The sequence below is a fragment of the Rhipicephalus sanguineus genome, chromosome 10 (genome assembly GCF_013339695.2).
Source record: "Rhipicephalus sanguineus isolate Rsan-2018 chromosome 10, BIME_Rsan_1.4, whole genome shotgun sequence".
Lineage (NCBI taxonomy): Eukaryota > Metazoa > Arthropoda > Arachnida > Ixodida > Ixodidae > Rhipicephalus > Rhipicephalus sanguineus.
Window position 1 is genome coordinate 88,121,745 of NC_051185.1, and position 144,179 is coordinate 88,265,923.

At 46.2% G+C, this 144,179-nt stretch overlaps 3 protein-coding genes across 3 annotated transcripts; 2 read left to right on the plus strand and 1 right to left on the minus strand.

Moving 5' to 3' along the window:
- Positions 1–3,486: 3,486 nt before the first annotated feature.
- LOC119372214 (thiopurine S-methyltransferase) lies at positions 3,487–38,064 on the minus strand. Its single transcript, XM_037642693.2, has 9 exons — positions 37,863–38,064; positions 37,567–37,665; positions 35,679–35,771; positions 33,249–33,378; positions 28,735–28,787; positions 22,683–22,757; positions 15,008–15,093; positions 10,328–10,372; positions 3,487–4,408 (listed from the first exon to the last, which is right to left on the minus strand). Exons 1-9 carry the CDS (start codon positions 37,883–37,885, stop codon positions 4,308–4,310), a joined length of 705 nt encoding a protein of 234 aa, XP_037498621.1. The 5' UTR covers positions 37,886–38,064; the 3' UTR covers positions 3,487–4,307.
- Positions 38,065–58,624: 20,560 nt separating this feature from the next.
- Positions 58,625–71,952, plus strand: LOC119372215 (L-lactate oxidase-like). Its single transcript, XM_049420148.1, has 6 exons — positions 58,625–58,797; positions 62,253–62,404; positions 63,954–64,209; positions 66,058–66,221; positions 71,493–71,552; positions 71,939–71,952. The coding sequence occupies exons 1-6, from the start codon at positions 58,670–58,672 to the stop codon at positions 71,950–71,952; spliced, it is 774 nt and encodes a 257-aa protein (XP_049276105.1). The 5' UTR covers positions 58,625–58,669.
- A 1,092-nt stretch (positions 71,953–73,044) lies between these two features.
- LOC125760277 (2-Hydroxyacid oxidase 2-like) lies at positions 73,045–112,975 on the plus strand. The gene is made up of 3 exons (XM_049420149.1): positions 73,045–73,224; positions 105,503–105,572; positions 112,759–112,975. Exons 1-3 carry the CDS (start codon positions 73,045–73,047, stop codon positions 112,860–112,862), a joined length of 354 nt encoding a protein of 117 aa, XP_049276106.1. The 3' UTR covers positions 112,863–112,975.
- Positions 112,976–144,179: the final 31,204 nt, after the last annotated feature.

Sequence of the window (144,179 nt, forward strand, 5' to 3'; positions counted from 1 at the left end):
TCTTGTTTTTTTTGTTTTTTTTTTACGTGCGGGCTTTGTTTCCTCGTCGTTGTCCCTTGCAACTTCTTGTGCAGGCGGCCAGTGAATTACGATGGATTTTGTCTGCGCAGCATCGCTTTCGTAATAGGTAAATAGTACAAGAGAAATCGCGGTTGCTGCGTGCCACAATGCTCAAACCGTATGTACCGTGAAAGGCGTCGTAAACGTGCTTATTTTTCCCTTGGACAGGCGACAGAAAAGGAACTGGGCTATCCACGTGCGCATCGGGAAGCTTGTCACACAGAAAATGATGATTTTTTGCATCGCGCATTTCAAGTCGGTTGACTTAGACGAAACTGAACTGCTCGGATTTTACGTGCCGATACCACGATATGATGTTATGGGGCACGCTATAGTGAGGAGCTCTGGATTAACTTTTACTACCTGGGGTACTTTAATGTGCTCCTAAATTTAAGCACACGGGCGTTGTTTGCGTTTCTCCACCATCGAAATTCGGCCGCCGCATTCGGGAATCGAACCCGCGTCAACATGCTGCGCGACACGTATATGGACACTCCACGCACATTTGCGCCGTCGGCGTCGCCGCAAGGTTCTGCATCAAGTTCATGACGAATAACGTCGCCCCGCGCGTCTTATGTTCTGCGTGCGAGTGAAAGCGTCGTCGGGCTGCCGACGATCGCGGCTGAAACACGCCGACTGTCACCCGCCGCGCTAAAGATGCATGGAGGGGAGATGCGTAGGGTGTGCTGCGTGGCTGCCGCAGGAATTGCGTACTTTGACCAGGCGGGCGTGGTCACCGGCGGTCCCGCACGCCGTATCTTTAGAGGCATCGGCAGACGGCTCATACCTTTGTACCTGTTATGTTCTCAAGGCCAAGTTTGCGCTGAAGTCACAGAACGCGGTCGCTGGAGCGACCGCGTTTCCTTACGCCAGCTTTTGACTGAGTTAACGCCAGATCGGATGCTGAAGGAGTTGGCTGCCGGCCTTTCTTCGCATAACATTACAATTCGTTGCCATCGCATTCATTGCTTCGCCCTTGCGGCGAAACTGTGACTTATTTGCCAACATCACTACTGCCAGAACCAGAGTCTACAGCGATGCGCCCGGCTCTACGTATGACGTCATACGTGCCGTTTCAAGTCACGCGACTTCCGAATGTGACGCCGACCGGAAGTTACGCTATGGCACTCTGTAGGATACTGAAACGAACTGCAGTTTGAATTTTGCTTAAGAGCGTAACGTGCAAATTCAATGAGGTCATTACGTGAAGTTTTATTTATCTTTTTATTTGAAGCATTGCCCACAGCGCCTACGCTTACAACACAGCGGGGGGCACTAAAATTCATAGAGTGAATCCAACGTATACTACGGCCAATCAAACTTGGTGGTAATGAATTTCATTTGGAAATAATTGTTGGGGAAGACAACGATTTTTAAAAAGTTTGTGATCCAAACAGGAGGACTGATAATGTGCTGGCTGTTGGTAATCTGAACCATTGATCCCCGTTTGCTTGTCATAAATTGAATAAAAAAGCTGAAGTCTAAGATTAAGTCTTCCGATTTTTTTAAAGATTGCCACTTAGGGCCCCTCCATGTCTCGAGAACTTTCAGATCGATCATACTTCTCCAGAGCAACTCTGGCTGTAATAGGCTGAATATGCTGAGGTGCATCAATATTTACATAGCGTACATAATATATACATAGGCACAGTGTGCCTATGTCAGCTCTACATTGGAATACACCTTCCAATACAAGTTGAGTTGCAGACCTTTCACAGGGGTCAGAACATTTTTTCACAAGAAACAAACACAGCAATCGTACGAATCTTCTCTTTTTATTACAGTTAAGTATTATATTATTTCATTTACAAAGAAACATTGCCTGTCTTCAAGAAGACAGTCAAGGCAGTAAACACCAAGGCCACCACAACATTCAACTACTAATAAAGGGGAGCTGAAACACTTTCTGAACAACATAACATTCCCCACCCTGGGAACGTGCTGCTGTGAACATCAAGTTAAAACGCCATTATGCTTCCTGCAACAAAAGACCATTCTGTACTCTTGGACAGACAACCTACAACGTCACATAGTGGGTCAGTTGCTGCAAATATCCTGCAAATTTCGAAGCTTCTGGCCTACCTCACTTCATGCTACATCAGCAGATGTCACAGCCTACAGATTCCAGCAATTACTCAACCACAACCTTGTGTGCACATACAAACTCTTCAACAAGTCAGAAACAAGCAAGCACCGTTTGTTAAAGTGTCTTGCTTATTTTTTTCACCGTTACTTTGGCGTTTTGAGACATTTTTATCTGGCATAAAGCTCAAAAGACTACCATCAGTGGACCGCACAAGGAAAAACAAAAATAGCAATGATGGCGACACTGCTACTGTTGGCTGAATATAATGTGCGGCCCGAGCTGAGTGGGTAAGTAGACATTTCACACACTGCACCTCCCCTGCTACTCGGTAAGCCTTCGTCAAAAATTTCTTCAGGAATACGCTCCTTCAAAGGCATTGCATTACTTCCAGCGCGTTGCACACGTTTCAATGAAAGATGTTTCAGGACCCCTTTAACTAATCTCAGTCACTTTCACAATCTACGCTGAAGTAGCATCCCTAGCGGGAAAAAAAATGGCACTCACAAAAGTGTTTCATGAACTATATTGCCACATGGCTCAACAAATTTTTGGCCTCAGTATGAGCAACCTGCCCAAATTTGCCTGACTTAGTTTGTCACATGACCAGTGCTAAATGGACCGGACGAAGAATGCAGAGCACACTAAATAGCAGGTACTGGACATGGAGTTGTTAAAAAAAAGATTTTAAAGTCATTTTGGCTAAAAGAGTGTCTCAAAACAGTGGCAGGAGAACAAAAAAATTGTCGCTTGTCACTGACAATATTAGTTCCATGCATCCTCGTCCAAAAGGAATCCATCTCCTTTTTAGAGTGCCGATGCCTTCGCCATGATGAAAAAAAATCGTCGAACAGGAAATTTCACCGGAGCCAACATTTTAATAAGTTGACTTTCTTCGTAAGGGCAGAGGATAGAGAGGTGCGTTTATCTTAACACCCAACCATATGAAGCCAACAGATAACGTAGCCGAGGAAGGCGTAGGAGTTGTCATTTGCAGTACTTAACTGTAATGTATTAAAAGATCCAACCAGGACGACAAACAACTTCTGAGTAAAGCACAAAAAACAGACGATGTAGATGAGAGTGGCCAAAAGGCAGGTGCTCTCGTGTACGTTGTCTGTTTTTCGCGCGTTACCATCATGGAGTACCAGCTAGACCGAAGCGCAACGCTTACAGGTAACACTTCAGATAAAAAAATTCCGGAGCCCTTGCCCCATCGGGAAAATGGGGGCTTGACGTGTGACCTGATGTACTATTCTTCCTCCCTTCCTTCCTTCCTTCCTTCCTTGCTTGCTTGCTTGCTTGCTTGCTTTCTTGCTTCCTTCCTTCCTTTCTTTCTTTCTTTCTTTCTTCCCATCACACTGAAGCTGCATGTTTCCTTCCTCCATCCCAGGAATTGGACTGTAATCTACGTGCTTAGCAGTGCAACACTTCAGTTTCGACAGGCAACAAGGACAGTCACGCGTTCATATCCTGGCAACAATGAAATGTGGCAACGTGAAATGACAAATCACCTTGATAAAAGATCATATTGCTGTATCAGAAACAACCGATCGCTGACAAGCCCACGATCACAAGAGCATCAATTATTACGAAACGGCGCGTGCCAATACGCATTGTGACCAGCGCACCTTTGGGGGCCGCATTTCTTTGCGCCCACAGATGGCGGGTTTTTTCCCAGTCATACATACAATGCCAACAGCACTGTGAGGCAGCGCATCATCATCATCATCAGCCTGTCTACGCCCACTGCAGGGCAAAGGCCTCTCCCATGTTCCGCCAATCAACCCGGGCCTGTGCTTTCTGCTGCCACGTTATACCTGCAAACTTCTTAATCTCATCTACCCACCTAATTTTCTGTCTCCCCCTCACGCGTTTGCCATCTCTTGGAATCCACTCAGTTACCCTTATTCACCACCGGTTATCCTGCCGACGTGCTACGTGCCCGGCCCATATCCATTTCACACACAAGCTTCGCTTGAATACAAATGACTCCTCCCGTGCTTTCATTGGCGTCATTATCTGTTGACTTCACATGATACGCAGCAACTAAAAGAATTTTTTCTCTATTGTGTCCCTTCATGGAGTAGTGGCAAAGTCTGCCGTTGGTGCTTTAAGACTGTGACAACCCACTCAAAAGGACTGGAGCGAAATGCGGCATCACTCAACCCGTGCCATGCCAGAGGGTCTCAACAATGCTGGAAGAAATGTGAAGACGCTTCTCCTCCTCCGACTGCGTCACCTTTGTCAGCTGCATGAAATCACCTGCACAAAAAACAAACAAACAAGAGATAAATTCTGATGCTGCAGCACGGTTAATGAAACAAATAGTAAGCTTGAAGAAGTAATTGTAGCCCAAAATTAAATGCACCACACACCATGTAGCACCTGTGGTGTGCAGTACTGTGTCTCGTTTTATGTTCTTTTAAATATAAGAAAGTGATGCAACATGGGACAAAGATGTAAATGAGAGAACATGTACAAGTGCACGCTGCCAACTGGTTTATTTTTGAAAGAACACTCGATATACATAGTAGAACGAACATGCACAGAAGGCCAAAATTAAAAGCGATCCTGCAAAACAAAAATTTTTGTTGTGCAAGACGCTAGAACGTACGCTTACACACCTACTGCCAAACAATTTGATAGAGTAAGTAATTCCCTTGCAACTGCATAGCGATTTCTCTTAAAGATCTTAGTGCACTGGTTCTCAAATGGGGTTCCGTGGAGCCGTCTCAGGGGTTCCGCGATGCCATCACCCACGAAAAATAAAAAGTTTTTGGAGGCGAATTTTAACCTATTCCCAGTTCCAGGTCCTGCTCCAGGAACTGCAGCAACATTCTGAACAAGATCACCTTGGTTGCCCCAACGCCTCAATTAAAAACTAAGCCTGCTACATCAGCCACAATAGCGCTGTATTTCCTTCGCCTATTCTGTCTTCCTTTTAATACGGCAGTGAGTGCATGTTGCCCCCCCCCCCCCCTCCCCCGCCCCCTCCCTGGCCCCCGGTTCGTCACACCAAGGAGTTTGCCATCACTTCGACCAGTCCACAAGGGTTCCCAACACACTGACAGCTGAGAACCACTGTCTTAGTGGAAGAAAGCACAGGTACACAAGCACAAGATTTACAATGAGTCGGTAGGTGCGAACCAGTTTAATGCCTTATGGACAGCACGTGCTCCTGTAAGTAAAAATTATTACATCGGCCAGTTTGGTCGATCTATGTGTTACCGCAGCTTCACAGAATCATATATACCGCACCCCCAGAACACTCCCTTAAAGGATCCTCATGTTTTTTTGATCGCAGCATTGTTTAGGATCACCAACTTTCATTACTTGCCTGCAAATGCTAGATAATTTACACAGCACTGAAAAGACCATGGGCACGTAAAACTTTGAAGCAACCTTCTTAAGGTTATGTGCGACTTTATGCCAGTAAGAGATAACTACCGGTCTTGTTTTCTTTTCTTCACACTCTAAAGCCGGACTCTAATTTTTGGCCTTTACGTTCTTTAACAATGCTTCTATTACAGAAGAAACCACAGCTCTGGGAAATCCAGCAGGAGAGAGTTGTGAAATTTGCAGATCAAAGCTCGCCTTCATACAGGGCAAACACAATTTTTTAATCGCCGAATCCAGGCACACAGAAGCAATCACACTTTTTACTGTTTCGGGACGGGGGGGAGTCAAAGAGTAGAAATTCCTTTCATGCATTAGGTCTGTACATCCAACAGAAGTGGTTGTCAAAAACATTTAAACTGATGTCTAAAAATTGAAGCTTGTTGTCAATAGGTGTCTTAAACGTAAACCGAAGGGTGTTCCCGGGTCCAATATATTCATTCACAACCACGTATACTCGCTGTTGCAACGAAACACCAGGCTCTTTGGCTAAGATGATCAAAAAAACATCAACATGCCTAAGGGTGCGTAAAACCTTGGACCCCTTCGTTGCCCTATCTAAACATGCATCAACCTCTGCCAGGAAGATTTCACTTAACACCAGTGCTACACAGGACCCTATGCAAATTCTTTGCTTCTGCAAACACAACTGATTCTCAAAGGAGACTACAGTGACGCTAAGACCTAACAGACCGAAGAAGTTGTCTATTCTAATGCCGCACCGATTCTGAAAAGCCAAGATCCCGTTTTTCTCTGTGCATGACCGCACTGCCCTGAAACGCCCTTTATGGAGATCCGAATCAAGCAGATCTTCCACACTGATGGAAAATACACCACCTATTGATTGGTTATTCTCCAGAAACACATTATATTTCGGTCTAGTTTTTTACGCGAAACGGGTCATCCAATTCCAAGGCATCTATAGATGCTTCTGAAGGTACTGACCTAGATTAAACTGCCAAGAATCCTTGTCACTGAGTATGCACCTGAAGGGAACACCAGGTATATGTGTCTTAGCTGCGAAAAAGACCGAGAGGCACTTTCCTTTACAGTCACCGATGCTCTTGCAAGCTTATTCAAGACAAGATCTCTGCAAAAAAAAAAAAAAACCTTTTTATTTTACCCTGAGTGCAGCTTGTTTTCACTCGAGTGAAGTTCTTCTCTTTCACTCCAGTGAAGAAAGGAAAACAAGAACGGTAGGTATCCCTCACTCGCATAAAGTCGCACATAACTTTAAGATGGTTGCTTAAGGGCATGAGGTGCCCGCGGTCTTTTCAGCGCCGTGTAAATTATCTAGCGTTTGTAGGCGTCTAATGAAAGTTGGTGATCCTAAACGAAGCTGCGATAAAAAACGTAAGGATCCTTTGGGACAGTGTTCTGTTGGAGTAGAATACATGATTCCGTAAAGTTGCGGTAACACACATATCGGCCAAACTGGCTGATGTATTAACGTTTGCTTACAAAAGTGCGCTGTCCATCAAAAATGGAACTGGTTCACATCTACCAATTCATTGTAAGCCTTGCGCATGTGCACCCATGTTTTCTTCCACTAAGATCTTGAAGTGAACCTGTGATGCAGTTGCAAGAAAATTGGCTGAGGCTTATTCTATCGAATTGTTTGGCAGTAGGTGTGCAAGCGTACGTTCTACCATCTTGCACAGCAATGAATTTGTTTTTTTTACAGGATCGCTTTTGATTCTGGCTTTCTGCGCGTGTGTGTACTATTAGGTATGTTGAGTGTTCTCTTGAAAATAAACCAGTTGGCAGTGTGCACTTGTACGTGTGTTCCCTAGTCTACGTCTTCGTCCCGTATTGCGCCGCTTTCCTATATTTAACTATGCAGCAACTAGCCCAGCAACGAGTTTCATTATGTTAGTTTGTTTTGCACTATGATGATTTCTTCAAGTATTAACCAACTAGCCCACGAACAAGTTATCTTAAATAGTAAACACATGAATGGAAGAGGTTCATCTCTAACCGAGGGTCATGACTCTGTCAGGTTTGGCGCCTTTAGGCACCATGCGAAAATTCATTCTTCGGGCACTTACTTACAAATTTCATCTTCCATGTGTTGCCATTAAACAACAACAACAAAAAAAATCTTCCACGTTCACTGTCAGCGCTAAGAGAGAGGCTGGCTAACACTGCCAGGGCTACACATCCATAAATAGCCAAGAAAGCGCATGGGGAAAGACTAACACATTGCGCGCGTCATGTGAAGGTTGTGGGTTTGGTACCCACCAGTGGCAAGTTATACCATCGTCCGCTTTCATTTTTCCCTTTATCTCACAATTCCTACACTTCAATTAATGACTACAAATAACGACCATGATATCACTGGTCTCATTATCTGTTGCCTTAGTACGGTTTTGCCTAGCAAAAACGGCTCATCGATAGTTTGTTCTCGAATAGGTTTCAGTTTTGCATTTGCATATTAATGCGTGAAATTTCAGATCTCAGATTCACTGCTGCACCTTGCAAATGAGGCAACTGGGAAAAGACATTAAAGACTGTTAAACACATTACTGCATGGCCATCTACAAGATTACATTTCTCATTGATAGCCTTTATACAATTCCAAAAGAGTGTTTAGTATACTCTGTTCATCGGTATTATCCAATCACCAAGTGTGTCTCAACATCTTGGCAAGTAAAGGTGCTTCTTATACTACCCTCACTGTACGGCCAAGCCTATTCTTCAAGTTGCTGTCTCAACTGCTTGTTGTTGACATTTGAAGGCCAACAGATATTCTGGCCCATGTCAAACCACGGAGATACCCGTATTTTCTCCCATATAACCTACGCCCTCAACAACGATTCGTGGACAGATTTATAATAACGATCCCCGCGTATTGCCGCTAAGCTAGCTTTTTTGCATACCTCTGAAGCACTGCCGAGAAGCCACAATTTCAGACCAGAATTTGCATTTTTTTGTCTTGAACACAGCTTCATTTTTTAAAATATCTTTTGTGCGGGTTATGCGCGAAAAAATACGTATTAAGAGTTAGCGCTAACACTATCAGAAACTAGAGTGGCACTATACAGGTCACTTACATTGCTTTCACTCTAGATAATTCAATATTTTGGCTAACTCTGTCCCAACCGAATGCCCTAGCTGGAACCGATACATTTCTATGGGAATAAACTTGCGTTATTTTAATCTTGCTGTTCATCATCATTAGATAACTTAAGTGCGATGCATACACCCGGCCCCTATGCTAAGTGAAGTGGCAACAACAGCAGCAGTATCTTTCTCGAAAGCTCTTTGGTTACACTGAATGCGTCAAACACGTCTCACCTCCCGTTCAAAATGCCCATCTTTTGCCTGTTCTGGCAAGATTTCAAAGCAAAAATGGTGACTTGTGACAACTTCCCACTGGCGTAGACAGGGGGAGTGGGTTGGGGGGTTTCAAACCCCCCTGGAATTTTCTAATTTTGCATGCACCTACAAGCACACGCACGAACATACATAAAGTATGGTTGGACCCCCTCCCCGAAAAAAGATATTTCTGGCTATGCCCCTGCAACTTACTGCAGCACTTACCCTATTCTGATGTGCCCCTAAATTTTCAACAAAATTTGTTCGAAAATTCCTCTGGCAGTGCAAAACCAAACCCCATTTCCAAGAGCCTACCATTAGGAACAGCTCAGCTGGCATCATAGCCATTCTGTTGCCATACGTGGTTGCTACCTTGGAACAGAGACCATGGATGGTGACAAAATGGGCATAGCATAACAACAATTATGCCCTGCTTTCTTTCTGGTTACAAAAGCACATTAAAATGATAAAATATTTTACACTAAAGAAACTGTCAACAGGGCAGAACATGTCACAAGACACTGGTGGAAGTGGAAAGAATGTGAATTATAGTGAGAGAATTGAGCATCATTTTCGTGATTTGAATAGCATTTGTATCGTAAATTTCATTTGGAGATCACAAAAACCGACACTTCGTGTCACCTGGCAGACAAGCATCAGTACTGCTTGAATGAATCGCTCGGATTGGTGTACTTGCTCTGCTGTTGCTAAGGGGTAGCACAACATGCACTTAAAATTACAATCTGTATATTATCAGGCATTCCCGCTTTATTCTGTGCTTATTACAAAGTAAAAGGAGTTGGTCCTCAGAAGTGGCACTGCCTTTGAGGGAACCAAGGAAACTGGAAATCCGTGTCAAGCCACAGTGCATGCAGCTGGCATACGCGCATGCGCAGCGCACCGCAGAGCGCGCACACGAACCACCTCAACACAGGCTTGATTGATTGACAAGGCCTCACCTGTTTGCGGGTGTACAATTACTATCCCGCTAGCCTACCACTGCAGGCAGCATGTGCTGCGTGTACAACTTCATCGGCAGCACACATCGTAAAATTGTGATAAAAATGGTTCATGCCAGTTTCCGCATCATTAATCTATGAGTAGACAATCTGACAGGTAAGCTTTCCATTGCACTAAATAAAACAGGTACCATAAAAATTAGTTGTCAGTACCTTTAAAGCTAACAGCAACAAATTGCTTTATGTCTTCTGAGCTTCATGCATCACAGGATGCACTAACAAAGTCTACGTGCTAGCTATCATCCAGTTTGCGGTTGTTGCATAAATGCAGAAGATCAAATGCACTATGTACCACATGATGGACGACATGTTCCTGAATTATGGCAAGAAAGTGCTGTCTGGGAGTGACAACGTTCAACATAAGGCAAATAGTTTGCTCCCAGTGAGTCAGAAAAAGTTCATCAGCTAGCAGGGTGAACTTCTAGGGCAAGCCATGAAATACACTCACCAAACAGCTTCACGACTTCGTCGTCTGGTACACTCCGAGGGAAACCTTTAAAAGAAGCGGACAATCACATGAGTTCACACTGCAGGTAAGTCACCTCGTGATGAACTTTCTGTTGGACTAATCACAAGTACATCACAGCTTACAATAAAAAAGCATGAGGCTTTACGTTATATAGAAACAAGTGAAGTATATCCGTACTGTGACATAGTTACTAACACAAAAAAAAACCTAACAAAAAAAGTCACAGTTTCGCCGCAAGGGCGAAGCAATGAATGCGATAGCAAGGAACTAATGCTATACGAAGTGAGGCTCACCAATGGATACTCTCAGTTTGAACAGCGCTTCTGTTGCAAAGGCGGCCGAAGCAGCGAAGGTAAATAGCGTGCTTCAAGTGTCGAGCTGTGACACTTGATAGTTCGCGCTCATCTTCTGTTTGTTCGTTTAGCGGCGTCCCTGAGCTCGAGTGACATTCGTACGCGCCGTAACATGAGCGCGCACATCACGGTGAAAGCGTGAAACATTCCTCTACCCCGCGCTACGAGAAGACCGCGCGAGCAGACAGCGGAAGGGCAAGGTTCTCCCATGCGTAAATATAAGAAGAAGCGAGAGAGCTCGCCGACGCCTTTTAAATGCGCCCGTCGGGCTCCTAGCGCCACCTCGCTGGTAATGAAGAAACGCTTATTATCGCCTGCCGTCTCCGAGTCCGCACAGCGCTAAAGGGTGTATATATAACGCTCGCCGTTAGCTACGTGGAGGATCTGCGTTTCGTGGCGTAGTGGATAGCGCCGCTCGCTGCGGAGCAAGAAGTCCCTGGTTCGATTCCGCGCTTCGGAAGCATTTTGCTGAGTTATTTTTCTTTGGGGCCTTTATATATATATATACATACTTATACATATACGGTGCATGACGGCGGCGACGGCGACGGCAAAATCCAGCCGAGACTGTCCATATAATTGCTATCGCAATAAAAAGTTTGGGACGGGACAGAGTGGCCTTTTGCATTTTAAGTGCTTCCGATAAATGCATTAGCACACCATCTCTGGCACTGTCTGATAAAGAAGTGTTGTACTACCTTGAGGTAATCAAAGATTTGTAATGCAGGGGTGCAGCAGCCTGAATGGGATTTGGAGCAACTTTTGGAGCAGCAAAACGTTGCTTTTGGAGCACGAAAATCCAGATTTGGTGCAGGTTACGAGAAAAAGAGCCTGCATTTTTTACCAAGAAATCCCAAATTTGGAGCAGTATAACAAAGAAAGCTTACTTTTAGAAAAGAAAACAAAAATATGTACAAAGCAGTCAACATCAGCTAACTCATGCACAGTCCACATGTGCACTGCTATTTCAATAAAAGCAGTTTGTTGAACCACCCCACAGTGGAAATAGTGATGAAGTCCACATTAGCTTTGAATAATAATTGTTGGGGTTTAAAGTCCAAAAACCACGATATGATTACGAGGGACGCCGTAATGGAGGGCTCTGGAAATTTTGACCACCTGGCATGGGCCTCAAGCATTTTTGCCTCCATCAAAAACACGGCTGCCACAGTCGGGATTCAATCCCGCAACCTTCAGGTCAGCAGTGAGCACCATAACCACTAGACCACCGCGGCGGGTCACACTAGCTTTTGCAGCACCTGTCAAATCATTTGACAGGTGCTGCAGATGCTAATGTGGACCTGCCAACCTGGCAACCTCGAAATTCATGAGATTCTTAAAGCAGGAGTGAGTGGGGTGGCGAAAACAACAAAACTGGCATACATTCTTTTGTTTATTTTGTTTATTATTTTGTTTCTCAGGGCTGCAGAAACATCATACACATCTCTGAATGATTGTCAGTAATTCTTTTTTAGACGTCAGCAAACATGCCAGTACTCATAATTATATGGCACACGGACACATAAGTAATTACCAATTAAGGAACAAAATGTGCTGTGTCCTATGACAGTTAGTACAATAGGCCCTTTTAAATTTTAGTCCACTTTTTCACATGGCACTGGTGTACTGTGGCGAAAGTGGCTTAAAAAGCGTTCTGCACGCGATAGAACAAGGCCAGGAAATTTAGAAGCGCTGTCCTTTTTGTCATTTTTTCTTTTTTCCACGGTGGCATTAAGATAAGGGTTAGCATCTGCACGTCTGGGTTGGATTTGGATGATGATGCCAAAACTGCAGGTGGACAATGAGGCCTCCATTTCTTTCTAAAATTAGCCCGACTGAGAAAATTTTGAGGATGGCGGGGCATTTTGGCACAATATCAACAAATTTCACAGTTCTGGCTCAGCTTGGCACAAAAATGAGGAATTGTGTCAAATTGGGGCAACTGGCGCAGCTGTTGCACCCCTGGTAATGGCTTGTCCTGTGTGCTTATCTGCTTATTGTCAGTTAGCACATTTATTTGAGCATATGGTGGCTTCTTCACACGTTCTTTGAGTAAAATTTGCCGGTTGAAGTTGGGCGCTCCATCCTGTAACAACCTTCTTCTGTTGGGTCCTTTTTACTAGTAACTATGTCACAGAAAATGCATCAGCATCAACTAGCTCAACCATCTCTGTTAATTATACCTATACCGTTTGTTCACATATGAAGCAGCACTATTTCTTTTTGTTGCAAATGCAAATGGCAAGAGAATTCTAGCATTTGCAGTGTTGCCTGGTAGGCAGGGAATCAAGTACAATTTATTGAGGCCCCCTGCAAGATACGAAGACTCTTCCTAGCGATCTCGTGCTGCCACTGCCATACGTCAGCTAACTCTGTCTTGTTCTTACAGTTTATTTAATTATTATCAGTAAAATCCCCACCACCTTCACATAATTTTTTTTTTCTCCATTGGCATCCCCTTCTTCAGATGGTCTTACCACTGGTTATCTATCCAGTGTATTACACAACAACCTGATAAACAACACTTTGGGCATGGTACATTGCAGCATCACTGCCACTGTCATCGATGCAAAATATCATTATGTCACGTCCTAGGTTCCTTTAGAGTGTATTATCCATAAAGTACTGACTAGTGTTGAGTACATGCTGTTCGAATCTGTAGGTGACCCTTGAAATTAATGCAATCAGTCCTGAAGGAATCTGACACACTGAATCCACCACTGAAACATGTCACGTATGGCATCATGTACTACCGCCGAGCTCCTATCTCACATTTCCCCCTGGACACATTGCGCCATCTGTTGCTTTGCAGTGGCAAAGTTGACATGTGTCTGAATGTACATGACATGCCAACTTGCCCACTTTTCAATCGTATACACGACATGAGTTTGCTTCTACCCAGCATCGATGAAATTCTTAAAAATTGTCAAGTCATTCAGGAATGTCATACTGCCCAGTGTCCCAAGCTGGTGTCAAAGAAGTTATATCAACGCACATATATAGATTACGTCATTCTCAGGGACCATTCTTCGCTGCATAAGAACTGTTGCAGTGCTAGCACTTCATGCAAGATGTGCCTTGATGCATCGAAACCTTTTAGAATGTTATTGGCAGCTTTACAGTAGTGCAATTATCTTGTCACTAATCAAATTACACATCAGGGAAATAGTGGCGTGCATTCCAGAGCGTATACGAGCACCAGTGATTACGTTAGATCGAACAATGGCATAAATAGCCAGTGGTGACGTGTAGATGAGGTTTTGAAAACCTGTGAATGTGTTCGCCACTACTGCACTGCGAGTGTTCTTTGTACTGCTGCGCACAAGTCCACCCACCAAAAAGTTCAATCTTAATTTACATTTAAGCGAAAATGGACATTTGGACTAGTTGGTATGTGTTCATCTTTTTGCAAAAAAGGGGGATCACACCAACAGACAAGGACAAAGGCGTTGTCACTTTCTTCCGTTATCCATGTCTGTTAGTGCGCCGGCCCTTTGTTGCATCAAGATGAACTTACGCTTTGTATTGCCGTACAATTGACCATCACAACAACGTGTGACATAGATCTCGCAAATTGCCCAGAGAGTGCTAACCACATTAAGGAAGTCAACTGCACAAGATGACTATCAGTTGAAACCACACCCCTTGCTACGTACCACTGGGTACAACAGAACACTGCATAGCTGGTTAAGGTGTGCTACTATTATGTTTATTGTGTAGCACCAAGAATAAACACAGATGTGAAAAGATTGTGGTCGAATGGATATGCTTCTGCAAGGACACAGAGCCGAACAATGTGATAACGGCATGTAGTGGTGTTTACGAGCGTGTGATCACACCTGCCTTTGTCACACTGTGATCACACAGTACAGAGTCCAACTGCCCAACCACGCTTGATCACCAACGAACCATCTGCTCGAGCAACGTTTCTAACGCATATGAATTAACACGTCCCCAAGACAGCCCTACAAAAAGTTGCCATAGAATTCAGTGCACTGGATTCTCAAGAACATGTACGATAAAAATATGGACTCTGCCATAATTCAGCCATTTATATCCTGATTGTGCGTAAGGACGGCACCCCTACTTGTGGGAAGCAGCCTTTATTGGCAAAAGAACATGCCCCACTGCTTAAATACCACTTAAACACTGTGATGTGGAATGACGCATCAGGCCTTGTAGTCAAATAGAACATGAAATAGCATGACAGATGCAAAACAGCGATGACATAATGACAGCCGCAAAACAGTGATGATATGATGACAGGCAGGCATACTACAATACAGTACTGAACTAAAGAACTGACCTTTGAATGATGGGTCATTGTACACAACAGTGCAAAGTGCGTAGGAAAAGCCAGGCGAAAGCAGTGACTTGATAACACTTGCATACCTGCAAAAGTTGACAGCAAGCATCGCAAGATCTATGTGCAACTTCTCTGGTACGCACACTTCAGCGTAACAACTTGAAAGTAAATATGTACTATGCACACAAACGTTTGCAATCAAGAAACCCCTACCGCGAACGACATTTACCAACAATGCCCCCTAATCTGTGGCACCTCGCCACTGTTAGCCTGTAAACATGAAATAGGATCACATGTACCCACACCAGCAAAACAAACCTTAGGACACGTGAAGTCATTGAGAAGTTCCACAATGCAACTGAATTAATACTGACACAGTTGAACCCCTCAATAACAAAAGCCCTCAACAACGAAATTCTCGCGGCAACGAAGAAATCTGGCGTCCCCAGCAAACGTCCATAGAGTTCAATGCATTTGCCCCCTCTCAACAGCGAAGAGATCTTAAAAAGCACTCCTGCAATAACGAAGTTTCAGTAAGCGATCCGCAACATTTTTATCAACCACGTGAGCTAGTTGGGAAGCCAGAAGTTTGAAAAATGCCGGAGACGGAAGCGGGTGTTTCTTTTGCAAGCAGCGATGACTTGCAGTCACTGGCTGAAGCATGGGACGTGCTTCACAGTATCAGCAGAGCAATACCAGACGCTGTTGGACTGCACGACTTTTTGTGAGCTGACACCGACCTGATCATGCACGAAAGGTTTAGCGACAACGCTATCGTTGAAAGAGTGCGCAAAGAATATGACAGTGACGGCGAGAGTGAGGAAAGCAACAAAACGCAATAAAGTAAGTTCACGCAAGTAAGTTCATGCAAAGTTCTTGATGGTTTTGACATCACTCGCACTTTCCTCGGTGCCCACGCCGACAATGAAGCTATGCAAAGCTTACCAAGCTGCGAGGCTCAAGCCGTCAAGCTCCTTCAAAGTGACATGAAACAGAGCAGTATCGGTGGCTTCTTGAAATAAATTTCGGTTATGCGAAGTAATTGGTGTGCGTATTTTTCTATATTCTCGTGACAACGAAATTCTCATGGCAACGAACAAAAATCACTTCCCCAGCAATTTCGTTACTGAGGGGTTCGACTGCATGCTCCATTTAAAGGACTCATGATTGATGCAGCGCTAAAGACGAAGACTCAGACCAGGGTGTCTACCGAGTTGACATTTCTAAATTCCCTGAGTTTTCCAGGTTTTCCCTGAGTGTTTTTGTTGAAATTCCCTGAGTGAAACAGAACTTTGTTTTATGTCAAGATGGGTAGAGACCATATCGCTCGGTGATGTCACTCTCTAATACGCATTTTAGAAAATGAAAATGACTTAATCCCATTTGAATAGTACATAGAACAGATAAACCTCAATATAGCGAAGCTGGTAAAAGCGGCAACTCACTAAGTTATATTGAAACTTCGTTAAACTGAAATTCGACCTTTCATGCAAGGCATAGTTACTGAAGGATTAATCTTAAACTGAAAAGGCCACAAGAATGCTCGACTAATATAGCAACATGAAAAAACTTTTTTGTTATTTTTTGCGTGAAAAAAAAATCAGTTTCGTTGAGCCTGAGATGCAGCAATCACAGTTAGATGCCTTGCCAGAGTGTCACATGTAAAGGCGAAACAAGTGCGGGTTTAATGCACTGTGGAATTGCGCTTGTTCTGCTGCTGCGGGTTGTTGTCAAATCCTCGCGCGTTGCCCAGAGCAATGCAACGCCTTTGCTATCATGATGCCCAACCGATCTATTTGCTCTCCACGAACGCACAACATCGAAAACCATCCCACGTAAGAAAAAAAGAGTCAGTTTCACCGCGAGACCAAAATAGTAAATCTGATAGCAACAAAGCGGAATTTTATATGAATATAGGCTAGCAGCTCGCTCCTTCAGGAAACGCAGCCGCTGCACTAAGAGAAGTGCCCTATCTATGATCCATGGCTCAGGGGCGGATTCAGGTACATAATGGGGGGGGGGGGGCGGGTACAAAGGCTGAAGCCAACGCTCAGCAGTGCATTTTGGTGGGTCACGCATGTTTACAACAGCCCAGAGGGGATTATGGCGGTGCTTAAGAAGCCTTCGTTGGAAATGTGCATAGGGAAGCAGGAAAGGGTAGAGCAATGAGAGGTAGAGAGCAGGGACAAGATTCTCTTTACCCCTTTTGGACAGTGGCAGGCAAAGCAACCTGACAAAGGGGGCAAACTCGGCAAGCAAGCCTGACAAAGGAGATGGACTACAGGCACTGAAGGGAGGGGGCGGGGGCTGGCTTGGGGGGGGGCGATCGCCGCTACCCCCCCCCCCCCCCCCGGGATCTGCCACTGCTATGGCTTCAACGGAAGTTTTGCAATTAGAGCACAACACCTACAAAGGTATGAGCCGCCTGCTGATCCCCACTAAAGATACCGCGGCGCACGCGCCAACGCCCGCTGGTACACAGTACGCACTTCCTGTCGGACTCACGCAGCCAGCCCCCCCCCCCCTTCCCAACGCACCGGCTCCCATCTCCATGTGCCTATCGCGCGGAGAAGATGGTCGGCTCGTTTCATCTCTGCTTAAGCCCCGTTCGTTGGCAGCGCTCGCGCACTTTCACTTGCACATGGAGCATGCGACGCGCGGGGTGATGTAATCGCGATTTGTACTTGATAGGGAAGATCATGGCGAAGGCAAAAAATTCGCGTCGGAGTGTCTATATAATTGCTATCGCAAAAAAAAGCAATATAGCTGCGGGCTAAGATCGCATGAAAGCACGGCAACAGCCTGAATTGCGGCGCATCCGATTATGGTGGAAACGTTACTGTTTTCCGACATCGCGCGCCGAATCGAGCATGTGGGACCCGTGCCGGTGTCGCGAATTTCGGTCGCCGCTATGCCATGGCTCTGAAAAGTTTTGTAATTCGGCTTTGTAGCAAACATCCACGTGGTGTGGCTGGTAATTGCCAGCTGCAGCCCCAAAAAATTTCAGTCGTCTGCCTAAAACTTGTTTCAGCAGTGCCCTCATCGGGGAAAAAAATAAAAAAAGCTTTCACTTGCTGTGAATGGGCCCGTTAGTTACGCTAGCTCTCGCCTGGAAATTTATTGTATTCTTCACGTAGTCCTAAATAGCATCTTTGAAGCTCGGGAGCAGAGCGAGTGAGCTCTCCGATAACAGCCAACAAGCGTCTTTTTTCTCGCCGATCGGGATGGCTTGCCAGATACGAGCCTTGTCGAAGACATCCGCTTCCTGCGCGATCGTGATCGCTTGCAAGATAACTCAAGCTCATTACACCTACTGCTACCGCTTCTACAACTAATCATGCTTGTTACTTGACACGCGGCGATAACAAAAACACCATATCGGACGCTAACGCACAGCACGCGCGAGAAAGATTACAGAACTACACCGCGTACTCCCAGAACATCCTGACAACATTGCGTGATACGATGTGTCGTGGTTCGCGGTTCCCGCATGCCACGCCGGATTCTCTCCCACTTCACCGCTCCGAAGGCGATGACAGCATCAAGGTGCGCCACTTCCCCGCAGCCGCAGCGGCCGTTTGATTTGAAAAATGCGTTCACAAAATATCGAGCAAGCGCTACCGCGACTTTCATCGCCTTTCAATAAAGTTGCTGTGGATTTTCCCTGATGGGAGCACAATTTCCCTGAGTTTTCCCTGAGAATTTCCAGACTACCCAAAATCCCTGAGAATTCCCGGTTTTCCCGGTTTTCCCGGTCGGTAGACACCCTGCAGACTAAAGAAACACAGAGTGCACAGGACGGCACAAGGGGAGAAATTCGGCCTTGTTGGTAAGACGTTAGGAAAAATTTGCAGCGCAAAATAACACAAGGACGAGAAGGGAGGACACAACACGTGTGCTAACTTTCAACAGAAAGGTTTATTTCAACCGAAGCACGAATATATTCAGTGGTGATGCTGAAACGCTACAGCCAGATGTCATGCGCAGAGAAGTACTTTTTTTGTCATTCTGATTTTAACAGGAGACGTGCAGAGAAGTGAAATTTCTTATCATAGCCTTTTATAGAAGATATGCGCACCAACCACAAAATTAATGCACGTTCAAAAAATATACAATTCTTTTTCTGACAGGGACAGGGACGGCGTGCTTACACAATCGCTACCCAACTTTGCGATTTTGGCGGCTTCTACTATTAGTCTCGTTAGTTCATCACGGTTAGTCAATAACACCTTGGTGCTTTCAAAAACCGGGGCGCACCCACAAGCTTTGCAATGCATCGCGAGCCAGCCATCGTTACCATTCTTTACAAGGTTGGAGTGCTCTCGTAACCTGTCATTCAGACAGCGCCCCATCTGTCCAACGTACTGCTTTCGGCAAGAGAGGGGAATCTGATACACCAGGACGGGCGCTGTTTTTTTCTCGCAACTGAAAGATTTATTTCGAAAAAACAAAACGGGAAATACAAAACAGGGCATAGCAGACATGCGCATAAGTAAACCAGTAAAGCTAATCATTGAACAACAACACGTGCACATTCTTAAGAACAAGTTCAGACAAGTCACGTGATAATGCACGAGCCAAGCAGATACGCAAACTCCTTGTCTGTCAAGAAAATCTCTGTTCCTTTAGTCTGAGTCTTCGTCTTTAGCGCTGCATCAATCATGAATGCATTCCAACTAGCCCAACTTTCCATTCTACTCCATTTAAAGGGACTGACAACTGGCCAGAATGTGTCGTAAAACATTGGTGGACATGAAAATACTGTGAATTGTAATGACAAAATTGATAATTCTTTTGACAACTTCAATAAGACTTGTATATTAAATTGCATTTGAGAGTAACAAGAACTGGTATGTCGCGTCGCCTGGCGGAGAAGCCTTGGCACTGCGCAAATGAGTCGTCCGGATTGCTGTGTGCAGTCTGCTGTTGTTTAGGTGCACCAAAAAACATACTTAGAATTACAGACTGTATATTATTATTAGTTGACACTAAGAAGCAGCACGGCCTCTGCAGCAACTAATGAAACCATGTCAATCCACAGAGTGTGTCCAGGTGTGCATGCATGCGTAGCAAATTGCAGTGCACGAACACGGACCACTATCACACTCAACTACCCCTGCTTTGCAGCATGTGTTGCGTATACGACTTCATCGGCACTGTGAATTAAAAAATTCTGACACAAATATTCTTTGCAGCATTTTCCACGTTAACAGAATTGGACATTCTGGCCGGTAAACTTTCTGTTGCACTAAAAAAAACTGGTTGTCCATTTTTTTCAACAAATTCACGCAGTACAGTGAAACCAGCCAACCAGAACAGAGAACCTGGAAAAAAAAAATGCTCTTCCACAGAGCAACACTGATGGCTGTCTCAATTATTCTTAGTGAAGAGACGCTTCTCGGACGCTACAGTGGCACACAGTGAACAAGCTACCATCTGAACCATGCAGCCAGCTCTCACTGCTGACTGAACGAGAGAAGCCCTACTTTCTAGTGCACTGCAGAGAGTTGGAGAGAGAAACAGCGACATAGCCTGGAGCTTGTTTCAAGAGAGGATGGGACGAAACCTCCACACCCACCCCCTTTTTGATTACACTAATGCAAGCACAGTAATCTGAGCCATTCCAAAAGCTGTGTACCCAATGCTTAAACTCGCTAATATCAATTTGATTTGAACACGCAGGCTACTTTCAGACCCCTTTTCTATAAAAAAGCTGCATGTTAGATTTGGGGTAAATACAGAGCACAGTCTGTCAAGCTCAATTTCTCGTTCATAGCTACAATATCAGCTACCACAATGTCCTTTCTGATCTGCACTGCTGTTTTCCTGTATGTCAACCTCACCCCTATCGTTTCTCACCCCATACCTCCAATGTCAAATGCTTTCACTTCGCATTATCCTGAAACTACAATATCCATCAACTTGCACACTGTATTTACACACTGACAAAATCATTACTTTTGGTCCTCTGCAATATTTGTACAAGTATGTAAACACAGCCTTTTCAGGTAATGTCAGTGGTGTAGTGTGCTCATGCTACCAATAGCTATGACTCAGCCAAACAGAGGCCAGCCAACACTTGAGTCAGGGGTATTCTCTTTTAAAACATCTCCTTTAAAATGCTAGTTAAAGGGATCCGGACACCGACCAAATGATTTAAAAACGAATATATTGACGTTTCGGCTCCCCCACGAGAACCATGGTCACAAGAAAAGATCGGCAAAGCAGTTCGCCTTTCTAAGCGCGGCGCATCACGTGACCAAGACACGTGGCGTACATCGGAGGAAGATTACCCTCGTTGCGATTAAGGGTGTGCGGCGTAGTTTGGATGATCAGGGGCTCCAGATCAAGGCGTGTAGCACGATTTTTTTCTCTGGCAATCACACAAGCGTCTTTCCAGCTGATAGCGTGTGACGTAGTTGCGCAGTGTTCGGCCACGGCATTGGACGCAACATGTTTATTCTTGACGTCATTCTTGTGCTGTTGAAGTCTCGTCTTGAAGTGGCCGGTTTCATAGTATGTTTTATCCCGGCCAGACGGGTTTCCGCCATACTCTCAACTTCCTTCTTTAAAATGCGTTTTATATTGTGCGTTATATTATGCGTTTTATTATAACACATGCGTTTTATATCATGACAGGGATTTGTCAAGCCGGTTGATTGTTGAAGCAGCTGAAATGACACGTGATAACTGAGTGTGTAAGCGCACCATCTATCTCGCTCACACGGAAAGAACTTTCTTTTTTGGATGGTGTGCTTGACAGTAATGGATGAGTATTGTATGGCACGACACGTGGGCCATTGGTGGGGTGTTCTTCGTTCCTCTGTCTTTTCCTCTCCCCTATATATTCTGACGTTTTGCAATAAATGCTTAGTTGAAGTTAAGCGCTTGTGTCTCTTCTTTCGTGTCCTCTTGTAAAAGTTGTGCACTTCCAACCAAGATGGACCCTAATCAAGTTGCGCAATTGGCCTTTGCCCCGTTTTAGATATTCGTCCTGTCAAATTATTCGAAACTTCGAATACGAGCTATTTGAAAGTCGAATCGAATTCTTCGATTAAGTATTATTCGATTCGAATTCGACACTCGAATATTCGCACCACCCCTAGTTTTAACAGCTTCTAATCTCAAATCAGATGTAGCACGTGCAAGTCAGAGCTGTGTAAAGATACTATTTGCACAAATTATCCCGTGCACAGTGCATGCAAATTGAAAAGACAATTTAGGGCTAAGTAATGCACGCACTTATGTCCTCACTGTCTTTGATTTGTGTAATATCGGTGTAACTTTTCGACTCGAACACTTACGTCAAAGCCAACATTACATCTAGCGGCTGGATTTGAGCTAAATGACACGGTTATTTGAAGCAACCACAAATACCAGTTACCTATACTAAAGTTTTCATGTCACGTCCATGAGCAGTGTACCTATAAGTGACTGCACACGTAACAAGTCACCAAATTACAAAGGTGTGATAAACATCAGTAGACAATGCAGCTGTTTTCTTCATGCTTTTTTGTCCAGCCAGCCTATGTGTTTTGAGATTACAAAAAAAAAGAAAGAAAGAAAAAACAAAGAAAAGAAGAGCAGTTTCCGGAAACCACAGCTGCGCTGTTATGGAGAGAAGTTTAATGAGATACCAGATTTCGTGCACACCTTGTAGTCACCTCCGGCTTACCTTGGGCGCTCATCATCGTTTACGGCTACAAGGGCACCCCGGTCCCAGACAATGTCCATCGTTCCGGCACAGTCTCTGCGGTAAAACATGGTGCTCCGTAAGTACTTCAATATTACTTGGAATCGACAGTTTGCAAGAACGACAAAAGCAGAGTGTCTGTGAAGATTTCTTTCCTTTTTTTTTTTCTTTCGGAATGGGAAGTCACACCCATCAGCTAACAGACGTTGTGTGAGCCAAATGCTATTCCTGTGAGTGAAAAACTTGACACACAAGAACACTCGCTCCTTGCCTGAACATCTCTAAATTCCTGTCACCGTTCACACTTACATCTTCAAAAACGAGTTTTAGGCCTGAAGAACGTAACGTAGTGTCAATGTGTCCCAAGGCAACTCTTTTGACCTTCCTTCCAATCCCACACATTGTTCTGAGATAGGTGAAAAACTCTTTGTGAGTATGTAGGGAGGCACATGACTACTGCCCCTTTGCTGGCAAACCCACTTTAACTATGCAGTCATCAATCATGCTATAAGAATGTTAGACTGTTACTTTGAAAATTCTTGAGAGCACCATCATCAATCAAGCAAAAACTGTACAAAACATATGTACATTCTCTTGCAGCTCCATTTGTGATGCACGCCAAGATCCTATTCCTGCGGATTTGGCAAATACAACTTGAATGGGATTGTGAAATTGCAACTTAACTTGCCCAAAAGTGGGATATCTGGTGCAGAGAAGTTCCTGATATCAAGACTCTTTCAGTGCCCATGTTTTGTTAGTCAATTAGCGACTTGCATTATGAGCTCCACATGTTTACGGATGCAAGCAAGGCCTTCTACGGTGCTGTTGCTCACCTGCGGCACAACCACGATGAATCACTGGAGCTTTAGTGGGCGCCCAACTAGCGAAGTTCATAACTGACAGAAGGGCAATCCCTTCTTCTAAATGCTATTTTTGGACCGATTCAGGGGTGGCGCTGGGTTGGATCCGAGGCGTCCCTTCAAGGTGGCAACAGTTTGTCAAAAACAGAGTCGCAGAAATCTAAGATATTACCGACTCTTCCGAATGGAACCATTGTTCTGGGAAAGAAAACCCAGCACTCTTAGTTTCCCGAGGCACATCGATAAAGTCCCTGATTGACAGCGAAGTTCGGTGGCGAGGACTGCCTTGGTTGGCAAGACTCAAAGAATGGCCCAAGCACTCGACCACCAATCCGACTGCAGTAAAAGATGATGTAAAAGAGGATTTAGAAGTAGGCACTGTTGCACTCTATGCATCCTCGGCATCGGCGCACGCTGTTTTCGACCTATCAAGATATAGTTCCTAGTTGCGGGTGCTGTGAGTCATGACTTGGATATATATTTTCGTCGCAGCCTGCTGTGCCCGGCCTACCTCTCAAGGACACCTAACGACTGAAGAGCTAGTTGCTTCTGAAAGGTATGGGCTGTCCGTTTCCCCAAAACAACGAATCGGCTTTGAATTAGCAGGCCTCCAGGCAGGACGAGATCTCCCTAAGGCGTCGACAATTTGGGAACCCCTTTATTGCTGAGGATGGTGTGCTGCGAGTTCAAACGAGACTTCAGAACGTCATGTACCACGAAGGCATCAAACACCAGATCCTGCTACCCGGTGACCACATCGCCACTGAACTTATTGCAACAGGCTTGCACCGAAGGCGTCTTCATGTGGGAGTTGAAACAACCATCACAGAACTCCGAGAGTGCTTCTGGGTGATGAAGGCGAAGCAGTGCGTGAAAAGAGTGACCGGTCGGTGTACTTGGTGTACGCGATTCAGGGTGAAGCCTGCGACGGCTCCTATGGGAGTGCTACCTGCTAACTGAATGAATGTGTCCAAATCGTTTGACATTGCTGGTGTAGATTTTGTTGGACCAGTGTACCTGAAGAGTGAGCCGGAACAAAAATCCTACATCATACTGTTCACTTGCGCGGCAGTACGTGCTATTCATCTAGAGCTTGTCTTGCGCTCAACAGCTGACAGTTTCTTGCAGGCTTTTTGGTGTTTCACTGCACGGTCGTGGTTTTCCTTCAGTGATCTGCCCTGACAATGCTCTGTGCTTTAGACGTGCTTCTCGTGAACTTCATGCTGTGTACGACACTATTCGGGGAAGTGAGGTTGGGAATCATCTGTCTGCTAATAGCATTACGTGGAAATTTTCTGCTGACCGTGCTCCTAGGTGGGGCAGATTTTGGGAGCGCATGGTGAGGTCAGTGAAAGGACAATTTGAAGAGAGCTCTAGGGAGGTCACTTCTAGATTATGGTCAAACAAGCACAGTCCTAACAGAAATTGAAGCGATCATAAACAGGAGACCATTGATGTATTTGTATCCTGGCCCAGAGGAACCAGGAGTCTTGACACCTGCCCATTTCTTGCATGGCAAGCGATTGACGGCACTTCCTGACTTACAAACTGCAGCCGTGGTACCTAGCTCCCATACTGAGCTGCTTAAAACATGGATACATCGACAAAAGATGCAAAATGACTTCTGGGATCACTGGTATAAGGAATATTTAATATTCGGACGAAGGAAACACAGTGCCGACCAAAAGTAAAAATATATTCTTAAAAAGACGTTTCGGCTCCCCCACAGGAGCCTTGTTCACCAAGGCTCCCATGAATGGGTGAACAAGGCTCCCGTGTGGGAGCCCAAACGTCCTTTTAAGAATACATTTTTACTTTTGGTCGGCGCTGTGTTTCCTTCGTCCATGTCTTTCGCTGGCCAGGCAGGTTTCCGCCAAACGCTCGACTTCATATTTAATATTCCTTAGAAATGCCCATAATAGGCCAGTGGTGGACATCGCTAGCATCGCTGAAGGCAATATAGTCTTAATGCGCGATGATGCAGTGTCCAAGTTGTGTTGGAAACTCCCACGTGTTCTGAAGAACATTACTGAAAACGATGGCATTGTGCGTGCACATCGCCTAAAACCAGCAGATGGCAAAGTAGTCACGCGGCCTATACAACATTTGTGTTTTCTAAAAATGCACCCAAAGCAATTCGTGGGCCGGAAGTGTTAGTAACAGTAAACACAGCGCGTGCTAGAAGAAAAGAAAAGAAGAAACTGCGCGTGGATCTTGGTTCTTATTTTTCTCGCCGGAATAAACAGCAGCATTTGGACGCGCTGCTCTCTCTCTTCAGGCATATTGTCCTTAAAACCCGGTTCATATTAGAACAAAGTCTTCGGATTTTACACGTTCCAAGCATGAACATGAATGTAGGGTGCAGGAACCAAGCCGTGAGAACCATATTCATTAAAGGGCACCTTCAACACTTTTCTCCGTTATCCCAGAATGACCTTTTCTAGTGGGCTCCATTATCTCATGAATTCCCCAGCAAAACTTTTAGTGTTTTCTCTCTCCTTTCCTCACACAAGCGAGCTGCAAAATTGACATAGATACGCATCATAGCCTTGAGCATTTTCTCTTCTTGATTATTTGACCGCACTTGCCACTACTTCTGGTTCACGCATACGTGGAACCGGCTTGAAGCTTCTGAGATGGTCTGCCATCATGCCATCCTCAAAATCTGCCAATACCTGTCGGCTCGGCTTGCAGCATACTCGGTGACAACATTGCGAATGAGTGAGCAATCAATTTTTGACGGCTTTCAACCAAATCATAAATTACATGCTGCATATAGTGCAATGTTATTTGGTTTGTGTGTTCACAGAACCCCTCATGATCTGTTCACAGAACATATCGTTAACATTTTCTGACCACATTTAACCCTTTGCGGTCCGTTGTCGGGTGCTGCCCGACAACGCAACACGGCCGTAGTGGTCCGCTGTCGGGCACCGCCCGACAAGGGTGTTCGTGGTTTAAATTTCGCTGTTTTCTCAAGCTAGTCGCGCGCATTTTTTGTATACATGCAGTGCCGTCCCTTGAGGAATAAGCAAGCTTTGTTTGTTGAGGTTTACTTTTTTTTTTACACTAGTGTGCAGCACTATGTTCAGCACGGAGTCCAGAGCGTACCCACTCGTGCGCAGTTCGCTGAGAAGCATGGCCACGTGTTCACCACGTGCGTTTTACGGTGGTGCTTTTAGCGAAAGCCAGGATGACTTTAGTGGGGAAGAGAATTACGTGCCTCCACCAGACAGTGATGACAGTCATTCAAAAGTGAGTGACGAAGACGACGGTGGAGACAACACCTATTTCGACACAAAGGGGAGCAGTAACAACCCTAGCCTGCACCCAGGAGAATGCTTTGAGCGGCATCATACGCTGAGCGAATATCGCTAAAGGAGTTGCCTGCAGATTGCAGGAGCAAAAATAAATATCCTGTGAGTTTTTGTTCCACAGTTTGTGTTTTTTTTCACGGCGCCAGAAACTGGCAAAATGGTTTCGGACCAGTAGAGCCGGAAAGTGGGTAAAAGTTTTCAACCGCAAAGGATTAAAAGCATTGCAGGGCCCCTTTAAACTGTATTTGCGTAGAACCGTAGCACACTAACTATCTTATGCAACTGTTTTCAGCTCTAAATAGTGCAACTTATGAGAGTATTCTTACAACTCCCTAGCCTTCTCTTAAGAATGCAAGAAAGTGTTGCGTTGATCGCTACTACTTTAGAAATGTTCCATGTTGTGAATGGAAGAAAAGCTACTTGATGGGCCATGGTATGTTTTTGTTACATACAGATTACAGCAAGAAAATGGGCATTACTTTTTGCAAAACTAAATTTGCCTTTTCCTACTAAGTCATCCTGCAAACAGCAACTGATTGGAATTGCTTACGTATTTAATACTAATGTCATAAATGCATTGTAATTACTGCACCACACAACAGTGCACTTTTGATCTTTTGTCAACACTTCATTTTTGTTGGTGATCAGTGAAATGATCAGTCACATTTATCACGACAGTGCGACCTTTTACACTAAGAACAATGCACCCAAACATGCACTCAGCAGGAATTCTACCTGCCATGACAGCTTAGCAGCTAAGGTGCTAAGGTGCCACAGTATGAATATGAGGAACGGTGGTGCTTTTAGCGGTGGTTCCTCATATTCATACCGTGGTGTTGGCATGAAAAACCCTAGAAATTAGCAGGGATGCTAATATGTGTGCATGCATAATGCTAATGCCAGTAGTGAAATGTGAAATGCTGCCCTAGCTGTACTGCAGAGCTGAGTGCGGAAGTACAGCCAATTTCGCAGCACAATGCTGTGAAATTACTTTGATTGTTCGTATAACTGCTATCTCTATTGTCTGTATTCTTATCACAATAAAATCAAATACAAATTGGGGGACCCTTAAGCTTTGCATTTAACCCATATATGCCCAAACTCAGAAGAAATGACAAAAGAAATATTTTTTTTCACACAAAGTGTACTTCTACCCTCAAAAGAAAGCACAAGTTTTTTATTTACTGCCAGGTAAACGCAACACTGTTTTTGAAGCCGTCCTATACATATAGCACACTGGGCATTAGGGGTGCTATGTGCGGGTGTGGTAAGCCTTGAAACATTTCACGTGCACACTGACATTGCACTTCTTCCTCTCCATGACGTCTTTCATACAAAGCACGTGTTTGCCCGGAGAAAGCGGTCGGCACGTGACAGCATGAAAAGCAAGGAATGTCCAGGCTTGCACACGTTGAGAATGAGACCTGCTTGATGTGCTGTAGGTGGCGCTAGTCATCAGCTGAAGAAGTAGCAATGTTAGAGTGCATCAAAGAAGCGCGCTATGTGCAGGACACTGAACATATATGGGTTAAGAGTTGAACGCGATAACGATATCCGCACGCAAGTACATACACGCACACACACACACACAAACATACGCTAGCACCTTCCCAATCGCTAGCCTGCCTTCGCTTCTTGGTGGAGACCCAAACTGTGCTGCAAGGAGAGCCAAACTGCAAACGCCCTCCGGCTCTTATCTTTATTTGCATCTAGCTCGAATTTTCGCTCACAGCCAATGCTGCTTTTTCGCTTACTACCAAACACGCCGACGCCGATGACACCGGATTTTCTGTGAAACGAGCTCTTTAATGCTGTCGCTTTAAAATAAATATGCAGGTGGACTCAGAGGATACTCACCTGTTGAATTCAAATATGCTGCACACAAATATCTGCAAACGGTGGTCGAGAGTCTGCAACAATCAGAAGGAGAGACAAGCTTATTTCACTAAAAGAATACAAAAAAAGGAACATAAATGGGAATCAGAACAGTTACTGCAGCTAAAAATGCGCAATCACATTTGGACCTGTCAAAATTCCAAAACATGCCCATTAACAGAGATTAAATGCGATGCTCACCACTAAAGTCTCAAGCCAATGTGGCACTGGCTACTATGCACATAAACTTACAATGCGACAGTGTTGATCAGTACTGTCGATTAGTACAGATCAATTGATTTGGTGACGGAGTTATCAAAGGCCTATAGCAGCTAGTGACAACCAAAGGGTACCCTAGCAAATATGCTATACTATCCAAATTGAGAATTTGCAGTTATGCAATTGCACTGGCTGATTTCATTGGTGCCAGTGTGGAGGCCAACCTTCTTCAATACTGGCTCTATGCAACTGTTCCGGAGAACAGAAGCACAGACAGAAAGCTGGTTTGTGGGCAGAATTAATACGAAGTTCTGAGGCCATCACGACGTAAAGACAACCATACCACGTGCTAAGTTATCCCACTTTGCAGAACATTTTAAAAGTGCGCACATCACTGAAAACTGTAGAAATTTTTCATTAGAGCTTGCACCATTAGTGCTGTAAGCATGAGTTCACGCGCAACCACGGTATACAGTCGAACCCACTTATAACGATACTAGTTATAACAACAATTATAACAGTTTTAACAACCACAGATATACGCAACAAAGTGTATCGGAGGACAACCGCCGCCATAGCTCGATTGGTAGAGCATCGGACACGTTATTGGAAGGCTGCAGATTCGGACCCTGCCGGCAGCAAGTTGCATTTCGTCCACTTTAATTTCTTCACACTTATATCATAATTACTACAAATAACGTCCCCTATACGTTCCTTGGTTTGATTGACTGTCAGTTCTCATTACGTTGTGTCTAAAAAAGAAAAACGAGCCCTTAAATTACCCTTCTTTCATTGATAGCAGTTTTAGCAATATAATAACAATGAGAAGCTGCTGCACCGTCAGCTTTTGTATGTTTTTTGTGAATGAATGAAGCCGCTTACAACAATGCCCCACAGCACATTATCGTTTATAATAATGAATTCTGGCTGCTGGGTGACCTTGCTTAAAGGTAATGGAACGCGAAATCCTTGAAAAGAAAGAAATTCAAGCTGCTGCACCCCTGCCCACCACGCTAACGGCCACCGCGCGCTCATACAATAGGATGTATGCTGTAGTCTTCGGTATCACCAGCCGTGCATGCCTCTCGTCGGCCTTCCACTTCAAACATTTATAGGCTACTCCGTGCCACGCCAAGGTGGTGTTGACCTGCGCTGTCACATTAGCCCCTTCGGACTCACGGTATACTTCACCGCATAGTGTTTTGGAATGGCGGCAAAACTGACTTTTGAAATCTGCTATGGATCAACTCGCAACAGCGCTGGTTCAAGCCTTCGACGTGATTGACAAAGCAGCGGTGGTGGCCACAGTTAATGCAGCTTCGGATATGCAATTTGAGCAAAAAGCCAAAAGAATGAGACTTCTAAGAGCTTCTGCCTTATCAGGTTATTGATTAGGTGATTCGCCCCCGCACTGCCAAATGCTAGCTGCCTGGTTGGCTCAATTGGTACAGTGACCGCCCAGGAAAGGGGTTGGTCCCGGGTTCGATCCCCAAACCAGGACACTATTTTTGGCAACTGAGAAGCTTTCTTTCAGAGGAATCCGTATAGATTTCCTTGTGGCTTCGTGCTACAAACAGGTGGTTGTCAATTTCCCTTTCATAACCCTTCGACCATATTGGGGGACTCCGCAGAACTGATTTGCAGTAAAGTAAACATTTGAATGAATTGCTACGGTACCATCATGACTTATGGCAAGCGCAACAGCTGAATACGAATAAGTAAAACACCACACGCGTGAGAGAGCTTCAGTTATGAGAAAGCTCTTGCGGTTGTCTTTTTAGGAGCGAAGCTCCTTAGGCCCGCACCCCGCCGTTGTCGTCAAAGTTCCCTTCTCTTAAGCATCGCTTTAGGTTGCAGTGGCCGGTGATTTAAGAGGAAATGTTTAGGCCTTGAGCGGTTTGGTCCTAGCGTACCAGAAATTCGAGGTTAAAAGAAATAAGCTCTGTGCACAACTGGTTATAATGGTTATCTTCACTTTCACCACCTTAATCGTGGTTTGTGAAATGACAACCATCATTCTAGCGCACTACGGGCATTTTGTCGAAGGTAGTAGCAGAAGCTCTCCCCACCCGGCACCAAAAAGACAATGAAACGCTGCACGCGGCGTTCCGTCACTGCCGTCAAACCTCCCCGCCGCATCACCGCTCGCACCCCGCTCCCATCTGTTTCTTTCTCGCTGCGCTGCGCGCGCTACACACTCACTCGCTCGTCGTTCCCGCCCACCGAGCACAGCAGACGCTCTCCCCACCCGCTCCTCGCCCTACCGCCTTCATGAAAGCTAGCAGCGAGATCAGGCGCATAGTAGTCGTTTGCGTCCCATTTCTAAGGAGCTTCGCTCATCGGTTGTATTCGTACACAGAACAACTGCTAGTTTTTTTTATCCTCATAGGATCGTGTTAATCTTCTCTCAGAACAGATTACATTTACTGTTCTTTTGAGATGCCTTCCCAAAAGCTTTGTAGCAGCACAGTGGTTGAACAAGTAATGTTGTTGGAGTCAACGCTGTGCATTGTGGGAAGCTTGTCTTCACAAATGCTACCCCGCAAATGAAAAGTCTTCGGGATAAAATGGTGGCTCCGGTGAATACTATACTACTTTCACTTAGTGTCTCGGCCCAGAATATATGAAAACACGAAGACACGAAGGTCATAACAGGTTTTCTAGATGGCAGGTGGTGAGAGGCGCTTTGGTAATGCACATGTGTTGATACTATGAAGTGATCAGTTGTGCTCTTTCTTTTCTTGCATGTCTTTTTTTTCTTCTATCTACGAGATCAAAGCATCTAGCATTAAACATTACATGGAAGTGAGCACCTGTGCCTCTCATGTCCCCGTGTGTTTTAGTAGACCCTGCAATAAATACCCTAATGGTGTGACCCCACCACATTAGCTAGGCCGCTAAGGTGTTGCAATACTAAGCTCAAGGATGAAAGAAGGGAATATTAAGGGATTGTTTCTTTGTTTAACACAACCTTACTGAAAACCAGCAGATAATAAAGCCAAGAAAGGTATAGAGGATGCTAATTGTACTGTTATAGGTGTATTCTAGTAATTACGATGTAAATGCGAAGAAAGTTAAGTGGACGAAAAGACAACTTGCCGCCGGCAGGGACCGAACCTTCAACCTCCGATGCTGTACCAATTGAGCTACGGCGGTGGTCATCCTCCCAACCACTTTATCGGGCATCTATGTGGATGCAAACCTGGCGGTGTTAATCAGCGCGACTCGCAGCCATGACGGCGAGTGTGGAACACTATTTTCTTTTGTCAACTGGCTTCAAGTAGAATGTGATCTTTCTTAACGAGCAGATAGCTGACCAGCAATCTCTCACATACTACCTCAAGGCATGCAGTCTGCCCCTCGAGTCTGCCTAGCGAGACCCTCGCTATGAATGAATGAAAGAAGGAAGTTTTATGAGCTCGTTTCTTTGTTTGATGTAACCTTGAAGAAAACCAAGAGATAATGACGCCAAGAACGGTACAGGGGACGTTAATTGGACTTTTTTAAGTGCATTGTAGTAATTACAATATAAATGTGAAGTGGACGATAAGATGCCAGCCGGCAAAAAAAAAAAAAAATGTTCCACACTCGCTGTCATGGCTACGAGCGGTGCTGACTAACACTGCCAGGTTTGCATCCGAATAAACGCCCAATAAAGTGGACAGGAGAATGACCGCCGCTGTAGCTCAATTGGTAGAGCATCGGATGCATTGTCCAAAGGTTGCAGGCTTGGTCCTTGCTGCAGCAAGGTGTTTTTTTTGTCCACATTACTTTCCTCACATTTACATCGTAATTATTACAATACAGTTAAAACAGTCCAATTAACGTCCCCTATATCTTCTATGGCTTCATTACCTGTTGGTTTTCATTAAGCTCAAGGATTCTGGTTCAATAACCAGCCATAGCGCATCATTCTGTTTGGTGCGAATTGCAAAACACCCGTCTACCTGGATTTAGGTACATGTTGAAGAACCCCAGGTGGTCCAAATTAATTCTAAATCCTCAAATCACATTCTGGTTTTGGAAAGCAAAACCTCAGAACATGCATGCATTGCTCAGATATTATTTTGAGAACTTAGACTGTGCTGGGGACAAGATACCAGAGTAGAAGAAGACAGGAAGATTGCACCTTTTTTGTCTTCTACTCTGGTGTCTCACTCCAAGTACGATTTAAGTCCTCAGAAATTAAGTTAAACCGATAGTACAGATTATCAACTAGACTAAACCTGCCCTTTACAGTAACACTTTCAATCGGTGGCAAGAAAAGGCTTACTTACACGGAAGACTTTACACTTCAGCACATGGCAGGTTGTTTCTTCAAAGGGAAGGCCACTCTCCGCGAAGAATTCACTCGCCGACTTCTCTATGTACTCCACGCCAATGACATTGTGAGCGTGGCTGTAGAACCTACAGAAAAAGAAACATGGTATGGGTACAACAGTGATCGTGTAGTTAATCGCTTAAATGATTCTTCATCATCACCATCATCAGCCTGACTAAACCAACTGCAAGGCAGAGGGGCCCCGCCACGGTGGTCTAGTGGTTATGGCGCTCGACTGCTGACCCGAAGGTCGCGGGCTCGAATCCCGGCCACAGCGGCTGCATTTTCAATGGAGGCAAAAATGTTTGAGGCCCGTGTACTTAGATTTAGGTGCACGTTAAGGAACCCCAGGTGGTCCAAATTTCTGGAGCCCTCCACTACGGCATCTCTCATAATCATATCGTGGTTTTGGGACGTTCAACCCCAGATATTATTATTATATTGCAAGGCAGAGGCCTCTCCTACGTTTCACCAATCAACCCGGTCCTGTGCTTACGCGGCCACCTTATCCCTGCAAACTTAATCGAATCTGCCCACCTAACTTTCTGTCTCCCGCTCATGCGCTTGCCTTCTCTTGGAATCCAGTCTCTTACTCTTAAGGACTTAAATTATTGTTAAGTCGCACTAAGTCTGCTGTTCCTAGATTTCAGCAGTCTAGTGATGATGCACAACATTCACTTTATGAGCATTGTACAATACAGCCCAACTCCACTGTGGTTTTTTTACAAACTTTGACAATTTATGTGACATTTAGGCTATAAGAGATCGGTATCGTGTGATGCTTAAATTCTTTATGAAAAAGCACAACAGCAATGCCAGTCATCAAGAAGTGTTAATCTTCCCCTATATTTACAAGGAACACTCTTGCGATAAATGAAAAATTAAATTAAATATATGCAAATTCTGGTCACTTCCTCAGTTCCTCTGAGATATTGAGAATAGCACCTGAAAGAGCCTGCAACTCGGGAGCAGTAAGCTGAAGTAATGCATTATGACCGTGGCCTCCGCGATTTGCTCCTGAAAGATGTCGTTGCTACGCCTCTGTCCCATTCGGCACATTTCCAATACGAGAAGTGCAATTTTGTCAACGCCCTAACACACCGCGAGGTGGCGACCTTAGCCGAAGCCTCGGATAGTACACTCTACCTCGGCCTCGCTCATAGCATCCATCCATATTAAAGATAGCTCTGTGATGCGCACCTGTGTCGCCTGTCTGTAACATCGCGTTCCCCGCTTTACGCTAGCCCAGAGAAAAATCACGGCCGGCCCAGAGGGTAGACATGACGCGCGTCGCATTTTCCTCTAGTCCCGCCGTGGTGTTCAATAACTTTTTAACATGCGACGGGATGGCGACCTTAGCCCGTGGATGAATGGAAAAACTTCATTTCGCCAGAAAGCAGCTGCCGACGATTCCGTGTTAGATGGCCATCAACCCAAGGTTGACAGCGACCTGTGTGGCCCACTCCACGACTCTTGTCTGGACGACTGGGTCTGAGCTAGTCAACACGGCCTCCCACTGCTCGAGAGAGGGATCACGCATAATATCCGCCGCCAGTGGCACCATGCTACATTTCCACAGTAAATAGTCACATGTTGCCACTGCCTGGCACCATTTGCATTGTGGCTTAAACTCCTCCAGGTACCCAAGTTCTGCGTCCAATCAGCATCACTCTTCTGGCTGTCACACCGCTTTCTCTGAATACACTCTCACTATTAACTACTACAGCTACCACAAAGGTTTGTTTAATCATTGATCATGGACGTTAGTCGTCGGGATGCAGATGTGCCGCCAAGTGTCAACATGAGCGCATCTACGTTAAACGATGCTATAGCTGCCAAACACCAGTAGACATATTGCAAGCGCTCTCATATCAATGTCCAGTACTCACAGACTCAAACGCGACATCAAGATTTTTAGTATAACGACTTGTATGCGCAAATGCTCGAGATAACCACGTCATATCGCGACGAATCTGGTCTCTAAAGATAATGTTGGCTCTGATATACCTGTTCAAGTCGAAATTACACCGATATGACCCGAACTGAAGACAGTAGAAACAAAAACATGTGCATTACTTATCCTTAAATTGTCCTATTTCAATCCGTGAGTACTGTAAAGTAAACATTCAACTACTTTTGTAGAGACACATTATATTTTTGTGTTACACCAATTCCTATGCCAAAGGGATCAACCATGTTTTTTTCGAATTGTGCACGATAGCTGTTCTGGACACTGGCAGCACCAGCGGCAGACAGCTACGCCACCAAAATCACTTGTTGTCGTGATCTCACAACAGTTTTCACTCTAAAAACAAGCACGCTATGCAGATTAAGCAGCCAAGCTATCTATACTTTCGACATTAAAGGTACTAAACAAGGGGCTCACCATAACAGTTCATGGGCCTTCCCGCACAGTGGAATGAACACACGGGCATTCTGCTTTCCTGCCAAGACCAGATCTTGGTGTTGTTCCAGAAGCCTGAAAAATTGTACAGCACTGTGGTAAGAAAAGGACTAAACAGTGCTGTGAAGTTCTTGATCCTTCTATATGAATATCGAATATGCATAAATCAAAAATTGACTTTAAACTGAAAAAGAAGTATCGAAATGCCATTTTAAATCATTTCTTCTTTCCATTAACGTCATAGTGGACCCTTAGGTGTTTGCATTTGAGAATGTTTGTGTACTTAGTTGATTTTTCTGTTTATTTTTCTTGCTGTTAACCACGCTACTAAAACATAAGGATCTGATTCGAGCAATGTGATTTCTTTTTAGTGCAGAATGTATGTAGAACTTATTTTGAATGTATATTAGGTAGAAGAAGCAGGTTTTAACATGTATGTGAAACATTTTTGTGTATGTATGCAGAAATAAGGATGTGTTAACGTACGTAGAACTTTTTTTTTGTGTATCTCTATAGAAATAAGCATGTTTTGAGTGTACAGATCATTTTGAATGTATATGTATGAAAAAAAAAAGATGCACACGATAGTATGTAAAAAAACCAAGCAAGTTTTTTTGTACCTAATGAAATGTACAATAAGTAATGTCACTGATGCAGACTGTATTAGTTATCAGGGGGTCAGGACCTCAACGGGCTTTTTAGGCTTTAGTCCTTGCCTCCCGCAGGGAAACTGTGCATTTTTCCTGCAAATAAACAATGTTAAATATGAAAGTCAAGTCACGTTCACCACCGCACACCGGTTTATCTATCCAGCAGCTGATGCCGCTTCGTGTTGCGCGAAGTGTGGCGTGCCAGTGTATAACGAAATAGGGCTTACAGCATTGGTCTTATTCTTGTTTTGAAGTACCGTTGTTCTTCATAAGCTCACCTAGACGTCCCACTGTAGTCTCCAGAATACTACGTAACCATCTTGTACATGGTTGAATTCGTTCTTTTACTTTTCTGTTTGCCTAGCATCAAATTTTACTCCATTTAATGGGTACCTTGTCTGACATGACGGAAATAAGAAAATTTTAGAATAACAGAGAGCTGAGCTAGTTGGTACGCATTCATGTTTAAAGACAGGATGCGCAAACACGGAAGCAAGTGAGAAGTCAAGACACCACAATTTCTGGCGATTGTGACGCCTTGATTTCTCAGTTATGTCCGTGTTTGCACGCTCTCTCTTTTAACAAGAAAATTTCACTTTCATTAGCTTTGCTTCGAATGAACGTTCAGGTTTGATCTCTCTTAATGCCTAGATATTCGTTCGTTTCACAGCACACGAGATTCTCAAAGCCTTTCGCCAGCAACATAGTTCGAAATAATCCAGCTTTCTGATTTCATATTTTCACGTGTCTCCTGATATCTCCCCGTACAGTACCACGGGAAAGAAGGGCGTAAAGACCGGACGCATTTCAAGTTTAAGGTTGACACCTTCGTAGTTCATAATCATTGTAAGCCCGCTCACTGCACTCCTTCCTAACACTATTTGTCGTTGCCTTTCTTTCATAGAGCTACAATCTACATCCCTTCTGAATCCTAGGAAAACGTAATAAGCTTCGCCGTACTACAGCTATGTAATGCAGTGAAACATGCTGCAGAATTTGACAGGTGAATAACAATGAAAAATTGGCAGCACGCGAACAGTTGTTCACAGTTGTAGAACAATACCCAGGAAGCGATGACCCAGCACGCCGATTGCGACGTTGCATAATTCGTTTTGAAGCACTGCAGTACGCCGTTTACTTTCAGTCGCACGCGCTTGTGCACGAAATGACCAAACGTGACCACTTTGTAACCCAACCTCAAAGCTTGTTAGTCTACTCACCGATGTATTCCTTGCGTTTGCCACGGAGTGTCCCCGGTTTTCCAGCGGTTGAACCAGAACTCTCTCTGATCCCTGCCGACGAACACGGGCCTCTTGCAACTGAATAAATATTGACGCCGTTTAGTGCATTATGACGCAGAAACTTCGTTACTTAGGACACATTGCACTGCATTTAAAGCCAAAAACTATTTAGGAAGGCGGGTAAACAAGGTTGCGAACAATCGCTGCGCTCTCACGAACTGTCAAAAGCGTCTTTGAAGCATCGGAATTGTGATCGGAATAAAGCTTACGCTCACCTCGAGCTCCAACAGCTGCCCATGATGCAATCGGGCTCTGCGGGTCGGCTAGAACTAGTAGTCTTTGTGCGAGCAGTCAATGACCTCGTTTACCGTTACCTCATGTTATAAAAAGCAGGCGAAACCAGCGTGAGAGCTGATACTGCGGCCCCGAGAGATTGCAGGAGGCCGCCATTTTTTTTTGGAGACGTTACAATGTTTGATGATGATAGTGAGCGAAATGACTGGTTTCGCTTTCGATCTTGTACCAGGGAGCACCTAAATGCCACCCTGTACCTGTTGGGGTGAGATCTTGTACGCCTTTAATAATAGTAAAGTTAAACAGCGCAAAAAAAAAAAATAATAATAATAACACGGCCACCAAAAGCAAACACACAGGACAAGCGCTGCTTCCAGCTGAAAAAAAAAAAGAACCGGAAAAATGAACAACGGGAAAAGATGCACTGATACGAAAAACAGCTAAAAACAAGCAATAAAAATTACCAATCACAGTGGCCTGCTGCGCAGACCCCGCATTCTAAGAACCATCGCAGCCTGTCAGATACTGTAACCGATGGTTTGCTTACGCACCTGCTCTTTTCTCGCACTATCTGAGCAGCCTCACTGATCATGCGCTTGTCCTGTGTGTTATTGCTTTACGTGCCGTGTGGGTGTATGTGTGTGTGTTTTCTTTTGCGCTGTTTAACTTCAGTATGAATAACCAGCTAGCCCAGTCAGCTACTATATTCTATAATAGAGCGGGCTTGTTCCCGTCTGCTGTCCTTGTCTCGTTATTCTATTTTATAACGTTCTTCCTCACCGCACGCGATTGGTCGAGGCTCGCGTAGACGTCACTAACGGCGGACGCTCATTTAACCGCGCAAGTGTATAGCTGCACTTTTGCATCTACCGTATTTGCTCGAATCTAAGCCGATGTTTTTTTCGAAAGAACGATGTGCGAAAGGGGGGGGGGTGTCGGCTTAGATTCGAGTACAGTGATTAAGCTTTTTTTTCTGGCCTTGCAAATTTCGGGGGTCGGCTTAGAAAATGCGCATGCTTTTAGTGTCGGTGAACAAGATTTGTTCTATACTTCTTACTGCATGTATTCCTGTTGCATTGAGTGTGGACACTTGCGACACGACAGCCTGTGCAAAAGAGGTGAAAGCTAGGTTTACATTTCCTAGCAGTTTTCATTGAGTGGTTAATTTTGAAGTGATTGCTGTCAATGAGTATGAAAATAACTTCTAAAAATGCAGATACAATAAAGCTTTTTTGATCAAAATGACGAAAATAGATATAGTGGCTAGTGTCGGCTGGCCCTGTTAGGATCTCAATCTTCACAAAGAGCATTTCGAAATTTCAATGATGTTTCGTGGTTGGCGAACATTTCGTAGGATTACTCAGTGAAGATATTTCCCAGCTGATTTCCACTGCATAAGGTGATAACCGTTTACAGTTCTGCTGATTTATGCGCTCTCCTTGCTATGTTAAAAAAAAAAGCACCCAATTCGGCATTCTCAGACAAACCGCAGGATTTGTAACAAGGAAATAAGCGCAAGAAACGTGCCCCATAATCACAAAATAGACGCAATGAATTGCCTTCAGCACTAGCCAAAAAGCACAGATGGCTACGGCTACTTTCACGACGAGTGGGTAATGCACACCTGAACTTGTATTCTCATTGTCGCCGCCAGCGCAAAGGTCGGTCGACACTAGTAGAGGCAAGGCAGGTTCGTGTCCTCTGGCCGAGCACGTCTGCGTGGCAAAACATGTCATTACTCGCTGCACTGTCAATATTGGCAGACATTGCAAGTCAGATGCACGTAGTACGTTACCTCGTGTCGTGGACGCTTAGGCAGTGAGGCATCACCCTGCTCGGGTGCGAGGCGTCCGCGGACGTGAAGGATGCTTGGTACAGCACCAGACGTGAGCGATGCACAGGGTCGAGTCGGAAGACCCATGTACGCCAAGTCCGGCGCCTTTGCGCTAAAGCAATGCGCCTCGAAATGGAGCCCGCATACGCGACTGTTCTGCACGGGGGACCAGTCCTGATAATCCTGACGTCCACAAGCGCGCACAAACTCGATCCACTTCTGCCGCCGAGGTTCGTCGCGGGGAAACGCATGCAGCGATACGCCTGATCCCGACTTCGACGTGCAGAAGGAAACAGCGCAGAAGGATTTCGGCATTGTGGCCTGTCACTGCAGCCCAGGGAAATCAAGAAGTCCTTGGGAGCAGGAAACGGGAAAGCGGTAGTGTCGCAAAACGTAAAACTTTCAACGCGTGCGCCGCGGACACTCAAGAGCAGCCGCCGAGCAGACACCATCAGCGCAGCGGCGAACGCGTCAAAACCGAAATGGCGGCTACGACGTCATCATAACTTGTTGTACCGGCTGTAACGGTTACGTAGGGGAAGTAGGGGTGTCACCTCGGGTCACCTCCGAGGGTGTCAACGCAATAGGCGCGGCCTATAATGCTGGATCGTGCACGCGAACTTCAAAATTCATATAAAATACCTTCCAAGCTTTCTTCGCTGTCGATATTTTGCAGATGGTGCACGCACGTACACAGAAATCGATCCAGCAGGCTATCTCGGCCGCGAAATATTGTGTCAGTGCCCCTTTAAACATGGGCATCCTTAAGGCGAAAGCTATAGATGTCTCATCAAGCGCGAAAACTGGCCATCGCCGTAACAGCCCGCCGGCGTAAACCCGAGTAATGCAAAAAATTATCATCACGTGATGATGACACAATATGACGTCATAATGACCTCACATTATGACGTCATCACATGATATCGTGGTTTGGTCAAAAGTGGGCTTATCACGGATGCAGTGCAAGACCAGGAGAGGTGCAGAAGGTTGCAATGCCTCCGACACTGGAGGCAGTGCAAAACCACGTTTGATGAAGAAAGCTTTCGGCGGGGCGCGGGGGAAGATCAATACATCGACTGAGAAGAACGAGAAGATGGCCTTCGCCTTCGAGTCGTCTTAGGCGAATGCACAAGGGACTCTGCGAGTTTTTGCATTACCCTTCGTATCGTAGGGGTATTTATTTATTTATTTGTTCAGTTCCAAGGCACCTGCGTAGTTTCTACGGTTCTACGGTAGCCCGTGTTCTGACTCTTCAGCAATAATTGCCCGAATGAGGTTGACAATCCTGGAAAACGATGTAGGGGGTTAGAGAATATATGTCTGAACGACATGAATGTGTTTTAGCCGCAGTGCAAAAGAAATGTAAAAGGCAAACGCTCTATGAAGGATTCGTTGAATTTCGTGGTAGTGGGATAAGAGCCCTGTCTGGGACAACATATAAAGCCGACGTGGAGTATTGTACACATCAGCAAAAATTCTAACTTTCCGAAAATTTAATGCCAAACGCGCGCTTCGGTGGTCGCGGGATGAGCCTTTTGTCGGTCTGTTCGAGGCGCCGACGAACGCTAGCCAGACGAAAGACGACATGGCGATGCCGCCCGGCAACAACGTTCCAAGGAAGGACGCGTAGCCACAGAGTTTCCTACAATAAATCAGCGCAGCTTGCACTAGCGGTGCAAGGCCTGAACCAACAGTGGAGCTAGTGTTCGGAGTCCCGAGGAAGAAACTGCCCTCCCAGGCCGTGTCCCTTCTTGCGTCCTTCTTCCTCGGAAGACACGTGACCAGTTGTCACGTGACTTCCTCGGAAGAAGCTGCCCTCACAAGCCCGTGTCTCTGCCCCGCTTTAACGACATGGGTTTGGTGGGAATACGTCACGCGACTAGTGTTACGTGACTTTACGTCACGTTTCCCTCCTCTTTCTTTTTATCTCTATTTCTTACTCTCTATTTCTTTCTTTCTCTCTGCCTATTTCTTACCCTGTCCTTCTATCTTTTTTTTTCGCTTTCTTCCCTTTCTTTTTCTCTATTATCTTTCTTTCTATTTCTATCTATTTATTTATATCTCGCTCTCTACTCGTTCTTTCGGCCATCCGATTTATTGCATCCCACGCCGGACAAATTGGAGCAGCAGGAGAACACGCACCAGGCGCACGTGTTCGGTGAGCGAAGCAGAGGATGAAGAAGAGGACGACGAGAGCGCACGCCGGCATGATGTTGGTTTGACGAACGCGAGGGTTTTGCCGAGCATGAACAGCTCCGCAGTCAAAAGTCTACGCTTGTACGCATCCCTTCGGCAATCGAAAAGGAGATTCTGTGCGCAATTTCTTTTATGTGCGAGCATTCGTAGGCTACATCTCCAGGAAAACACTTGCGCCAGTTTATGGGTTTGTAATACCGTGGCTGCACTGCAACAGAAAACTAGTCGGCGAATAAAGAGTATAGGCCACTGATTTTGCTCAAAACTTGTGTTGCGCTGTTGTGCTTACTCTCGTAATAACAGAACTCATTAAAGGGATACTGAACAAGAGACGGAAAAACTGACGAAAACATCGAAATTTTACTCGGAAGACGCGACTGTTCCAATAAACAGTTTTTTTTACATATTTTTGAACAGTTGCATGTATTTTTGGAGGATTGTCAGCGTGCGGCGGCTGCACCCCAGCGCGAGCCGTGACGTCATTGTCGCCACGGCGGATACGGGGTGCACGTTTTGCTGTCCTGCTACTTCCCTTTCTCACCTTTACATCACACTCTCCTCTTCCATAAAGGCGCTAAGATGTGCCCCGCTATTAGGGGCTGTACCCCACCCGGAAGAATTGTTCGCTGTCTGTGCTGGTCGTACTGGTTATGGGAGCTGAGCAGCTTTAGAGACGCAGGCAACGGCTGGCATTGTTGGCATGCCAATTTCCGGTGCATTAAACGTCAACAAACGCCTACTCCTCTAGTTCACGCCATGGCTGCTATACGCGGCAGTTTGTGAAAAACGCATTAAATTCATTATTTTCCTCCAGTTTCTGCCTGAAATGAAGGCAGCGTTTATCAATTCCAGCACCCAATCTTTCAGTTTGGCTGAAAATCTTCGCGGCAAAAATTTTGCTAAGCATCCCTTTAAAGTTCATTAGTGTTCGGTAAATGATGGCTAACGCCCGCTAGCGTTTGCTAACGTCAGCGATAGATTTGGCTAAGTGATGACTGAGTTTACCTCGCGTTACCGTGTACAGGTCAACGCATGAAATTTTGAAGATTTCACATTAGCTGACATTCCTGCAGTTGGGTGTCGCTGTTTCAATGTATTTTTTAGGGAGCCTACATGACCGGCCGGTCATGTAGGCTCCCTAGTATTTTTTACAGCGAAAGCTGTTATGAGATCACAAGGGCCGTTTTTGGCGCCGTAGTTGTTCGCCGCTGCCGGTGTCCGTAACCCCTATCACGCGAAATAAGAAAAAAGAAACTAAAATAAAAATCATCCAGGATGCAACGGGGTTCGAACCTGGGTCCTCTGCGTGGGAGCCCAGTGTTCTACCTCAGAGTATGACGCGGATTTCTTTTTCTCTTTAATGCATGGGAATAATGCCAGCAAATCTCATCATCTATTACAATATAGTTCATCGCTTTAGAATTACACTCACATGCACACATGCACAAAACACACATAATTTCACACAGTCCATGGAATCTTCAAAAGTCCGGTAAACAGACACAAGCGTCCAGAAGTCCAAGCCACTCCGGAACAGGGTCAAAAGTCTCAGCAACACTACGCACATTAGCTGCTTCTTCTCGAAAGACAGACCATGTCGAGCGAGGTGGCTCAGCATGTCTGTCAATCATGCGACTTCTCCATAGCGAATAAAGCCATAATAGCATGAATAAATCATATGGTGCATTATTCTTGATGCTTGCTTTGCAAAAAGACCCCATACAGGCTTCATGTCGGAAGGAACCGCATTAAGATATGTAATGTAGCGTGATACAGAAGAGTAAAATAAGAACCAGGCGTCACACAATGCAAATTGCGCAACGAGTGGGTTGTTGAATGGTTCCAACCGATTACAAAGGGCTCTGCCATAATTCTTCATCGTCATCAGCCACAGCGTCAACAAAGTGCACATAATGCCTCAAAGGTGTTTAGCAGGTACCAAGGTTTTCCGCAGAATGACGAAAAATGGCATAGTGGCTGCTTCCCTACTTCACAAAAATTATGATTTATAGAATAGTGCGTTCCTCGCAAGTGCATTTCTATTGGTTGCCAAGGAAGCCCATAAGGCCCCCATGATCAATTCCCTTAGGGTCTCAATAAGGTTCTTTCCCTCTCTCTGTCTCATGTTAACGTCATGGCGGGAGAGTGAAATAACGACCGGGCGTCACACAATGGGAATTAGGAAGCTAGTGAGTCGTTTAAAGCTTCCAACCCATTACAAAGGGTTCAGCCATAATTCTTCATTGCCATCAGTCGTCGCATCAACAAAGTGCACATAATGACTTACAGATAGTACCTCGCTTCTCCGCAGGACGACGAATAATGGCGTAGTGGGTACTTCCCAACTTCACAAAAATTATGATTTGCGGCGTAGTGGGTACGTTGCTAGTGTACTAGTGTTACTAGCCCCAAGAGTGTTCATAACGAGCTCTAGAAATGCCGCTCTTCCAGCTTTCGCTGTGACTGTGCTGCGCTTTCCGCGCAGGCGTTCTTTAATGTCATTGCTGTGGCTTTCGCGGTCTTGCTGTTTTAGTTCGTTATATTGTCTACCATATTTCTTTTTTTATACGGTAGCAGTGATATGAGAACACCAGGTGCATTTACGCCGTCGCCGTCGCCGTGAGGTTCGCTATAAAATCCGAACAGATAACATCGCGGTGCGCGTCGTATGCTCTATGCGAAAGTGAAAGCGTGCGATGGCAGCCGACGATGCCGGCTCAAGCGGAGAGGAAACGCGCCGGCCGTCTTGGTGGGTCCTGGAGCGGGGCTGTGGGGCTCCTGCCGAAATTGCATACTTTGATAGGGCGGACCCGGTCGCGCGAACCCAATGTTGACAGGGATCAGCAGACGGCTGACACCTTTGTACGAGCCGTGATCTTACCGCTCAGTGTGTGTTGCAGCGATAGACAGCCCGAAGGTCGCTTCGCACGCTGCAGCGGCCGACTTTCCTGATGCCAGCCTTTTGTTGAGCTACGCGAGGCCGGGTCCGCCGCGGTGGTGTATAGCGGTTACGGTGCTCGGCTGCTGACCCGAAAGTCGCGGGTTCGATCCCGGCCACGGCGGTCGCATCTCGATGGAGGCGAAATGCTAGAGGCCCGTGTACTGTGCGATGTCAGTGCACGTTAAAGAACACCAGAAGGTGAAAATTTTCGGAGCCCTCTACTTCGGCGTGCCTCATAATCACAACGTGGTTCTGGCACGTAAAACCCCAGATATTATTATTAATAGCCTATGTTTCGCTTCGGGGAGACGGCCAAGAAGGCAAGAGCCGAAAGCTTCAACCAAGTATAAGCTCCTTATCGCACAAACTCGGGCTCAGGAAAACAAATAGCGATTAAGCACTATGATAGTGGCGGCACAGTCGTCTGTCGCAACAATCTGATCCGGTACGTGTCAAACGGCGTCGACTCTTTCTACGTGAGTTATCGCACGTTCCAGCGTAAGCGTTGGAGGGCACGCAAGTTCAAGAGTGTATACTCAACCATTCATTCGCGTCGTTCATTGCAGTCTGATTACAGACGCAGTTATTACGGCGATATCATTATCTGAAATTATGATACGTGTGGGTGCCTCTTCAGACGAGCGATAGCGCCGTAACAGCCTTTGTCAGTGATAAGCGCGGTCGAGGGGTAAAGATAGAAGTGCGCGTGTCGCTAGCTCAGACAATGGCCTTATCAAAGAAATATTTTTGGAAATGGCTTCTTGAGGGGGGAGGGGGGGGGGCAGAGAGTATAGAGTGCACTATTATTTCGGGACGTAAAGCCCCCCGAAACCACGATATGATTACGATGAGGGACGCCGTATTGGAGGGCTCGGGAAATTTAGAGCACCTGGGTTTCTTTAACGTGCATCTTAACCGAAGTACACGGACCACTAGAATTTCGCCTCCATCGAAATGTGGCCTCCGCGGCCGTGATTCGATCCCGGTCAGCAGTCGAGCACCGTAACCACTGGGCAACCGCGGCGGGTAGGAGGATGACGGGGACCGCGTTAATATATTTACTTAATTACGCACGTGAAAATTGACAGCACACCGCAGCACAGGCTCATCATAACACAACCACATAACACGATCCATTGGGTATTTTACTTTAACGTAATGAAATAATTACTTCTATGAAGGACAACTGAGGAGAGTGTGGGTGTAGGCCAGATGGCGATTCCTGATTAGGAAAAGTAAGCGCAAAAAAAGCACACGGGACACAAAAAGATATAACACGAAGTGGTACCGACAACTGTTCATTTGATGAGACAAACTCATATAGATCAGACCCACGTGTGCGCCGAAAACAACAACAAAAAAGAACCGATAGAAACCCAGCAAGCTTCGACAAGAGTGCTATACAAATGCCAATTAAGATACACGCCTGAAGACAACAGTGGCACTGAGCACGTAAGCATCACGTGAAAAGAAACAGAAGTTTTTTTCTAACTAACAGAGACTGACGGCTAACTAATGTATATAGTCACCTTACTTTAAGCATCGCATAGCCACTTCCTCTAAAATCTCTCTTTCCGGCTGCCCATTTTTTTTCCTGCAGATAACCTCACTCTTAAGTAACCTATAGGAAAGCAGCCCATGCAGCGACGGCAGCTCATGGAGTTGCTCATTGAGTTGCATTATTTGCTCACTGAGTTAGACACAACCATATGAATAGTTGGCTGACACTCCAAGGGATAACACTCGCAGGGTTGGCTAACACTCACAGGGCTAACATTCCTAGGGAATACACATATTGAAATACCGAACGAAGTGGACGTGAAGGCGCCTTCCGTCGTAGCTCATTTAGAAGTGCATCAGACGCATAATTCGAAGGTTGTGCGTTTGGATCCCACCGACGGAAAGGCTGATTTTTCGTCCACTTTAATTCATTTCAACTTACGTCTTAATTACTACACTACACTGAAAGACAAGAATTAAGGTCCCCAATGCTTTCCCTTGTCTCATGGTCTGTTGTAGTCATTTGGTTGTGACTAACAAAGAAATGAGCCCCTCGAAAAAAAAAGATAACCTTCATTCGGTCACTTAGTTGAATTAATGGAGTTGAACTCTGCTCATTGAGCTGAATGAAAATAAGCAGGTATTACTTACACGAAAAGTTATGTAAGACAAATAAACAAAAACTACCGAAATTTTGCGGCTGCAGTTTTCGGGTGGTTACATTAGTTCGTACATATTGCAGTGTAAATCTTGTAAGCAAATCATCTGAGAAGTGAATAGGAAACAGCGCGATTAGCACAAAGCTTGACTTTACTAAGCTACATCTGAGAAGGCATCTACTTGGGAGGTAATTCGACACCAGCAATAATTTCTGTTAAGTGATCAAAAGGGCGAAAAAAAAAAGGCACTAATGTTAACATTTGTACATAATTTTTTAACTAAAGGCTCTTTCATGAAGTCAAAGTTCAAATATTTTAGGGTAGCCGACGCATTTTGTCGCTCTTCTGGAGTTCATATCTTGAAGACATCGTCATCGTCAAAATTAGTTCCAAGTGTATATGACGCTTGAAGTGAATTATAATTCGTGATTTGCCGCATGTGCCGCAATATTTCACTAGTTGAACGGTAAATTAGCGTAACTTGATTTATTATCAAAATATTCATTTTTGATTTTAGTAATTCAATTCTTAATTGATGCCTATCTCTGAGAGATGTATACATTTCAAAGCAGAACCTAATGCATACTACCGCCTAATTAGACAATTTCACCTACGATTACGATACTGCCTAATGCGAATTCTGAGCGCAGCTTCGTGTTGGGGCAATGTCAACCGCGTTTGAAGTTTTGGCTATCCGCAGTTGTAGCAATGCAACATTCGTTGCATATTGGCACAGACACTGGCAGCGCTCGAGTGCTACGCACACCACTCTGTGCATTGCAGGCGTCGCGAACCAAGCGAAACGCCGACAGCCCCGTTACGACAAGCGAAGCCAACCGCAATGCACGTGCCTGCCCTGCACGCGCATGAGCTCCGACCGGGGCCAGCGCGCGTGAAGGAGGAAGAAAATGAGGTTAGAGGCCAGTTGCTCGAGATATCGACACACTCCGCATTCGCTCTATTACGTCCTCGTTCGCTCTATGGGTTACGCCGACGCCAGACGACGCCGACGGCGATGCCGCTCAACGCAGCAACGGGCGCCTAAGCGCTGCGCTCTAAAAAAAAAATTGCTGACGTTAAAATGAAGCACATTACGTCTTGACATGCATCTATAATGCCAAGGTTGCCCCGCCACGGTGGTCTAGTGGTTATGGCGCTCGAATGCTGACCCGAAGGTCGCGGGATCGAATCCCGGCCGCGGCGGCTGCATTTTCGATGGAGGCGAAAATGTTTGAGGCCCGTGTACTTAGATTTAGGTGCACGTTAAAGAACCCCAGGTGGTCAAAATTTCCGGAGCCCTCCACTACGGCGTCTCTCATAATGATATCGTGGTTTTGGGACGTTAAACCCCAGATATTATTATTATTATAATGGCAAAGTTTAAAGCCGGGAATGCAGAGGTTTCGCGGAAGAAGCTGTGCCTCTCACCCAAAATCCATATAAGCGGAGGTCCGGCCCCGTCTTGCCTGGTTACCACGTATGTGCAGCTAGCCGTCAGCACGCCTACGAACGCTCCTCAGCCAGGCCTGGACAGGCTTGGACTGACGCCCGGAGCGCCGCGATGGGTTGGTCGGTATGTTTGCAGCAGCGGGTGCAGCTCGATCTGACTGGTCCACTTGTCTATCGCTTGTGTCTGACCGGTGGGGAGAGTGCGCTCACTATCGACAGCTCCAGCTATCGTCAGCCACTGCGGACACTTAGCAGCACTGGCGTCAGTACAAGCCAGTCGGGGCCAGCTCAGGCTGTACATACATACATACATACATACATACATAGATATAAACTGGTCATTTGGGTAGAATCCCACCTCGTCGCAGAAGCCCCTCCCCCCCATTTTCCCCGTTTCCATCGAGCAAAAGGAGACTAGACACGGTGTTGAGCCTTTCTCAACAGTATATTGTAGCAGTGATCATTTAGGTGGTGCGATTGTAAACACCCTGATTACGACCCTAGCTGCAAACGTGACCGCTGCGGTGGTACAGTGGTTACTGCGCTCAGCTGGTGACCCGAAAGTCGCGGGTTCCATCCCGGACGCGACGGTCGCATATCGATGCAGGCGAAATGCTAGAGGCCCGTGTACTGTGCGATATCAGTGCACCGGGTTATTAATGAACACCAGATGATTGAAATCTCGGGAGCCCGCCGCTACGGCGTGCCTCATAATCATATCGTGGTTTTGGGACTTGAAAACCGAACAATTATTATTATAACAGTGTATCGTAACAATGATCATTTAGTTAGTGTGATTATAAACACCCTGGCTACGACCCTCGCTGCAAAGTCATGTACGCCGAATGAGGTGCTTCAAAAATGCTGTCGCCGATGCTGATAAGGAATCGTGAACCCGCGCTTGTGCACACCTGGTCAGCAAAGAAGCACCTACCAGACGACGTCAGCAAGACTTACTTGATGTCTGATGCTGTTATCTCGAGCACTATATACTGTCATCGCCGAGAAATTGCGCAGACCACGCCAAAAAGAAATCACTTATCTAATGCTTCGCCAAGCTCTGTGCGTCGCTGGCGTGTTATGTGTCATAGCTGCATTTCGTAGAACGGCGCAGTAAAGCATGCGTACACTCCGTGCGCGCCTCGACGCGAAGTGACCGCGTCGAGCGTGCCTGTCGGTTGTGCCGCGAAGCTTTTTTTATTTTTATTTTTTGTCTACGCCCTTCGATCGTTTTCGCGGTAAGTCTGTGCTACGGTTACGCCGGCCACATGCTGTATTCTTAAAGCAGAGCTCTTATGCTCGAGGTTTTAGAAAGAAAACTATCATCATCATGCCCAGCTTGCCTTTGCCACGTCAAGTTAAAGGGACACTAAATAGAAACAATGCATCGGTTTATATCGATAAATTGTGCTCTGAGAACTCTAACGTCGTTAATTTCGCCAGCATAGGTTTATTACTAGAGGAGAAAATCAAGTTCAAAGTTTCATTTTTAAGTTTCGCGCCTAAATATCCCCGCCTGACGTCACGGATTTCAAAGTGTATTTATAGTACTTTGGCGCCATTGGCTCAACAAAATTATCCCAAACTTAGTATGTTAAGTGTATGGCCCCCTCAAAGGTCAATGTACTTCATTGTTGCCGATTAGGAACTACGTAGTCCCTAGTAGGCGCCGTCAAAACATGTGACGTCACGGCGAATGGAGCGGAAACTTCAAGGTGGCGTCGCCATCCACATTTTGTTTATGCCTGTTTTCTCGCTTACTTAGCGTCTTCTCACCGCAAGCTTGGTGTTTTTGGTATCGTGAAGGGTATACTTTACGAATATGAAAAAAAAAAAAAAAACGTTTTGCTCTCAGTGTCTCTTTAAGCTTAGATGAGCGTGGTTAAGCCAACGTAATTACAGCCAAGCCTAACTAAGCATAGCTGACCATGGTAACACCCGAGCATAAGTGAGCTAATGAAGTCCAAACCGAATTAGTCCTAATTAAGCTGAGTTGAATTCCTAGCGTGGCTAGTGAGGTCCAGCTCAGCAAATCTCACCGATACATCCCCATTAAGACTACTATAGTTAATAAAATTAAGGGTAATTCCTGCAAACTGATTAATTAGCTAATTAAGCCCAAGCTTATTACCTAATTGACCCAGCCTCGACTTAGTGCAAGCTGCGATAATTTTTTTACAGCCTGCATGCTTATTTATATTGCTTATTTATTCCACGCTTGTTTATTCACGCACAAATTATGGATGACAAATGATCGGTTAACCCGAAGGTGGCGGGTTCGGTGCCGGCCACGGCGGTTGTAATTTCGGTAGAGGCGAAAATTCTAGATGTCCGCGCACTTAACTTTAGGTGCACGTTAGGAACCCCAGGTGGTCAGAATTTCCGGAGGCCTCTACTACATCGTGCCTCACAATCGCATCGCGGTTTTGGCCCGTAAAACCCCAGCAATTATTATTATTATTATTATTATTATTATTATTATTATTATTATTATTATTATTATTATTATTATTATTATTATTAAATGATCGGTCGCTTACTTCCCAGAATAAGAACGTTAAATAATGTTCGTGCGTACAACTTCAGTTTGAATAAAAGTTTGTTGATAAACTTAGTCGGTCGAGTTGGTTTATCATGGTGAATGTGGGAATGCGTTCAAAGGAGGAAGACGCGCATTCCCACATTCATCATCTTGTTCTCGACCTTTCGTCCTTGTCGTCATAAGCGCATTCCATGCACGTTCAGCTTGAGTGAATGTACTCCCTCCGCTCTACGTGCTAATTACTTGCTCAAGTTAAAATGAAGCCTTCCCACTCCAAAGCGTTTTGTGAAATTGTTGTGTACTTTCTTTTTTTAGCCGGGTGTGTAGCAGGCGTTTTTTTTTTTTTTTGAAGTGCATATAGTCTAAACGTCTGTACCGTTCACTTACATATCGATTTGTCTCGACCATCAGGACCAGTGATGTTGTCATTGGAAAAGAAAACAGACACAAAATTTATCTTCGCATCCACAGACATGATAGCGTCACCTGTCAATTCTGCACCACGCGAGTTTCTACGTGAGACCTAACTGTTTAGGCATTTCGTTTCTTCTTTATGTAAGATAATCGAAGGCTTGCTCACGCATGCACTTCCACATTTATCGATATGCCAGTCGAACCATTAGACGCAATTTAATATACCCTTTACGATAACTGCCATTTGGGCATGTTGATATAGGTTCATAATGAAAAAAAACGCAACTTGAACGGAGGCTAGGAAAGAACAAAGGACGGAGCGCTTACTAGCAACTGAAAATTTTACTTAGGATACAACGTTCTTATATATGGGTGGAATGAATGTACGACACCACAAACCATCTTTATATTCCTGTCGTCGTTCGTTGATTCGTACTGTTTTTAGGTAACAACGTTGGTTTGTGGTGACGTGCATTCCTCATGCATAAATAAGAACGTTCTTTCCTAAGAAGTAGCTGGCACCTTCTTTGTTCGCCACCATCTTCTTACATCATGTCAATAATAATAATAATAATAATAATAATAATAATAATAATAATAATAATAATAATAATAATAATAATAATAATAATAATAATAATAATAATAATAATAATAATAATAATAATAATAATAATAATAAGAGTAATAATAATAATAATAAAGGTTCTTTTCTAAACAAAAGTTTAAGTTGCTAGTAAGCGCTCCATCCTGTGTTCTTAGTCTCCGTTTAAGTAGCGCTTTATTCATTATGAATAAATATACGCTGCTGTGCCGTGTTTGAGCGACTTCGTCCATCGTTACCTAATTAGTATTTGGTTCCAAGGGCAACACTAGGACACATGCTATGGAAATGCTCGAGTTTAGACGACGAATTGCACAGAAACCACGGAAGTTCCCCAGTGGGGGTACGGGCCATATGTGAAGGAACGCCATCACCACCACGATGAGGTACTCTCGAACCGCAGGGCGCGCTCGGTGGCTCTGCTCATCTCCGCATTAGAAGGCCAACTCTGGGCCCTCCCATAGTTGGTCCCAAACCGCCCGAGGGCTCGCGGCCGATGCCTAGGCCAGGGTTGAGGCCCGCCCCGAATCAACTTTGCTTGGCATTAAATAAAGTTATTTCATCACCATCATCATCATCATCATCATATACCCATTAGGTTCTACTCAACAGTTCTAAGTTAGATAGGAGGGGCTAACATCGTGAATAGGGTCAAAGTGTTAAACTTCGACATGGCCTAAGTGCGTGCCACTGCTCTTAAAAATAATCATGTTTTCACGTTCAACAAAAGCACTTTACTAACAATGACTCCGAGAAATATCAAAAGCTGCCCAACCAGCACGACAGACATTTCGTTTCGCACATTCGTTGGCAAGCGGACAAGCACGTAGTCACATGTGCGCATGCGCAGAACTACACACGCATGCAAGCGGGTATGAACAGACTCTAGCATTTTTAACTACATCGCGCGAGCGTCGACCGCACGCATACAGTATCAGCAGTATCAGAGCCTTACAACGGCGACAGTCTGCGAGATCGGCAGTAGTACTTCTACTACTACCTGCGCGTACTACTGCCGGTCTCGCATATTATTGCCGTTGTAAGGCGCTGATACTGCGTGCGGTCGACGCTCGCGCGATATAGTTAAAGGGACACTAAAGAGAAACAATGAATTGGTTTAGATTGATAAAGTGTGCTCGGAGAACTCTTGTGTAGTTTATTTCACCACCATAGGTTTATTATTAGAGGAGAAAACCAAGTTAAAAGCTTGATTTTTAAATTTCGCGCTTAACTTTGTAATTCGTGACGTAAAAGACTTCAAAGAGCATTTAACGTATTTTGGCGCCACTGGCTCGACGAAATTTCCACAAACTCGTTATGTCAAGTGTCTGGCCCCCTCAGAGGATGATGTACTTCGATTTAACCGATTAGGAACTACGTAGGCCCAAGCAGGCGCCGTCAAAAATATGTGACGTCACTGCAAATGGCACGGGAATTCCAAGGTGGCGTCGTCACCTGTATTTTCTTTTTGCGCGTTTTCTCGCTTATTAAGCGTCTTCGCGCAGAAAGCATGGTGTTTTTGGTATCGTGGAAGACTACTTTACTAATGCGAGAAAAATCGTTTTGCTCTTTAGTGTCCCTTTAAAGATGCTGCATAAACACCAGGCATTGCGCGAACACTCACACGCACGCGCAAAACACTCGTTGAGGACAGAGACTGTCATACCATATGCATGGAGCCCGTATCGTTTCTAATTCCTTCCGTTTGTGTCTGTGCGTTAATTGCGGCAAAAAATTCGCATGGTCCCTTATGAATTTGCCTAAGACGACTCGAACGCGAAAGCCATCTCCTTTGTCTTCCCAGTCGATTGTATTGGTGTATTAACCCCCCCCCCCCTCTCACCCACCCCCGAAAGCTTTCTGCAACTAACGTGATTTTGCACTGCTTACGGGATCGGTGGCTTGCAAGTTTTCTGCGCCTCACATGGTTTTGCAGTGCCTCCCGGATCGGCCCAACTTTCACCAAGCGAAGGTGTCATGGAATGACGCCATCATGTGATATCACAGTGGCGTCACGATGACGTCACAAACTTTGGCGATCTGTGACGTCATCATGACGTCGCATGATGTCATCACACGGTGATTACTTCTCTGCATCTCTTCGTTTGACGCCGGCGGTCACCTTTCGCGTCTGATGAGGCATCTAAAGATTTCGCCTTAACACTGTCTTTCAGCAAGCACCAACTAGGAGAACGAACAGATCTTACACACGTGCCGTCGGAACACGATATTGAGGAACATAAACGATAAGGTCCGCTTTCTTTCCGATCGTTGACCCCATTGAGTCGAACGTCAATGTATACTCCCAAATCTCTCCGCGGAGGCAATGATACAGTTGCACCTACTGCACTGAAGTGTGCCGGCAGCCGCGCTACCAGATGTATAAGCGATATGGCTAATCTGCTGCCTTTCAATTATCAATGTCCTGTAGCTTTTCTTATACACCATTCTACCGGATAGAGAGAGCGCCTTCTTTCTGGTAAGTTGCATGGGAGCTCTAAGGCTGGCGTTGTTGCCTCGGTAGTGCATTGTTAGGGGATCACGCATGTTTTTAATAGCCCAGAAGGTATTATGGCGGCCCCCGAGAAGTCCTCGTTGGAAAGGTGCATAGCTTCGAGTACCCGTGCTCTACAGAGACCACACAGACGCTTTAAAAAAGTCCGCAATGATCATTACTGCCGCCAGTTTTAGAGAGTCGCACGCGGCAGGGACAAGCTTCCGATTTTGGGACAAGTTTCAGTGTACAAATGTACCAGATGTCAGTATATGGTTTATTTGTCTTTTCTTAGGGTAAGTAGCGCTTATGCGGAACAAAATAGCACCGATATTATGTCTAGTGTTATGACTTACTGCAATTTGCTGTTTCGAAGACTTCGTTAATAGCTCTCTGTTAAAACGGGCCAGGTTTTCCTCGCGACTCGGCGCTACAAAAGAATATAGGTAAAAGAACCTTAAATACATTTAAAACAAAGGCGAGGAGCGGGTCTTTTTTTTGTTTGTTGATATTAAGTTAAGGAGATGTTGGCGCATAGATATGTCACTGGCTATTTCTTGGCTCTTGAAGAGCGTAATAATATCAATAGACAAGCAAGAAAAACACACACACACACACACACACACACACACACACACACACACACACACACACACACACACACACACACACACACACACACACACACACACACACACACACACACACACACACACACACACACACATTTATATATATATATATATATGAAGGAAAGCAGATGATTTTTCAAGGGCTCGTTTATCTTTGTTAGACACAATATTAATGAGAACTAACAGACAATAACGCCAAGGAAAGTACAGGGGGTGTTATCTGTAGTATTTAGAATATAAATGTGAAGAAAGTAAAGTGGACGAAAAGATGACTTGCGTATATACATACATATATATATATATATATATATATATATATATATATATATATATATATATATATATATATATATATATATATATATATATAAGAACAGTGCGAAATCTTACGCAGGGAAGTGCAAAAAAAGGCAAAAAAAGCAAAAAAAAAAGCGACGGAATGATACGTTGTCTCCGTCGGTCGTACAAACCTATCTTTATGTAACACATCGTGTTGCGTTCACGTGCCACTCAATTGTAAAACATCGCATTCTTTCGGCAGCTATCACTTTCCCTTGCTTTTACAATGAGTACGCCGCGGTGGTGTAGCGGTTACGGCGCTCGGCTGCTGACCCGAAGGTCGCGGGTTCGACTCCGGCCGCGGCGATCGCATTTCGATGGAGGCGAAGTGCTAGAGACCCGTGTACTGTGCGATCTCAGTGCACGTTAAAGGGACGCTAAAGAGAAACAATGAATCGGTGTAGATCGATAAATTGTGCTCTGAAAACTCTAATGTCGTTAATTTCGCCATTATAGGTTTATTAATAGAGGAGAAAATCAAGTTCAAAGCTTCACTTTCAAATTAGGCGCCGAAATCTCCTTGTGTGACATCACGGATTTCAAAGTGTACTTATCGTATTTTGGCGCCATTGGTTCAACAATATTACCCCAAACTTGGTATGTTAAGTCTATGTCCCCCTCAGAGGACAATGTAGTTCATTTTTACCGATTAGGAACTACGTAGTCAGGTTCAGGTCAGAATGTTCTCAAATGTGTCAAAAGAATGCAGATGTCGCCAGGTATCAAAAGCTTCTTTTTCAAACTGCACACACGTACACTTTCAGTTTCAACCTTTTTAGAAGAAAGGGGTTTTTACATGCCATGGGGATCACAATGTATCATATGCAAACAACCTGAGACAATAGACCACTGCTTACACTGCTGGGAGGGAGTGTATTTTTGGAACATTTCACAGCGAAAAATAAAGAAAGATTTTCCACTTGACCCCCACGGCATCAGCTATCTGCAGTAGGAGATGACGACGGAACACCTTTCGATCAGGTAATGGTAACTGGCCTCTACTGTATACGGCGCTCACGCATGGCGGGCTTCTATTGTGATCCCGATAGAAGACCAGCCCATGTGTAATTTCGAGAACAAATAACTCGTTTTCTAGATGTGGTGGCTACACAAGAGTGTCCGCCACCATGACTGGCCAGAATAGCACCTCTGGCCAATCTTAAGGAATTCTAAACAACGCCTGTTGCGATTTGACAGGTCGCGTTTCAATATTTATTTGTAATGGATAAGCAGTCCAGCTATTTGTGTACATATGTTGCTTATGTTGCTGTTCTCATGTACTGCTGATCCCAGGCAATAAAAAAAAAAGGAACTACGTAGTCCCTAGTAGGCGCCGTCAAAACATGTGACGTCACGGCGGATGGTGCGGGAACTTCAAGGTGGCGTCGCCACCCACAGTTTGTTTTTGCACGTTTCGTCGCTTACTAAGCGTCTTCTCGCAGCAAGCGGGGTGTTTTGGGAATTGTGAAAGAGTACTTAACTAATAAGAGACAAATCATTTTGCTCTGTAGTGTCCCTTTAAAGAACACCAGACGGTCGAAATTTCGGGAGCCCTCCACTAAGGCGCGCCTCATAATCATACCGTGGTTATGGCACGTAAGACCTCAAATATTGTCGTTATTGCTTTTACAACGAAGCCGTATTTGGCTAGGTACTGGCCATAGACGTGCGCAGGGAAGGGACAGGGGGGCGGCGGCCTCCCCTAATCACCTAAGACGGCGGGGTTGGGGGGGTGGAGGGCGCAAAGTCTACCCCATACATTGACTTAACAGGGAGGGGGGCGCTGCGATGGACCTTCGCCCGCCTTCGTCCCCCCTCCCCCACCCTTGAAGGGGAACCCTGCACACGCCCATGGTGCTGGCGGATCGCGTCCGCGGACAGAACTACGTGTAGAACAACAATTTTCGGCTCTCCTCGCCACCGTCGATGTTTCCTTCACAAGCGTCGCGATACTCGGCGGCGGCACTGCCAACCAATCGGTGTGACCTTCTGACTTGTGACGTAGAGGTGGCACTGGCGCTGTTGTCAGCAGTTGCCCTTTGGACTCGCTATGGGACGGACGAGTGTCGTTCGTTCGGAGGAAAAGCAGCGGGAGCGCCAACGCGTACTGAAGTGCGAATGGGCGCGAAAACGACATGAATCCACTGCCGCAGAACGTACAGCCGCAGCCGCTGGCATCGCTGGCTTCCATCTTCAGATTAGAGGAAAGGCTCTGAATTTTTTTACGGCCAAGTAGTAGCAGTAGTAGTAGTAGTAGTAGTAGCAGCAGCAGCATCAGCAGTCCTAGAACAGCCACGCAGATCACGTGACGACGCTTAAAAATAATAATATCTGAGCTTTAACGTCGCAAAACCACCATATGATTATGAGGGACTCCGTAGTGGAGGGCTTCGGAAATTTCGACCACCTGGGGTTCTTTAACTTGCACCTAAATCTAAGTACATGGGCCTCAAACATTTCCGCCTCCATCGAAAGTGCGACCGCCGCGGCCGGGATTAGATCCCGCGACCTTCGCGTCAGCATTCGAGTGCCATAACCACTAGACCACCGTGGCGGGGCCTGTGTTGGCGCTTAAGATACGTGTTCCTGTGCTAATTCTAATGAAGTTAGTTGTGAGACAGCGCCTGGTGTTCGTGTCACTTCTTCACCTCTGTCCTCCGTTTTTTTCGCGCTGAAAATCACTCACGTGTAACTATATCCAACTCGCCCAAATATTGGTTCTTCTGCAGTGAGTAAAGAAATTAATCGAAATGATGAAGATGACGATATGCGACGATGATGATGATTGTGATGACGAAGATCGGTATGTGTAAGCGCGCGAATTTCAAAACTAGCCTGAGGATTTACGACACCACGTGGTCTCGCTAGCCAATCGCATTCACTCTCGCGCTTAGAGCTTCGCTGTCTGACGGCTTTCACGGCGTAGAACAGGCTGAAAATTTTTTATCCTTATTTCTACTCTTAGAACAACCCTACCTGCTATCGTTTCTCTTTTGTTACTGAACTTTATCTCGAGGGAAGTACCTGATAAAAGACCCGATTGCTGAGTGTATCATCTCCAAGAGTTCGTTGCTCAAGCTTTATCAGAGGGTCTCTCTGATAAGAACCAATATATACTTCTTGATGTGAGAGGAAGAAACATGGTATTGCCAGCTGCCGCAGTGGCGTCTAGGCGGCAGTCTCGATGGCTTTTACGGTGGCGGACATTCAGCGTCTGGCCGAGGCCAAGCTGGAAGAGAGCGCGAGGACCTACATCGCCATCGGAGCAGGCCAAGAGCAGACCATCGTGGACAACACACGCGCCTTCCAGAGGTATATGCCCACGTTTACCATTCCGTGAAGCATAACAAGCGACAGCGCTTCGCCAGCGCGAGAGCTTACAGGTTGGGCGTTCGTTATTTATTATTAAGGCGAAGGCTTTGGATGCCTCATCAGACGGGAAAAATGACCGTCGAGAGCGTCGGCGTCACCCCGAGTGATACAAAGAGTCATCATCATGTGATGCAGGCCCGTAGCCCAGGGGGTGGGCCCGAGGGCCCCCCCCCCCTCGAAATTTTTATGAAGTCTTTGTTTTTACCAAAAATAAATAATAATAAAAATAGGTGTGGTGGCTACCTACTACTACTACATACTACAGACGAGGGACAGACCCACACCCAAAGGAGCTTCGCCCCTAAAATAGGTGTTTTTCTGAAAAAGTCAAGGCTTTCAGCAAGTGCCCCTCCCCCCGGAAAAAAATTCCTGGCTACGGGCCTGATGTGATGACGTCACCCTAGGATGTTGTCATGACTGAGCAGGAAAAGGAGATGGCTTTCGCCTTCGAGTCATCTTGGGCAAATGCATAAGAGACCCTGTGCCTTTTTTATTTCTTTATCTTTATTTCCGAATTTCTCGCGCGTTCCAACACGGTCTTAATGCAAGTGGGGTAGTGCAGGAAAGTGGCAAAAAATATTTCGGCAGATTTGATGCATTGTGAGAAGTCAATTTGATGCGAAGTAGTCAGCCAGTAGTTGCTTGTGTCGCATCTTGACCCACGTATTACGAGGTGGATAGACGTCATTGTGTAATTAGGGTATTTGTGCGGTTTTCATGGGCTTACCCAGGCACGATGACTACACTGTGGTCTAAAGGGCAGGTCATTGCCTGACGTAACGCCGGCACTTCCGTTACACCACAGACGTCATAATTGGCGAAACGAAGCGTAAGCAGCGTTCCACGGCGTATTCCTGCGTGGAAGAGCAACGCTAGACTATAGCTTGTTTAGGGAAAGAAGCACATATGTAAGTGTTTGTGCGCTGCATTGAAATCGCCAACTGTTACAAATGTTATGTCTTTCTCTTGTTAAATCCACACAAAGTGTCTTGTGAAGTCTTGTAAAGTTTTCAATATCTATTTTCTTTGTCCCGGGTTGATTGCATTCTAAATAACCTGTCACGCATAACTGCATACCATGGGCCGTGGCATGCATTTAAAATGACATTACAAACACATAAGAAAAACGTTACAAAAGACAAATTTCAAAGAAAACTGCTCTCTAAATAGGTATTAAAGCGACTTTCCACCGTTCTCTAAGGGACCATGAATGACATCTCGATTTAAATTGGCATGGAATACTTTATCTCCTGCCACGGAAAAGCACAGGCGCGCCTGTTGACACGCTTCTACTAATGAGTATGCACAGCTTATAGAACACTCGCATTTTGTCGCAGTCACATTTTACTCAAATGACTCTATAGTTAAGGTAATTTTATCGCCAACCACAGTTCCGACCGGATTTTTATCGACTGTTCATGAAATGAGCACGCCTGTGCTTAAAATTGCTTTGAAAGATGCCCTATGAAGGCGCGATGTTTCGTGAGGAGCGACGTTAACAGACGTAAGATTGAGTGGCAGAAGCGTATGATTGCACCAGGCGTCTCACCATGTGAATTGAGTAAAGAGTTGGGGGTTCAAATCTACCCCACCATTACACAAAAGGCTCAGCCATAACTCATCGTCATGATTATCATCAACCACAGCATCAACAAAACGTGCAGCTATGTAGGTGCACGTATTGGCTTACATGCGCGTGATGAATAGTTTGCTGCGTCGCAAACTGGTGAATTATGGCGTAGTGAGTGCTTTGCAACTGTATTTGCAGTCGGCGTCCTATAGGCGAGTCAGTGTCACTCGCACAAACGTTGCTTTCCTCCCGGCATGGTTAAGGTGTCAACAGGGAGGCGACTCATGGCAGGGGATTGAGAAGGCGATGAGGACGGGACCCGATAATGTTAACGCGTTTCACTTTTAACACTTTCAGACGCGACCTATAAAGAATTGTCAATAAATACGCAAAATTCACACAACAATATTCCAAATCACTCGATATTCTATTACAACAAAAAAAAATCATAATACGCTGACAATCGAATTTTATAGTAATCAACCTTAATTAAATTTTAATTACATATCTATTTATCCTGTAGTCATACATCTACTGTTTTTTTCAGAAATAGAATCCAGCCTCGGGCTAGAAATACAATATACTTAATTAAATTCTAATTTCATATATATTTATCCTGTAGTCGTACATCTACAGTTTTTTTCAGAAATAGAATCCAGCCTCGGGCTAGAAATACAATACGATTTCGTCTTCGATTATATTCATTTTGAGCGAAGAAAAATTATATTTTTGACGGGCCTCGCGGAAAGCGACACGTCGGACGACTCCTCACACATGGTAGTGCCTTAAGCAAAGTGAGCATATGCAACAGAACACTGAAAAATGACATTGAATGAAGACAAATTTATTATGCAGGAGGTTTAGTTCATTAAAATCTCAATGTATCTTGCTCTTTCCTAAGCCAATAATTGACACAACAAGGAAAAACAGGTTGTCTACACAAATCTGTACAACGCACCTCCAAGGGTTAAAGGCGAATTCCAAAGCGTCCTCCATGTTTCAACGAAAGAAGGGAATTTCAAGGGCTCGTTTCTTTGTTTGACACAAAGTTAATGAAAACCAACAGTTAGCGACGCCCTGGCTTCACTATCTTTTGGTTCTCGTTGAGGTTCTGTGAAACAAAGAAATGAGCCCCTAAACTTCCCTTCATTCGTTCATTCATAGCGAGGGTCTCGTTCCGGCAGACTTAATGCCTCCAGGTATTATGCGAGGGCTTATTGGTCAGCTGTCCACTCGTTTAACAAAGATCATGTGCTACGTGATCCCAGCTGGAAAAAAAAGAGTGTTCCACACTCGCCGTCATGGCTACGAGCGGCGCTGACTAACACACCCAGGTTTGCATCCACATAAATACCCGATAAAGTGGACGGGACCATGACTGCCGCTGCAACTCAAATGGGCTAGCTCATAGCATTCGTTACATTGTTGATGGTATCTTTCTGGCATTTTCTTTGAGCGAATGAAGGCTTCACGGCACGCGTTATCCGAAGCTCATCGGGCGCGTTATCCTAAGGTTGCAGGTTCGGTCCCTGCCGACGGCAAGCTGTCTTTTCGTCCACTTTAGTTTCTTCACATCTATATCGCAATTACTACAATACACTTAAAACAGTACAATTAATGTCACTTACACCTTCCCTGGCTTCGATATCTGTTGGTTTTGATTAAGATTCTCTTAAACTCCATGTTTCAAACAATACCCATATCTTGCGTGTGTAAGGAGTTCTTGCAAACGAATCGAAAGCTACATCGTGACTAGTACGCGGCTTCGGGTAGGCTTCACGTTGCTCTGCGTCTCTGATCTCGTTCACCTGGTTTCGTGGTCCAGGTTTCGCTTCAGACCCCGCATCCTCGTGGACGTGGATGCGATCAGGACGTCGACCAGCTTGCTGGGACACGCTGTCCCTTTTCCTGTTGGTTTGTCTCCGTCAGCGACCCACAAGATCGCGAACCCCGTCGGAGAGGTCGGCACGGCGCAAGGTAGGTTTTACGCGGTCAGGTATGCACTACATTTCCCTCGGCGCTAGCTTGCTGTACGATACTAAATAATTAGGGAAACTCTTATATGTGGAAACAGAAAGCTACCGGTTTAAGTGTGAAGCATCGGTTCTGAGAAGAGTTGCAATAAAGCGTACACATAACTGCAAAGCTCTGTCGCCTGTGTCAAAGGGAAGCAAAGAAAGAAAGAAAGAAAGAAAGAAAGAAAGAAAGAAAGAAAGAAAGAAAGAAAGAAAGAAAGAAGGAAAGAGAACATGGGGATATTAACTAAATACGCTGATTGAGATGCCCGTTACCTTATTATGTTCTCTTTCCCGGATATTTTACTATCCTTTGCAGGTGTTTCTTAACTTATTTCATCGCGCCTGGTAATTAAGCTCGAGATATGCGCGCAACTACTAAATTTCACAAAGAGGTTGATCCATGTCGTAAACCTTGGTTGAAAGCGAAAAACACGGCAGAGGCTGCTACTCGCTGACTGCTTCGCGTGAAAGTGATTTCCAGAATGCGTGCGATCTGCCGAATTTTCGATCTTTTAATTTGTTTACAATACTGCTAACATCAGCCGCAGTACTCAATTATTTATCCACTTATTTATTCACAATACTGTTAACCTGAGCGATAAGGTTTCTTTCGGAGTGGCACAGGCAAGAAATCGTAATCACAACATCAGCGCGCAGACAAGCCGTTATTCGCTGAAAGGAAATGTCCAGAAAAAAAACGACATCAGCAATGTAACAAATCTTATGAAGAGGTAACAGCTGTGTGAATAAAGAAAAAGTATGATATCGGCATTCACATCCAGAATAAATCCTAAAATTAAACAATCCCATCTTTTGCGACTGCGCAATTGTTGAGTTCACGTAATTAAGTACTGACAGCTCACACTATAACAATCGATCACCACTCGATGAGGAATTGCGCTGGCCTGATAATAAAATCGCTTCCAGGTGATACCCAATTCGGTATTAAACACTGGATCTCACAACGTGAGCGTCTGATGCGCTGCAAGTGCTGCGAGTGCAAGCCTGTGATGGCCTGTCACAACGTTTCATGTTCAGTTGAATTTATTTCGTTACTCATCAAAAGAAAAATGTTATGGCACATTGCACACGATTGTTGGATCTCGAAATAACTAGCCCAAACCAACACCACCCTTCTAAGCTCGTTGGAAACTATATCATGCGACACCTTTAAAGAGCGAAGGGATATGATGTGATGAGGGAAGGGCAGTATGGTAAATTATGGGCGAGTCCGGCTAGCTGCCGTGTACTGGAGAAGGGAAGGGAAAGATGAGATGAGGCTGATAGTTCATGCCAAGGGATTACACACAGGAAATATTTTTAGCGTTCATCACAAGTAGTGTCACGGGACAGTGTACAGATCGGTACGTACCACGAAACGCAGCGGCGGTTTCGTAGCTTTGTAGACTCTCAACGCTCATGGCCACAGTCCACACATTTCAATATGTGTTTAAGTGTGTGTGATACCGCTGCAAATGCTTTCTTCTTATATTTCTTTGCCTTGACAGCTGCGCAGGATGCTGGCACGGTGATGATTCTGAGCTGCTTGAGCAGCGTGACGCTGGAGGACGTCAGGGCCAAGGCGCCCGACTGCCTGATCTGGCAGCAGGTGTACTTGTTCAGCGAGAGGTGCCTCACTGAGAACCTGGTCAAGAGGGCCGTGGCGCAAGGCTGCAAGGCCATCGTGGTCACCGCTGACGCGCCTGTCGACGGAGACAAAGTGAGCCGCCACGAGTACCCGCACAGCCTTCCCAGTGGAATCAGGTTGGCGTTCCGTTTACCAGAACATTAAGTGGGGCAATGGAAGGAAAGGGAAACTACATCCACCAGTAACAAAAAAGGTGACATTCCCTTTACTTAACGCTACGGAGAGAATAGGTGAAAGCGCATGCTCTTTCACCTAGTGGGAGAGAGGCTAGGGGCCCGCTCTTCCCTTTTCACCCCCGAAATTTTGTCGGGGGGGGGGGGCTTAACAGCGATACAAAAATAGCCGCTTTGCTCAAATAGTCGAAACCGTCAGCAAGTGCCCCCCCAGAAAAATGAACCGCATGCATGCATGCATGCATGTATGTATGTATGTATGTATGTATGTATGTATGTATGTATGTATGTATGTATGTATGTATGTATGTATGTATGTATGTATGTATGTATGTATGTGTGTGTGTGTATGTATGTATGTATGTATGTATGTATGTATGTATGTATGTATGTATGTATGTATGCATGCATTCATGTATGTATGTATGTATGTATGTATGTATGTATGTATGTATGTATGTATGTATGTGTGTGTGTGTGTATGTATGTATGTATGTATGTATGTATGTATGTATGTATGTGTGTGTGTGTGTGTGTATGTATGTATGTATGTATGTATGTATGTATGTATGTATGTATGTATGTATGTATGTATGTATGTATGTATGTATGTATGTATGTATGTATGTATGCATGCATTCATGTATGTATGTATGTATGTATGTATGTATGTATGTATGTATGTATGTATGTATGGTGTGTGTATGTATGTATGTATGTATGTATGTACTGTATGTATGTATGTATGTATGTATGTATGTGTATGTATGTATGTATGTATGTATGTATGTATGTATGTAGTGTGTGTGTGTGTGTATGTATGTATGTATGTATGTATGTATGTATGTATGTATGTATGTATTTGTATTGTATTATGTAATTTTTTTTGTTATGTATGTATGTATTGATTGTCTGTATGTGTGTGTGATGTATGATTGTATGTCTGTATGTATGTTATGTATGCTATGTTATGTCTGTATGTCATGTCTGTATTGTATGTATGTCTGTCTGTTGTGTGTGTGGTATGGTTGTATGTATGTATGTATGGTCTGTATGTATGTATGTATGTATGTATGTTATGTATGTATATGTATGTTATGGTATGTATGTATGTATGCATGCATGCATGCATGCTGCATGTATGTCTGTATGTATGTATGTATGTATGTATGTATGTATGTATGTATGTATGTATGTATGTATGTATGTATTTCTGTATGTATGCATGCATGTCTGTTTAGTATTTATGTATGTATGTTGATGTATGTATGTATGTATGTATGTCTTGTTATGTATGTAATTTGTATGTATGTATTGTATGTATGTAGTTAGTGTGTGTATGTATTGCATGTATGTATGTATGTTTATGTATAGTGTGTGTCGTGTTTGTATGTATGTATGTATGTATGTATGATGTAATGTATGTATTATGTATGTATGTATGTATGTATGTATGTATGTATGTATGTATGTATGTATGTGTGTGTGTGTATGTATGTATGTATGTATGTATGTATGTATGTATGTATGTATGTATGTATGTATGTATGTGTGCGTGTGTGTATGTATGTATGTATGTATGTATGTATGTATGTATGTATGTATTTATGTATGTATGTATGTTTGCATATGTGTGCATGCGTGTTGGATGGATGGATGAATATAATGGAATGAAACTGAATAGATTGACGGACGGACGGATGGATAAATGGATCGGTGTAATAAAACGTGTGCGTTTGAATGCTGTATTTATGCGGCAAAGTAGCTCCCCACGACCTCTCGTTTCCCCAGTACCGCCAACCTGGACGCTGCGTTTTCCTATCACCGGCCCGGATGTACAGCCGCTGGCGAGCACTCCCGTGAAGTGAGCGCCATGTTTTCTGCCACCTTCAAAGAGATTGAATGGCTGCGCAGCCTTTCGGAGCTTCCCGTTATCGTCAAGGGCGTTTTCAGGGGTAAGCATGGTGCTGATGTTTATGGTGCTGACGTTCATGGTGCTGACGTGGCGCTGACGTGGTGCTGACGTGGTGCTGAAGTGCAGTATAGTGAAACAATGAATCGATTTAGATTGATAAACTGTACTCTGAGAACTCTAATGTCGTTAATTTCACTATCATAAGTTTATTAATAGGACTCAAAGTTAAGGTGAAAGTCTCATTTTTAAATTTCACGCCGAAATTCTCCGCGCGTGACGTCACAGATTTCAAAGGGTATTTGTCATATTTTGGCGACATTGGCTCAACGAAAATTTCTGTACCTTGGTGTGTTGAGTCTGGGGCCCCCTTAGGGGTCAATGTACCTCATTTTTACAAATTAGGAACAACGTAGGACATAGCAGGTGCCGTAAAAATCAATGACGTCAAGGCCCTTTCGCGTTTGGTGCAGGAATATCAGGGTGACGTCGCCACACGCATTTTCTTTTTGTGCATTTTCTCGCTTACCAAGAGTCTTCACGTGGCAAGCATGGTGATTTTAGAATTGTGAGAGAGTAAATTACTAATATGAGAAAAAAGAATGGTTTTTCTCTTTAACGTCCCTTTAAAGAATGCGGGCCTGGGGAGAAAACGTAGTAGGAGTGTGATAGTTACCATGACAACTGCCCATGACTTAAAATAACGGCACGTATCCAGCTCTGAGCAGTGTTTCAACTGTTTTTTTTCCGCTTTAGAGACTGTCCGACTACATATATCAATATGACCTAAACTGTTAATGACGACAATATTCCGACGAAGAAATTTCGAATAAACGTACCACTGCACTGGACCGTTTTTCGCAATCCACCACCGAGAAAGGAATGTTGAAACATTGCTTTTTTCTAAGTGTAGTATTAGTGACATGCCTTTGGTGGCTCATTCGTTGTTTGTCATTTCTGCAATCCGAACTTCGCCGAAGGTCCCTGTCGTGGTTTTAAAAACTCCTGATTTCTGTAGCTGGCGAAGGATGACCTGACACAGAAAAAGGCAATTAAGAGTTGAAGATTGAGCTGGACGAGAATAAAGAGTTAAGAAATAATATGCATAGATGAGTGAAGGTAAGATGGAACTCATGAAGGGATTACCTAAGGCACTCGAAAGACGTAGCGCAAAGCTGCGAACGACCCGCCGCGGTGGTCTAATGTTTAAGGTGCTCGACTGCTGACCCGCAGGTCGCGGGATCGAGTCCCGGCAGCGGCGGCCGCATTTTCGATGGAGGCGAAAATGCTCGAGGCCCGTGTAGTTAGATTTAGGTGCACGTTAAAAAACTCCAGGTGGTGAAAATTTCCGGAGCCCTCCCCTACGGCGTCTCCAATAACCATATCGTGGTTTTGGGGTGTTAAACCCCATCACTTATACAGCTACCAGGGGCGTAGCCAAGGGGGGGTTGGGGGGGTTCAAACCCCCCCCCGAAATTTTTCAGTTTTGCTTGCGTATATAGGCACGCACACATACAAACGCACGCACGAACATACATAAAGTATGGTTGAACCCCCCCCCGAAAAAAATTTCTGGCTACGCCCCTGACAGCTACGAACGCGAAGAAAAGAGGAGGGGTAAAACTAACGCCAACGTCACAACTAATTTTACTTTTCGGAAGTACTCATAATATAAAGGCTTTTGAAGACATGCGCAAACCTAGACAATTCACGGCGCGTGCAGGGAAAAGAGATCAGACATGAAATGCACATCACAACCAGGGTATCTAGGACTCAGCTAAACCAACCCATAGGTCGGCAAAAAAATTGGAGCTCACTCAGACTCACTCAAGAAATATATTTTGCTCTGAGGGCTCACTCGGACTCGGACTCACCAAGATTTTCCTCAACTGGACTTACTCAGACTCACACTCAATGAACTTTTTCTCAACTGGACTCACTCGGACTCAAACTCACCAACATATGACTCAGCCTTACCCACTCAGACTCACGGCTTGATCTGAGCCTGAGTGAGCCTGAGAGAGTCGACTCATGAGTCCGTTAGCGTAAAATGAGCTTTTTCGATCATGGTGTAAATGCTCTTTAAAGTCAGTATCTCACATAATCGGAGCTCTACGATGCGCCTAATGATCTTGTAACTTCAAATGCGGGTTATCAGTGGTTTCAATCCAGCGAGGATATTTTTATGAAATTCACTACTCGCATTAGATACTTCCATAAAGAACTTCCCATGAAAAAAAAATTGGGGGGGGGGGGGGGTGAGGTCACGGCACCACCTTACTCACGCCTCTGATCAATAAATATTGAGGTGGGGCATGACGCCTAGTGCGTTGAGACATGTGTAAGTAGACCTGAGCATAAACGTGAGCCGATATAAGGCTGATAGTAATGCTGAAGATGAGTAGATAGGACCATAGGTCGGCAAGAAAAGGTGGAGCTCACTCAGACTCACTCACGAAATTTATTTTACGCTTAGGGCTCACTCTGACTCCGGCTCACCAATATTTTCCTTAACCGGACTCACTCGGACTCAGACTCACAAAACTTTTGCTCAAGCGGACTCACTCGGACTCAAACTCACCAAAATATTACTCACCTAGACTCACTCAGACTCGGACTCACGGCGTGATGTGAGCCTGAGTGAGTCTCAGTGAATCGACTCATGAGTGAGTTTGCCGACCTATGAACCAACCAAAGTGAGCGCTTGTGTCGTGTTCTTTTCTCTTTGTCTTCGTCGTCGGTGCGCCCTCTCCGGTAACGATGAATACATACAAACTCGCTCAGTTTTCTGCTTTTTTAAACCAACCAATTGATTTCTTAATATAAAAGCACTGAAAACATGCGCAGCGCTCGAAACTCGGCGCACGTGCAGTAATACACAGAAAATGATTAATATGCAATTTACAACTTCGCCATTTAAGGGCTAGCTGAACAGCTGATATTCATTATTCTGCAGCAATACCGAAGGCACACTGACGCAAGAAGTAATCAGTGTGCCCGGAATGCTAGTTCAGAGGCTGAAAGGAGAACATAGAAGGTCTGAGCCATTGCAGAGGTTGTGCCGCACATCGTCCCTTCTGTTTTCTTCGCGTTCGTAACCTTGCGCCACGTCCTTGAAGTAGTTATGCAACAACTGGCCCGATATAGCGTGTTGTTATAGGCTTACCTTAAGTTATGAGCCCAAGCGGAAAAAGCGATTTTTTTTTTTTACAAAATGTCATTTTTAGTTTTTTGGTCATGTTAAATGCGCAATTTATCACCCATCAATTTGCTACATAAAGATTTTGTCTGCGCAGTTTCTTTTAAAAGATTCAAGCAAAAATGTTAAACCACTCATCATCTACGAAACAGGAACTGAAAGTGCCAATTTTCATCACGGCACTGATGCTGCAAAGCAAGCTTGAAAAAAAGAAGTAAGTTGCCGCTCGAGCAATGGCACACAAGAGTAATTTCTAGGATGGAATTAGCCACAAATATCGAGGATTTAAGGATCACCTTGTGTAAGCGCTGCACCTGTTTCAAATATTTTTCGTTGATTTTCCCAGAACTTACATTTTTGTCATTTTTCCGTACGCGAACATTCATAACGTTCTTGCTAATAAATATTTTCATTAAAAAATGGCTCACTGCCTTATTACGTTAATTGGTGTGCAATGAACCTCAATAAGTAGAATCGTGCCACAAGATTTAATATGGCTGCCTGTTATACGAAGGTGCCCCTAGTGTTCGTGCGTAATTTTTTGGTTATTTAATCACTATAATTTTAATATTCATTGATATCATTTGCTTTGGTTCACTGCACTGGCTAAAGCTTCTTTTATGTCTCTGCAAAAAATTAGGTTTTTTTATTGAGTGGAATTTCAGTCAGGTCTTTTCGCGTAAGGCCCACATTTTATAAAATTTTTAATTATGAAAAATGAACGAAAGATAGGACTTGCTTTTTTAATGCTCACATGCGCCTAAAATGTGCGTTATAATGTAGACTAATAATTTCTAGTGATTATAGCTTTAAAAAAAATTGCCGACACTTGGCCTCATACCTTAAAGGGAAGCTGAAATGGTTTCAGAATTCGGTAAAACTTCGTGGTTAGTAGGGACCGTATTTATTGTCGACAATGACATAGTTTTTTCCCGCGGTTGTTGCAGCAGCAGCTTTAAAATACGCGAAAGAAAAGTTCGTCTTGATCCGCCCAGAAGTGTGGGCGTGAAAACGAACTAACACGAACTACGTCATCCTCGGTACCTTTCGCGAAGCCGCACTGCACTCCGATGGAATGTCACCGCTGCTCACTGATCCGAACTAAGTGCTACAGCACTGTTTATATACCGGAGGTTCAAGCATGGAGAAGCCGAAAGCTCTGCAGCTACATTACAATATCTGCCATAACGACAAATAGCAGAGTGCAATGTGAGCAAGCGCCCCTCGTATCTTCAACCGTGGCCTCCGTGACTAGCTCCGGCTGCGTACGTTGCCGGAGGTTATCGTGGAGGCCACTCTTTCAGCGCTGCTGTTGCAGCTGACGCGGAAGACTGAAGATGGCAACACCGCGTTCGCGAAGCATCTCAAGAATCCGTGCGGCTTCAGCCACTGTTTTTTCTAACGCTATTTGCGTTCACTTTTGAGGACTATCACATCGGTTTTCGAAATCAGCAGGGATCAAGCTGTGATTAACCACTCTAAAGTCATTCATTTTCCAAAAAAAATACTTCAGCTTACCTTTGAAGGGACACTAAAGAGCAAACTAATTTTTCTTGTATTAGTAAAGTACTCTTTCACGATACCGAAAACACCACGCTTGCTGCAAGAAGACGCTTAGTAAGCGAGAAAACGCGCAAAAACATAATGTGGGTGGCGACGCCACCTTGAAGTTTCCGCACCATTCGCCGTGACGTCACACGTTTGACGGCGCCTACCAGGGACTACACAGTTCCGAATCGGTAAAAATGAAGTACATTGTCCTCTGAGGGGGCCATAGACCTAACATACCATGTTTGGGGTAATTTTCTTGAGCCAATGGCGTCAAAATACGATAAATACACTTTGAAATCCGTGACGTCATGTGGGGAGATTTCGGCGCGAAATTCAAAAATAAAACTTTGAACTTCATTTTCTCCTCCATTGATAAACCTGATGGCGAAATTAACGACATTAGAGTTGTCAAAGCACAATTTATCGATCTAAACCAATTCATTGTTTCTCTTTAGTGTCCCTTTAAGCTCACTGTATTTATATTTCATCAGAGCATGGAGGGGGTAGGGGGCATGTTTATTTAATGCTCTCTCTTCTCTTCATGTGATCACCTCCGTGTCGCAGCCGAAGATGCGCTGCAAGCTTACAGGCACGGTGCAGCGGCCGTCATTGTCTCCAACCACGGTGGGCGACAACTGGACGGAACGCCGGCAACGGTGTGTGGGTGTTCACTTTTCCGGGGACTAGCATTGCAATGCGCGATTGTCGGCATGTCATCGTGCTATTCTTTAATCATAGCCGTAGGAAAGTGGTGGTGCTATTGCAACAGACGCAGTTGTAATTGTTTATTTACTTAAAAAAAATTAAGCATACAATAAAAGAAGGCAAAGCGACAATCACCGCCCGAAACACTTCGTATAGAAGGTTAACCAACGAAGCTTTAAAGTGCGGTGTGTTTATGACTGGATCAATCCTGACGGTTTAATAATGTATTTCTCAAATATTGACTACGACTGTCCAAAAATCTTAATTGGTATTTGCCGCCAATGTGTTCCTTTGTGCATTTTTAGTGGACCAGTGGTGAGCATTCGATTGACTTATTTCATTTATTTATTAATGTATTTATAAATTTGTATTTATGCACGCATTCACGTGTTAATTAATAATGCGCTTAATTTATTTTTTTTCTGTTTGTTCATTCCTTTTTAATTTAATAATCTATTCACTTTTTTCAGTGGTGAATAGTGGGGTTTTGCCAATTTCTGTGTCACATATCCGTTGGCATACTTCCGTTGGCTTCCTTTGCATACTCGTTGGCAAATGTTATTTCTGAGCTTGCCATGCGTTGTTAGCGAGAATGGGTCTCAAATGAGTTCAGCAGAATCCCGCAAGATGGTGGAAGGGTTATGAAAGGAGTAATTGACGGCCACCTTATCGTAGCCGAAGCCACCAGGAAATCCATACGGGTTTCTCAGAAAGGAAAGCTCCTTGCTGATGAAAACTTCGTCCTGGTCCGGGTATCGAACCCGGGATCAACACTTTCCTTTCTGAGAAGAAGCATTCCGATCTGAGAAATTCGTATTGCTCACCTTGTGTCTTCGGCTGCAATAACGTGGTCGTCAATTGCGCTTTTCATAGGAATTTGTCACCAGGCGTTGGCAACCCCGTGTTTCCAGGAAAGACATCCAACGATCATCCAAGTCCGCAGCATGGTAGCAGCGCTTTTTCGGACACTCCAGGAACACGCTCGTTATTCGAGCGGCAGCGTAGGCTAATACAGTTGGCACGCTCTATGACACGATTCATTGGTGTCCTGAGCTCAGGGCTTTACTCGGCGAGGAAGATTCCTCGCTAGATTTCAAATAGTTCCTCTCTTTCCCTATTTGAATGCAGGGCGGAATGCGCAGCTCAAACCCATTGAGTGCGCGTTTCAGAGAGGCCGGCAGGTGCGGCGCGATAATGACGCATAAAATCACGCGGTCACTCGTTCAATTGCATAAGACGACTCGAAAACGAAATCCATCTTCTTCTTCTCAGTCTAATGCATTGAAATCGAGGCGCGAAACACGTGAACGAGCGGATGAAAATGAAAAGGTACATTTCGTTGAGCTTGTTTCGATTCCATGTCGTCCTTTGCGCCTCATACAGCTTTTGACAGAGACAGCGTAGTTGAAGAATGTTCTTCCCATCTCCGCAGATCGACGTCCTGCCAGAGATTGTGGCCGCCGTGGGTGACAAGATGGAGGTCTACCTGGACAGCGGAGTGCGCACGGGCGCCGACGTGGTCAAGGCGCTCGCGCTGGGAGCACGGGCTGTCTTCGTGGGGCGGCCGGTGCTGTGGGGGCTCGCCTATGACGTACGCGTTTCATACGTACATTTCTGAACGAAAGAACGAAACAGTTTTCCAGAGACTAGTTTCTTTGTTAGGCACAACCATATGAATATAACAGGCAATTAACCTAAGAAAAGCATAGGGGATATTAATTGATGTATATAACTGTAGCGTAGTAGTCACGGAGAAAGAAGTATTTGAGGAGGAGAATCTCTCGGCCGCGGCAGCGCGCGAGGGCGGCGCGATAGCGTCACGCCGGAATGCGGTTACGCCGAAGCACGACAGATGACGCTTTCGGCCTGTTGCCATCTTTTACATGCTCTTCTATGGGCGCGACGCATAAAAATCGTGATAGCTCCTCATACATTATAAAATTTCTAAGATTTCTGTCTGTAACATCAATAGGTAGATATGACATACTTTAGCTGCAGTTACTAATCGATATTGCCGGAATTATAGGCCGTACAGCGCTTGAAACGAACTGCTAGTAGCGGCCCATGAGCAGACGACGTCCGCCGCCGCATGCACACGCCCCTCGCTCCTCGCTCGCATGTTCTGCGCGCGCATGCGTAGGTGGCCTTGGGAGGGAAAGTTCCCTTGGCGTTTTGCTGGTTTTTTTTTTTTTTTCTCTCTTTAGCGCTCTCAGTGGCTTCCGCGCGTTGCGCCGGCGGAGCCGACTGCTCGATGTTTGCGCGCGCTTTTCACGCCGCGAAAAAAGGAGAGTGCTTTGCAGATTTCGACCAGTGCTACTTCAGGATGGGGCGGAAATGTGTCGTGCCGAACTGCAGCAGTGGGTACGCGTCCTGCAAGGAGAAGGTAATTACCTTCAAAGTTCCTAGAGACCCAGTGAGGTTGGAAGCGTGGGCTCGCGCCATACCAAGAAATGACCGACAGCTGACGCCTCGTGACTACGTTTGCGAGAAGCACTTCTCGGACAGTGACATAGACAGGCGGCGCTATTATGGAGAACTTGGTGGCGAAGTTCTCCTTGAAAAACCGAAACGGCCAGTGTTGTTTCGAGACGCCGTGCCCTCAATCTTATTTCAACCACCTGGGGTTTTGTAACGGGCACATAAATGTAAGCACACGGGCCTTTAGCATTTCGCCTCCATCTAAATGCGGCCGCCGCAACAACCTAAATCTGAATTGATGGCATATAGGGTAAGTCCCATCATTCGTTGAAATAAATTATACCTAACTCATTGAGTTGACGTTATCAAAAATTATAGATTTCACGTTGTACAAAATATATCACGCTGGTAATTTTCCTGTATGTGACGCAATTTTTCTCGTTAATTAACCGCAAAAACTTGGAGTGCGCTTGAGCTTCGCCTTTGAGAGTAGAACGCAATAGCGTAATCGGGCCCTGTGCGCATCGCCTTCTCAATTGCTAGCCTCGCCGACACCGACGCCGACACCGGTATTTCTGCGAAACGGGCTCGTTAACGCTGTCGCGTTAAAACACACCCATTCGGGCGCGAACGGCGAATCGGTGACGAGTGGCCTTGAACCGACGAGCTTCGTCGGAGAGCGCGGTGAGAGGGACGCGCGCATTTTTCCTTCTCCGCTGGCGGACTCTCACGACAGAGGGCGTGGGAGCGCTGTGCCCGATTTCGTGACTTTATTAGGGCGCCCGAGCGAGCGCGGTTTCGCCTCCTCAAGAATTCTTGCTCCGTGGTAGTAGTAGTGCCGCAAATTGAAATGAATTGATGTAGACAAAAAATTATGGTTTGTCACCAATGGAAAGGGCGAAGCATGGGGGTCAATTAATGTCTTTATGCTTTTCTTTATGCTGTGCCAAACGTATGCACATTTCTGTGTGAGTGAACCGAGCTTCTTTAGGCAAGCGTATGTAAGCAACTGTGAAACGCCAGGATATTCCATCGAAAACAACAGCACAGGTTCAAGTAATGATACTTAAGGCGTGTAGCGTACATATTGGAGCGCGTCCGATCACATCGGTTAGAAGATTCAGCAAATATGCGCAAGGTGTATGAGCAAAATTTTAAACGTAGGCAGCTGGGCATTAATCCTCGGTGTCAGTTTCGGTCACTTGGCCATCTCTCTCATTAAAAGGACACTAACGTCTAACAGTAAATTAGTTTAGACAGAGACAAACATACTATGTAATCTGTAGTCTATGCCGTTAATTTCGCCGCAGTAGCCTTACTAACAGATGAGAAAATCAATGTCAGAAGCATCACTGTCAAATTTCCCGCCGAAATTTCCGGTGGTGACGTCGCGGATTTCAAAGAGTTTTTGCCCTTTTGGCCACATTGGCTCAACGACATTTTCTGAAACTTGGTATGTTAAGTCTCCTGCTCCCCCAGAAGACAACGTACTTTATTTTTACATATTGGGGACTTCGTAGGCCCTAGTAGACGCCAGCAAAATTTATGACGTCACAGCGACCAAAGTTCTCCAGTCATACCAGTTGCGAAACTGCGTTCCAACACCCGGACATGTCCATGGCCGAATCTGTGCAGATTGTCGCGCCACCTGGGAGCAGCAATGCAAAACACTAGATTGCCGCGGCGCCGCCCCTGCGTGCGCTCCTCGCAAGGTGCTGAATCGCGCACGCAGCTCTGGCGTCGTCGCGAGCGTTTATTTTAAGACGATAGTCTTTCTTGGGGAACTTAAACGCAGAAATTTTGGTCTGTCTGTCTGTCTGTCTGTCTTTTTGTCTGTCGGTCACCCGTTTCAGCCGCCTGGCAAAACTTGAACCACTTGCCCAAGGGCCAGCCATCTTGAACTGGTTTGTAGGTTCATACTTGTGTACATTGTGGATCAAAAATCAAACATTGCGCATAACTAAGGCGCGACATCACTACGCAAATATTAGGTAGTGTGTTCCTTTACCAGAAAATACATAGATACGTAATTCTAAAGACCCTAGTTTCTTAAGCTGCGCTTAAAATGGCGGCTGCGCTGAAAGTGCGACTGCGTTGAAAATGGATGGATGCTATGAGCGTCCCCTTTATAACGGGGCGGTGACATGTCTGCCACCAGGCTCGAAGAAAAAAAAAACCTTCATTGTTTCATGTAGGCCTAATACCTTATCTACATTGATTAAATCTATGTTATTATACCAAAAAAATATAAATTCACGGTCCATCTTTCTACCTCTTAAGGCAGAATGACCTTATTTTTCCCCATTGTTTATTTTTGTACTTTATCTCTACTTTTCTGCCACCAATACTCTAGCCGTCTCTATTTTTATCGCGGACGTGTTGAGCTTTCCGTTGTTGTTGTCCTTAAAACCCAAGGCTTGCTGTAGACTCGTGCCCACTCGTATACCTGGGTGAATATCGCCACATTCAATCAGTACATGTTCCATCGTTTCCTTAGTTCCTCCGCAGCATGTACATTGTTCTTCTTCGTTACTGAATATCGCTTTATAACTACGCGTTCTAAGGCAGCCCGACCTTGCTTCAAACAGTAAAGCGCTTCCCCTTGAATTATCATAAAACCTTTCCCTCCTTATTTCGTTTTTTCCCTTTCGGTAGTTACTCACAGCCGGCTTCTTTTCCATCGCTGTCATACAATAAGTCCTCTCCGCCTCTCTGACCTTCCGCTTAATGATCCTTGTTGCCATATCGCCCGCACTGCTAGCCGTATACTTACTGGTGAGCCTGATAGCTCTTTTTCTCCACTGCTTGTCAACGCTTTTTCTATACAAATACCTGAAAACCTTCTCTGCCCATCTACTCTTCTTCATTTTCCTCAGCCTCTCTTCGAATCTCATTTTGCTCTGAGCTTCCCTCACTTCAAAGCCTGTCCATCCCATATCACCCTTTGCAGCCTCATTTGTCGTCTTCCCGTGAGCGTCCAGCGCGAGGCGGCCCACCGTCCTTTGATTTACATCCATTCCCGATTGCACCTCTGACTTAATGCACACCACTGAGTTCCCAAATGGAAGCCCCGGGACTATCACACCCTTCCACAGCCCTCGAAGCACCTCGTACCTATTGTATCCCCATAAAGCTGTGTGCTTCATAATTGCAGCATTCCTCTTTCCCTTTGCTACCGATGCTTTCTCTTGTACCTCCATATATATATCCCCCTCATTTACCCATACTCTGAGGTACTTGTACTCGCTTACCCTCGTTATTTTTTGGCCCTGTATTAAGACCGCGTGATCTTCGTGATCATTGAATACATCAATCCACATTTTGTTGCACTAAATCCTAGTCCTAGAGCCTCACATTCCCTTCCGCATATATCTGCCAGTCGCTATATATTATCTTGACTGTCCGCAAATAAGACAATATCATCAGCATAAAATAGACCTGGAAGCTTCTGCTCAACCATAGTGCCGACCTGTTTGTGTGACAAATTAAATCCAATGTTGCTACCTTCTAGCGCTTTTTCCATCCTTACCATGTACAGCATGAATAACAGCGGGGACAAAGGACATCCCTGTCTCAGCCCCTTGCTAATTTCAACGCTGTCCTTGCTACTTCTCCTTTTTTGCCTGTCTGTGCTCCCGTGATGCCTCACGTCGCTTCTCGATCGCCTCCTGGATTTCTTTGTTCCACCAACTTTTTGGCTTTCTCTTTCCTTTCCAACAAATAGTTTTCTTCTCTTTTTCCATTTCTTTCGTGATTACACGTAGCAGCTCACTATACTTCCAGTCTTTGCCTGGTAGTTCGTCTACTTTTTCCTCGACTCTTGCGGCTATATTTGTTATTTGTTTGTCATTTAGATACAAGCTGCCAAACTTTGATTCTATGTTCTTAATTTCAGTTTTATATCCCATTTGTAATATTATGCGTCTATGATCACTACCCAAGCTGTTAATGCCTTCCTCGTCTATTCTCATCTCTCTAAGTTTGTCATATATTCCTTCTGTCATGAGACAATAATCAATGCTCGATTGCCTGTTTCCAACTTCCCACGTGATCTGCCCCTCACACTTAGGCCCAACGTTAGCTATCTCAAGACTATGTTGCTCGCAGAGATCTAGTAATAACTTGCCATTGGTGTCTGAATATCCGTCAAGGTCATGAATGTGAGCGTTCATGTCCCCTAGAAGGATTATTTGGGCATCATGACCAAATTCTTTATTATCGTTGCTTATGCATTTCACTATCTCCAGATTCTTTTCTCTGCAGTTATTCCCCGTCCACAAGTAAGCTACACCTAGCCACGTTTTCTTTCCACCTACTGTGCCCGAAATCCATATGTGCTCTGAACACGTTTGTTTCACTCTATCCCATTTTGTTCTTCTATGAATTAGCATTCCAACACCCCCACCTCTCCTTTCTGATGTGATCCTGTTACATCCTTCCCAAATATAATTGTCAATATGTGGTGGCTCTTCGAAGTCTCTAAGATGTGTTTCTGTAACCGCATAAACACCTATCTGTTCCTTGTTTAACTGTCCCTCAATCTCTAACCATTTTGCCTTTTTTTCTGCCACCCTGCATGTTTATGTAACTAATTGCAACACGCGCCTTCTCCCTTCTTTTACCTTTTCTCTGGTTTTTCGCTATACCGCCTGTCAATGAGTCCCCCTGGTTGTTTTCCTCATTACAAGCTACCCTGGGCACCGAAGGGCGAACCGACGAACCGACGAACGCCTTCTGTCACGGAAGAAGGAAACCCTCTGTACAAGCTCATGTTTCCCGACGTATGCCAGATGGCGCTGATATCTCACGCAGCGCTTGTCTATCGTCTTTCGGCGGGATTTGCAGCGTAGCACACAGATACGCGGCCAATTTTCAGTTGGTTTTTTGGTCAACAGATGACGCCACAATTAAGAGGATTTTGATACATTGGGCCTACGGGGAATTTCGCAACTCGTATGATTGAAGAACTCTGACGGCGACTAGTGCGGGAACTTTACGGTGGCGTCGCCACGTACATTTCCTTTTCGCGCGTTTTCTCGCTTACGAAGCGTCCTCTCGCAGGAAGTCTGGTGTTTTTGGAATCGTGAAAGAGTAGTTTACTAGTACGAGAAAAATCGCTTCCATGTTAGTGTCCGGTTAAACAAGAGCCATGACACTGCGTTTACTATGTAGTGATGAAGTGACCCATACGGGCGCCGAAACACCAACCTTTTTTTTATTTGGTTTTACTTCTTTCGGAGAGATCGTTTTATTTCACCATGCTTCGCCCTCGCGGCACGGCTTTGTGCCGAATTCTCGATTATTGTGGTGAATATAAATGTTCAATAGACAGATAGAAACGCCAAACTGGAGAGCATACAGCCCAACACTCGTGGCCGTTTCGGCTTTAGCAAACCAATTTTGATCGGAGTCTGTTGTTTGCCATTGCTTACAAAGAGTGCCAGGAAGCACGAACGGCGAAGGGCAATACCAAGGCGATAGCAATGTGCCTTGCGATGGTCTCATTCTAGCTCAATGAAAATCTGATGATTATGGACTCTTTTCCTAGGTTTCATGCTCAGTAACGTGAAAAAAAAAAAACTTTGAACACGCTTGAGCTTCGCCTTCAAGAGTAGAACGCGCTAGCGTAATCGGGTCCCGTGCGCATCGCCTTCTAAACTGCTAGACCAGGCTCGGTTCTCGGTGCATGCCTCAACCGTGTCGCATGGTAACGAACGACTGTGCACGTAACAGTGGCCGTTTCAAACTATCCTAGAATGGGTTTTCTGAGGGGCCAGTGTACAGTATGCAGTGGGGGAGCAGCGCAAAAACGGGATGAAGAAAAAAACGCCAGGCCTGTGCGGAAAGCGCAGCACAGTCACAGCGAAAGCTGGAAGAGCGGCATTTCTAGAGCCCGTTGTAAACTCCCTTGGGGCTACTCATACAAGTACACTAGCAAGGTACCCACTACGCCATAAATTACAATATTTGTGAAGTTGGGAAGCACCTACAACGCCATTATTCATCATTGTGCGCAGAAGCGAGGTTCCAGCTACACATATTTAAGGCATTATGTGCACTTTGTTTACGTAACGACTGATGACGATGAAGAGTTGTGGCTCAGCCCTTGTAATGGGTTGGAAGCTTTAAACGGATCGCCAGTTACGTAATTCGCATTATGTGACGCCCGGTCGCTATTTCACTCTCCCACCATGCAATATAACATACGTTGACGTGAGAAAGAGAGACAGAGAGAGGAGGGAAGAACTTCATTGAGACCCTGAGGAAATGGATGATGGGCTTATGGGCTTCCTTGGCAACCAATGCAAGTGCACTTGCGAGGAACCCAATACGCTATACCTCATCATAATTTCTGTGACATAGAAAAACAGCCCCTATGCCATTTTTCGTCATTCAACGGAGAGCCGTGGCACCCGCTAAAAACATGTGGGCATTATGCGCACTTTGTTGGTGTTGTGCCTGATGACGATGAATAATTACTGCAGAGCCCCTTGTAATGGGTTGGAAGCATCCAACAGCCCACTCGTTGCGCAATTCGCATTGTGTGACGCCTGGTTACAGAATTCGCGTTGTGTGGTGCGTGGTTGTTATTTCACTCTTCTACCACACTAAATTACATATGTTAATGTTGTTCCTTGTGGACATGAAGCCTGTAGAGCGTCTTCTTGCAAGGCAGTTCCAAGCACCGGCATGGCTCTGAGGTACAACACTGGGCTCCCACGCAGAGGGCCCAGGTTCGAACCCCGTTCTATCCAAGAAATTTTTTCTTATTTCGTTTTTTTTTCTTATTTCGAGCTATAGTGGTTACGGACACCGGCGGCGGCGGACAACTACGGCGCGAAAAAGGGCCGGTGAAATGATCTCATAACAGCTTTCGCTGTAAAAGTGACCACACAGCACAAGCGCTGACGAACATCTGTGTGTAACTTTATTACACCGGAATATGGCTGAGAAACATAACTAAAAGAAACAAAAGAAAACAAGCATCACGTGCGCAAAATGATGAAATGCAACATGAATCCGCCACGAGTCCAAAAGGCCCACGTTAACAGCTCAAAAACCTAATCTCTTTTTCGAGGAGAGAAAGTGAAGGCTCGCTGACGCACATGTTTCCTTTGTTCTTGATATGGAAGGCTTCGTTGATTTCGCGCTAGATCCAGTGACGATATCGTCAAGGAATCTCACAGTGATGGGAGAGCGGAGCGCAGCCGCATGAGGAACAAAGGGCTGCTAAGGTACTGCTTCTCGAAGTCCTGAGATTGTACGCATGCTCTCCATACGCAGCAGTCATCCACTTGTCCACGTGGTAAGCTAGAATGATGCAGTGCTGTCATAATTTGTTATGAGGCTGGCCGATGGCCTCATGCTGACCGAGGATGACGCCAGATTGACTGAGAGCCGCTTTGTGACACGCGAAGAAGCCGCCGCTAAGTGCCCTGACGGCATACGGCTATACTACAGCAAAGCGGATGTCGAAAGCTGTAACTCACGTTGTCTCGACGCTGCGGACAATGTGTTATGTCATCCCGCATGTGATAACATAACTGGCTATAAGAACGAGCAGGTATACACGGATGCACTGTCCAAGGTGGCCAACACTAACGCAAGCGACCTGGGTAGCCTGCCGGCCTCAATTTACCTGATCATCAGCAAGGCGTACATGATCACGGCCAACATCGACGTAAGCGATGGCCTCGTTAATGGAAACAGGGGCACCTTGTGGTACACCGAGCGTGACGAGCACGGCAACCTCTTGCGAATGTGGCTTGAATTTCCAACGTCCACGGTAGGCAATGCCGTCCCAGCCAGGACGAAGCACATCAATACCTCACACCCTCCATAGAATTGAAATGAGTGCCTGTCGGACTTCGAACCACCATGTCACAAACGAGCGCGTCAATAAAGCGCGCGCGCGGCCACTTTCAAACGGCAGCGGGATAGCACGGCGACAGCCGCTCGCCCAAGAAGCGCAAAAAAAGTATCAAAAGACGCCGACGCGCCGCATCCTCCTCGCCCACTAGCTGTCTCAGATCAAACGCTCGGCAAAGCCTGGAACTTTCTAGAGGGAAAGCATGACGCGACGCCGAGCGACGCCGCCGTGAGTAGAACCGACGAGAGGAATCTCGAACTTTCCCTAGCCTTGGCTGTGCTGCACGCCGAAGAACCCTTCCGACGCTTCTAGAACGCCGAGGAGAGGAAATAAAAGCGTGCACCGACGACGGAGTCAGTCGGTCCGGAGATGGTGAAGTTATGCTAAGTATGGCTCCGTCAGCCGAAGAAGACGTGTTTATGATGTTGTGCGGTCAGTCGATCGTCGATCTGGAAGAATCGCATGATGACGCCCTGTGAGCCGAGACAAGTTGCGACGTCGGAAGGAACAACGACAGTCAGCGCTGGAGTTAGCGTGAGTGTTTCCTGGAAGAGAAGCATTGAAGTACCTTCCAAGAATTGTGGACAGGATACGCTGTTGAACATTCAGGACTTTAATTGTTCTTGAATAAGTTGTAATGCATGAGCTTGCATTTGTAGTGCGTGATGTGTTCGTGTAGTTCCCGTTGTGTTAACACCATCTGGGTTATATTGTGAAGTTGTAACTGGTACCAGCCGAGTGTGTATGTGTTTGTGATGTTTGTACTGCCTTAACTGAGAACATATTTCGTTGTGTTATCGACTCTCAGCTCTGACTCGGTCTTTGGACCACAACCGGCGTTCCCTGGCGCACTAAAAGGACAAACTCTAAATTGTCCGCGCTTTCGTGGTGAGTTTCGGGATGCTGATACGTCCGCCCTTGGAATCCGCCCGGCGATTGCCATCCACATTAACGGTATCAGTGACACACTACAACCACGACATACGCCAGAAAAATATCTCGTGTAAGAGGGCACAGTTTCACCTTGCGCAAGCAAACGACATAGCTGTTATATAAGGCGTCGCTACCGACGACGGCGCTGTGAGATGGCACGCGCTTGGCGGCCGCCTCAGGGAGAAGGAAGAAGATAGAACAAACAGTGATGTCTTCGCTAATGCTGTCATAATCATTATGCACGATATAACATATTTTGGCGACGAAGATTCACCAACCCATGTGCTACCGGCTTGACACTCAGCTGAGACTTCCTCCACGATGAGTATTTCGGGGCTACAACCGCCACCTCCGTTCCTGTCTTCACCTGGACACCCGGACATCCCATGGGAGGAATGGATTCAGGCATTCAAGAACTACATGATTGCTTCGGGCGCCTCCGATCTACCTGCTATTCGTCGGAAGGCGATCCTGCTCAACTGCTTGGGATTGGAAGGACAGCGCATTTTCCAGACACTGACGACAAAGGACGACCCATGCCTTATGGCTGCAAGCGCTGCGGGAGGACCATTAGCGTCGTCTCCAAGCCCGGATGACTTCGACCACGCCATCGCGACGCTGGAAGGTCACTTAAAGAGCACGGTGAACTTCACTGCAGCGCGTCATCGTTTCCGTCGACGTACGCAAGCCCCAGGTGAGACTGCGGCTGATTACGTCACCGCGCTGAGAAGTCTCGTAGGAGCATGCAATTTCGGTGACCTGGCGGACGACATGATACGCGACCAGCTCATTGAGAAAACTACAAGTGGGTATTTACGTGAACGCCTTCTGCTGGAAGAGTCTCTCACGCTTTCTAGGGCTCTTACCATTGCGAAACAGCACGATCAAGCGACTAGAGAAGCAAGAGAACTTGCACAAAACGAATCACAAGTTCATCGTGTAAAAGATGCTAATATTTCATATCAGAGAGAAAGGCATTGTAGCACGTGTACTTGCTATGACATGCAAAGTCAGTGTCGCAGATCTCAGAAAGAGCAGGAATGCTACCGTTGTGGTTCTACGGCCCACCTTGCAAATAGCTCGCAGTGCAAGGCCAAGGCACATAAGTGTCGAAAGTGTGAGAAAATGGGCCATTTTGAAAAGGTGTGCAAGTCGCTACGAAAGTGTGAGAAACATGTTCAGCATGTCGCCGAAGATAACGACACAGCTGACCCAGACGACCACCTAAGTGTCTGTCAAATCTGGAGCCGTAAAAAGGGAATTTAGGCAGCGTTGGAAATTGAAGGAATTTCTGTGTCATTCTTGATCGACACAGGATCATCGGTTTCAATCTTGGCCGAAGAACTTTACCAACGCCACTTTTCCAAAGCGTATCCACTGACGTCTACGTCCGTCCAGCTCCTCGATTATTCTAAGTCAGCAATTCCTATACAAGGTTGTTTCATTGCTACGGCCTCATTCCATGGCCGATGCACTTCTGTCCTACTTTACGTTGTGCCTGGAGGAACAACCATTCTTGGACTAGATGGCATCGCGGCTCTGGATATGAAGATTCAAGGGTCGCCTCTCAGGTGTCTTCTAATGACGCAAGAAACTCCTGTGCTACCTCCAGAATTATGGTCCGAGTTTGAGCACTTATTTTCAAAAGAGCTGGGAACTGTGAAAGGTTTTACTCACAAGGTCAAAGTTCGCGCGTCTGTCCAACCGGTGGCCAGCAAGTTGAGACGACTACCACTCGTCATTCGCGAGCAAGTCTCGGCCGAAGTTCAGAAATTAGAAGCTCAGGGCATCATTGAGCGCGTCGACTCTTCAGAGTGGGTCTCACCTATTGTCGTAGCCAGAAAAAAAGATGGCTCGATTCGCATGTGCGTTGACCTACGGGAGCCAAACAAAGCTGTAGTAGTCGACAGTTTTCCTTTGCCGCAAACTGAGGAACCCCTGAACAGCTTGGCTGGGGCACAGCGCTTCTCGAAGCTAGATTTAGCTTCTGCATACCACCAGTTACCGCTCAGTCCAGAGAGCCGTGACCTTACCACGTTCATAACGCATGACGGACTATTTCGCTTCAAGAGGGTTTGCTTCGGACTGGCATCGGCGCCCTCAGCGTTTCAGAAAATGATGCATATGATCCTGAAAGGGTGCAAATGTGTCCTATTCTACATTGATGACATCATCGTGTATGGGCACTCCCGAGAGGATCATTTGGGCAATTTGCGCGCTGTTTTGAAACGTCTTTCTGATGCTGGCCTCAGGCTCAACCACAAATGTGTTTTTGACGTAGCAGAGTTGACTTTTCTAGGCCACGTTGTCACCGCCAGAGGATTATTTCCGTTGATGTCATCCATTGAGGCGATAAACAAGGCACCATCACCTACAACCATAAACGAACTTCGCTCGCTGCTGGGACTTGCAGGCTTCTACTCCAAGTTCATCCCTCATTTTTCTGATGTTGTCGAGCTAATGCGTGCCTTGCTTCGGGGAAATGCGCCTTTCGTTTGGAGTGCGGCAGCAAACAGCAGTTTGGAGCGGCTGAAATCTCTGCTTACATCTTGCGAAGTTCTTCATGTCTTTGATCTTCACTTACCTGTGTACGTTACAACTGATGCCTCCGGATATGGACTAGGTGCTGTACTTCAGCAGGATAACGGAACCTCGCTGCAAACTGTCGCATTTGCCTCACGCACACTTCAACCGCATGAACGGAAATACTCAGTCGGCGAACGTGAGGCCCTTGCCTGCGTCTGGGCTTGCGAACACTGGCACGTTTACTTGTGGGGACGACCTTTCATCTTACGAACAGATCACGCGGCTTTGGTTACGCTCCTTTCGACGAAAGGCACTGGTCACCGACCATTAAGGATTGCGCGCTGGTCCTCACGGTTGCTCTGCTACAACTATACCGTTCAATACAGGAAGGGCAGCGAAAACGTCGTGGCCGACGCGCTCTCCAGGTTACCCGTACAGAGTTCAATCCGCGATACATCCGAAGAAGAATTTATATGTCTTTTGTCTCCAGTAGTTACCATGCAAGAACTTCAAGAAGCAAGTGCCAATGATCAGGTTATTTGTGAAGTTAAGCACTTCACGACTACTTCTTGGCCTGACAAGAAAGCATTGTCAAAAGAGTTGCTGCCTTACTTTTACGTGAGAGCTGAACTCTCTGTCGTCAGTGATATACTGTGCCGGGGTGACAGTATTGTCGTGCCTGCGACTGTGACACGGCGTCTTATGGATCTGGCCCACGAGTCACACCCAGGCATTAGTCGTACCAAAGCGCGCCTGAGAGAGTCCTATTGGTGGCCATGCATGGATAGCCACATTGAAGAACTTGTGCGCACGTGTGTGATTTGCCAGTCTTGTGACAAGTCTGCACGTACCTCTGCAGCGCCGATGCAACCCGTTCCTCTTCCTGACAGAGCCTGGGAAAAGATTGCTATCGACATCGTGGGACCTTTCTCGCAAGCTTCAGCCGACTGCCGATTTGCCATTACTGTTATTGACTATCACAGCAAGTGGCCCGAAGTGGCTTTCGTACGAGATGCGACCACTTCTACAGTAAAGAAGTTTTTACTTGAACTTTTTGCACGAGAAGGATACCCACGTGGTCGCGTGTCCGATCATGGACCACAGTTTTCTTCAGCAAGCTTTGAAGAATTTCTCACAGAACGCGGAATAACGCATTACAACTCTTCTGTGTATTACCCGCAAGCTAACAGCTTGGTGGAAAGGTTTAATAGGGTGCTGAAGTCATATATTCAACTAGCCCTGTTTGAACGCCGTGATATAAGAACAGCCATGCTTGATTACCTGCAAGTATATCGCTGTACGCCTCACGCGACTACTGGTGTGGCACCCGCTGTTCTTCTTCATGGACGCCAACCTCGCACAAGACTCGACATCGTGGGATTGCCTGACAAATGCTTCAGCGCGGACCCGTCAAGGGCGATTGAGCAGTTGCGAGAGCGCGTAAGAAACAAGCAAAGGATGTCGAAGAGCTACACCGATGAAAAACGTGGAGCCAAGGTACCCAGCTTCGTCGTTGGTGATTACGTACGGGTTAAGTTATCCACAGTTCATGGCAAGCTGTCGCCACAATTCTCCGCGCCCAAGAAGATAATTGAAAAACGTGGACCAGCCTCGTATCTGTTGGAAGATGGGCGAGTGTGGAACGCATCGAAGTTAGCCGCTGTTCACCATGGAGCTGTCAACAAAATGAAATCCGGCACCTCTGCTGTCATGAACTGGTCACCGACATCTAATCAGTCATCTAGTGCATCACAACATGACACATCAGGAGTGGATAGCCGTGAAAATGCAGACCGTGGAGCATATGTGGCAGAGAGCACGCAAGTTTCCCCTAACCTGTCAGGATGTGATGCGTGCGTAAGAAGAAGCGCACGTAAGAAGAAGACTCCGAAAAAGTTGAAGGACTATGTTAGACAGTAAAGGAGAACTGTGTTTCTTTTTTTCTTTTTTTTTTTGCAAAAGGGGATATGTTATATAAGGCGTCGCTACCGACGACGGCGCTGTGAGATGGCACGCGCTTGGCGGCCGCCTCAGGGAGAAGGAAGAAGATAGAATAAACAGTGATGTCTTCGCTAATGCTGTCATAATCATTATGCACGATATAACAATAGCTATATATAAGTCAGAAAGGGCCGCATACGCCCAGGTAGTCTTCCGATACAATAAGCACTATCCACTGAAGTTCGTTTACGTAGCTCTTTCCAGGGCTACCAGCCTCGACGGCCTATACCTCACCAACGCAAAAGGTGACTTCAGGTTCCGACATGTCGCCGGCTCTATCGATGCAGTCTGTCGACGACATTACCCGGCTAGCCAACAGGCTTCTAGACATTACCCGGCTAGCCAACAGGCTTCTAGGCATTGTCTTGGACCACCTTCATTCGTTGCCACAGCCACAAAAAAATAATTTCAGCTCGCCGCTCTCAACGCAGTCTGTGCACGCGCACGTGCGCGACCTAAAAAGAGACGCCCTGCTCACAGGAATTGGCGTGTAAGCGCTTTCTGAAACCTGGAGCGATGAGCCCACTGCAATTACGGGGCTTCAATCTGTCGTCGACAGCAAGTGCCTTCACTGCAGGTGCGGCAGCGTGGGCACATGTAAGAACACGGCGATGCGCAACTTCGACGTAGGCCGCATCCCACTTCGCCGGCTGCCAGAGACCGAACACACACAGAGAAGCAGCGGAATCGGCGAGGTCTGCGTTGCGCACATCATCACAATAGCAAAGAGAGCACGCTCGCCGCCATCTAATTGAGAACGGTCAAGAGCTCCTTCCACACATGCACACGGGTCCGTGAAACGTGTGTGCGTTCTCCATCACAGCAGACAAGTGTCAGCACTACATATCGGCTTACCGCGTCTGGTGTTGCTAATACCTACACTCTTAAAAAAAAGGGTGTCTGTACTGACTACCTTTGGGTGGTAATCGCCTCGCTACACATATGATGACCTTTTGGGGTGTCAAACGACTCCCTTCGTTCTTCAGACCAACGACTCCCTTCTTCACAATTTGGGGTGTCAAACGACTCCCTTCGTTCTTCAGACCAACGACTCCCTTCTTCACAAGCAGAGAGTCTACGTTACTCCCAACGCAGGAGTCTACATGACTACCTTTTATTTCCCGCTAGTACCTCTAGGTAGTCAGGGTGACCCCTTTGCCATGGTAACGCTGACCCCCACTGGAGCGTTCCTTTGACTCCGTTGTCCTTAAGGACAGTGGTGTACATGACTCCCCTGGCAAGAGTCAGTGTGACCACTTCGTGGTACTCAATGAGACACTCTGCAACAAATAATGCGTTTATTTTCCTTCTTGGTCGATATTGATGAAACTTGCTGAGTTTAGGTTTACTTATGTGGCGATTTCAAATATGCAATTATCTGGAAGAAAACGCAGTTTTTACACATAAAAATTTCATGTGTCTTGATGAGCAAGCCTTTCCAAACTTGGAGTTACAAAGTAAATCGACATATCGCTATAGTTAGGGGATAAAAACTGTATGCAATAGTTTTAAAGGAGTTTACTGCGCTGTTCTGGCAAAGGAGTTTACTGCGCTGTTCTGGCATAATGTTCATGAACCCACTAGCCCACATACGAACTCGCGTTTTAAACCCATTTGAGTTAAAAGTTACGTAATATTGAACTCTCGTGAGCGAATCACCAGCTAGACATACACTTACTGGTCAATGTTCAGCATACTATGACTATTGTTAAGTGGGTTTAGGACATGCATTCTGGTTATGTTGCATACAGTTCCCATTTCATATTATTGTGATATGCTTACTTTGTAACTCGTGCAGGCCTAACATGGCACATGAAATGTTTGATATACTTAACACGACATATAATAGTAGAAAAATATTTGCATTTTCAAAATCAGCGTACAAATACACATAAACTAAACAAGTTTTATAGAGATTGATCAAGAATTTCAAAAGAACTTCAAATCAGAGCGAACACCATTAGGGTTTTTATCTGACAATCGACGAAAGTTGGTGCCGCTACCTCTTGTTACTCAACAAGGCACTTCCACCGGGTTTACTCAAACAGGAACACTGTGGTGGATGCATGACAGCCGCAACAAGTTTTTGTAGCAACTTTACAGTGCTGCATTCGATTCCTCTGGGGGAAATAAAATACTACTCGAAGTTTATATAGATGAGTCTCAGAACAATTTCCGCTCGCGTAAAACAACAAAAAATGTTGATTCTAGAAGAAAGTAAGCCATGCAACACGGAAACAGAAGAGATGCGGACAGCTCAAACGCTAGCGTTTGGTTTGTCTGTGTCTTCTCTTTCACGTCTGCATGCCTTCATCCTATAAACAAACTGAAATTTCTGCGATTCGTAAAATTATTCTTTGAATCGGTTTTAAACACTTCATGCCATTTCATACATGTTCACATTGTAATGACAACCTACTGTTTTATCAGTAAGCACCTAAACTATAGGCACAACATCCTGCGAATAATGCGTAGTCCTTAGCCACGTCACCACAATTGTTAAGCATTTTATATTATATATATATATATATATATATATATATATATATATATATATATATATATATATATATATATATATATATATATATATATATATATCTGTGTGTGTGTGTGTGTTTGACATTTTTGAGCGCGCAAAAGAACAGGGACGAAAAACGACGCGGACACAGCGCTGACTTCCAACATATGCTTTATTTTCTACAGTGGTACATATCTATATATAGACAACAAAAAGCAACGCACGCAGGCGCATTGTACAGGAAGGCTTCACGTAAAACCACAAATAAGTATGCATGATAAGCAATCAAACAACCTGATACCGGATTTTTTTCTTCTTCAAGAGATCAAGCGGTCATTCCTGACTACCACTATCGTCTAGTCACCCTGTGGGCCTTGCTTAGAAAGTCTAGTTCTTTTTGGATAGGTCAATTGAAGGTGCACTAATGCACATGTCTCCCAAACTTGCAATCTTCGCCGCTTCAATTATCTCACGTGTTGTTTGTGCCTGGCTCCTTCCTGTCGCAGTGCACTGCGAATACATGGGATCGCACCCACACTTCCTGCAGTGGAAAGCCAAATGTCCCACACCTCCAGTTCGCACGTTATTTGTGTGCTCACGCAGCCTCTCATTGGCACGCCGTCCCGTCTGCCCTATGTATTTCTTGCCACAGGACAGCAGTAACTCATAAACGATGTTCTCACATTTAACAAAGCTTTCTTTGTGCTTTTTTTGGCACCTGGGTTTTTCAGAGCCACTGTAGGAGGCCTTGCACAGATTATAAAGCTTGTTTGGTGCTGAAAGGACGACTCTTACGTTGGCGTTGTTTCCTATCTTTTTCAGCCTATGCGAGACATCGTGAAGGTACGGTATGACGGCGCATTTCTGCTTGACAGGCTCCGTTTCTGGTGAAGCCTGCTCCTCACCCTCGCGAGCATGTTTGACAGTCTTGAGAAGACCCTCCGCCACAGATGTGACGACATACTGAGGAAACCCCGCCTTTTTCAGGCAGTCAGCTTGCGCCTGGAAACTACACGAACACTTGTGAGGACATGAGCGGCGAAGCGCATTCATTAGGGTTAATTTTGCAATACCCCTTTTAACTAGCTTGGAGTGGCCCGAAGAAAACGGCAGAAGCGGCTTATTGGCCCTAGGCTCGTACGACCAGCAGACCTGGTCTCGCTCAAAGAACATTCGTAAGTCAAGAAAACGCAAGGCGTTGTTTTGCGGCATTTCATGCGTGACTGCGAGCGGTTGCAGGAAACGCGTGAACAGATCAAGTACGTTTGAAGAATCATTGCCAAATTCGCCTGGACTTGATTCTAGAAAGACAACGTAGTCGTCTACATATCTAAACACCTTCTTTACATTTGTGCCTGTTACTAGAAACTAGAAACAGAGCTAACAGGCACAAATGTAAAGAAGGTGTTTAGATATGTAGACGACTACGTTGTCTTTCTAGAATCAAGTCCAGGCGAATTTGGCAATGATTCTTCAAACGTACTTGATCTGTTCACGCGTTTCCTGCAACCGCTCGCAGTCACGCATGAAATGCCGCAAAACAACGCCTTGCGTTTTCTTGACTTACGAATGTTCTTTGAGCGAGACCAGGTCTGCTGGTCGTACGAGCCTAGGGCCAATAAGCCGCTTCTGCCGTTTTCTTCGGGCCACTCCAAGCTAGTTAAAAGGGGTATTGCAAAATTAACCCTAATGAATGCGCTTCGCCGCTCATGTCCTCACAAGTGTTCGTGTAGTTTCCAGGCGCAAGCTGACTGCCTGAAAAAGGCGGGGTTTCCTCAGTATGTCGTCACATCTGTGGCGGAGGGTCTTCTCAAGACTGTCAAACATGCTCGCGAGGGTGAGGAGCAGGCTTCACCAGAAACGGAGCCTGTCAAGCAGAAATGCGCCGTCATACCGTACCATCACGATGTCTCACATAGGCTGAAAAAGATAGGAAACAACGCCAACGTAAGAGTCGTCCTTTCAGCACCAAACAAGCTTTATAATCTGTGCAAGGCCTCCTACAGTGGTTCTGAAAAACCCAGGTGCCAAAAAAAAGCACAAAGAAAGCTTTGTTAAATGTGAGAACAACATCGTTTATGAGTTACTGCTGTCCTGTGGCAAGAAATACATAGGGCAGACGGGACGGTGTGCCAATGACAGGCTGCGTGAGCACGCAAATAACGTGCGAACTGGAGGTGTGGGACATTTGGCTTTCCACTGCAGGAAGTGTGGGTGCGATCCCATGTATTCGCAGTGCACTGCGACAGGAAGGAGCCAGGCACAAACAACATGTGAGATAATTGAAGCGGCGAAGATTGCAAGTTTGGGAGACATGTGCATTAGTGCACCTTCAATTGACCTATCCAAAAAGAACTAGACTTTCTAAGCAAGGCCCACGGGGTGACTAGACGATAGTGGTAGTCAGGAATGACCGCTTGATCTCTTAAAGAAGAAAAAAATCCGGTATCAGGTTGTTTGATTGCTTATCATGCATACTTATTTGTGGTTTTACATGAAGCCTTCCTGTACAATGCGCCTGCGTGCGTTGCTTTTTGTTGTCTATATATGTATGTACCACTGTAGAAAATAAAGCATATGTTGGAAGTCAGCGCTGTGTCTGCGTCGTTTTTCGTCCCTGTTCTTTTGCGCGCTCAAAAAGTCAAACATGAATTACCAACTTGCCGATGCCTACGCTCTCTCAATATATATATATGTGTGTGTGTGTGTGTGTGTGTGTGTGTGTGTGTGTGTCATTCCATGCCAAGTGTCCCAGACGTGGCGCTCGCACATCACAGATTTTGCTGATAAAATTTGTGCCTTTTTCCTGTGCCACATGGAGTATTGTGGCAAAACACTTTTGGTCGAAAAAAATTTTGACAATCATGGCACCCCCTCGAAATTCGCTTCTATTTATTAAACTGTACCTAATAGAAAAATGTGTATAAAATCTATTTTTGTGTGTTGAGCTACGAAACCGCGCTTGCGCTATCACAGAGGTTCTGTTTAGTTGTCCCATTCATTATTTCCGATTTTTTTTGTGTTTCACTACCAGCTACGTAGCTTCAAAAACTACAAAAATCTTCAATGTTCGTGAATTTTTCTTGAGTTATTTGCAACTCACCCTAACCAATATTAATCATAGCCTGATTTCCAGGAAAGTGTATTTTAGTACAGAAATGTTTAGGGGTAAAATAGACTTCAAATCTTTCCGAAAAAATTGTGATATTTGAGAAAATGTACGATTTGTCACATGTTTGACCGTATTTTTCATACTGATGCGGTCAAAGTAAAAATCCTCGTCATGTGGCGTTTGATAGAAGACTTCATCGTTAAGTAACGAAGAAAGTCTAATCAAATCATTTTTTTGTTTTAAGGAAGAAAATAATTTTTGAATTTGGCCCTCCGATCGCGCAGTGCATTTCATTTTGCTGCCACTTCGCCGCAAAGCACGTGGTCGCCCTTACAGCTGACACTCGTCACAGGCAGCGGCCAGATGCGAGATGTATGTCAGCGGCTCGTGAGTGGTCGAAAGTCTTGTCGCGCTGTCAGGGCGACGAGTAATGAATTTGCGTTACAATGAGCATTTGCTAGGCGGGCCCAATGGGAAATATGGACGCCCGAGAGCAGCATGTGGAGTCGTTGGCACAATGTCCTAGAGGGACGTCTGCACAACTAGCATGCACATACTGAAAGAAATAATGCACACTGTACACACTTCTTTCTCAGGGTATACATGTTGTACAGACGGCCTCTAGCACAATGTGCCAATGATGCCATAGGCTGCTCTCGGGCGTCCATACTTCCCATTGGGCCCGCCAAGCAAGCTCACATTGTAACGCGAATTCATTACTCGTCGCCCTGACATCAACGTGACAAGACTTTCGACCACTCACGAGCCACTGACATACATCTCGCATCTGGCCGTTGCCTGTGACGAGTGTCAGCTGCAAGGGCTACCACGTGCTTTGCGGCGAAGTGGCAACAAAATGAAATGCACTGCGCGTTCGGAGGGCCAAATTCAAAAATTATTTTCTTCCTTAAAAGAAAAAAATGATTTGATAAGACTTTTTTCATTACTTAACGATGAAGTCTTTTATCAAACGCCGCATGACGAGGATTTTTACTTTGACCGCATCAGTATGAAAAATATAGTCAAACATGCAACAAATCGTACATTTTCTCTAATTTCACAATTTTTTTTCGGAAAGATCTGAAGTCTATTTTACCCCTAAACATTTCTGTACTAAAATACACTTTCCTGGAAATCAGGCTATTATTAATATTGGTTAGGGTGAGTTCCAGATAGCTCAAGAAAAATTCACGAACTTTGAAGATTTTTGTAGTTTTTGAAGCTACGTAGCTGGTAGTGAAACACAAAAATTCGGAAATAATGAATGGGACAACTAAACAGAACCTCTGCGATAGCGCAAGCGCAGTTTAGAAGCTCAACAGACAAAAGTAGATTTTATACACATTTTTCTATTAGGTACAGTTTAATAAATAGAAGCGAAATTCGAGGGGGTGCCAGGACCGTCAAAAATTTTTTCGAGCAAGAATGTTTTGCCACAATACTCCATGTGGCACAGGAAAAAGGCACAAATTTTATCAGCAAAAGCTGCGATGTGCGAGCGCCACGTCTGGGACACTTGGCATGGAATGACCCTTAAATATAAGAGCTACAGAAAGATCACGAAGGTCCTGATACTGTAGGAAGGCATTTGACACACGACGTACGTTTTAGCACTATGCTAATGCTAAAACGTACGTCGTGTGTCAAGTACCTTATATATATAAGGTATGATATATATAAATATATATATTTAGCGGTGGTATGGAGAGTTCTGTACAGAACTGAAATACAGAAACACCGTCCAGAAATACAGCGAGACACATTACTGTCAGAATGAGTGAGATATGAAAAGCAATAGTTTCGCTAACATCGTTCATTACTGTCAAATGCGGCAATATACTAGACCTGGCATAAACATTAGCATAGCCAGCAGTCAGTTTTTATGAATAGGAATCAATGGCCAGCCATCAAGCACTTCTTTGCGACATCCATTACATGTTTTATGTGGCATACAGCGCAAAACATGCAACATGTGTAGTTCTCATGTAGTACAGGATTCTCATGTAGTCATCTGAGATACAGGACCCCAATAGGTGACACAGCTTGCGTGCATGAGCTTGGCAGTGTCGTGTTCCCAGACCATGTCAGGGTCAGGTGGCATTCTGGCGAAAAGGACAGCAGGTTGCACTGATTCGAGACCACTCACGGCCAGACCTTAAGCGTGGCTATTCCGAATTCTTGGACACGTCTTGACTACCTCGAGACACGAAGTTTCCAAGGAGGCTTCCTGGTCAAATGCAGCTGTAGAGCTTCAATGTGCAGTCTTGAAGCAACCTGAAATAGTCAAGTGCACAAAAATAAACACATGATGACAGACAGATCGATCACCTTTTAATCTGACAAGGGCAGCGCTCACACACCAGATTCCATGAAGTGTCATGGCAATGAACAAAACCAGGGATACTCATTAACTTTGCTGTACTTTGAGGGTCTGTTACTCCCTTAGCCAGCTGCAACTGTTTCCGCTGCATGACCTCCGTACAATTAGAAGGATGTTTTTTTAGAGAACGCATATTTCTTATCAAAATTGTATAATAGTCATGCTCAAGATGTTTTCGCGCACACACTCTATGTCAAGAAGGAAATAGTTTGCTGCAACTAAAATGGTAATGAAGAGATTAATTAACAAAAACTCATTAATTAACTTTTAATTCCTGACCTCGAGGTAGTTGTTTATATTAGAAAGTTGTATCGCGTGCCAATTTATGGCATACACATTTTTTTTAATCGCGAAAGTTACACGTAATTCGTGATATTCATCCTTGAATTTCAAGGACGAAATCGAAACTGATAGCGCCTGACGTGCAGGAAACGTCGCTTCTCTGTTACGTAAGCTCGGAGCTACACGTGAAAAGAAGGTGATGATAGTTTAATGAAGGTGGGCCGAAGCAGAATGTGATCAGGGAAATCTGCAAGCATTCAGAAATACACAAGTAAACAGCTTATTATTTGGGTGCGATGTGTGGTACTTATCTGTAAACATAGAAAGAAAAGGTTGATATTACTGTTGTTTCGGATGCGCGCATCTCGAAAGAAACAAATGAGCACCAAACGCCACATGCAAAGGTAAGGCGATCCGCTGACGCAAGTTAGATGACTTGCCAGTTTTCACGAAAAGGTACGACCACGACGCGCCTTCATTCAAATTTCGTCACTCCCTTGTCGCGGGCAGCTCCGGTCTGACGTAACAGAAAAACCGCGTTTTCTGTGTGCCGGACACGATCAGTTTTGATTTAGCCCTTAAAATTTCACAATAAATATCTCGAGTTACGTAAAACTTTCATGATTTCTGAAAAATGGGTATACCATAAAGCGGCACGCACTACAAATTTCTAATATAAACAACTGCCCTCAAGTCAATAAATAAAAATTAGTTAACGGGTTTTTGTCAATTAGTCCCGTCAACGCATTTTTTGTTGCGGCAGAATATTTCCGCCTCGAACTAGAGTACTACTGGAGCGTGACTGTCATAGTTTTTTATAAAAGATATGTACTGTCTGAAAAAAAATCACCCTGTATAGCATGGCAGCAGTATTTTAATAATAATAATAATTGTTGGGGTTTGACGTCCCAAAACCACGATAAGATTATGAGAGACGCCGTAGTGGAGGGCTTCAGAAGTTTCGACCACCTGGAGTTCTTTAACGTGCACCTAAATCTAAGCACACGGGTCTAAACCATTTTCGCCTCCATCGAAAATGCGGCCGCGGCGGCCAGGATTCGATCCCGCAACCTGCGGGTCAGCAGTAGAGCACCATAACCACTAGACTAGCAGTATTTTAACGAAGACCTGTAGGTCGCGGGATCGAGTCCCAGCCTCGGCGGCTGCATTTTCGTTGGAGGCGAAAATATTTGAGGCCCGTGTACTTAGATTTAGCTGCACGTTAAAGAACCCCAGGTAGTCGAAATTTCCAGAGCCCTCTACTACGGCGTCTTTCAATCATATCGTGGTTTTGGGATGTTAAACGCCAAATGTTATTATTAGTTTAACGAAGAAAACGGCAAAATGTGTATACAGCTACACGAAATATGGCGAATGTACAAGACTAGGCTTGCCTTCACTGCCTTCTTTCTGTCGCATCATTGTGAGCGTGCCCTTCTAGTGCCTGGCTTCAGAACAGCTGCACGAAGGTGCAGCTATTCTAAAGGCCTAATGTGCCATTTTTTCTTCAGATCTATATCAACAGGCAAAGGTCTCGTTTTTCCGTTTGTCTGGAAGGACAACCCACCAGCCAGCGTTGACCAGTATAGAGGGTTGGGAGCAAACTCGGGCAAACTGTGCAGCACAAACATCACCTCAAACCTCAAACAATCAAGGTGATGAGAAGCGGTCAAACAAAAAGGAACAGTGCTGAAGTGACTTATATACATATTAAAAACAACAGCTGATTATGGCACGAAATTGGGACAATTAAGGTGCATTGTAAAAGAATGTCAAATGAGGTACCCTGCTGTAAAAAGTGCTAAATATTCATTGCAGACTATGGCGAATAGAATTCAAATAGGATACAGCGAGTGTTTCGAGGTATAATGACGAAGCAATAATTGCTAGAGATTTATGAGCAAAAAGCACAATGCGATTAAGCGGTGCTACATAGTGGGAGATCACGGATTAATTTCAACTACCTGGAGTTCTTCAACGTGCACAAATCAGAGGGCATGGGAGTTTCTGTATCACGCCCCCTTCTAAATGCAGCTGCCGGGGTCAGGAATAGAACCCGCGTCCTTGGGCTTCGCAGCGTAACGCTTCCAAGTCCATTTTAAGGGATTTTTGTCCACTGCCCACAACATCACTGTAGACTGTATCTTTGTGTTGAAAATAATAACGAACTGAACCACGGCTGGTATAACAAAGGCATCCAATATCCACGAAACACAGCGTTTGAGCAGTATGTTTACTGCCATTATTACTAGCCGGTGTTGTGTTTACTATTAGGTACTAGCACCACACCACATTAGACAAAGCAAGTATCACAGGAGGATGAGGTTATGCTCGTATGCAGTTTGTGGAAAAAAAAAATAACTACAACTTTGAAGTGAACTCACATTTACCTTTGTTGCATGATATTTTTTAGCATCATAAGATGAAGTCACCACTGTTTCAATTAAATGAAACCGTGCTACAAAAGCTATTGCATCAAAGTTTTATAGCAGTTACGCACGCACGCACGCACGGACGCGCGCGCACGCACGCGCGCACACACACACACACACACACACACACACACACACACACACACACACACACACACACAAACAAACAAGCAAGCAAACACGGCGAGAAGTTCGAATATGCAGCGAATAAATACGTATTAAACGTGTTTCAACGTCTGGGTAGCAAAGGAAAGAAACACTAAATTCTAGAGTTTCACGAGCCAAAATCATGATCTGGATATCAGGCATGTTCGGGCCGGGTGCATTAGATTGATTTTCATCAGCTGATCTTACTTACCCTTCAAATATATATCGGTGCAACGTTGCTCTACGTGTCACCACACTCGACTTGCAACCGAGATTTCAACTCGCAATTTCATGTTTTTCTGGCATGTATGGAATAAGGAAACACGATATTGGCGCGCACCACTCCGTTTTACCCGCTACTGGATAGTCCAGTGCGGTTTTTGTCGTTGCCAAGCCATTGAAACACGATAGCAAAATCCGTGCAACTGGAACATCAAAAAGACAAGTGGCAAAGCTACGTGTGAAGCGAATAAAAGAGTTGTAGGCAGAAGCCGGCAGAACTCACCTGAAATCTATAACGACCATAGGAGCGTCGTCCACAGGCTTCGTCTGTCGGTGCCACTGGGATCCGTCATGCGCTGCCATCTTGCTCAGGCAAGTTCACGACGAAACGAAGCTTACTGCAGGGACTTCTCCGTCCGGAGGCTGCTTTTCCCAAACACTGAGTGACACTGCTTCAGCCAGTCACGGCAAGCGTGAGCCGACGACACAATACTACGCCACGAATGCATAGCACGGAAGGAAAGTCACACAAAACGATCAGCCAGACACGGCAAGAGCGAGCCGACGATACCATACTACGCCACGAATGCATAGCACGAAGAAAGTCACGCAAAACAATCACTTGCAATCACGCCTGACGACACAGATTATTCTGGCGGACTAAAGCACTAAAGAACGACCACAACGAGACGGATCACGAACAATGCCGTCTAACGACGCCAAAATGGCTGTCTCGTATTGATGGCTTCGGCTTTGGATTAAAGTAGCCTCCACGAACGCCTAAATGGTTTCGGTTTTGTTTTGGTGCTATAGAACACACATCCATGCATAGTTAAAGCTCTATTGAAAAATATCAGGGTGGAGGAGGCGAAGCGTGCCCTGTGTGTGTCTGTAAGGGCTGTACGGTGGGAGGGGGCGCAGGTGAACGTGCATCCCCTGCTCTAGGGGCTAGGGAGAGTGCGGTGAGGCCGTGTGTGCGTGCCTAGCTGTGCTCAACGTTTGCTGAGCGATTTGGTGGCCCGCGCGGATTATCGTGAAGATATAGTTTAGCTGTGGCGGGCAGAAATGATGACCACGCGAGCTATAATTCTGGTAGTATTGTCGCTCTTTAGGAGACGCGGTAAAGCGTCGCCTTGATAACCGGTCTGCGCGGTTATCATGCCAGATTTGCGGCACATGTTTTTACGGCCGTCGAGTTAGATGTGTTCCCGATCGCCAGTGCGTTCAACACCATGCACGTCCATTTCACTAATAAATGTATGTTTTCTGCCATACATGCTGTCGTAGGAATCTACAAACCTCGCTTGCAAACGTGCGAAGATTCGCAAATTTGTCAGCGCTGCCATTGTTAAACGTTGTCATAACTCTGAATGTTTCGCTTGGGGGCAAGATTTTTTAAGAACCCTGTTTACTTGTAGACGTTTTCGAAGCGCCGTTTCAGCAATATCGTAACTGAAGCCATAACACAATACGTGCGTAATTCCACATTTTACGAATCCATGTTATATATTCTCAACCAAAATTTTTCGGTATACCACAAGCCAAAGCAGCGAACTGTATCTTGGTCGCAGCCAGTGAAGCTTTCTTTTTTAAAAAAACCACCCTGTATATGCAGAACCATCACTGACTCCCTTGGAGCAAGGGAGTCATCTATTTCATTCAGGAGCGTCGACCAGAGCATTGTGACTCCCCTCAGAAAAAAAGGTGGTCATCGGCTGCCACAAAGAGAGTCAAGCAGACGTGACTCCCTTTTGACTCTCTTTTTTTTAAGAGTGTATGTTGCTGTTGGCATCGCTACGCCACTGTAAACAACTGGTTATATAACGCGTGTGCGGCTCTTCAACATGTGTGTGCGCGTATACCATTTGCGCCTATCTTTAGCGTCATTTCGCAAAGTTTCGCTCAATGAAAAAAAAAAAAAATGAGCCACAGACACTTTCCCGCCGCATACCTCGCATAACGCAGATTCCCCCAGCACGAGGGATCTGCCGCTTTTATTATTATTAATTTATTTGCATCTTCCACGATTTTTGAGTCGTGGACAAGATGATGATTTTTTCCGTCGCAACCAAAGACGCCAATGCCGACCCCAGAATTTCTGCGCAAAGAGATGTTTAACACTATCGCGTTGACAGCCACTGCCAGGACCACCTAGGTGCCCATGAGCTCCGCTGCCTTTTTAGCACTGCACCTGCAGTGCAAGTTACGTTAATTTTTTTTAAACATGAAGGCGTTTTATGCCGAAGTCCACCAAGGCTTCCATGACGTATTTACGCCACGAAAATACGTCAGCGAAATGAACGCCATGAAATGGCAAAAAAAAAAAAAAACCACAAGAAGTTCCGTTGACAGCAGTTGACCCCATTACCTCTCGGTCCGTGATGATGGCTGGCGGGCGTTTAGCCCACAGGGCTATCGCCAAACACATAATGGTGGCTACATTAACGCGCGTTTTATCTTTCCCACTTTCCTCTCACACTGATCTTGGACGGATGGATGCTATGAGCGTCCTCTTTATAACGGGGCGGTGGCATGTGTTCCACCAGGCTGGGAAAAAAAAAATCACAGCATATCCATGGAGTGAATGATGATGAGTGGGCGAAGCTGCGGAGGTTCATCGGTAAACCATGAATCTTCCGTGAATTCTGCCCAGTACATCATCACCGACGTGAGATCGGGTGCGTTTATACTAAAGGTTCGATGAGTTATGACGACTTGCAGCTCACTTTCATTTTACATGTACGCTGTGAATTTTCATTGTTTAGAAAATCATTGGTTTAGAAAACATCTGGCGTCTTTCGTTAAGCAGCTGGCGTCTTTTCGTTTTACTTTAGAAACATCTGGCGTTCTTTCGTTTTGCTTTTATAAAACATCTGGCGTCTTTCGTTGGTTTATTTCATCAATCAACGGCGTTTTGAACAAAATTTTTATTGTTTATTCACGCACAGGAGAAATCTCACCAGGCACTACCTTGGTGGTAAACAATGGCTGCTAATGGCAATGAGAGACAGAAGAAGTCGGCTTTTAGCTAACACTTACACTTGTACTTCTACTAACGTTTCCTACTGGAACATGCCAATGGCTGTTAATGGGGAATGAGAGACAGAAGAATTCGGCTTTTAGTTAACGCGCACGCTGCGAATTTTTTATTGTTCAATAACGCACAGGAAAAATCTCCCACCGGCACCACCTTGGAGGTCAAACCATAAGACTGGTTACGCACTACGACTACTACGACGACTACGAGGGACGAACGGGTGCCGCCTTAAGGAGCTTCGCCCCTAAAACGCGCCGTTGCTACGAGCGTCCCATTCGGGGCGTTTCCAATAGAAGTGTAATTTTTCCAATGCTTTAACACACCGCGAGGTGGTGGCTTTAGCCCAAGCCTCGCTCATAGCATCCATCCATATCGAAAAATAGCTCTCCGACGCTCGCCTGGCTGTCGCACCGCGTTCCCCGCTCGCCCTGTGAGAATTGCCGGACAGGCTAGAGGAATGACACGACCCGCCTGGCGTTTTTCTTCGCGTTCCGCGACACTTTGAAGGAGTGCATATCGAGTATCAGTGTTTATCGCGTGCTTGTTGATGCCGCCTTTGCGCTGGATTCACCACATGCGGTGCCCACGTATATGTTTAGAACTTCAGCTACCGCAAGGGTTAAATCATGATCATGGGCGTTAGTCGCCGGTACAGAGAAGTGCCACTAGGCGTCAACGTGAGTGCTTCCATATCAAGCGGTGCTATATCTGCCAAACAACAGTAGACATTGTACACGCTCCCATATACCAATCCACTAAAGCAATCAAGTACTTTTGTGACGACACGTTTCACTTTCGTGTTACACTGATTCCTATGACAGAGGAATCAGCCATCTTTTTGTACTGTTAGTGCTACGAATGTACGACAGTCGTGTTCAGAAAAGGACGGTTGGTGATTTGACACCACGGACTCTACCATGCGTAGCCATTTGCGTTGTCCTATGGCATATCACAGATGGAGCCAACGCCTTACTGACATTCACGTAAAGTAGGGGCATTAGAGGCACGTGAGAAGGTCTGGCAATCGGCATTGTTTAGTTAATGCTTGCTTTTAGAAAAATGAAACCAATGCTCCTGAAAGACTGCACAACAATACACTCTGAGCAATGCACATAGCTGCTATACAACCCTCTAGATATAAAGCGCTCAATGCGCTATTAAAGGCCGACCCATTAGAAAGCGCTCATACATATTTGACCATAGTCAGCTGTAAAAACATCAACAATGTGAACAGCTGCGTAGGTTCACGTGTTGCCCTACGGACGCGTAGTGTGCCCTTCACTGATTCCCGAAAGGAAGAATTATGGCGTAATGGACACCTAACAACTGTACTTGAGGTAGGCATTCTAGGATAGTTTGAAACGGCCAGTGTTACGCGCACAGTCGTTCGTTTCCATACGGCACGGTTGAGGCATGCACCGAGAACCGAAGCAAGGTTAGCAATTGAGAAGCCGATGCGTACGGGGCTCGATAACGCTATCACATTCTATTCTTGAAGGCTTAGCTCAAGCGCCCTCCAAGTTTTGTCGTCATGCGATGATGATCGGGTTTAAGAAGTTTACGAAGATATGTTTTCTGAATAAAAATGGCAGTTGTTAGTAGCTTCTCGTCCTCTTTTCTCTCTTTCTTTAGCGGTAGTTTTTTGGCACCCTTTCAGGAGTGAATTTCATTTGTGTTGAATGGCGGTGTACCCGTGCTACTGCAGATTAAGCTTGCTCTAACATTTAGTATCAGGTTTATGCTTCGTTAAGTCTGCCCTGAAGCGACAGTTCCATAAAGACAGGTTTATACAATATGAAACACAAATGTCCAAGTTTACGCTCTAAAAAAGGGAGTCCTTTGACTGCTTTTTCAGTGCTGACATGCCGAGTATATGACGCTCATTAAAATGAAACGTGAGCTCTCTTTAGAGATGATTGTGTTTATTTCTTATTTATGTTGGATACCTTCAGTCACCGAAGCATTGTAAAATGGGTTACAAGATATATATATATATATATATATATATATATATATATATATATATATATATATATATATATATATATATATATATATATATATATATATATATATGTATATATATATATATATATATATATATATATATATATACATATATATATATATATATATATATATATATATATATATACATATATATATATATATATATATATATATATATATTCTCTCCGGACAGTCGTGACAGCCACAAAAGAGAGTCATATGCGTGGCAAGTTGGGGGTCATTGAAAAGAGTAGCAGGTGCTCTTTCTTTATAGTGTATGGTAAAACTGCTTTACTATGTATATGTGAGCTTTAAAACACCCACTTGTTGCGCAATTCCCATGTTTTGACGCCTGGCGCGATTCTACGCGTCTGCCACGTAATATTACATTCGTTAAGGAGACTCCCTCGATGACATGTCATTCATATAGTGTTTTTTTTTCCTTAGCAGCTTCATGCAATAGCGGGGCTCAGGGTGGCATAGAAAGCACTATAGGGAAAATCATGCGTGGAAGCCCCTGCTTTCACGCCGACGGCCTGGGTTGAGGAGGAGGAGGAGAGGTTGAGGAAAGGAAAAGGCGCAAGTTCTGCAACCTTAATTGGGAGCACGGCTCAGCGCCTGTAGGGGAAAGGGGGGAAGGGAGATAACGATGAGAAGAGGGAGGAGAAGGAGAGGAGGAATGCAGTCCATGACCGAGGACGCGGCGGGCGGCTACTATAGCCGGTTGGCCAGTCCAGTGTCCTCAAGGAAGCGAAGAACCGCCTCGAAAACCTGGGTGTGGTGCTGTGCAGGGAATAGGATGTCCCTCTATCGATACTCACTCGAACCGAAGTTTTTTATATCTGTCTCGATTTCTTCGGTCACGGACGCGATGATTTTTTGCTCATAACCAACGACGCCGACACCGACGCCAGAATTTCTGCAAAACGAGCTCTTTAACGCTATCGCGTTAAATGAATAAGAGGGTAGCATGATCTTCAAAACTGGATAGTGCGAAATTGAACAGGACTATAAGAAGGAACACAGATGCACAGGACTGTGCTCCTTAGTCCGGTTCGATTTCACGCTATCGAATTTTGAAGATTATCAACCAACTAGCCCGACAATGTATTTTGTTAGGCAGCGTGATGTCACGCAGCTAGCCTTTCCAAACCAATCTCATATGAAGTCAACCGGGAAATATTGATCAAGGTGGCTCTTGGCACGGTCACTCCCCGTAGTTTGCGGGCCATTGAGGAGATTAATCGGTCCCCGGTATCATTTTTGTGACGCCTCCTCACCTGGACGTGTGCAGGGGAGAAGAGGGGGGGGCAAGTTTCAGCGCAGCAACGCCCCCCCCCGCCCCCGCCCCTTCTCTTCCAGATTGGTCTAGCACGAAGGAAAACAAGTTTCGCAATGGAGACACAAATCAAAACGAAGCGTGCATGCTCGTCTTACGGTGGCCTGCCTTTGGTCCTTGGTTTACTGGGGTTAAAGGTGAGAAGTGAACAGTTATTAGAATGCGACATGAGTGGTTCACGGCCATTACCCTCAAAAACCAGCATTAACCTAAAAAACCGACTGAGTAAAGGTATACAACAGACTTGGCTCCTTCATTAGATAATTAGAGGGGTGCGATGGCTGCCCCCTCTGTGTTTGATGACACGGCGAGGCTTGGGGGCGACGACCGGCCGCTTCGTATCTATCAGGTCGTTGTCTTTCGCTGTCTTGCCTCATCGTTTTCAGAAAATGCTTCAATATAATTTGAGTGAAGCTGCGTGAACTGCGTCAACACTGCGCGAACGCGCGGTGCTCTTCCGCTCTCGGTTTGTTAAGATCACTTGGCTTAAAGGACAGCTGCATTAAATGGATATTAGCGCCGGGGTATCACGGCGTATGCAGCAAGCCAACTGTATTCCTCAATCTCATACTAAGAGACTATATATTATGAATGCTTGCCTTTTCGATTCGGTGAAGCTAGTGTCTCTTCTATTTTCAGGGCAAACACGGTGTCCGAAGGGTCCTGCGAATACTGAGGGATGAGTTGGAGCACACGATGCGGCTGCTCGGTTAGTGTTATACTGTTCCTTACGCTAACGTAGGTGGCAGACCGTTCCGTCGGCCAAGCGTCCCCACTAAAATGTTCGTTGTACCATGCCAATAATTTCGTCTGTTACCATACGGTAACCAAGGAGAGTCCGTGTCTTTTCCATATAATTGCCATATACTTCAATTCGAATTTTACGGAAACATACGGAGTTATTGGAATGGTATACGGAACGTTTCAGTATATGTTTCACGCCTTCATTTTTATGTAAAGCTGTGATGAACTACTGCAGCGCCTGCTCTGTTTTTCAGTGCCTGGGCGAACGCTCTCCTCGGGCCGTCGAGCGTGCGCTCCGCCTCCGCTAGCCGCTGCCGCGTGGTGGCGCTGTGCGAGTAGACTAGGATAGGCTGCTGCTGAATGGCGGCGCGTATCACGAAGCTCACGAATTCATGTTTGCATCCGAGTTCAGTTGCATTCGTACTTCTCGCAGGCTTTCACGGGTACAGGGGGATGGAAAGAAACGCGAACATACTGGCGCGCTGTTTTGATCACGTTCTAACCGTGGTGGCAATAAAAGTATGCTAGATGGTCTTTGATTGTATCATGGATGACTCTGTCTTTCGTTCAATCATCCAGGCTACAACTGTACTTGAAAATAAATGCGAAACAGCAAGGAATGTAGATGACACATGTTCGCGTTTCTTTCCATCCCCACTGTGGGTATTTCGCAGGCAGTCTCTCAGGCCGTGCTGCCAGTTCAATACTTGCATTCGAGTTTGATAGCACTTGCGTTTTATTTTCTATTTCAGATTATTGCAACCACGTCATTCGCGTGACTTAGCATGTCATACTGTTGTGTTCCACTCTGAAAATGGAACGGAGAGAAATCACGATTGTCCTTTTTTTATTTCCCTTTAAAAAAAAAACTCACACGGTCCGTTATGAATTCACCTAAGACGACTGAAAGGCGAAAGCCATCTTCTTTTTCTTTCCAGTCAATGAATTGAACATCCCGTGCCTACCTCCAAGATATTTCTGCATCTAACGTGGTTTTCTTACAGCCTCGAGGATCGGAGGTGCTGCAAGTTTTCTCTACCTGAGCTGGTTATGCACTGCCTCCGTGATCGGTCCATTTTGACCAGGCGAAGATATAATATGACGACGTCACGTTATGTGACGTCACGATGATGTCACAAAATTTTATTATCTGTGACGTCATATGATGACGTCATCACGTAAAGATAGAGGAGGCGCTGACTATTGTCTAATAATCTATAGCACTCACGCGTTCAAGTATGAAGTAATAAGTAAATGAAATGATATGCTGTCTTTGTCGCGCTTCAGCAGGTAATCGCAATTAGCCTGTAATTAAATATTTAATTATCCTTCAGTCACTCATGTTCCATTCTGCGTATAAAGAATCAAACATACAGGCTCAAAATGCATGCGCAGTTAGCGCTTCGTTGTATTGATTTCGCGCAAAGTAAAGTAATACTTTTGACGGTGGTCCTAGAACGCTGCACATCGAACGACCGACTGAACATCGTAGCGCCTTCTCCAGACTGATCAGCTACAGCCATACGTGCCACGTAGAGGGTAAATCAAGACAACATGTCTATGCAGAAGGTTCAATTCAGCCAACGCGCAATTGATCTTGCTCTTCCTTGGGCACTAGTTGAAAGAGCTGGTCGAAACAAGTTGCGTCCGCATACATCGGCATTGCGCCTCAAGGGGATATACATAAAAATTGGGGAAAGACAGCAATGAGGGAAATAACTTATTAAAATGACGACAGACGAGCACGCACAGACGGACCGTGGTTGGTGTAACCGTGCACGCTGGTAGGTCGCGGGCGAGCCATCTCTTTCTAGGATGAAATGGAAGGACCCACGCGCATGCACACATCCGCTGCCACGGCTCGATAACACACCTACGGAGCTTGTGGGGCTCCTGAAGCGAGAAGGCAAGAAGCAGGAGAGGCTTCCTTGTGCCCCTATCGGTCGAAGTCCGTGGAAGAGCGCGGATAAACGAGAGCTACGTAGCGCCCTCTTGCCAGTTCATGGTGCCTATATAGCAGTTAGAGGGACCGTTAAGTGATTTTCAAGGCTACAGGCTTAGATGCCTTATTAAACGCGGACATGAACCGGCGTCCCGCGTCGGCGGCGTCAACACGAGTGATTAAAAAAAATCCTATTCACGTGATGAGTTCACCATGTTACGTCATGATGGCGTGACAGACCGTCAATTTTGTGACGTCTTTATGACGTCATCGTGAAGTCACATCGCCGTAACACGACGTAACGTCACACGATGACGTCATCATGTGACATCGTAGCTTGGTCAAAGGTGGGCCGATCAAGGAGGCACTGCTAAACCAGGTTAGGTGCCGCCGATCCTGAAACCAGTGGAAAACCACCTTAAAGGAGTACTGACACGATCTCGAGACATCGCAAAAGGCTCATTTTTCGTTTCCTTGGTATGCACTGTCAACGCTCTCCACACATCGGAGTCAGAGAACACGTATAAAATATTTTAGTTTGACTTTGAAGTTTGCGTCGTTGAGCATCGGCAAGCCAACCTCACTGCAATGGACATTATTTCCGACGAGTCAACACAGTTTCCCCGAGTTTTCGAGCTCGGCGTCCTGCATGCAGACTAAATCGCAGAAATCACTGTCAGGGTCACTGGACGACAATTCGCTCATCGTTGTTTATGTGCACCACGAGCAGATGGCAGATTTGCCGCTAGTACGTCGCGAGTTTCTGTATCCGCGTGACGTCACACTGCTATGAAACGTCACTGAGGGGCCGCCCCCTCGATATCGAAACCGAAAGTGTTTTTTTAAGGTAGCGGTAATAAAAATATATTCGATGCATTCCCAGGCGCCACAATACTCGTTTTAGGTTTCTCGTCACCAGTATTTTTATTTAGAGCAACAATCCTAAATTCTTTAAAATTCGTGTCAGTACTCCTTTAAGCGCAGAAAGCTTTCGGAGGGTGCCGGGTCAGGATCAATACATCGACTGAGAAGAAAAAGAAGATTGCTTTCGTCTTCCAGTCTTCTAAGCTGAGTGCATAAGAGACCCTTTGGGTTTTTATGGTACCTGTTTTCTTTAGCGCAACGGAAAGCTTACTGGTTAGAGCGTCTAATCACGAAATGGTAGCGCGGAAAACACCGTGAAACATTTACATTAAAAATAGTCAGTTTTAAAAAAAGCAATGAATGCGATAGCAACAAATTAGAATGTCACACGAAGAACGGGAAGCAGATCAGTACTTGCAACACGCCACTCGAACGCAAAGGACTCACGAAAAAACACACAGGACGACTGCGAACTAACAACGGTCACAACTCTACACTTGCAGGTCACCCCTCAAACACAAGGAAGGACACTCGAAAAGAACGCACAGGTATACACAGTACGAGCGCTAACTAACAACTATTACGGTTGTTACTTCTTCGTGTTTGAGCAGCGCGCTACAACCCAACGCTCTAAGCTATTTTTTTCTAGAAACCTACGTCGTGTGGAGCGGCCCTCTGTCTCTCTTGCCGCGCGGTTGCGTTCGACGCATTGTTTACTCGGCGTTCCATATCGTGAGTGGGGAAATAAATGGGCCATTTTTTAGATGCGAAGCATCTTAAGGCGGAGCTCAAACGATGTGCGACGTGACCACCCTTACTGCGCATGCGCACACCCTCTCCACACACCTCCTCTCCACTCCCCTCCACCTTCCCTTCTCCCCTCCCCTCTCCACTTCCCTCTCTCCGGTCCCCCTCTCCCATTTCCATCTCCCTCCCCTTTTCCTCTACAATCCCCCTCTCCAGTTTCCCTCTCCCCTCCCCATCTCCACTCCCTCTCCTCGTTTAGATAAAAGGCTCGCGTTAGGTCGAACACACGCTCAGTCACTGCGCCGGTGTCATGAGTTCCGACGTCAACGTCGGCGCCAGTTGCAGTAATACCTTAAGGCCTGCCGAGATCACGGAGCAGCGGGTGGAGCAGCGGAAGGCTCGACGCGCCGAAGCACAACGTAAACGTCGGCAAGCGGACCCCGAGCTCCGGGCTAGGGAAGCCCAGCTCAAACGGCAACGTCGGCGGGAAACTGCTACAGATGAAACGCGGGCTCGACATGCCGAAACGCAACGACAGCGTCGGCAAGCAAACCCCGCCGTACGCAACGCCGACGTCGAAGCCAAGAGTCAGCACTAGACAACTTGAACGCTCGGGCTAGACAACGCCTCGCTAGAAAACGCCCGGTTCCACCGCGAATTCCTCGACCAGAGCTTCGGGCACAGCTGCAACGTGTGCAACCGACTTTGCTTCGATAACAATCTGACTGAGGTCGGTAGCATGCGCAACGAACGCCAGCGGAACGCGGTCGTGGAAGTGCTCCGGCTTCGCATTGCTTCATGGTCCCCTTTAGCGGGAGATGGTGTAAATTTTAGTGCTCGTCTCAAGGGCAGATTTCAAACTGAAGAACAATGTAGGAGCGTTGCTTTAAAGCGAACCATTTAGACAATCTCGCGGGTGATACTGCACACACTGAAGCGCCTCCGAGCTCTGCATGCTGTTAGCGTTAAATGGTGTATATAAATAGCTCGCCGTTATGCTGAACAGTCGGTGGCGCTCGGCCGAGTTGTTTAACGCGGCGCATGAGGAGCGAGGGGTCACAGGTTCGAATCCCGGTGGCACGCTTCGGAAGTTTTTTCTTCGAATTTAGATTTTTGTGGCGTTCATTTGTATATACCTACATATCAGGGACATGACGGCGACGGCAAAAACTAGCTGAGAGTGTCCGTATAATTGCTATCACAATGAAAATTTTGCGACTTGCGGCTACTGTGAAGTGGTCTACACACAGCACATGCCGCAAACAGTGGGAGACGAGCGCGAGAACAGTTCGTGTTTGTGCGCAACGGTTTGCAGCGCATGCGTGCATTCTGCGCGCATGAGCCGCGGCTCCACATGTTCCACTAGTTGTCGGGACGGCAGCGCCGCTTCTCACAGTGCAACTCCTTTTACCTCGTAAGCAGCACAGAATTTGACGAGGGTGAATATTAATGTACCTACTCTAATTTTAGCCACTAATTATGGTGCGCACGAAGGCATCAGGCTACGTACAGCAAAGTGAAAGACTCCATAATCCAGCTCTCCCGCTAGGCTACGCAATATACCGATCTTTTGTTACTTTTAAACGTGATTTAAAATTATAAATACTACTCAGATCGCGAAAAGGACGCTTGACCTGTCACTATATTTCGCGGTATTTTGATTTCCACCAGGATCTAATCACATGTTCTGGTGAGTTGTCGGTACCTTTAATGTATGTATACGACACACACGAGCACAAGATCGTGCTTCTCTGGCTGTGCCACGTGGGGGCGAAAGGACATTACCGAGCGTGCTGTGGTAGTCTGGTGGTGATGGTACTTGACTGCTGACCCGATGGCCGCAAGACCGAATCCCGGCCGATGCGGCCGCATTGCGATGAAGGCGAAATGCTAGAGGCCCGTGTACTTGGATTTAGGTGCACGTTAAAGAGCCCCAGGTGATCGAAATTTCCGGAGCCCTCCACTACGGAGTCTGTCGTAATCTTATCGTGGTTTCGGGACGTTAAACCACAACAATTTTATTGCCCGGCGTCGCCGAGTGACGCAGAGTAGCCGAATCTACACTGCGCATTTTGAAGCGCTGTCGATAGCTCAATACGCAGCGATCTTTTCCGTGCCGTCTACCATGCAGGTCGTGTAGCCTGCAGCGACCAGTTTTTCCGTGCGGACACCATCAAATCCTGGATCCTAGCCATAGACAGCTTCAGCGTAGACATTTTGCCAACCCATCTTCGCAGCACGAAGCGGAAGAAAAACAAAAAGGAAGCGTGATAACTATTTTCCAGAAAGAAAGCGTGTTATTTGAGCGAAAATTCGTCCAGGAGCGAGATCAGGCAAAATGACTAGCAGTTCGCAACGCGAGGGCGAAAAGAAAAACTGACAGGTTCCGTTGTGCATTCGCCTAAGTCCACTCCAAGGCGAAAGTCACCTTTTTCTTCTCTGTCGATGTATTGTTCCGCCCGCTCCTCCGAAAGCTTTCGTCACCTGGCATGATTTTGCGCTGCCTCTGAGATCGGATGCATTGCAAGTATACTGCACTTCACCGGGTTTTGCAGTGCCTTCGTGAGCCGTCAACCTTTGACCAAACGATCATATCACGTGAGAGAGAGAACAACTTTATTGAGGTCCGTTACAGATGTGGGGGAGAGTGTCGCCCGCGCCCACACGGCTATTACAACGTGGGCACCGACAGGTCTAGCCTGCGGGCCCTGTCACGGGCGTATCAGACGGTCTTGGTCTTGAGACTTCGGGCTGTGCAGCACGGCTTCCCATCTAGGCAGCCATGCTGCACAGCCCGAAGTCTCAAGACCGAATCCTGGCCGTGCGATACGCCCGCGATGACGCTCACCATATGATGAGATCATGATGACGTCATGATGACGCCACAAATTTTGTGATCTGTTATTTCATGATGACTCTATCACGCGATGGTAATCTTTGCTTAACTCGTGTTGACGCCGCAGACGGCCCATTTCCGCGTTTGAGGAGACATTTGAAGCCTCAATAATCGACAACATAAAACAACACTCGCAGCACATAAAACAACCCTCGCAACACTCGCAGCACTGAACCTTGCGGGCTTCTCCAGAACTGCTTTTGCAACGCGTAACAAGATAGAACGCGAGTGGACCCAATTTCATGTGGAGGTGGCTTAGCGTGCTGTGGTTGCGATGCGCCTGACGTGTTTTGATTGATATATCAATAAGATGTTTTTCGCTAATAGCTTTATTGCGATAGCGATTGTATTGACACTCCCTGCGCGTTTTTGCCGTCGCTGTCGGCGCTGCCGTACTGTTTCGTATAAAGTACATATCGATAGCATCGCCCACACCTCCGGGTAGGGGGTCGGCGTGGGCCCCGCTGCACCGCTGACCCTGCCACCCCCCAGACCTGCTGTAGGGTCGCTAGTTTCTCCCTTAGCTGAGAACTGGAAAGCTTTAAAATGAGACCCTGAGATGAGGAACCATGTAACAGAGCAGCAATGCTAGGTGGAGCTATGTAAGTTCGCCTTTATATGAGGTGCCCGACAAGCACAAGTAATAGTTTGCGTGCAGGTGCTGACCCCTCTTTGGTGCCGCAACCATTCCTTTCGTTCTAGGTTGCTCCGACGTTAACGACTTGTGCGAAGACTTCGTCGTTCACGAGAGCTGGTACCCGAGGCCACTGCGGTGTACTCCGGGACAGCAACACAACGGAGTGTGACCGCCGCAGTACAAGTACGGCGCTTTCAAGTGCGGAACACGCAATCTACAGCAGGTGTCAAAAACAAAAAGAAAATGAAATAGAAATAAAAAGAATAAAGAAAAGAAAAACGAACCTACTCGCCGCGATCTGTGTTCTGACGCCCGAAATGGAAGCGTGGACTTCCGTGGCTCTGGAAACGACGAACTTGGCATCAGACTTTGGATTTCAGTGTTTTATGTTTTAATTGCAAAGCACATATCTTAAGCAACTCTTTGCCATTCCTGCATGACCGGCCACACACTCTAGCGCCGATCGAGTGGCGGCAGCGCCGCACTTTGCACTACCTTAGGATGCAAGGGGTAGGGATGGTGATTGAAGACGCGCAATCGGCCGCGATATCGAACTCACGTGTATAGCTCAAATGGACATTGCGGCGCCATCTATCAAAACTGCCTGCAAGCCCGCCTTCGTGCTCCACGAGTCCTGCGCACAGTATGCTGCTTATATATAGCTTTGAATCTTTCCTAAAAATATCTCAAACAAACATTAAGCACTACCGCACGTTTCTAAAGCGTAAAAATGCCCACGTCTGATGTATATTGGGGGCATTACTGTATTGAATAGCGCTCAATTTAGCCGATCGCTAAATAATTACGAATTCAGCATTGACAATAACAGTTTAACGGCGGTGTTCTTGTTGTCTGCACTCATTAGGCCCAGCCGTTCCTCTAGAGTCTCTACTAAGTTTTTGGCTTCCCACACCGCACGTGGTTTTTCAGTATCTCCGGGATCGGAAAACCTATGACGAAACGACGTTGTCATGCGATAAAGCGATCACGTGACGCCACGTATTGTGACCTTATAACTACGCCATGAGGACGTCATAAGTTTTTGACGACCTGTAACCTCATGATGATAGGGTGAAGTCATCAGGTGACGACGATTTTTCGCGTCACTGGCGTTGACGCCGACAGTCAACTCTCGCGTTTGATGAGGCATCTTTTATACACTTGACATAAGGGCAAAAGTAAAGAACTTTGCAGTAAACAACTTTTGTTACTCTGAAGGACCCTTTGGAGAAAGTAGTGGCGTCCATGGCACGGCACCGAACTGAGGTCTATAGGTGGTTTTGCCTCCGCGATTAGCTACAGTTGCTGAGATGAACGCGAAAAAAAAGAAATAAAAAAACCCACCGGGTCCCTCATGCATTCGCTTAAGACGACTCGAAGGCGTAAACCATCATCATCTTTTTCTTTTGAGGCGGTGTACGGATTCTCCTACGCTCCTCTGAAACCTTTCTGCACCTAACCTGGTTTAGCACTGCCTCCGTGATCGGCCCACCTTTCACCAATCAGCGATGTCATGTAATGACGTGATCACTTGACGTCACGTTATGTGGCACCATGATTACATCGCACACGGACCAAAATGACGACACAACTTTTGGCGATCTGTGACGTCATCACGGGATCATTTCTTGCATTGCTCGTATTGGCGCCGCCAACGCCGGACGCCGAAGATCATTTTCATGCTTGATGAGGCATCTAACTTTCGCCTAAAAAAAAGTTTCGCTTTAGCAGTGCATTTTTGGGGGGTCGTGCATATTTACAACAGCTCCAGAGGGGATTATGAACATACCCAGGGAGCCTTTGTTGAAAGAGTGTAGTGACCTGTGCAATGTCTATGCGAGAGAGCACCCTTTAATTTCGCAATGAGGTGCGGTATCTCCGTTACTGTTATGGAACTTTGCCGAGAGGGAGATACTAATTTTTCGTGTGTCACTGAGCATGAACGCCTTTCCGAAAGGTGTCCCCTTACTACCTAAAGGACTTTACAAGTGCCCGTGTGTAACGTGTCGCCTCAATAAAATGGAACGATTAAGCTTAAGCCACTGCCAAAGGAGATTCTGTCTGGAAATTTTTTGAAGCCCACCTTGCTACCTTGCCAGAGTGAACAGCGGCCATCTGCGTTGGACCCAAGTGGATGGCGTCTTGAAGTGATAGTCGCGTTCTTGTGACAAGGTCAACTGCTATAATCAAGAGATCAAAATAAGGTTCGGCGTCTCTTGCGAAAAACAGTCGTGTTCTGTTCTTGTAATTGAAAATACTTTGAATTTTTAGCCGACTCTCGGCAATAAGCTGACGGAGAAGCTTGTGCCACAGTTGCCGCTGAAAGAAATGAGCACAGTGTTTAACCTCCACGTAACTGGCTCCATATGCGCTCTAGGTTGGCTACTACGAACTCTTCATGCACATATTGTTCTCCCATCAGTGAGAAGCTTACTTCTTTACGAGTGTCGTTTCCATTTCTATCATATTTCGTTTTGTTCCGGGAAACAGGACTCCTTTCTGGCTTCTGAATGCGTAAACATTTTTATGCTGACTCCACGAGAAAACTATCCGTCCGTTCGTGTGTCTGAGACAAAGACCGATTGCCGCTATAAAAAAAAAACAATTATGCCAGCTTCGCAATAGTGGTACCAAGCCTGAAGGAAGAGCGCAGATGGGTGGCCTTACTTGTTTCTCATTATTGATTAGATGCGAAGCAGCTTTGCTCAGGCTGTGTCCGTCCTTCCATTGGCGACCGTCCTCTATCTCCCACTAAAAGGAAACGCGTGTTGGCACGCGCTAGCGCGTTCGGGCGTGTGTAAGGGGCCGGGTAAGACGCTGCGGCCTCTCCCCCTTACACTTTCTCAGCAATCACGTGATGGCGTCGGGGAACGACATTCTGCAGACGCGCGATGAACCAACGCGTTGTATCCAAGTCACAACGGGCTGGCACGCGCTAGCGCGTTCGGGCTTGGGTAAGAGGCTGGGTAAGACGCTGTGGCCTCTCCCCCTTACACTTTCTCAGCAATCAAGTGATGGCGTCGGGGAACGAGATTCTTCAGACGCACGATGAACCCGCGTGGCCTGCTCTAGGAAGAGTTCGGGATGAGTAACAGCAACAGCAACTACAGTGAATTCATGTTGTGCTCCACTTGCAAGGACGCGTTAACATCGGCCAAGGTGCCCGCGATGAACAGAACTTTAAGTACACACGTGGGCTGCTTCGCATCCGCACATGGTTCCCTTTTGTGGGAGATGGTGTAATCTTTTTCTATCTTTCTTCTTTTAAATGCAAAGCATTTCTTAGCAAACCTTTGCGATTTTAAGCGTATCTATCTATCTAGCCGCCTACGACTTTATGCTCTCCTGGACGTTTCGTTCGTGGGATATATGGCAAAATTGGTATGGCACAACATGACTATATGACAAACATGAATGATAAGTCATAATATGAAAATCATGATATGCATGTCATGATTGGCATGATTTACATGTCACGGTGGTCTCGCGGCTTTGTTCGTTAACTTGGTACATACCAAAATTGGTATGGCGTGACAAGGGTATATGACAAACAAATGACAGGCACTAAAGGGCAAATCATGACACGCATGTCATGCACAGCATGATATTCATGACATGGTTACTGGGAGCTCGCGGCTGTTTAATTAAATGGATATATACCAAAACTGGTATGTCAACATATTCCTGTATGACGAACACGCAGGAGAGGTGGTAACATGAAAATCAGGAAAAGCATGTCATGTTCGGCATGACAAACCTCCCGCGCTCATGGTGCGCTCGCGGACCTTTCGCTAGCTTGATATGTACCAAATGTGGTATTGCGTGCCGTGACTATGTGACGAACATAAATGACAGGCGGTGACTTGAAAATCATGACATGAATGTCATGTAGGGTACGACTAACATGCCACGCTCATGGTGCGCTCGCGGCCGGTTCGCAAACTTGACATGCACCAAAACTGATATTGCGTGACGTGGATGTGTGACGAACATCAATGACAGGCATGAAAAACGCGCGTTTTTCATGCAAGCATGCATGAAAAACGCGCGATATATAATGGACTAGATGTTATGACTTGAATGGCTTCATCTGCCGCAAATACAAAGAGCGCGATGTATGCAGGTCTTTGCTGGCTGCTTCGCATTACATGGATTCCCAGTGCGTAGGATCTGCCGGATTTTTTTCTTTATCTTTCTCTCTGTTCCTTTTATGTATTTTTGTATCTGTTTCTTTCTATTTCTTGATTTATCTCGCTATCTATTTCTCATTGTTGTTCTTTCTGTATCTACTTTTTTGTTTCTTTCTTTCTATCTCTCTCTGTTTCTTCCTTTCTTCTTATTTCTCTCGTCCCTTCTCTTTCTGTCTTCCTTTCTATTTTTTCTGTCTCCTATTCGTGTCTCTTTCTATCTCTTTTTATGTCTTTCCCTGTGTTTCTCGCTCTTTCTGTCTTTATTCCCTCTCTTTCTCTCGCTTCTTCTTTCTTTGTTTCTCTTTATTTTTTTCTTTCTGTCTTGCTCTCTGTTTTTTCTACCTCTGTTTTGTGTGTGTTTCCTTCTATGTATTTCTATGGCTTTCTCTGTGTTCTTATTTTACAGCGAAAGGTGTTATGAGATCATTTCACCGGCCGTTTTTGGCGCCGTAGTTGTCCGCCGCCGCCGCCGCCCGTGTCCGTAACCAGTATCGCTCGAAATAAGAAAAAGAAACGAAATAAGAAAAAAATTCCAGGATGGAACGAGGCTCGAACCTGGGCCCTCCGCGTGGGAGCCCAGTATTCAACCTCTGAGCCATGCCGGTGATTGAAACTGCTTTGCAAAAAGGTCCTATACAGGCTTCATGTCGGGAAGGAACCACATTAGCGTATGCAATATAGCGTGGTAGAAGAGTAAAATAAGCACCAAGTGTCGCACAACGCGAATTCTGTAACCAGGCGTGACACAATGCGAATTGCGCAACAAGTAGGTTGTTGAACGCTTCCAGCCCATTACAAAGGGCTCTGCCATAATTCTTCATCGTCATCGGGCACAGCATCAACAAAGTGCGCATAATGCCTTACATGCGTTAGCAGGTACCTACGCTGTCCGTAGAATGACGAAAAATGGCACAGTGCTTGCTGCCCTACTTCTCAAAAATTACAATGTTTTATAGCGTAGTGGGTTCCTCGCAAGTGCACTTGTATTGGTTGCCAAGGAAGCCCATAAGCGCATGATCCATTTCCTCGGGGTTGCAGTAAAGTTCTTCGCCCCCTCTCCCTCTCTCTCCCACGTCAACGTATGTCATACAGCATGACGGGAGAGGGAAATAGCGACCGGGCGTCACCCAATGCAAATTACATAACTGGTGGGCCGTTTAAAGATTCCAACCCATTACAAAGGGCTGAGCCATAATTCTTCATCGTCATCAGTCGTCGCGTCAACAAAGTGCACATAATGCTTTACAGACGTGTAGCTGGGCCTCGCTTCTCCGCAGAATGAGGAATTATGGCTTAGTAGGTGCTTCAAACTTCACAAAAATTGTGATTTATGGCGTAGTGGGTACCTTTCTAGTGTACTTGTATTGTAGCCCCAAGAGAACTTAACGGGCTCTAGAAACGCCGCTCTTCCAGCTTTCGATGTGACTGTGCTGCGGTTTGAGCGCAGGCCTGGCGTTTTTTTTTGTATTTATTCCCGCTATTTCGCGCCATTTTTGTGTCCCTTTCTTTCTTTGTTTATTTCTTTCCTTCCTTCTTTCTTTCTTTCTTTCTTCTTTCTTCTTTCTTTCTTCTTTCTTTCTTTCTTCCTTCCCTCCTTTCTTTCTTTCACTGTCGATAGGCCGCACAGTGGCACATACCCGTTAAGATGATGATGGTTTTCTGCGATTGATTATTAAGGAAATATTTGCTAAAGAGCTTCGCTGTTAAAGAAATAAAATAACTTTTCGCTCCGGTACTTCGGTTTGAGGCGAGTGTTTTAACCGTTACGCTACGGATTCTTTTCTTTGAAGTGCGGATCTGTTTAATGGACCTCCCTGTCGTCGGCTCTCATATCTTGAGTTTGTGCCTCGCAGTGTCGCGTTGGCGTTACGGAGGTCACACGTTTGATACACATAATCCCGGGAGGCTGCACGTTTGAAACACCAGCACTTGCTTGCCCATGAACGCCACTGTCGCCGAAGGGCTAATTTGTCGGAGCGAGCCAGTGAAGCGACAGCGAAACGACTGCGTCGTGAGTTACACGCAGCGCTGCTCGGAGCAGCAAACAGTAGAAAAAATATGGCTGATCCCTCCGTCATAGGAATCAGTATTGGCCGCGAGATCGACCTATAGGTGGCAGCAACATCGCCGCATTAGTGTGGAGAGGCCGTCGGCGGCGCGTATACAAATGCACACAGCGGCGCTTCGTTGTGAGCGGTTTTAGCCGATTGTCGGCGAATAAAATGCGTAGATTACAGCTTACAGGTAGCATATACGCTGTTCATTGTTGAATCAATGCACAAAGATGATCCAACGTTACTATTACTAGTAAGAGAAGCGCAATGTGCCGATGAAAGGGATGCTCGCCCTGGATGACACTCTGCGCTTACGCACTATATGGCGTTCTCCGTTGTTTTCTCTGTACGTATTTAGCTTGTGTTCTGTGTACTACGCACTGCTGTAGTACGATTGAACTACTTAAGTGTTTACTTCTTCTTCATTTGTATACCAGCTCATATTCCTGTGCAATGAGTTCAATAGCACTGTCCGCGCGAATGCGCATACGCATTTTTTCTATTGTTCAGTTCTCCATGAAATGTAGGACAATTGATAAGTTTATTCAGGAAAGCTACGTGATTGACAGCGCTTTAGCGCCACGGAGACGTTCAATGCGTACGCACTTGTTCTTGCCCCAGTAACAGAATAAAAAGGTAAGAGTTTAGCACAGAGCTTTCATCGATTGATTACATGCACGACAGTGATGCAAGAAATGTCGGGTTATTTTATGGAAGCAATGTCTTTTCTTTCTTTGTTTCAAACTAATAATGTCCGCTGCCTTCCATCAATTTCTAACAACTCCACACAAACGCTCAAGATAATGTAAAAAAAGGACGAGGTTTTGCATGAAATTATACGACAGAAATGTAAGGCACGCCGTCGGGATTAATTTTAAGCATCTGGGTTCTTCAAAGCGTGCCTAAATCTAAGCACACGGATGTTTCTGCATAAATTCCGCCCCAAGTTCAAATTGCGCGCGGCAACTCCGTTTTATCCCTGCCGTGTCATTCCATTGTCTGTTGTTTTAGGGGCAGTTTGATTACCGAAGTGTCAGACTTCACTTAATGGAAATACTTCGCGTTAGCGGGACCACGACCGTAAAATAAAAGGACATCTTAAGCGCAACTAAAGCTCATCATGAACTACAGTGCCGCAGTTATACACCTAACAACAACGCGAAAGTGCATGGCCTAGAGCCTCATTTTTGTTTACCAACGAGTCGCTAAAACGGTGCCTTCACACACTATTTAATGCTCCTCATGTTTGGGGCTATGCCAAGTGCACTTTAGGGTTTGCTTGAACCAGAAAGCGGCACCAACTGAAATGATTCTGGCGAACGAAGAGTATTCGACACCAATACACAGCACTCTCGAAAGTCGCACTCACTGATCTTATTACAATGCGCATACAGCCGAGCAAGTTCATTTGCCTCTGTACAGCATGTTAGGTATACGTACGAGCACTTAAAATCGCGCTAACATAACAGAATAAACCGCCCTGTGAGAACGTGCAGGGGGTACGCGCGCACGCAAACACAACGTGGCTAGCAGACGACGCAGGGAGCAATCCACACTAGGCGCGCTTCAGCCAATAGCCGCCAGGCGGCGACTCCGCTCGATCTCGCGGCCAATAACACGAAAGCGAAACGTGTCTACACAGGGGTAGTACTTATCGTGTAGTGATATATGAGAGCTTGTACAATGTCTATTTGTGTTTGGCAGCTATAGCACCGATTGGCGTGGATGCACCCATGTTGACGCCTAGTTCGTAGTGGTCTTTAGCTTAAAGGCCAACTCCGGCGATTTTTCGGCCATGTCAAAGTAATGGTGCTTTTATGTTCCTGAGACGCTCCTGTTACGGGCCCGATAGCAGAAATACTCGGCGAATTGGAGAATAATTTTAAATAAGCAAAAAAGCGCAACACCGAAACCGAAACCCAACCGAGTGTACTGTCTACGGATGACGTAGATGTTGTTACGAACGAACCGGAAGTCGTGCAAGGCACGCCGGTGACGCCGGCGCGGAGTATGAAAACTGTGACAGCCGGGACGACCAGCGAAGCGCCGGCCAAACCAATGCCGTCTGTCGCCTTGTGCACAGCAGACTCTCGCTGTAGCGGCCGAAGCGCCGAAGTTAGCGGTGCCCTCGGCTGCGTCACTTCCGCCGCCTTACCAATACTGACGTCACAGACGCAATGTTGCCAATAATTGTGGGAAGCCAGGAGGGCGTTTGCAGACAATCTTTAAAATTCATTTGCAAACAATCTGCGCATGTCTCAAGCCTGTAATTTGGCATAAATGACGGAAACGTGCAAAGGAACATACCCAGCGAATTTCATTGAGATCCATCGACTTCGAAAAATCACCGGAGTTGGCCTTTAAGTGGTCTTTAGCGTCCCGCTGGCCTCTGCCTCGCTCAACCAAGGCACGACATTCGCCCGTCGAAATCGTGTCCTTTCTGCAACGCGTATTGCAGCAGTTTTGTTAATCGGTGCTCTCGCAATCGAAGTAGTCGGCGGCGGAGAAATCCAGTTGATGCATCTGCATCTGGAAGCTGCACTACTCCGACGAGCCGGCGCACGCTGACACGAAGCGAAAGGCAGAGAATGTAACTGCGTCTAGGGTGCCTCGGCGACGCCAGCGCGGCCATTGTCCCTCGCTGGTATCGAGACGCTTTAACCATGACCTCCGATATCGGGCGCAATGTCGGAGTATATATATATATATATATATATATATATATATATATATATATATATATATATATATATATATATATATATATATATATATATATATAAGCGCTAGTTAGTGTCGATCGTGACGCATTACTTCTTTTCACCTCTCACAGACGGCGGCACCGCCCCGCCTACCTATGAGGGGCGTTCAATAAAGATTTCCACTGACTAGCTTCTATTTATTGCAGGATGCTGAAACTGTGCATGTGTAGGGACCTAAGTCACTGTAGGTCACGTGCCAATTTGCAACTCTAAAGTAATAATGGTCTTTCTTTTAGAGGTGGTGAAGTGGTGTGAGGTGTGATAATGGATGCTGTGGAATACAGAGCAGCCGTCAAGTTCCCGCACTTGAAATGCCGCACTCCAAGGGAGACGTTCGATGAGGTAAAAGAGGTTTATCGGGAGGATTCCCCATCCTATGATGTAGTGAAGAACTGGCATCGTCAATTCAAATACAGTCTGATTTCCGTGGAGGCGGCTCCGATTGCAGGGCGACCCCCCTCCGCTGTCGATGAACACACCATCCAGCATGTGGAGGCCGCCATTTTGAAAAATTGCCACGTTAGCGTTCGAGACCTAGCCGAACATGCCAAGATTAGTGTGGGCTCCATGGAAAAACTCATTCAGGACCATCTTCATATGCGTAAGGTACCCGATCGCTGGGTTCGCCGGCTGCTCACACCTTTCCAAAAGCAGGAACGAGTCGAATGCTCCCAGGCTCTTTTGACCACGTGCCATGGAAACCAGCAGGACGTTTTCAAGACTGATTACACAGGATGAATGCTGGGTCCATCACTATGATCCGGAGACTAAAGTCCAGTCGATGCAATGGAAGCACTTGGACTCACCGCCTCCAAAGAAGGCGCGCACCCTGCCCTCGGGCGGGCAAGGTCATGCTCACAGTCTTTTGGGACCAGCACAGAGTAGTCTTCATGGATTTCCTAGCAAAGGGTGCCACGATTACTGGGGCATACTATGCTTCACTGCTGCAGAAATTGCGAGAGACCATCAATAACAAGAGACGTGGCATGGTCACCAAAGGCGTCCGCCTTCTGCAAGGCAATGCCCCAGTTCACAACTCACATGTTGCCCAGAGGGAAGCACGCTCCTGCGGCTTTGAAATTCTACCGCATTCCCCTCATTCACCCGACCTCGCGCCATCGGCCTTCCACCTCTTTCCAACATTCAAGTCATATTTGAAGGACAAGCATTTTCCAGATAATGAAACTCTGATTTCTGAAGTTACAACATGGCTTTTGCAGCAACCTGTCGACTTGGAGAAGCGAAGTGTTTACAGTTGCATAAAAAGATGGCACAAGTGTGTGTCCCTGGGTGGCACCTATGTAGAGAAGGACTAATAAAACTGCAAAGTTTCGTCGCTCTCCGTCCCCAGGAAGTGGGTCAGGGGAAATCTTTATTGAACGCCCCTCGTACACCGCCAACAGACAGCACCGAGTGAGAGCGAATGTGTGCAAGATATAAGGCGCGTTAGTGAAGTGTTCAGGATCTTCCAGGTATCTTAATTGGTTTAGCGTCGGGTGCTTACCGTCGCGGCCGCAAAGGCGTGGGTTCGAATCGCAGAGGTGGATTTTTTCTTAGCTTTTTCTTTCTCACCCGTTGGCGTCCGTTTTGTGAACGTCATATCTTGCAACGGAAGTACTTGGAGGACCACGGAATAAAACACTTTCGTGTTAAAACAGTAGAAAGGAGACCATAGAAAAGAAAATAGATAATCGCAAACAAATGTGATAATCAAATGAAAAGAAAAGAGCAGACAAAAACAAGGGAAACACAGGCGAATCAATGCTCCATAGTTCGTGCAGCTTTCACTTGGGTGGAATAGGTAGGCTTTTTTTTAATTTCCGGCTTTACATTAGGCACGCTCGCCAAATATGAGCATATGTGACCTACAGGAATCGACCTGTCATGTGTTATGGCACACGCCTCCGGACGTTTATTCTAAACTGTCTCACAAGTTGGTTGCAGCAGGGTGGAAGCCACGATGTGTAAGCTAACCACGTGCTTGCGCAGCGAAACGTACTTCTATTTGTAATTGCATTACAATTGGAAAATATTAAAACAACAACGATTCGCATGTACGTCACAAGCCTTTAAATATTGTATAGGTAACTGCCGATAATTGTGACGGCGAACCAACATGGCAACGCCAATGCAGTTGCGATCGCTCGATTTGATCCTCTCGCGCTTGCTACTTCTCACTCTCTGGACAGCAATAAATAAACGGTGGAATCGGCTATCGCTTTGTGCCATCTCACGCTGAGGACAAAGTATATAGTACGTTTTGTCCTTATTTATGAGGCCAGCTGTTTGTTCAGGGCCGCCTGCTAACCCTTGTCCCCGAGAATTTGAAAATGAATCTTGAGAACAATGCAAAATGCATACATACAAATAAGGTACACTTCCTCTACTGACATATAAAGACGTGACACGTTGTTATAGTACCGATTGTGGTCAGGTTGTTGTCGAACCACACGCGGTCGCAGACCTTGCAGCTGTGGCCGAACGTGTGGTCGAGAAAATCGTGCTTGAAGCGCGCGTCGGCGCCACACACCTCAGGTATCGACCGCTTTCGGCGCTTGGCCGCTGCATCCCGCGCCCGTACCTCTTCGCGGTTCTCTTGCCGCCGCTTCCGCGCTGCTTCGGCTTCGCGGGCTTCTATCTCGGAGTCCGCACGACGCTGACGTCTCTTTGCGGTCTCGCGAGCTCTCACTGCATGGTTTTGGCGACGAGCCCGCAATGTTGCTGCCTTGCGAGTCCTCCGCTCCGCCGCATTGTCTTCTTCGTTCATGTTATTAGTATCGAAGCGCACTGACTGACGACTGTCGAAAGAACGAGGAAGCGCGCAGTTGTGGCTCTCTAGCGGTCACCTATCAAACTAGTGCACGCGCCGGACTGGAGCGAGTGCCGCATGCTACAGTTGGCATGCTATATGCGGTTTTACCTGCGTTAACATCATCATCGAGGCGCTCGAAGAACAAGAGGAAGAAGATTTCTCTATCGCGCGAGCGTGCGCTGAGATCGTTATACATTACCTGTGTTACGCTCGGCTACTGCGGCGATGGACAAGCAACGGGCATAAGGACCTAAAAAGTAATGAAAGTGCTGAAGGTGATGACCCACGCTGACGAACGGAGCATCTTCATGCCCCCTTGTCAGCCCCCCCCCTCCCCCCTTGCGTAGTTTTCAGCGCTCTCGCTGGCAATAAAGGAGAGAGAAAGCTCTTGAAGCGTGCGACAAATCCCTGTAACACCGCTCGTGCTTGACGGATTCTGAAAATTTTTGCGGTAGTCGATTCGAGAGGGAATAAGCTCCTAAAATGAAGCCATTCAGTTACTATATACTTCGGAAAGTGATCCACGGCCCTTTAAATATACGTTCATGAGCAAGACAGTCGTGGCTCACCTCAAGCATTTCTTTCATGATGCAACCGAAGTGGTCACGATGTGTTAAAACATAACCATTGAAGAAATGCTGTATTTTAGAATCAGCGTCCCGAGTTCAGTCATTCAGGAGGTCGGTATCGATGTGTTTCTCGAATCCTGACGCACCATACCGAGCAACATAAACCACTTGGCCACTGTGGCGGGTCATTTCCCATGCCAAGACCACGATCTGATTGTAGGCCCCGCCATTGGTTGGCGCTTGGGTTGGGTTGGCGCGTGGGGCTGTTCCGGAGGCTAACGAACGCTATTAGGATGATGAAATATGCCGTTCCGATGGCCCCCGAAGAACAACGTTATAAGGAAGTATAGAGACTAGAAAAAGTTACGCGATCCCTTATACATTTGCCTAAGACGACTCGAACGCCAAAGCCTCTTTGTCAATTGTATTGAATCTTCCTCCCCCCCTACCCCTTCAAAAAAATCTTTGTGCCCTCAACGTGGCTTTGCACTGTCTCTGGGATTGGAGGCATTGGAAGCTTTGTGGTTAGAGTTAACACACACTCTAGACGAAAAGATCCCATAGGACCCATGCATTAGTATCTCCGACCACAAGGGCGCCGTCAGTACACTAAGATGCGAGCGTTGCCAGCACCTGACACGTGTGCCAAAATCGACAGTAGCATGCAGATTGCATCGCAGGTAATGAAAGTGGGCTCACGTAGAGTTGTAAGTACGTGTCGACAGAAAGCGCAGACAACGACGCGCTGCCACTTGCAATACAGTGACACGACGCGCATTCCACCGTGGTAGCGAACTCAAGTGGCCATCGTGGCGCCATCTTGAAAAGTACCTGCTGGCGCACCTTCGTGCGCCACGAATCCTGCACGCAATAAGTTGCCTAAATAGGTTTACTAAAGATATTTCCTAAAAATATTCCAAATAGACATTGAACACTCTCCGCACGTTTCCAATGCGCAAAAATGGCCGTGTTTGATGTATACTAGTGGTATTACTGCGTTGAATAAGGCTCATTTTAGGCAGTCTGTAAATAATTGAAAATGCAACTACGAGATTATTAGCGTAGCGGTGTTCTTGTGGTCTACGCTTACTAGTCCCAGCCTTTCCTCTAGCACCTGTCGTAGTTTTGCAGTGCCTGCGGGATCGTGCAAGCATTGGCCGAGCTACGTTGTCATGTGATAACATCACGTGACGTCACGCTATGCGACGGCATTTATGCCATGATGTCTTAAATTTTGGCGACCTGCGACGTCATGATCATAGGGTGACGTCATCACGTGATGATTTCTCGCGTCACACGTGTTGACGCCAACGGGTCACTTTTAGCGTTTGATGAGGCATCTAAGACTTTGGATAGATGGGTGGGTGCAAATTTATTGAACGTCTGGCAAGGTTAGACGAGACCCAGGCTCAGGTCTCCACGGGGGAGCGTCAAGGCCTTGCCTCAACGCTACCTCACGGGCTTGCTGGATTGTCCACGTCCGGATGCGGAGGTCTGAGATGCGCTGAGTGGCGGCCAGCCTCGACGAGAGGGTCTCTGGAGTAACTGCCGTCATTCCGATAATTACAGTGCACTCATACTCCACGTGTTTGAGTGTTGCTGGCTTCCTGGCACAATTTGCACGTTTTCTCCTGATGCTTGTCTGGGTAGATTCGTTTTAGATAGAATGGGTCAGGGAAGGTGTTCGTCTAAGTATGACGCCTTCATAAAACTGCGTTTACGTATAACTTACGCAACCGAAAAGGAGATTCTGACTGAGAGATGATGTAAGGATGACATGGGAAATTGTACTATCGACAGATGTTCGATTGTAGCGAAAATTTAATGTGAAACACGCGTTTCGGTAGTCGCGGGATGCACCTTCTGTGGCGTCGTTCCGGACGCTGACGAGCTCCATAAAAAAGGTGAAATATACCATGCCTATGATGTATTAAGGAATCTCATCAGGAAGGATTTAGCCTAAGAAAAGTCACATGGTTCCTTATGCATCTTCCTAAGACGACTCGAAGGCGAAAGCCATCTTTTTGTTCTCAAATCATTGTATTGACGCCTGCTCCTCTTCACCCTCGCAAGCTCTGTGCACCCAACTTGGTTTTGCACTGCCTCCGAGATCGGAGGCACTGCAACGTTCTGCCCCTCAGAGGGTGTCGCAGTGCTTCCAGGACCGGTAAACATTTGACAAAGCGGTGATGTAATGTTATAACGTTATGCGACGTCATTTTACCCGATGGCATAGTGAAGCCATCATGACGTAACCAACTTTGTTGACGTCGTCACGTGATGATTTTGCACGTCACTCGTGTTGACGCCTACGGACCCTTTTCGCCTGTGATGAGGCATCTAAAGCTTTTAATGAAGCTCCACTCATACGCATTGCATCTCAAAGGAAATTCTAGGTGGAGACTTTCTGCAGTCCACCTCCCTCCCCTGAGTGAGCAGCGGTCACAAGCCACAAGCGCAAGTGGCTGGCGTTATTAAAGTGATATTTCTGTTCCTGTCAGCAGCTTAAACATTATATTCAAGAGTTAGAAATAAGGTTCGGTGTCTCCAGCGAAAATGTCTTGTTCGTTTTTCGCTGTCGAAAACATTTTAAATTTAGACGCACACTTTAGGCAAAAAAATCACAGCATATCCACGGAGTGAATGATCATGAGTGGGCGAAGCTGCGGAGGTTCATCGGTAAACCGTGAATCTTCCGTGAATTCTGCCCAGTACATCATCACCGACGTGAGATCGGGCGCGTTTATACTAAAGGTTCGATGAGAGTTATGACGACTTGCAGCTCACTTTAATTTTACATGTACGCTGTGAATTTTCATTGTTTAGAAAACCATTGCTTTATAAAACATCTGGCGCCTTTCGTTAAGCAGCTGGCGTCTTTTCGTTTTGCTTTAGAAACATCTGGTGTTCTTTCGTTTTGCTTTTAGAAAACATCTGGCGTCTTTCGTTGGTTTATTTCATCAATCAACGGCGTTTTGAACAAAAGTTTTATTGTTTAATCACGCACAGGAGAAATCTCACCAGGCACTACCTTGGAGGTAAACAATGGCTGCTAATGGGAATGAGAGAGAGAAGAAGTCGGCTTTTAGCTAACACTTACGCTTCTACTTCTACTAACGTTTCCTCCTGGAACATGCCAATGGCTACTAATGGGGAATGAGAGACAGAAGAATTCGGCTTTTAGTTAACGCGCACGCTGCGAATTTTTTATTGTTCAACAACGCACAGAAAAAATCTCCCACCGGCACCACCTTGGAGGTCAAGATCTGGTACTAGCGTTACGTCTGGTTACGCACTACGACTACGAGGGACGAACGAGTGCCGCCTTAAGGAGCTTCGCCCCTAAAAGCCGACAGAGAAGCGTGCGTCACAGTTGCTGCTGAAAGGAAGGAGCACAGTGTTTGAGCATCACTCATTCGGCTACAGAAGCAATCGGTGGGACGGTGTCAAATGTCTTTCAATGTAGTACGTACATATAGCTTGCCCACAGAGGAGCACCTTAATGCTTTCCCAAGTCGTTTCCCTTTTCATAATTTTGTTTTAGGTGCCAAGCGCCTTATAGGGTAGGGCTGTCGGCGTCTCCTGTCGTAGAAGCTCGTCACGGTAAAGCAAGTGGCAAATAAGTTCGCTCACGGAAAGGTCTGTTTTGCGATGGAGGCTGTCTACGATGGGCGCTAGACGCTGCCTGCGACGCTGTGTGTAGCAATGAAAGTTACGTTCACGTTAGTGGAGCTGTTCAGAGAGCCGCTCTTAGGTGCCCGTTCCTGCGTTGCGCGGCGTTGCCGTTGCCGTTGTCGTCGTCGGCATAACCGATGGGGCGTGCGAGTACGAAAGAGAGCGAACGCGGAGTCTGTGGATACATCGATATCACGAGCCACTGGCCTCTCATACTCTTGTCATGCCTTCGACACACGGGTAAGCATGACCGCTGTTATAGCCAACTGCAGTTAGCGGACGTAACCGCAGTTACCGTAAACCAGACAGAGGCGCTGTCACACATTTGCAGCGCTTCAAAGCGTTCTTACTACCCGTGTGTCAGGGGTATAACACGGGTAGTCTAACCACACTTAAGTACGACGGCCGTTAAATCTAACAGCTGTTGCACCTTGTCACACGACAGCTCTAGGCGCAGTTAATCCGCTAACGACCGTTTTGTAAACGCAGGTAGGCAATCCCTGTTAGCGCAGTAAAGTGACAACATGGCGGTTCCCATGTCGGACGCGAGCAGCTCGGCTCCCAGGGAAATATCGAGTCAAAAGCGTATCAACTAGACCATTGCGACGACGGAGGCGTTGATACGCATTTGGGAAGATAAGTTACCGGCTTTGAGGTACAAGTATGTCCGTGCTGCAAAAATCTCGTGTGCATTTCACGAGATTGATGCACGGTTGCGTTCGTTCATTGAACAGGGCTGCACGCTATTTGATAGACACGCATCAAAAGACACTGCTGACGCGTGTATAATAAAGCGTGAAGCCCTGTACAAGGCGGTGTTATAGCGATGTTGCACGAATTCAGCCATGTATCAACTAAAGAATGTTTGGAAGCGCTGCGAAGGTGTGACAGCGCCTCTGTCTGGTTTATGGTAACTGTGGTTACGTCCGCTAACTGCAGTTGGGTATAACAGCGGTTAAAGGTGTGACAAGGGTGTAACCTCGCTCTCTTCCTCCGTCACGCGCGCTGACCCCTCGGTCGGAGCTCCTGCGTATGCAGGGCTTGCACGTGCACTGCTGCTGGCCTCGCTTCTCCTAGCGGGGCTGTCGTCGTTTCGCTTGGTTTGCGGCGCCTGTAATGCACAGAGTGGTGTGCGTAGCACTCGAGCAATGGCAGTTTCTGTGGCATTAGGTAACGAAGGTTACATTTCTACAACTGCGGACAGCCAAACTTCAAATACAGTTGGCGTTACCCAAACGCGAAGCTGCGCACAGAATTCGCATTAGGCAGTATCGTAATAACTGGTGAATTCGCCTTTAATTGAGTGAACATTTCTATGCTGACTCCTCGAGAAAACTGCCCGTCCGTCCTTTGGTCTACGTAGTAAGACAATCCGCGCTGTAAAAAAAGACGTCAGTTATGTTTCGCTCCGATACTTCAGTTTAAGGCGAGTGTCTTAACCACTATGCTTCGTATGGTATTTTTAACTGCGGAGCAGTTTAACGCACCGCCCTGCCGTCGTGTCTGTTATGCCAGGGCTCCCAACCCAAACTTCCTTGCTTCGACAAGGCATTCAAGCTGGTAGAACGTCTGATGCAACCAGCGTCAACATGGATAGACTCTCTGATACAACCAGCGTCAACACCAGCTGATGCAACGAGGTGGGAGTCGTACGCGATCCCCGCAACTCCGTCGATGCGTCTGACACAACCGACGGAAATTTCTCACGCAATGTGCCGCAAGCCCTCTCTTCTACGGATCCGGTTCGACCCAGCGACCAACGGCGGTTCCTGATTGGAGGCTTCGAACTACTGGCCAATGCAAGGACTCGGCCAGGGCTATAAAAGAACCAAGCTGCGCGGAGAGAGAGAGAGAATGCGAACGAAGAAATCCCGGGTCGTCGTCGCACCTCTGTACGAGCCCAATAAGCTGTCGGCCCCAGTGCCGAATATATAACGCCTCTGTTTATATGTATATAAATTTGCCTTAACTCACCGTCGCCTTGATCGCTTCGTCCATCAGCTGTGCGTAGATGCAGTCGCAAGATGAGACACCTGTTACCCAACAGTAAATGGCAGCTGCGGGATCGGCCGGCGTCAGCTACCTCGATGCGGTGAGTGCCTGATGTTTTCCCTTCAGTTCACCAAACTTCTCTAGCACAGGTTATCGTAGTTTAGAGAAAGTTGTGTGAAGCATTGGAGTGAGCGTTGATTGTTTGAAGCCGAGAAGGAGCGCTTTGAAACCAAAGTTAATACGGAGGGAGTAAACATGGGAGGTTGAGAATTGCTTGCGTGTCTTTCTAGTAGACTTCCAGGGGATACGGCAAGTAGAGTCTAACGAGGGCAAATAGCAAGAGGCTAGTGTGAACGATGGAGAATCTTAAAGTGAAGGAACTAATCGAAATTTGTGAAGAACTCGGCCTTACTCTCGGCCGTGCGAATCGAAAGGAAGCGATCCTTGAGATCATGCAGAAGGAGGGAGTAACGGCTGAGGAAGTCGATGAGGCCTGGGCAGATATCATAGAACACCGCGAGGAGGCTGAAAGAAGAGAACTCCGTGAGCGTGAAGAGGCGGAAAGGCAAGAACGCCGCGAGGACGAGGAACGCGAAGAGCGCCTCGAGATGAAAAGAATAGAATTGGCACTCCGTCATTGTTCGCAAGCGCCTAGCGTAGCTTCTGTGATGGTTCAGGCTAATGGACATAGCATTCGGGACCAACTGCCACCTTTCGTAGTGGGCAAGGACATGGCGAAATATCTCGTAAAGTTCGAACACGTCTGCGATAGAAATGGCAGCGAGCGGTCTCTTTGGGCACAGAACCTCTTAGCTCTGCCATTTGGGGAAGTATCCGACGTTATAACGTGCTTGTCGAGGGAGGCGTTTGAGAGCTATGACGAGGTTAAGGAGGCTCTCTTGAGAAGGTATAAATTGTCGTCCGAGGCTTTCCGGCAAAGGTTCCGGTATGCAAAAAGGGATAATGAGTCAGACGTTGACTTCGCGTTTCGTCTTAAAGCCGATTTAATTGAATGGCTCAAGGGCGAAGATGTCTTTGACGATCACAATAAAGTGGTAGAGTGCATAGCATTGGAGCAATTCTACCGCTGTATCGAGGATGATGTAAAGCTTTGGCTGCAGGATAAGCTTGGACAAGTACAGCTAAACAAGGCAGCAGAGTTAGCTGAAGAGTACTACACTCGTAGAAACTTGCACAGTAGGGCCGTGCGTCTTGAAAAAGCTGAGAGAAAAGAGGGCTTTTGAAAAAAACCTGATGACCGGAATCCTGCTCCGCACCATAATTTCAGAAAAGACCCGTCTTTTACGAAGGAGACCGTGAGGGAAGGGCAAACGGAAGCGCAGAATCAAGTGAGCTTCCCAAACAGCCCACTGATACTACACGGACGTTTGAGTCACGGATGCCGCTAATCTGTTACAATTGCAAAAAAGAAGGGCACATTGCGGTAAATCTTAAACAAAAGGTTGCTTTCGCAACGATTCGTGAATCAGAAAAGAACATGCGGTTGTTAGAACCGTATATTCAGCAGATTAGTGTCAGTGGGAAAACGTGTCGAGCACTTCGAGACTCAGCGGCAAGTATGGACGTTGTCCATCTTTCATTAGTGTCTCTGAACGACTTGACAGGACAATGCGCATGGATCAGGCAAGTCGCCGAGGAGCAGAGCACTTGCTTACCCATCGCTACGGTGATCATTGAAGGCTCTTTCTGTAAGCTTCACACTGAAGCGGCTGTGTCTGCCGCTCTTCCAGATTGTTTTCCTTTTTTTTTCGAACAACTCGGAGCAGCTTCTCAAAGAGCAGGGTAAATCGTTTTTTCCCAGCGTTGCGTACATGACCCTCACGCGATCGCAAGCGCGAAGCTCTCACAGAAACTTGATCTCGTTTCATGTAGTACAACACCACCTGCAAAAGCGGCGGAGCTGCGTGACCTTGGCAGCGAGTCGAGCGAGCTTCGGACAGAAAAAATCACAGCATATCCACGGGGTGAATGATGATGAGTGGGGCGAAGCTACGGAGGGAATCATCTGTAAACCGTGAAACTCTTCCGTGAAATGCGCCCAGTACATAATATAAAGAGTGTGAAACATCGTGTGTATATTAAACATCAAACTTTTATTGTACTGTTGGTTTACGTGGTCCCTTCATTATCACTTGTGATCGGTGAAATGCAAGGAAGAAGTCCGCTCCCGAGCGAAAGAGCGCCAAGAGCGACCGCATTCCCCGCTCGCCCTGTGCGAATTAAAGGCAAGGCTAGAGGGAAGACAGGACGCGCGTTCCACGACGCGAGGTCGGTAGCATGCCCAACGAAAGCCAACGGAACGCGATCGTGCAAGTGCTCCGGCTTCGCATCGCCTCATGGTTCCATTTAGCGTCCCAAAACCAAACATATTGCTCAAGGTGTGCCTTGCGTTTTTCGTAGAAATAATTTCTTTATCATGTACAGGTCGGTCCACTGTTAAAGGGAACACTCGATTGAGCCCCCTTCATTTTGCTGGCCCCCTCATTCCAAGTGGATGTGGAAACGTTGTTCGTTCAAGGTATTGGTCTGTCAAAGGGAGTCGGAACTGTCGACCACCAGTAGTCTTATGTAAATCTAAGCCACTGTACTGTTGCAAGAGAGCGATATCCTGACATGCCCTGAACGCAATTGTTCCCTTTAACAGTGGACCGACCTGTACATTAAGACGAAAAGTTGAAAGCTCACTAGAGTGTATCGCCCGCAAAGTATGTCTTTTAGTGTGATTTAACTCTCGTACGGCAGGGTCCTCGCGCCGTTGCCGGTCCACCTCGCCCGTTGACGATCGGGCGAGGTGGCTAAATACAACTACTACTACTACACTTTAAGGAAAACATCTGGCGTTCTTTCGTTCTGCTTTTACAAAACATCTGGCGTCTTTCGTTGGTTTATTTCATCAATCAACGGCGTTTTGAACAAAATTTTTATTGTTTAATCACGCACAGGAGAAATCTCACCAGGCACTACCTTGGAGGTAAACAATGGCTGCTAATGGCAATGAGAGACAGAAGAAGTCGGCTTTTAGCTAACACTTACACTTCTACTTCTACTAACGTTTCCTACTGGAACATGCCAATGGCTGCTAATGGGGAATGAGAGACAGAAGAATTCGGCTTTTAGTTAACGCGCACGCTGCGAATTTTTTATTGTTCAACAACGCACAGGAGAAATCTCCCACCGGCACCACCTTGGAGGTCAAAGCGTAAGACTTGTTACTCACTACTACGATCACGACGACTACGAGGGACGAACGGGTGCCGCCTTAAGGAGCTTCTCCCCTAAAACTCTCGGGGTGGGTTACTCGAGCCGTCAGGAGCTGAAGCGGGTAGCGTCGTCTGCGTCGGCGGAAAAACCTAAGTCGCGCCGTCGGGCGAGGCGGGCAATACGCTCAAGCCTGTAGCTGAAAGTTGGTGTGAGCTGTGCAGGGTTCATCGAGCGACGCTCATTCGAGAGCAGCGTGAAGACATCTCGATAAAAGCGCTAATGGAAAGCGTAAAATTAGGAATAAAGAAAAAGAATGTTTCTTTTTATGAGAAATCTGGGCTATTGTAGCGTAGCTACACAGATGTACAAGGTCGCACGTATGAGCAACTCTTCATACAGCAAAAGTATCGTCGCCAGCTATTGAAACTTGCGCACGAAAACGCGTGGGCAGGGCATCTCGGCTTGAAGAAGACTAAGGCTAGGATTTAACTTGAGTTTTACTGGCTGAAATGCTGGAAAGATACCGAAGACTTTGTGCGCTCTGGCGACACTTGTCAGAGGGTGGGGAAATCCACGGACAAGTGGAAGGCACCCATGAAGCTTGTGCCAGTTATAACAGAACCTTTTCGGCGCCTAGTAATCGACATTGTTGGGTCCTTGCCGGAATCAAGGCAAGGTTGTCGATACATCCTGATTGCCCTCTGTGTGGCAACAAAATTTTCAGAAGCGGTACCCCTCAGGCAGCTCAATTCTCACGTCGTGGATGCTCTGCTCTCGATATTCGCGCGTGTTGGATTTCCTTCTGAAATTATTCTACCTTTTTGGATAAATGCGGAATCAAGGTGGTGCACAGTTCGGTTCATCACCCGCATTTTTTTAAATTGTGATCACAGCGCAAAGTAAGACACGAGACAGAGAGCAACGAAGACGTCTTCGTTGCCCTCTGTCTCGTGTCTTACTTTGCGCTGTGATCACAATTTAAAAAAATGGAATACCAACTAGCCCGTACCCAGACCTTGCATCACCCGCAATCTAATCCGGTAGAGCGTATGCATTCAGTTCTGAAACGTATACTGAGAGCTCTTTGTTATGAGCACAAATGCGACTGGGAAGCATGTATTCCTCCCGCTATGTTTGCTTTGAGGTCTGCTCCTCATGAGAGCACTGACTTTAGTCCCGCAGAGCTTGTATATGGCCGGAGCTTAAGAACACCTTTGCGAATGCTACGCGAATCCTGGGAGGGATATGATATGAGGACCCGAATGTAGTTGCTTATGTTCTCGACCTCCTTCAGAGGCTCGGAAAAACAAAAGATCTTGTGGAGAGCCACATGAAGGCAGCGCAAGTGTTGTCGAAAGTCTACTACGAAAAATCAGGAAAAAACATACTTTCGAAGTGGGAAGTCAGGTAATGTTGCTGCGGCCTTCCAAGAAGAACAAGGTGGAGGTTCCCGCTAAAGTAATATCGAAGCTTTCCGATACCAACTACGAAGTGAAATTAGGAAAGCGTTGTAGCAAAATTTATCACAGCAACTTGATGAAACAGTACGTTCAACGCCAGGTGGTCGTAAATCTGCTTTTGAATGCTTCAGAGGAGGAAGGAGCAGAAATTCTGACTTCTAGCGATGCAAGCGAAAGGGGTTCAGAGGTGATGTTGCAACAGTTGAACCTGGATCCAAGGTCAAGTCAAGTCCAGAAGGAGGACTTGAGAAAGATTGTTTCCGAGTTTAAAGACGTGTTTTCCAGCCGTCCCGGAAAAACGACGGTTATTAAGCACGACATCAAGCTAACATGTGAGGAACCAATCCGTAGTAAGCCATATTGATGTTCCCCTGTGCAGAAGCAGATCATGAAAGATGAAATCGATAGAATGCTTGAGTTGGGAGTCATAGTACCGTATGAGAGTGACAATACATCTTCTCTAATATTGGTTCAAGTGCCGGGAAAGGATCCTAGGCTAAGCATCGATTATCGGCGCCTTAACGCCATAACTCGAGACCAGACCTATCCGATACCAAATATAGAGGAAAGGGTGGGAACAGTGTCAAAGTCAAACTACATTTCCACGCTAGAGCTCGTGCGAGGTCATTGGCAGGTTCCCCTGACCGAGCGTGCTAGCCGATACGCCGCGTTTGTTTCTCCATTCGGAACGTATCGTCCACTTATGCTGAGTTTTGGACTGAAAAATGCGCCTTATTGCTTTTCGGGTCTAATGGATCGCGTTCTTAATGGCCCGTCCGAGTTCACACTGCCGTATCTCGACGATGTTGCCGTCTTCTCGAACAGCTGGGAAGAGCATGGCGAACGTTTACGAGTCATGCTGAACAAGTTGAAAGAAGCGGTTCTTACAGTGAAACCTGCTAAATGTCCCCTAGGATGCGGTGAGGTGTTTTACCTGGGACACGTTGTGGGGCGTGGCCGGCGTAGACCTTCAGAGATAAAGGGGTAGCCGCCGTCGTGAACTACACACGACCAACCACAAAGTCTGAGGTAAGGGCTTTCTTAGGGCTAGCGGGATACTATCAGCATTATGTGCAAAACTACTCCACCATTGCCAGCCATCTATCTGACGCACTTCGAAAGTCGGAGCCAGTTAAAGGGACATGGGACTCAGAAAAAGAGAATGCGTTTTGCAAGCTTAAGCAAGGCTTAAGCGAAAGAGCCCGTTCTCATGGCACCCGACTTTTCCAAGGGCTTTATCATTCAATGCGACGCGAGTGATCGCGGCATGGGAGCTATATTGTGCCAAGAAGATGGCAGTGGTCACGAAAGACCAGTTTCGTATTTAAGCCGAAAACTGAGATGCAGGAAAGAGGCGTGTAGTACCTCTAAAAAGGAATGTGCCTGCCTCATGTGGGCCTTTCAAAAGCTGGTTTGTTATGTCTACGGTTCGAAGTTTGTGTTCGAAACGGACCACTGTCCTCTAACCTGGTTGAATAACATGTCGTCCAAAAGCGGGCGGTTACTGAGGTGGGGCATGATACTCCAACAGCACAACTTGAACGTTCGTTACAAGAAAGGAAAGCTAAACGCGAACGCAGACGCGCTGAGTCGCGCGTTCTAATCAGTGCCGTCTTCGGCTATCCTTTCGGTTTTTCGTTGGCAAATTGGGGCAAAATTTTGTCCTCATTGCGGCCTCAGCTGAGCGATTTCGTCCTGAGTGATCTCAAGGGGCCAACATTGTTTTGAATTTTGTTTCATTGCGTTTGTTACACGTGTAAAAGTTTGAGTTCTGCTTTGAAGAGTTTTGTGCCCCACATGTGCCTCTTGATATAGAGGGAACAAAATTTCGACAGACACGCAGCTAGGAATATATTATTCTCTTTACGTCTGGTGTTCTGTCGGGTGACCGAGGGCACTTGTGTCGTGCGTTGTTTGTTGTCTGACCGTTCTTGACAAGTTGCAGAACGATCAACGAAGGCTGAGACCAAAGATCGGCAGAAGAGACGAGCAAAGCTAGTCGACACATCTTGGCGGCAAGCCAGTGGAGCATGGACCCGGCCTGACAGATGGCATCTGTTCACGGAACGAACCGTGGAGCCACATGTCCCCATGGCACTGGAGGTCAGTCTGGATGGACCTGGCGAACGAGCGCGCCCAGCATACGAGCCACGGGGAAGCACCTCGTCTGTCCGGCGCATTGTCTCGCAGCGGGGTGCTGTTATGCCAGGGCTCTCAACCGAAACTTCCTTGTTTCGGCAAGGCATTCAAGCTGGTAGAACGTCTCACGCAAGCGGCATCAACATCGATACGCTGTTCTCGCGAAATCTCTGCGGAATCTCTGCAGGTCTCGCGAAGTCTCGCGAAGTTGTCGCGAAATCTCTGCAGGTCTCGCAAAGTCTGGCAAGGTGCCGCCAAATCTCGAAGACGCCGACGCCAACGGTCAATATTCGCGTTTGAAGAGCATTCTAACGCTTTCGCCTGAATAAAACAGAACGCTTACAAGTCTTCTTCCCTGGCATTTTTTAAATGTTCCCTGGCATTTTCCCTGGCATTTTTTTAAACGTTCTTCACCCCTTCCGAGAAACGTGCTCCCGGAATACAATGTTAGCAGGAGAAGAGCGAGAGCGAAAGCTTTATTGAAAGAAATCGAAGAGATAGGACAACAGGCAGCCCTCGTAGACGCCGCCTCGTCAAAGGCAAATAGGCCTATACGGCCGTGGTGTCGACAGCCAGGGCGAGGTACGGGACGCCGTCAACATATTCACCAAGGAATCAGCGGTGTTGGAACAAGCGCCCATTGTTTTAGCTCTCAGGAACCGAAAATCGTCTTACATTTAATGCACTTCCAAAGCGGCAATTAATAGCTTTGGCAAGGGCTATGACTGCGGTTAAACTTATCGACAAGATCGAACTATCGAAACTTAAATCCGATGGTTTCCTGCACATATGTGACAAATGGACGAGACTCGGGTCAACCTCAACGAGGTGACGAACGACCTGGCACGAGGACTCGCTTGACGTGGCGGTCAGAACCGAACCGACGCCCACCGCCATTCCTGGGATCATAAAGATCATTTACTAACTTACAACGAGACCACTAACTACTACTTCTTGAGGCGTAGGCAATTCTCACTGCCTTACGTAAAATTGAACAGGCCTAAGGCAAAACCGGGACAAACCCCACTCCGTATTTTGTAAATAAAATTCACCCCGAAAGTGATGTTAGAAAGGATATAACGCGTGCGATGGCATCATTGAAATCAGACACATGCTGGCAGGCTGTCCCGCGACTCTTATCGACCCCGAAGAAAAATGGCTTCACTGGCAGATATCTAGCTGTCCATAGCAAGATCAACTGCGGGCTGTCCAGAGAGTCCACGATGGCGCCATGAGGCTCGGCCTGACGGTGCCGATGTGAACGCGGTCCGCCTCGGTCTGAAAAGACCGAGCTTCAGGCCTCTTAATAAATTTTTATTGCCATAGCAATTATATGGACAGTCTCGGCTGGGTTTTGCCGTCGCCGTCGCCGCCGTCAAGCTGCATATAAGTATGTATATATATATATATATATATATATATATATATATATATATATATATATATATATATATATATATATATATATATATATATATATATATATATAAGTCCGAAAAAATGGTTCTGAAAAAAGCTTCCGAAGCGCAGAATCGGACCCGCGACCTCTCGATCCGCAGCGCGTGGCTCTAACCACTATGCCACAGAACGCAGATCCTTCAAGTAGCTAACGGCGAGCGTTATATACACACCCTTTACCGCAGTACTCAGAGAAGGCAGGCGCTTATAAGCCTTTCTTCATTACCAGCGAGATGGCGCTAGGAGCGCCACGGGCGCACTTAAAGGCGTCGCCCAGCTCACTCGCTTTTAATATTTGCGCAGGAAGAACCTTGCTCTTGCGCTGTCGGCTCGCGCGGTAGTAGCTGCTAGGTAGTCATGGACGAGGGGTAGTTGCAGCACTTCTATCACGGGCCGATTTTCTCGCTATCGCATTCATTGCTTCGGCCTTGCGGCAAAACTGACTTTTTTGAATGAATGAATTCCTCAACCCCCCTCTCCACCTTCCCCAAGTCAGCAGAGGCCACGAACACAAAGGGGGATTCTATCAGGAGACGGCATACCCATTATAACCAAGAGCTCGAAATAAGGTGTGGCATCCATTGTGATAAAGAGCCTTGCTTCTTCGTTACTGTCCCGAACACTTCGTATTTAAAAGCACTTATTATGCAAAAAGTTGCAGCTTGCGCAACAGTTGCTGCTTAAAGTATTGAGCACAGTTTTTGAGCTCCGTTTCTTCGGCTCCATCGGCAACGTCCTCTCGATGGAATTCCTACCTTCACATGTGTACTGGTTATCCCAGCTATCTTTAGCCTAGGGTTAAAAAATAGGATATTAAAGGCAGGCAAGTGAAATGAGTTGCAAATTGCTGACAGTCACCTTGCGCACTACACATTATTTCTTGTGTTGTGAATAATGAATTTGTTAATTCGGATTATTTAACTAGATTGCTTAATATTGACTTTAAGGGAGGCGTAGTAGCGACGTCGCAGCAGCAAGGGTCATGGGGCGAGTGGGCGACCCACCACTCGGTAGACGGTAGCTGCCATTGTCGGTAGCTCCCCGCGTATCTTCAGCGCCAGGCGAAGATCCCGCGACGCTCGCTGTCCTGACGGTGGAACGACGCCCGGTAGGGTGAACCACGCGCGCAGATGCGGGTTCCCCGACAGCAGCAGGCCACGTAACAGGTCTTGCGAGGTGAAGAACTTGAGACGCTCGTTGTCCGGAAGACAGGCCTCTGCGCGCGAATCCGGCGCGTCGATGCGGGCTTGGTCGACCTCCGGCCCGTGCTGCCCGTCTGTTTGTTTGTTTGTTTGTTTCTTTGCCTTAAGTAGACTGGCTCATACCCACGAGGGGGATTGGCCACACTGACCATTACACAGGGCAATGTAAACCCTATGAAACTTCAAAAAAAAAACATGGCTGATCCCTTCGTCATAGGAATCGGTATAACACGAAAGTGAGACGTGTCTTCACAGAAGTAGTGCTTATTGTGCAGTGATATATGAGAGCTTGTACAATGTCTATTCGTGTTTGGCAGCTATAGCACGGTTTTGGCGTGAATGCACCCATGTTGACGGCATGTCTCTATCGAGACGACTAACGCCCATGATCATGATTGAACCGTTGTGGTAGCTGACGTTGTGAATATATATTTGGACACAGGAAGTCGTGAATCCCGCGCATAAATGATATCAACAAGCTCATAATCAACATTGGTACCCGGTATTCACTTGTTCAAAGCGTCGTCAATTAAGGAGAGAAACGGCACGGTGCGCGCTTTCTAGCAATAGGTGACCGACGCCTGCGCTCATGCATACACTACCACACACTACGCTTCAGCAACACGGGAGGTAGAGGTTCGTAGCCTGAGCCGCAAAGGCGTGCGTCCCGCTGTGTTCTGTCTCGCAGGCGCTAGTATCGCTCCACCAAGGCACGACATTCCACCGTCGAAATCGCGTCCTTTCTGCAACGCGTATCGCAGCAGTTTTGTTAGTCGGTGCTCACGCAATCGAAGCAGTCGGCGGCGGAGAAGTCCCGTTGGTGCATGTGGAAGCTACACTACTCCGATGAGCCGACGCACGCTAACACGAAGCGAAAGGCAAAGAAAGACCGTAAACAACGTAACTGCGTCAAGGGTGCCTCGGCGACGCCAGCGCGGCCAGTGTACCTCGCTGGTATCGAGACGCTGTAACCCACTGACCTCCATTAAACTAGGAGGAGGGGACCTCCTCCTAGTGGAGATCAGTGCTGTAACCATGACCTCCGATATCGCGTGCAATCTCGGAGGAAGCGCTAGTGAAGCATTACTTCTTTTCACCTCTCACAGATGGCGGCACCGCCCCGCTCCGCGCCGCCTACCTACCCCGCCAACAGAGAGCACCGTGCGAAAGAGAATGTGTGAAAGATATAAGGCGCGTTCGCTCAGTGTCCAGCATCTGCGGACTTAGCTTAGTCGGTAGGGAGTCGGGCGCTTACCGTCGCGGCCGCAAGATCGTGGGCTCGATTCCCAGCGAGGGACCTTTTTCTTGGTTTTTTCTTTCTCGCCCGTTGGCATCCATGTTATCAACGTCATATCCGTGACGGATGTACTTGGTGGACGCCGGCATAAAAATAAACCGTCTTCCAAGGCTGACTAGCCTGCGCGAGCCCCCTTTTCCCCTCCTCTGAAGCACGAGCTCTTTCTTCTTCCTCTGCTTCCAGCGATCGGCCGCTCTGTCGTCTGCTCTCGCTGGGTCGCCTTTACGTGCTTCTTCACATACCCAAACTTAAAATATACGTTTCACAGCATATTACACTCCGTTACAATTCATGGCGGTAGCCGGCCTCGCATTTGGTAATGCATTAAGTTATATGGTCTGAGACCAGGTTTTTGCAAGAAGACTTAACCAGTTGCAGTGTGAGAGGCGCGCATTACATTGCTTCGACGTTCTCAGACCAGCGCATTGTTCATCCCCCTTATTGAATCTTTCTGCACCTCACGTGGTGTTGTACCACCTCCGGGATCCGTCCACCTTTGACCAAGGGACGATGGCATGTGATGACTTCATATTATTACGTCAGGATAACGACACAACGTGCTGCGATATGCTGCGTCAGATGGTGCCGTCATTAGAGACAAAATGTGACGTGGGTTATTGTGCCCATTTGTTCGCCTGCCGTGTTTCGCTGAAGAGGCCGAGCAACGAGACACCTAAGGGTTTCGCCTAAATAATAAACAAAGAAAGATTGTCCACTTATGCCATGTATACACAAATGCAAGGGTGAGAGATCACTTGTGTTTAGAAGAAATCGTGGACGATTGAGAGCGCCATGTGGAAGCCCTACGCGCCATAGGGGTGCGTAGGGCTCCCCATCAGGGCGGGAAAGGTTCATCGCAGCGTCCCCCCAACCTACTTGGTCAATGTACGGGGCAGATTTTGCACCCCCCCCCCCTCTTAGGTGATTAAGGGGGGCGGCCGCCCCCTACCCTCCTGTGCGCCCGCCTATGTACTTCATTATGAGAGAGCAGTAGGCCGTCGCGATACACAAATGTGACCTAGATTGCTGTTGGAGCAGAGCCGCACCTGACAACCGCTACATTTTAAAGAAAACACCCGCAGGAATAATGCTGCAGAAATTTTCTACTTTCTAGCATTACCATCCATTTATACTGATCAGCCAAACCCCCCCAAATTCAGTTTTTTTTCCAGCGAGGTCTCTCAGTGGACATGGGCACATAGCTCTCCTATAGAAGCTTATAGCACACTCCTTTCTGTGTATCGTTCCCTTTCTATCATTTTTCATTTTCATCCTGGAGACAGGACGCCCTTCCCGATTTTAAATGCTTAATCATTTCTATGACTACTCCACGAGAAGTCTGTCCGTCCGTCCGCCTGTGTGTGATATAACACGATCGCCCCAATAAAAAATAAAAGAAAGGACATTTTCGGTCGCGTACTTGGGTTTAATGCGAGTGTCTTAACCAGTACGCTACGGATTGTTTTCTTTCAAGTGCGGAGCAGTGTAAAGGACCGCCCTGTCGTTGTCTCATATCTTGAGTTTGCGTCACGAAGTCTCGCGTTGGCTGAATAAGAGGCTGGGTCCGAGCTAGTTGGTACACTGACATTATGAAACCGTTAAGCGCACAAAGACGGGAACAAGAAGACATCAGTTGGAAGTAGCGCTCTGTGTGTCGTCTTCTTGTTCCCGTCTTTGTGCGCTTAACGGTTTCATAATGTCTCGCGTTGGCGTTACGCAGGTCCCACGTTTGATACACATAATTTCGGGAGGCTGCCGTTTGTAACGCTAGCACTTGCTTGCCCATGAACGCCAACGTTGCCGAAGGGTTAATTCGCCGGTTCGTGCCACTGAAGCGAGAGCGAAACGACGACGTCGGGAGTTACACGCAGCGCGCTCGGAGCAGCAGACAGTAGAAATACACCCCACTCAAGGGAACCATGAGGGGATGTGAAGCAGCATTGGGGGCGCACACGAAGTTTCCGTTACGTTCACTCGGCGTTTCCGTTAGTGTTTGAGGTTTGTATTTAGTGTTTGCGTTATCATTACGTTGTGTTTGTGCGTTGCTTTCTGTTAGCGCCAAGTGAACGAGTGGCGCCGACGTTGACGTTACAACTCATCTGAACAGGAGCGAAGCGAGAATGACAGAAGTCGACCGAGCGCGCGCGCTTACATACACATGAAATGGAGGAAGGAGAGGAGAAAGTGGGTTACAGGCTGTATTTGGCTGCGGCGCGACTGCATCACGTGGGAGGAGACGCTGCGCCGCGGCTGCAGAGCGGGGGAGGAGAGGAGAGAAGGCGACCGAACACCTGCGTAAAGGGGGAGAGTGGGAGAGAGAGTAGGCGCATGCGCAGAGGAGTGCGGACGCCACCATCACCGCCGGACACAGCCCCGAGGAAAAGCTGCTTCGCATCTAAAACAGTTGAAATGGGACCATAGAACAGAAAATAGATAGTCACAGTACAATTCAGATAAACACACGAAAAGAAACGGAAAAGAGCAGAAAATAGCAGATAAGCACAGGATGAACACAAGATAAACTCAAGGGAAACACACGCGAATCAATGCTCCACAGCTCGTACAGCTTTTACTTGGGTAGAACAGGCTTTGCTTTTGTTCTTATTTCCGATTGTACGTTACGCTCGCTCGCAAGATATGAGCAAATGTGACCT

Bases quoted from the DNA above. Each gene is read 5' to 3' on its own strand.
- LOC125760277 (XM_049420149.1), top strand. From the start codon at position 73,045: ATGTTCTTCCCATCTCCGCAGATCGACGTCCTGCCAGAGATTGTGGCC. The intron at 73,225-105,502 runs GTACGCGTTTCA...TTCTATTTTCAG, and splicing joins TGTGGGGGCTCGCCTATGAC to GGCAAACACGGTGTCCGAAG. The intron at 105,573-112,758 runs GTTAGTGTTATA...CTTTCGTTCTAG, and splicing joins GCACACGATGCGGCTGCTCG to GTTGCTCCGACGTTAACGAC.
- LOC119372214 (XM_037642693.2), bottom strand. From the start codon at position 37,885: ATGGGCAGCTGTTGGAGCTCGAG. The intron at 35,772-37,566 runs GTGAGTAGACTA...ACAATTTTTCAG, and splicing joins CAAACGCAAGGAATACATCG to GCTTCTGGAACAACACCAAG. The intron at 4,409-10,327 runs GTGAGTGTATTT...TTTTTTGTGCAG, and splicing joins CGAAGTCGTGAAGCTGTTTG to GTGATTTCATGCAGCTGACA.
- LOC119372215 (XM_049420148.1), top strand. From the start codon at position 58,670: ATGGCTTTTACGGTGGCGGACATTCAGCGTCTGGCCGAGGCCAAGCTG. The intron at 64,210-66,057 runs GTTGGCGTTCCG...TCGTTTCCCCAG, and splicing joins AGCCTTCCCAGTGGAATCAG to TACCGCCAACCTGGACGCTG. The intron at 66,222-71,492 runs GTAAGCATGGTG...TCCGTGTCGCAG, and splicing joins CGTCAAGGGCGTTTTCAGGG to CCGAAGATGCGCTGCAAGCT.